This window comes from Rhipicephalus microplus, unplaced genomic scaffold (genome assembly GCF_043290135.1).
Source record: "Rhipicephalus microplus isolate Deutch F79 unplaced genomic scaffold, USDA_Rmic scaffold_16, whole genome shotgun sequence".
NCBI classification, from domain to species: Eukaryota; Metazoa; Arthropoda; class Arachnida; order Ixodida; family Ixodidae; genus Rhipicephalus; species Rhipicephalus microplus.
In genome coordinates, this window is record NW_027464589.1 from 10,554,078 (window position 1) to 10,698,256 (window position 144,179).

Genomic DNA, 144,179 nt, shown 5'->3' on the forward strand with positions numbered 1-144,179 from the left:
CGGCTAGTGCGCAACGCATTCATCCCTCGGCTCTGTGTACGGCGTGCGTCGTCATCCAAGACGTTTTTTTTTGTACGTCGTACAGTTTTTTGTTCTGCCATCTTGCTCTCATGACCTTATCCTCGGTTGGGATTTCTTATCAGGTCATGAAGCTATCATCAATTGTTTCCGTGCCGAAGTGTCCCTTGTGCCAACATATGAATTTCCACCACCCGACCAGTCTCCTCGGCTCTGCAAACTCATCGCTGACGACGACATCACCTTGCCCCCGGAAGCTTCGGTCCCTGTAAGCCTTTCATGTGTGGCGCAACCTGACGCCATGGTGGTGTTTACGCCATCTCCTGTTTTTACTGAACGCAAGGGCATCGTTCTCCCATTTGCCGTTCTTACAATTGCATCTGGTTTAACCGTAATGCTGGTTACCAACCACTGCAACTACCCCATCAGCTTACTTCGTAGTGAAACGTTGGGATATGTGCTCCCTGTCGATCATATCGATGATATTGTAACGATGTTGAAGGACTCGGGGTATAACAAAACGTATTTATTAAAGGGCGAACCTGTGCCCACAACTCAAAGGGACTATGGTCGTAGCACGTTACAGCAGAACGGCAAGATGTCTTCTTCTTCTACTTCTTCCAGAAGCGCCCCAAGCGCGTGGCACACATCAGCAGGGGCCAGCTGGGTTCTCGTGCTATCATCATCGTCTCTGCGCAACACTAGACGGCGCCCATGTATGTCTCTGTGCGCGTGGTGATGGGCGCGTTGTTTGAATGCAGGCACTATGTCGTGGCATAATCCCCCTCCTCACACGCATCGTCCCGATGCGTCAGGCAATGAATAGATTCGTGGTAGGCGTTGGCGTCACTGGTCTTCTGGTGATCTCTCATAGTACGGCTTCATCCGGACTACATGTACAACCTCTGTAGGGTTGCGGCGTTTTGAGCTCCCGTGTATAGCGGATCTGACTTGGTAAGTTACATCGCTTACACGATGGAGTACTTCGTAAGGCCCGAAGTAGTGGCTAAAACGTTTTTCAGAAAGTCCGCGGCGACGCACTGGGGTTCATATCCATACTTTGTCACTTGGTTGAAAATGCGCTTCGGTACGACGCTGATTGTACCGATAAGAGTCGATACGTTGTTGGCGGCGTATTCTGTATCTCGCCCTCTGTCGTGCTTCCTCGGCTCTTTGCAGGAAGTCGTCTAGGCCAGGTGGATTGCTGCTTTCATCATTCAGTGGTAACATGGCATCCAGTGGAGTGGTGACTCTTCGGCCGAATACAAGTTCAAAGGGTGTCACTCGCGTTGTTTCTTGAACGGCTGTATTATATGCGAACGTGATGTAGGGCAATATTTCATCCCACAGTTTATGTTCGACGTCGATATACATTGAAAGCATGTCAGTCAGAGTTCTGTTCAAGCGCTCCGTTAGGCCATTTGTTTGAGGATGGTATGCTGTAGTTCTTCTCTGGTCTGTGTGGGTCATTCGCATCAGACATTTCATTAGGTCGGCAGTAAAAGCTGGGCCACGATCTGTAATTACCACGCTGGGTGCACCATGTCTGAGGACTATGTTGTTGATGAAGAACTTGGCAACTTCAAGAGATGTTGCAGTGTACAGCGAGTCAGTCTCAGCATAGCGAGTGAGATAATCTGTGGCTACGGCTATCCACTTCTTGTGTGCAGTCGGTGTCGGAAACGGGCCTAGGAGATCCATACCAACTTGTTGCAATGGGGCATGCGGTGGTTCTATTGGCTGGAGGAGGCCTGCAGGTTTCACGGATGGAGTTTTGCGTCTTTGACACTCACGGCAAGTTTTCACATAGCGCTGAACTGATGATAACAGTTTTGGCCAGTAGTATTTTAGGTGAATTCTGGCGAATGTACGGCTGACACCCATGTGCCCAGATGTTGGCTCATCATGACATGCGTGCAGAATCTCGTTTCGTAAAGGTGCAGGTACAACGAGTAAAAACTTGTCACCATGAGGCTTGAAGTTCCTCTTGTAAAGGACCCCTTCCCGAAGACAGAACGAAGGGAGCCCTCTGGATAAAGTGCGCGGGACTTTAACGTTGAGTCCTTGGAGACGCTGTATAAGCGGCAGCAAATCGGGGTCATTTTGTTGTTGTTCAGCGATTTCTGATGCCTGGACGACGCCTAGAAACGGGAAGTTTTCTTCCTCCGGCTCACTCGTTTCCACTGGTGCGCGTGACAGGCAGTCGGCATCGCTGTGCTTTTTCCCAGATTTGTATACCACAGTAACATCGTACTGTTGTTGCCTAAGGCTCCATCTTGCTAGTCGGCGAGAGGGATCCTTAAGACTCGCCAGCCAACACAGGCAATGGTGGTCACTTACTGCTCGGAATGGTCTAGCGTAGAGGTACGGCCGAAATTTACTTATGGCCCAAATGACCGCGAGACACTCTTTTTCGGTTGCAGAGTAATTTGTCTCAGCTTTCGAAAGCTTGCGGCTGGCATACGCTAGCACTTTTTCTTGGCCGTTTTGCCGCTGGACTAGAATGGCTCCGAGGCCGACGTTACTCGCATCAGTGTGAACTTCAGTTTCGGCAGTATCATCGAAGTGGGCGAGGATTGGAGAGGCTTGCAGGCGTGTTCTTAACTCATCAAATGCTTCCTGTTGTTCACTTTCCCACCTAAAGGGCACCTCGTCTTTTGTCAGATTAGTAAGTGGTTCAGCAATGTTCGAAAAATTTTCCACAAATCGCCGATAGTACGCGCATAAACCCAGGAAGCGACGTACTGACTTCTTGTCTTTGGGTGTCGGGAACTTCGCGATGGCAGCTGTCTTTTCGGGATCTGGCCGAACGCCGTCGGAGCTGACGACGTGTCCGAGGAATCGATCGCTCTTCAAAAGCGAAGTGGCATTTTTCTGGCTTGATGGTCAAGTCTGCTGAACGAATGGCTTCTAATACTGTGCGGAGTCGCTCTAGATGTTGGTCGAATGTAGCGAAAATACGACAACGTCATCCAAGTACACCAAGCAGGACTGCCATTTCAGTCCCGCGAGGACAGCGTCCATCATTCTCTGAAACGTAGCTGGCGCTGTGCACAGGCCGAATGGAAGCGCTTTAAATTCGTAGAGTCCGTCTGGGGTTATGAATGCCGTTTTTTCACGGTCGCGCTCATCCACCTCAATTTGCCAATATCCGCTCTTGAGATCAAGGGAGGAGAAGTATTTCGCACTCCGTAGTCGATCGAGTGTATCATCGATACGCGGCAGAGGGTATACATCCCGTTTCGTTACGCTGTTCAGTTTCCGATAGTCGACGCAGAATCGAAGGCTGTTATCTTTCTTTTTAACAAGCACTACGGGAGACGCCCATGGACTGCTGGAAGGCTGGATCACGTCATCTGAAAGCATCTCCTCCACTTGTTTCTTGATGACGTCTCTTTCCTTTTGCGATACTCGATATGGGTGTTGGTAAATCGGTCTCGTGGCTTCTTCTGTTATAATCCTGTGTTTTGCAATAGCCGTTCGTCGCACCTTAGAGGACGTTGAAAAGCAGTCCGAAAACTCTTTTATAAGGGCAAACAATCGTTCCTTTTGATATTCTGCGAGCCTATGGTTGACGTTAACTGATGCGTCGACGTTGCAGGTCTCTTGTGGAGTGGTTGGCGTTGTTGCTAAACTGCATAGTTCGGTCGCCATGCAGAACTCGTGGAAATAGGCGATAGCCATACCTTGCGCGATGTGCTGACATTCATTCCCAAAATTCGTAAGGAGGACAACTGAGCGGCCATTCGTTAAGTGAACAACACCCCTTGCCACGCAAATTCCTTTGTTTAAAAGTAGCTCTACGTTTCCATCCGCTATTCCTTCGTGGTCACAAAATGCCTTATTTTCAACAAGCACCATTACACTACAGCGAGGTGGCACTGTGACGTCATCATCAACAACGCGCAGAGCAGTAAGACGTCGCTTTTCCGATTCCTCCACCGACATAGCTTGTTCTGTCGAAAACGTTACACTGGATCTGCGCAGATTAATTATGGCTCCATTGGCTTGCAAGAAATCCATTCCTAGTATAAGCTCCCTTGAACAGTCCGGCAGCACGATGAAGTCAGCAACGTAAGTAAAGCCTCTTATTTCGAGCCTTGAGGTGCATCTGCCGAGCGGTGTAATAGTGTGGCCACCTGCCGTGCGTATCTGTGCCCCACTCCATTTTGTTACAACCTTTTTCAGTTTCTTTGCCAATTTGTGACTCATTACCGAATAATCAGCGCCGGTGTCAACTAAAGCATTCAGCTCGTATCCGTCTATTTTCAACCGCAAATCTGAAGTAATCTTCGCACTGCTGCGCTTATCCTCTGTAAACATAGCATCGTCACCTTGAAACCGCAATGGAGGATCTTCGCAACTGTCGTTATCAGTGGCCTCACCTCCACAGGTCGCTTGCTTCAGTTTTCCTGGTGTGGGCTTGTAGAACGGTGCCCAGACCGTGCGGAAGAAGCACGTGGGCTGGGTGATCGGTAACGCCTGGGCGACGGCGATCTTGGCTGATGTTGGCGTGGAGTGAGTGGGCTCTGGCGCGCGGACAAGTACTCTTCTATCTCGGTTGGCCGTTCTCCGTTTCGAGGGCATGGTGCGTACAACGGAAAGCCCCTTAATCCTGCCTGTCGGTAAGGGCAGAACCTATACAGGTGACCTGCTTCCCCACAATGGAAACACAAAGGCCTGCGCTCATGATCACGCCAGATGTCACTTTGATCCACGTAGCGATGGCCTTTGATCCACGTAGCGAGCTACACCACGGGCTCGTGGCAGGTAGGTAGCCGTCGGTTCCAGTGGACGAGGTGCGCTGCGTACCGTTTGTGGGCAAGGAGAGGCCATCGTAACTGCTGCATTGGTGTGCGCCGCGGGTTGTCTGAGTACTTCAGAGTACGTTGGTATGCGTTGGATCGGCTGTGGCGCACGCTCCGGCTCACGTATCATCTGCCTCAGTTCATCTCGTACTACGTCGACTACAGACAGTGTTGCTGTAGTGTGAGGTGCTTGCAACTTGCTGAGCTCTTCCCTGATCACCGACCTGATGAGTTCTCGCAGAGCGTCCATGTCACTTCGCTGGCGTCCAGAGAAGACATTGGCAGGTGCATAGCTTATGTCTCGATTGTACTGTCGAGCCCGCTGTTCTAGCGTTTTCTCTATGGCTGTCGCTTCCGTATGAAACTCCGCAAGTGTTCGTGGTGGGTTGCGGATGAGAACAGCGAATAGCTCTTGCTTCACCCCACGCATGAGGTGGCGTAGCTTCTTGTCTTCGGTCATATGGGTATCTGCGCGCTTGAACAGGTGGATCATGTCCTCGATATACATTGCGACACTTTCGTTGGTGAGTTGGTTCCTGGATTCGAGCGCAGCCCGCGCCTTTTCTTTGCGATCCGCGCTGGCATAAGTCGCCAGAGCTTGTCGCCGAAATTCATCCCAGGTCGTAAAGGAGGTTTTATGGTTTTCATACCACGTCTTTGCGAAGTCCTCCAAAGCAAAGTATACGCGGCGGAGCTTCTCTCTCTCGTCCCAACCGTTCAAACGTGCCACTCTCTCGAAGAGGTTCAGCCAATCTTCTACGTCTTCATACGAGTCGCCATGAAATACTGGTGGCTGGTGAGGCTGATTTATCACCACTTGGGCTGGTGTTACATGACTTTTCATGGTGGCGGCGTCCATTGACTGAGTTCCCCTTGGCGTAAAGTGGAGTGGGCTGAATTCTGGTGAATCACCTCGAAGACGGCGACCGGTCCTCTGATGCACAGGTGTCGGCTCCGCAGTATCAACTGGCTGGTGGTCGGGGCTACGCTGTCTTGCGTTCGTAGGGCTTTGATTCATTACCCAGCACCTCCACCAGAAATGTAACGATGTTGAAGGACTCGGGGTATAACAAAACGTATTTATTAAAGGGCGAACCTGTGCCCACAACTCAAAGGGACTATGGTCGTAGCACGTTACAGCAGAACGGCAAGATGTCTTCTTCTTCTACTTCTTCCAGAAGCGTCCCAAGCGCGTGGCACACATCAGCAGGGGCCAGCTGGGTTCTCGTGCTATCATCATCGTCTCTGCGCAACACTAGACGGCGCCCATGTATGTCTCTGTGCGCGTGGTGATGGGCGCGTTGTTTGAATGCAGGCACTATGTCGTGGCAATATTATTCTTCCCGGCGAAACGCCATGTCACATTGCCGCAATAACTCATGCGTCTGAGCCATCAAGATTGTCAGCCTTCGACAATGCTATTGACGCAGACCTTCCCCTCTCGTATCGCCGCCAACTTGTTGCTCTCCTTAACAAGTTTCGCTCTTCTTTCGACTTTCAAGAACCTGCTTTGGGCCGCACCACGACTATCATTCATACTATTGACACCGGCTCACATTTGCCTCTGCGACAGCGTCCTTACCGGGTTTCCGCCGCAGAGCGCCGCGTCATTACGGAGCAAGTAGACGACATGCTTAAACGTGGAGTGATACAGCCTTCTCAAAGCGCTTGGTCATCGCCTGTCGTTCTGGTAAAGAAAAAAGATGGCACCGTTCAATTTTGCGTGGACTATCGCCGCTTAAACAAGATTACGAAGAAAGATGTCTACCCGCTACCACGAAGAGACGATGCTCTTGACTGTTTACAAGGCGCCGATTACTTTACATCCTTGGATCTGCGTTCTGGGTATTGGCAGGTGCCAATGGCTGAATGTGATCGCCCTAAAACAGCCTTTGTAACGCCAGATGGCCTATATGAGTTCAAAGTGATGCCGTTTGGGCTCTGCAACGCACCTGCCACATTTGAGCACATGATCGATACCATCTTGCGTGCCCATAAGTATAAAACTTGCTTGTGTTACCTGGACGACATCGTAGTCTTTTCGTCTGATTTCCCGACACATCTTGTTCGCCTCCACGAGATTCTGACGTGTCTAACTTCTGCGGGCCTACAACTTAACTCCAAAAAGTGCCACTTCGCAGCACGAAAACTAACCATCTTGGGACATGTCATCACAAGAGACGGTGTTCTTCCGGATCCCGATAAGCTTCGGGCTGTCGCTGACTTCCTGTTGCCCACATCACTGAAAGCCCTAAGAAGTTTCGTCGGTCTCTGCTCCTATTTTCGTCGCTTCGTGCCCAACTTCGCGTCCATCATCGCACCTCTAACAAGTCTGCTCTCCAACAGCAAAGGTATATCTGCATGGTCACCTGCATGTGACGACGCATTTCGCCAGCTGCGCCGCCTGCTGACCTCACCACCCATTCTTCGTCACTACGACCCCGCTGCTGCCACAGAAATTCACACCGATGCAAGTGGCATCGGTCTTTGTGCACTTTTGGCACAACGGAAAGGCACCCAAGCCGAATACGTAGTCGCCTATGCAAGTCGCGCTCTCAAGAAGGCTGAATTGAATTACTCCGTGACAGAGAAGGAGTGTTTGGCCATAATCTGGGCCTTGACGAAGTTTCGCCCGTACCTTTACGGCCGCCCTTTCGACGTGGTCACAGACCACCACGCTCTATGTTGGCTGTCCACATTGAAAGACCCGTCCGGACGCCTGGGACGTTGGGCACTTCAACTGCAAGAATACGACATCCGTGTAGTATATCGTTCCGGTAGCAAGCATGCAGATGCCGATGCACTTTCGCGATCGCCTTTAACCCCAGATGTGGCTTCTCTGTCACCACTTTTTACCACCTTGTCACCAATAGACACCACTGACATGCTTTCGGAGCAGCGTAAAGATCCATACCTTGCATTGTTACTCGACTACCTTACCGATCCGTCTGCTGTCCCTTCCACGAGAGCGCTACGCCGACAAGCAGCCCACTTTTCCGTGCGAAACAGCATTCTGTACCGCCGCAACTACATGCCTGGTGGTCGGAAGTGGCTCCTTGCTGTCCCAACTCATATGCGCTCTGACATTTGCGTGAATTTCCATGCAGACCCTCAAAGTGCTCACGCAGGTGTCCTGAAAACCTACGAAAGGCTGCGCCAACAATATTACTGGCGAGGAATGTATCGCTTTGTGCAGAAATACGTTCAGTCTTGCACCACTTGCCAACAGAACAAGACACCTCCGCGGCACCTTACTGGCATGTTACAGCCGCTCCCATGCCCGGCTCGCCCATTCGACCGCGTGGGTATCGATCTCTATGGCCCCCTCCCATATAGTCGCTCTGGAAACCGGTGGATTATTGTCGGCGTCGATCATCTGACACGCTACGCTGAGACTGCAGCTCTACCAGCAGCAACCGCCCACGAAGTTGCACTCTTCATTCTCCGCAGCTTCATTCTCCGCCATGGGGCTCCACGGGAATTGCTCAGTGATAGGGGTCGAGTGTTCCTGTCGGAGGTCACCCAAGCTATTCTCGCTGAATGCAACATCATCCACTGGAAATCTACCGCATACCATCCACAGACGAATGGTCTCACTGAACGGTTCAACCGCACACTTGGCGACATGCTGAGGATGTACACCTCCTCCGACCACACTAACTTGGACGCTGTCTTGCCTTTTGTTACCTTCGCTTACAACACCGCGACACAAGCGACTACCGGTTTTTCCCCGTTCTTTCTGTTGTACGGCCGCGAACCATCCCACCCACTCGACACCATACTCCCGTACCGCCCTGATGTATCGGAGTGCTCCCCGCTTTCGGAAGTCGCCAGATACGCTGAAGACTGCCGTCAGTTGGCTCGGTCTATGACAAGTGAGGCTCAAGGTCTACAAAAAACCCGACATGATGACGCTCATCACATAGCGCCTACGTTTCGTACTGGCTCCCTCGTGTGGCTTTGGGTGCCCCCGCACGTTCCTGGCCTGTCTTCTAAACTTCTGGCCCGGTACCATGGTCCATACCGTGTCATTGACGCAACCTCACCAGTGAATTACATCGTCGAGCCCCTAACACAATCGCCAGATTTGCGCCGTCGAGGACGCGAGACCGTACACGTCGACCGTCTCAAGCCATACTACGACCCCCTCATTGTGCCTACTCCATGAGTCGCCAGGATGGCTACTCTTCAACCCGGGGGGTATTGTAGTGGATCATACGCACTAACGTGTCTGCGCCTTCCAAAGAGAAGGAAAAACCCCGTGCTCTGATTGCACGAGAACCTGGGCCGCCTTTTGCCAGACTTGTCGTACGGCCATTTTTCGTTGCGACATCGTTGCGACTTCTCCGGTTCAATAAACGTCATCACACAGTATAGAATCTTGTGAACCTAAAAATATGGTTATCCCCAAGATATTTCCCTTGATAATGAGCTAATCACCCATTCTCAATTCAAAGCAACCTTTAAGGAACATGGTAAAGATTATAACCAGACCAGCCATCTGTTCAGTGTGCCCAGCCCTTATTCAACGTGCCACGTCGGAATCATTGTGGTATCATGAATAAATAGGTGAATAAATACATCACAAAGTTGGTATGCACTGATCACTTATCCCAGACAAGAACATAATATCTAGCCTATTATCAGAGTAAGGTGTCAAAACTAGGTCGAGGTAGTGTGTACACATGCAAGATTGATGCATGTGTCTGTTGTATTACTAGCTGCGATAAAATAAAAACTTAGCACTAGCTTTGGACTCAAAAGAGGGAGCAAAGAAGAATGAACGTTTAATGTTTTGTTTGGAAGATTGAAATCACCCAGGAGTAGGATGGATTAGGATACAAGTCACATGTGAACGAGGTTTATTACTATCGCACAGATAATTGAAAAGTGGGCGCTGTTGATGGTGCACAGTATATGATAAAACCTTTTGAATGAAAGTGAGGTTAAAGTAATTCATTAAATTTTTGTAATTCCTCATTTATTTTGCTGAGGCTGTATATAATGCTGTTATCGGTTACAACTTAAGAGAATTGTAATAGCAATCAGTTACTTGTATTAAGTTACGTATACCTGTCTGATTTGAACAGGTCCTAAATTGTAATGATAGAATCAAGCATCCTTTCATAATTTGAGTAGGATGTGTATCTTTAAATTGAGTTTGAAAATCACAGCGAATCATTATTCAGACTTAAATATGGTGGGTATACAAGAGCGCATCGCCATTTTCTTCTTTGCTTATTGCACAGTAATAGAAGTTGTCACTGAGAAGTGGTTCTTCCTTTATAAAAATTTAAACCTCATTTAACCATGATTCATACATACAAAGCCTCTCAGGTGTTTCATGCTCGAGCTCAGTTAAAGCGGAATCTGGTGCTAACACACCCATTGGTTATTAGCCACTGTTTCAGCATGTGATCCTATGTCACGGCCGCCTGGATCGGGCGCGCGCGGCGGTGTTCCTTCGGTCGTCTCATTCGGATGGAGGAGACGTGATTGCAAAAGGGGTCGTTGCCGCTCCGTTCGCCGCATGGCAGTGCTCGCCTACTACCCCTCCTTTCTTTTGGTGTCTATGCGGGATGGCTTTCGGTGCTTGAAGATGTCGCTTTATAGAAACCACAGACCACTGGCTAGCTGTACATCTTATCTTTCCTCGCCCTCCAGCCCCTCAAATTGAACAAATGGTAGAATTGATGGTGGCTGACGCTATAATCTTTCTTCTTCGTGCCCCAGCTGCTGTCGCGACGATAGTTACTGAAGCGAACACGTCCGTTAGACAGTTTTCTAGAAACTTTTGATGCCCTCCTGTGCAGCACATGAGTAGAAAGTACACAGGAGAGTGAAGTCACCCAACTGATTTATTAAAATTTTTTCGTTGACTGCTTCCAGAAGAGGGAAACGATAGTTGAGCTGCATCGTGCATATTGGCAAAAGACCTTGAGGTACTGAGGCCTTTAATGCGCAAGCTTACCTGCTTTACTAGAAGACAACATTTTTCGACAATGAAGGGAAAGCTATACGGGAGTGGAGCTTCCTGCAAATGTGCTCCTACGCTAAACAGTTCGGTTTGTCACGCGAACTCTGTGGCAAGTGATGGCTGAGCGCAACTAGCGTTCATTTGCACACAGACACACACGACGCTTAGCGTTAGAGGTACACGTAGAGGGCGGGTTTTTTTCAAACGTGGAAAAAATGCTGCGGCACAAGAACACACACAAAAAACACACAAACGAACACACACGCACACATACAGACGAGCGTGCTCGCATAAACACACATTCGCACACATTCACTCACGAAAGAGCCCACACAGACACGCATTCGCACGCACAAAAGAACACACACGCACGAGCGCGTTCACTCGCCCACACACGAGCGCGCGCACACAGACTGACGAGTGTGTGCGCATTACACGCACATTTGTGCACACACGCACCGGAGTGCACACACACACACACATCCGCACGCATTCACGCACAAAAAAGCGCACACACGCGCTCGCACTTGACCACTAACACAAGTGCGCCCACAGAAGCAGATGAGCGCGCGGTCTCACATGCACACATATTCGCATACGCTCACGCCCGAAGAACACAAACACGCGGCGCTAAGCACTAGACACCACACAAGAGCACGCACACACACACACGCCCACGCACATACGCACTCATGCATGGAAGAACACACACGCAATCGCTTTCCCAATCACTAGCAAGAAGCCTCACATCTCGGCGGAGGCTTACACTTTACCCTAAGGAAGGCTGAAGTGCATACACAATCTTCATTGCATCTACCTCGAACTTTCGCTCATGGCCAACGCAGCCTTTCCGCTCACACACAGACGCCGACTACATGATTTCTGCGAAACAAGCTCTTTAACAATGTCGCGCATTAAAACAAGATTCACCTAAGCGAGAGAAAGTACTTTGGTTTTGGGGTGACCGATCCCTGACGACCTGTAATTCCCAGGCTACTAGCGCCGTCCATCATTTTCACATTCATAGTCGCCTACATGCGGCCTGCACTTAGATGAGAAAGCTTTGAGTGATATGTGGGGTTTAACGTCCCAAAACCACCATGTTGTCGCGGGTTATAAATGACAGGGGGTTTATTTAAAAACACGGACAGTAGGACTTGTAAAGACGCTCTCAGAGAAGGCCGCTAAGATTGTCGTCTTCTTCACTCTGCTGCGCTGCGCCTCTCGAGCAAATCCGCGTTCTTCGTTGTCGTCGCTATCTCGCCGCTAAATGCAGCTATGCACGCGGCATTACCCTCCCGCCAGAGTGAGCGTCGTCCCGACGCTCAACAGGTAGAGATGCGGCCATCGAGTGTTTACATCACTGAGAGTGGTAAAGTTTCATGCGGACCACGTGCACTGTTTCAGGCAGATGCTGGCGACGTTTTGAACAGGAGGAGGCGTCGGGCACGACTTCGTACGTCACGTCGCTAAGACGACGCAGAACCTTGTAGGGTCCGAAGTATCGGCGTAGAAGTTTCTCTGAGAGGCCTCGTCGTCGTACAGGAAACCAAACCCAGACTGTATCTCCTGGATGATAAATGACAAATCGATGGCGAAGGTTGTACCGTTGGGCGTCAAGTTGCTGCTGTTTCATTATTCTGACGTGGGCAAGCTGCCTTGCTTCTTCGGCGCGCTCAGTGAAGTCTGCGGCGTCTGTCTCTGAATCATTGCAATCGTAAGGCAGCATGGCGTCAAGCATTGTCGTAACTTCTCTGCCATGAATTAGAGCGAACGGCGTCATTTTTGTTGTTTCCTGGCGCGCCGTATTATACGCGAATGTGATGTACGGCAATATTCGGTCCCAATTCTTGTGTTCTACGTCGACGTACATGCAAAGCATGTCAGCGATTGTAAGCCCATTAGTTTGTGGGTGGTAAGCTGTCGTCTTCCTATGCGCTGTGCCACTGAGCGTAAGCACAGTGCGCAAAAACTCGGCTGTAAACGCGGTACCTTTGTCTGTTATGACGACAGCTGGAGCACCATGTCTCAGAACAATGTTCTCAATGAAGAACTGAGTCGCTTCAGCTGCAGTGCCACACGCGATTGCCTTGGTCTCCGCGTATCGGGTGAGGTAGTCCGTCGCCACTATAACCCATTTGTTGCCGCTGTCCGATGTTGGGAATGGGCCCAGCAGATCCATTCCGATTTGAGAAAACGAGATTTCTGGCACGGGCACAGGATGTAATAGCCCAGCGGGTTTGACAGGTGGTACCTTGCGCCGCTGACAGTCAATGCATGTTCGGACGTAATGTTTAACCTCTGCTGCGATTTTTGGCCAGTAATATTTTTCTTTGATGCGTGTCAGTGTTCTTGTGAAACTGAGGTGGCCCGCAGTGGCTTCGTCATGGCAGGCTTGTAAAATTTCGCTGCGGAGAGCTCCAGGGACTACCAGCAGATAGCTTCTACCTGTTGATGAAAAGTTCTTTTTGTACAGAATTTCGTCCCGTAAACAGAATGACGATAAGTTCTTCGAAAACACTCTTGGTGCATTGGCGGCTCGTCCGTTCAAGAATTCTATAAGCGAGTTGAGCTCCCGATCATCTTGTTGTTGCCGAGAAATGATAGCTGCATCAACAACTCCTAAAAAACCTGGGAAATCATCATCCTCTATAGCCGGTGATTCAATCGGTGACCTTGACAAACAGTCGGCGTCTAAGTGTTGCCTTCCGGACTTGTACACTACGACCATGTCGTACTCTTGGAGCCGTAAGCTCCACCGTGCTAAACATCCAGATGGGTCTTTCATGTTGGTCAACCAACAAAGAGAGTGATGGTCGCTTACGACTTGGAAAGCGCGGCCATATAAGTACGGGCGGAACTTCGCAACTGCCCAAACGACGGCCAGACACTCCTTCTCCGTTGTTGAGTAGTTGGACTCGGCACGTGTCAACGTTCTGCTAGCGTAGGCAACCACTCTCTCCACACCATCTTGGCATTGGACAAGAACAGCACCTAGGCCCACATTGCTGGCGTCTGTATGGATGGCTGTTGGTGCATTCTCGTCGAAGTGAGCGAGGACAGGTGGAGTTTGTAGACGCTGTCGGAGCTCGTTGAATGAAGCTTCTTGCTCTTCACCCCATACAAATGCGATGTCTTCCCTTGTAAGGCGGGTGAGTGGAGAGGCGATGTGTGCAAAGCCTGCTATAAATCACCGGTAGTAGGCGCAGAGACCCAGAAAACGCCTGACCGCTTTCTTATCAACAGGCCTTGCGAACTTTGCGACGGCTGCTGTTTTATCTGGGTCAGGCTTCACACCTTCGCGACTGATCACGTGTCCCAGGAACTGCAGTTCTTCGAAGCCGAAGTGGCATTTTTCCGGTTTGAGTGTGAGTCCAGCGGACCGTATGGCTTGAAGGACTGACAGTAGCCGCTTTAGATGCTCTTCAAACGTGGCCGAAAAAACGATCACGTCGTCGAGGTACACAAGGCATGTTTTCCATTTCAGGCCGGACAGAATGGTATCCATTAGTCTCTGAAACGTGGCTGGGGCTGAGCATAGACCGAAAGGGAGGACTTTGAATTCATAAAGCCGGTCTGGCGTCACGAAGGCGGTCTTTTCTCGGTCGCGCTCATCTACTTCTATTTGCCAGTATCCACTTTTAAGGTCCATTGACGAGAAGTAGCGTGCATGCCGTAGCCTGTCCAAAGAGTCATCGATCCGTGGTAATGGATAAACGTCTTTTTTGTAACATGGTTCAGCTTACGATAATCGATGCAGAAACGCAAGCTGCCGTCTTTATTTTTCACGAGTACCACTGGAGATGCCCAAGGACTTTTTGATGGTTGGATAACGTCATCCTCTAGCATCTTCTTGACTTGCTGCTGGATTACCTCACGTTCTTTCTGAGCGACGCGATTAGGGTTCTGTCGGATCGGTCTTGCTGTGTCTTCCGTAATTATACGATGCTTAGTCAGAGGCGTTCGACCCACTCGTGATGTCGATGAGAAGCAGTCCTTGAACTGGTCGAGCAGCTCCATAAGACAGCATCTTTCAGTCGGCGTTAGACTCGGACCGATATCAACTGGTGGTGTATGTGGAGGTGATTGAGCTGTGGCTTCCCCTTGCATTAGAAGACAGTCGTGAGAGTAGTCCAGCTCTTCTAGGTACGCCACAGCCGTGCCTTTACCGATGTGCCGGCGCTCATTCGTGAAGTTGGTCAGAAGCACGTCTGCGCGCCCATCCACTAAGCTAACAATACCGCGAGTGATGGCGATGCCTTGGTGAAAAAGAAGGTCAGTGATGCGTTCGACTATGGCGTCTTCATTACAGTGCACGGCGCAACACACGGAAACAAGACTACATGACACTGGTGGCCCGCAGACGTCGTCGTCGACCACACGTAACACCCTGGGTTCTTGGTCTGGATCAGTGGTCACAGACTTGTCAGCGGCAAATGTGATCACACCGTCGCGTATGTTGACCACAGCACCGTACTCTCTTAAGAAGTCTATTCCCAGAATCATAGGTTTGCAGCACCCCGGTAGGATCAGAAATGTGGCTACAAAAGCCACATTCTCAATAGTGAGTCTTGCTGTACATTTTCCCGTGGGAGTCATTATCTGGCCTCCAGCACTTCGGATATAAGGACCCGTCCATTCCATCCTGACTTTCTTGAGTTCATCTGCCAATCGTTCACTCATTATGGAGAAGTCTGCACCCGTATCAACTAAGGCCGTCACTTCAACGCCATCAATCGTCACAGCAAGGTCGGCAGTCACAGTTTTTTCGGCGAAGTCTTCATCGTCGTCTCTCACGTGTTTCAACAGCAGTGGGGGTTTTTCGGCAATTCGACGGCTTGCAACCTTCCCCCCAGAGGTCGCTGCTTTCAGTTTCCCCGCCTTGGGCTGAGAGACCGACCTCTGACGGCGTCAGCAAAACTACGGCGGCTTGGTGAACCAAAGCGAGCCGGTGATGGTGACCGCGTCCGGAAGGTAGAAGAGCCTTCCCGCCTGTCAGCCTGGTCGTCGTCGATGGGGGCACGGCTTTCGTCGAACTGTCGGCGCGTAGCTGTAGGTGCACTACCGCGGTATTCAGCTCGGCGATGTGGGCAAAAACGGCAAATGTGCCCTGGCTCTCCACAGTTGTAGCAGAGTGGCCGACGATCCGCAGTGCGCCATATGTCGGTCTTCCGCATATAGGGTCGCCTGACAGAATCCTGCTGAGCCCAGGCTGCCACAGGATACGGTTCGAGGTACGGCGGCGCTGGCATGGGCGTGGGTCGACGAATAGCGTCTGCATAGCTGTATCCGTTCGGCTGGTACGATACTTCTGGAGCCAATGGACGACGCACAGCATCTGCATAGGTATACGAGTTTGGACGGTGCGGTGGAGCGGAATATTGCTGAGGAGAGGCAAACGCTTGTCGAAGTTCATGGTGAACTATTTCAGCGATGGAGGCTACCGTGGACTCCTGCTGCGGGGGCGCCTGTGACTACAATGTGTATTTTGCGTTCTCCTTCGCGATCTCCTCACGCGCGATCTGTCTAATCAGGTGGCGTAGAGCAAACTCGTCGTTTGTGGTAAGTGCGGCGGCGCCTGCAGCTGCGCCGGTGGCCGGGCGATCAGACTGTCGGTACCGTTGCTGTAGCGCACGCTCTATTGCGGTGGCCTCCCTGGTGAACTCGTCCACTGTTGTCGGCAGCTTGCGCACAAGACCAACAAATAGCTGCTCTTTGACGCCCCTCATGAGATGGGTTAGCTTTCGAGCCTCGGGCATGTTGGGGTCCGCGCGGTGGCACAGGCGCACCATATCCTCAGCAAACATGGCGACGCTTTCATGCAGCTGTTGGGTGCGTCCTTCAAGAAGGCGTTGTGCGTTTTAGCGTCGGTCTGCGTTACCGAAGGTGTCAAGAAAACGACGACAAAACTCCTCCCATGTCGTCAATGTTGCCTCCCGGTTTATAAACCATGTCTTCGCGCCGTCTTCAAGGGCGAAGTATACGTGGAAGAGCTTTCCATCGAGACTCCAGTAGTTCGATTTAGCTACCCATTCGAACTGTTCAAGCCAGTCTTGTGCATCTTCGTTCGGCCGGCCATGAAATGGTTCAGGAATGCGCATGTTCTGGACCGTCACCTGTGCAGGACTCCTTGCCATTTCTTGAGTAGGGGTGGTTGTCGGAAGTGTTGCTCCCTTTAAAAGGCCAAATTCTGGTTCAAGACCTTGAAGGCGACGGCTTGAGCGGTGCACAGGTGTCTCCACGCGTGGCTGTTTCGTAGGGCTGGACTCGGGGCTTCTCACAGGGGTGCTGATCATGAGGTGGTAGTACCCAGCTCCTCCACCAGTGTCGCGGGTTATAAATGACAGGGGGTTTATTTAAAAACACGGACAGTAGGACTTGTAGAGACGCTCTCAGAGAAGGCCGCTAAGATTGTCGTCTTCTTCACTCTGCTGCGCTGCGCCTCTCGAGCAAATCCGCGTTCTTCGTTGTCGTCGCTATCTCGCCGCTAAATGCAGCTATGCACGCGGCAATATGATTATGAAAGACGCCGTAATGAAGGGCTTCGGAAATTTCGACCACCTGTGGTTCTTTAACGTGCGGTCAAATCTGAGCACACGGGCCTGCAGCATTTCCGACTCCATCGCAAATGCAGCCGCCGCAGCCGGGATTTGATCCCGCGACCTGCGGGTCAGCAGCCGAGCACCTTAGCCACTAGACCACCGCGGCGGGACTTAGATGGGAAAGTCACATTCGCAACATTGTCGTACCGTGGGAACTCAGAAATTTCAAGTGTCGTCCCCACAACAAAATTTCGCCGATCATCGTGCGGGGGAAAACGGCTGTAGCATTACCAGCACTACGTTTTAGTTTTCCAGCAATGTGATGCTGTGACGACAGAGCTGGAGCCTGGACTGCGCCACATAGCTATATATGCAGGGTTCGACAATGACAAAATGCATCGGTTGAAGAACAAGGCCGCCTAAATTGACATGCACCGATTCAGGTGGCAGTGCGAGAAACAATCGCTAAAACAAAGAATAAAAAGCGTGGCAGATCACGTAGCCAGTCGGCTTAGTACATGTGTCATGGAGGCGAAAATTGCGAATAGCAGTGGTGATCCAGCCACTTCAACTTTTGGAGCAATTTTTGGAGCAGAGAAAATGCTCTTTTGGAGCACCTTTGTATCGGCACTCGATTTTGGAGCAGCAATTGTAGCAACAACTTATTTTACAAAAATACATCTCTCATTATTGCTGAAACTAAAGCTGTGATAGCAACCACAGTTCTATAAAACCGTATTTGTCTCAATTCTCAATTATTAATTAGAGTGTCACGTGCATGCCGATTTTAAAAGCCACCAAGAAATGGACCAGTCCATCAGATTTAATGCACTACTGAAAATGAAGGTAGTGCAGGTGTAGCATTAGTTTATTAAAGTACACTAAAAGCTACGACGAAAATTCCCAGAAACCGAACTGTAAGGAGAGTTTTGAACTTTCATTTATTTACAGAAGAAAGATGTGCATGTTGCAGCATTTACGTCCTCTTGCTCACCTTCTTGCTTAGTTCTTCCAGCTGTGAGAGGGTTTGGCTCAAAGCGGAGTTGCCTTCAGCTAATAAAGTTTGCCCAGCTTCAACGACAAAGGCACGCTAGTAAAAAGAGCACGTAACTACTAGATTTATTTTTAGGGTAGCCCGTAACATAATGCCAACCTTACTTCATTGGAAGATCTAAATACCAACTCTAAGGCGCCAACACCAAATATTTGCGCAAGCATTTTGGGTACAGCCTCGACAAATGGCGCGAATCGGGATGCCAGTTGTCTGTCGACCATTCACACCTAAAACTCGCGACCAACTTACAGGAAGTTGCCATGCGGATGACGCGTGGGTCTGACGGCCGCAGACAAACGCATTGCCCCAGCTGGCAAGGCGGCATAAGGCGCTAATGTATGTTGGAGGTTTGCTTCCTTCCGGCGCGGCACGCGATGACCAGAGCAGAAATCGACAGCAATGTTTTCCTTAAATTAAATATTTAAAAAAGCTGATTGGGAACGGCACGTCACGAATAGCGGATTCCCAACGATCGGCGGCCGCTAATGCGGTAACATTACGGTGCTTATTGACTTGCTTGTGTTGACATGGTCGACGCTCAATCACTCTTTTCCGACTATTCTACAAGCAGCTCGCACGGTGGGGCGCCCGATCCGTGACGCGCCGGCAGCACATACGGCCCATCTAGCGATCTGCTAACGTCAACAAAAGCGACCCGCCTGCAGAAATTCTTTGTGTATTCCGCGTCACTCGCTCGTTCGTTTCGCACTATTATATGTTCCGAACGGTAGCATGTAGGAGGTTTAACTGCTGCATGCCGTACGAGCGATTGCGCGTTTCAAATGCGGATATTCCGCACTACGAAACAAGGCACGGCGCACATTCCTAAGCCTACGTACAGCGCTCGGACACTCCGAACACAAAAACCATCAGTAGCGAGAAATCGGAAGAACTATAGGCAAGTTGCAACTTCTGTACTGATTCAATAGCAAAGTGCGGCCGGTAATAAATGCCAGCAGCGCTACGCGATCGCCTAAGCATTCACTAAAGTATTTCACGGGCGCTATTAAGAAATGCCACAAAATTTAAAAAGAAAGCGACTTACTTTTGTCCATTTCAACAGCGGGGGGATGACAAACATTCGCTGACTGGTTGTTCACAAGCACATGGCGCACATGCAACGACACGACGTGCTGTGCATGAGCGCGAAAACCTACAGAAAACACCCGAACGACACCGACGAATACCAAAGCTGCAAAGCACATGGTAAACAGTTGCCAACCTAGAAAAAAATTCACTTGTTGCCAACTGCAAAATGAACGTCCGCTAAAGTCGGGTTCTTTCGTGCAATTTGGCGCATTTGGCGCAAACAAAACAACACTTGCGCAGTAAGGTGCAGGAAGGTATAATTGTAGCAAATTGGCGCAAATGGCGCAGCTGGATCACTACTGCGAATAGGCTACGCCACAAGCAATCACCTCCCGCTGCTTGGCTCTGTCTCGATCATAGCATGCTGCAAATAACAATACTCAGTGTGCCAGGCCTGATTATAAATACACATTAGCGTTCCTTTATTCCAGTCACCACGTGAACAACTTCCAAAGTTCATTTATTAAGCATGTGTATGGCGCGGAACCCTCGGCGTCGTCTGCAGGATGGATGGATGGATGGACGGACGGATGGATGGATGGATGGATGGATGGATGGATGGATGGATGGATGGATGGATGGATGGATGGATGGACGGACGGACGGACGGATGAATGAATGAATGAATGAATAAATGAATGAATGAATGAATGAATGAATGAATGAATGAATGAATGAATGAATGAATGGATGGATGGATGGATGGCCGGATGGATGGATGGATGGATGGATGAATGGATGGATGGATGGATGGATGGATGGATGGATGGATGGATGGATGGATGGATGGATGGATGGATGGATGGATGGATGGATGGATGGATTGTGAAAAAGAAAGAGCATCGTTGGCAAGCAACACCGCCACCGCTCGGGTACTGGGTGCTGGGCTTCGCTCGCTCGGCTCATGCTGATCATCACCGGCATCTGCTTGACCGTTGCTCTTGACCGTTGCTCTTGCCCGTTGCTCTTGCCCGATCGGTCTTCATAGTAGGATCACCATCGCAACAGTCGCCAATAAACCCTTTTTCAATTGGGCGAGGGTGCTGACATTCCCCGTCGCCTGAACCTGGGTGCTGCCATTCACCGTCACCTAAACCTGGAGCTGCGCAACCGAACGCTACCTCCCATCATGGCTACCAACAACGCGAAACCTGGCTCTTCCACTCCATCCCCCAGCAACCCCGGCGTTCTTCGTTTGCGAGAGCCCAAGGTCTTTAGCGGAGCTGATGAGACCGACGTGGAAGACTGGTTCGCTCACTACGAACTGGTGAGCGCAAACAACAAGTGAGATGACGCGGACAAATTGACTAACGTCATCTTTTACCTCACTGACGTGGCCAAAATGTGGTATAACAACCACAAAAACGACATTACGACGTGGTCCATCTTTAAAACGTTGTTTGCTGACGTTTTTGGCCGACCCGCTGTCCGCAAGTCCAGAGCCGAACAACGCTCGCGGACTCGCGCACAAAAGCCAACGGAATCTTTCACCAGCTACATCGAAGACCTTATTGGTCTTTGTAAGCATGTGAACACCACTATGCCCGAGTCGGAGAAGATTCAACACATCCTCAAAGGGATAAATGATGGTGCATATCAGCTGCTCCTGGCCCGTAATCCTGCCACCGTTGCGGAACTTGTCACTTTGTGTCAAAGTTTCGACGAGTTGAGCAAGCAGCGCGCCCTGACTCGGCCATTTTCCTCACACGCCGACTCGCTCTGCAGCCTCACTTCCGTTCCCGACCACTCACCAACCCTGCAAGAGATTAAAGACTTCGTGCGTGAAGAAGTAGCTCGGAAACTGTCGTTGATTCCCTTCACGCAGCAGCCGACGTCCTCTCGTCTGCCCTCACCACTTCGCGACGTTATTGCCGAAGAGGTGGCTCAGGCTGTTCCCGTCGCTGCCCACCAGCAGCCTGTGGCCATGCCTGTTGCCCATGCGCCGGCTATGCAGCCCGTGGCCGCGCCTCTTACGTATGCCCAGGTGGTATGCAGCAGACCCCGCCAGCAGCATTCGCCATCCATGCCTTCAGTTGCTCCCCACTCCGCCCCTTTTTCGACACCTTGGGCTGCACCACGAGTCGGCAATTTCTGGCGCACTCCTGACAATCGACCAATCTGCTACGCCTGTGGTACTCCAGGACACGTGGCACGATATTGTCGCCGTCGCTTCCAATCACTCCACGACGCTACTCGGCCATTACCGTATGACCCACAGCCCATGCACATACCTGCTTCTATCCCTCACCGCAGTATGGATACACTAACCTTCCTGAGTCTCGGTCACCCCAGCCCTCACCTCAGACTCACTCTACCCGCTCTCCATCTCCTCGCAGGCGATCACTGTCCCCAATGCGTCCTAGACCCGCTTCCTTCAACCGGGAAAATTGAACGCCGCAGTTCCAGAGGCAAGAACTGCGCGGTCGTCAAAATGCTCAAGTCCTCGCACTTCACCAGCTAACGTCGTCGCCATATCTGTCGATGGTGGTTCTTCCTTTGCCCTCGTCGACACAGGTGCTGCCGTTTCTGTTATAGCTGCCCAGCTCTGCCACTCCCTACGCAAAGTGACCACGCCGCTCTCTGGACTATCGCTTCGTACAGCTAGCGCACAACCAGTTCGACCTCTCGGCACCTGTACGGCCCGCATATTCATCCAAGGCTCTATGTACGTTGTCGAGTTCATCGTCCTTTCGGTGTGCTCGCATGACGTTATCCTCGGGTGGGACTTTCTGTCAAATTATCATGCCATCATCGACTGTGCACGCGCTCACACCTGTGTGACGAACCTTTGCACGAAACCCTTGAGCGGTCGCCAAAACTTGTCGTGCGTGAGGACACTGAAATTCCGCCAGCCTCTCTTGCCGTTGTCCCGGTTTGCTGCGATGACTATAACGATGCTACAGTAATGTTTACACCTTCCGACATTTTCATGAGCCGCAGAGCCGTTTCCTTGCCTTTCGCTACACTCGACGTCACTGCGGGCCGAAGCAATATTTTCGTCCACAACCCCCTTTCTGCACCACGTACGCTACCTGCCAACGAATGTCTCGGTCGAGTGGAATACCTCGATTCCTCTTTATTCCTTAACATGCCAGACGAATCATGCAGTAGCGCCTCGACCGAACTTCATGCCCTTTCCCCACTGGAATGCTCATCGAGTGACACCTTCTCGAGTTCCATCGCCGACACCTTAAGTGCCCATGAACGCGCCGAACTTCTTAATCTCCTCCAGCACTTCGCGAATTCATTCGACGTTTCTCAGCCGCAATTGGGTCGGACTTCCGCAGTGCACCACTACATTGACACTGGTTCGCACCAGCCATTGCGTCAAAGACCGTACCGTGTCTCTGCTGCAGAACGTCACGTCATCAACAAACAGGTCGAAGAGATGCTACACCGTCGCGTCATTCAACCATCTCACAGTCCTTGGGCATCTCTTGTCGTTCTAGTTCGAAAGAAAGATGGATCGATTCGATTTTGCGTCGACTACCGGCGATTAAACAAGGTGACGCGGAAAGACGTCTATCCATTACCGCGCATAGACGACGCCCTTGACAGCCTCCAAGGAGCCGAATTCTTCTCCTCCTTTAGACTTACGATCTGGATACTGGCAGGTTCCTATGGCAAGCTGATCGCCAGAAAACTGCGTTCATTACACCAGATGGCCTGTACGAATTTAACGTAATGTCATTTGGATTTTTTATAGCTCCTGCCACGTTTTAACGACTCATGGACAACCCACTGCGTGGACTGAAGTGGTCCGTTTGTCTATGCTACCTCGACGGCATTGTCATTTTCTCTCCCGATTTTCCTACGCATCTGCTTCGGCTCCAACTGGTTCTAACGTGTTTAACCAACGCTGGGCTTCAACTGAACCTTAAAAAGTGCCGCTTCGCCGCGCGAGAGCTGTCCATCTTAGGGCACATCGTCTCCAAGCATAGTGTTCGACCCGACCCTGCAAAACTGCGAGCAGTCGCTGAGTTCCCGAAACCTAGTACACTGAAAGAATTACGCAGTTTTGTTGGACTATGCTCGTACTTTCGGCGCTTCGTGCGAAATTTTACATCGGTCATGTCACCACTGACCAACCTCCTACGCGGTGATGCAGACCTTTCATCTTGGTCTTCTGACTGCGACGTCGCGTTTGCCACGCTCCGTAGTCTGCTAACATCTCCAATTCTTCGGCATTTCGACCCAACAGCTGCAACTAAAGTCCACACAGACGCTAGTGGGGTTGGTCTAGGCGCCGTCCTCGCCCAACGCAAGCCGGGCTACTCCGAATACGTCGTCGCTTATGCGAGTCGCACAGTTACTAAAGCTGAGGCCAATTACAGCGTCACTGAAACAGAGTGCTTGGCGCTAGTGTGGGCGCTTCGCAAGTTCCGCCCTTATTTGTACGGTCGCCCATTCGACCTGCTAACGGACCACCGTGCACTTTGTTGGCTCGCCACAATGAAAGACCCTTCTGGCCGCCTAGCTCGATGGGCACTGCAAATCCAGGAGTACGGCATTCGTGTCATCTATCGCAGCGGACGCAAGCATTCTGACGCCGACGCCCTGTCACGTTCGCCTTTACCTCCCGACTCGGTCTGCGGAACCACTGGTACCAACTCCATCGCATCTCTCGACCTCGACTCCTTTACCAGTCAACAACACAAGGACCCGTGGATCGCTTCCCTTTTTAACTGGGTCTCTGGATCGTCAACCACTGCGGTACCACGATCACTCCGACGTCAAGCTGCTCATTTCGCCATTCGTGATCGGCTGCTACACCGACGCAACTACGCCCCCGAAGGTCGTAAGTGGCTCTTGGTTGTCCCGCGCAGCTTGCGATCACAAATCTGCGCCTCCTTTCACGACGATCCCCAATGTGGTCATGCCGGAGTTTTCAGAACTTACGAACGCATTCGCCATCGCTTCTACGGGTGCGGAATGTATAATTTCGTTCGAAAACTCGTTATTGGCTGTCCTGACTGTCAACGTCGCAAATCACCGCCTTTCCACTCGTCCGGTGCGCTTCAACCGCTTCCGTGCCCTGCCAAACCTTTCGATCGGATCAGAATTGATCTCTATGGCCCTCTACCGACAACATCAGATGAAAATCGGTGGATCATAGTCGCTGTGGACCATAGAACACGCTACGCTGAGACCGCCGCCCTTCCAAGTGCCACTGCGCGGGACGTAGCATCCTTCATCCTTCATCGCTTCATACTACGACATGGGGCACCTCAAGAACTACTAAGCGACCGAGGTTGAGCCTCCCTATCAGAAGTCGTCACGTCTCTACTTTCTGAATGCCATGTTGTTCATCGCAAGACCACGGCATACCACCCGCAGACTAACGGGCTCACGGAAAGATTTAACCGCACCCTTGGCGATATGCTCGCCATGTATGTGACATCCGATCATACTAACTGGGATCGCATTCTTCCATTCATCACGTTCGCATATAACACCACAGCACAGTCTACCACTCGATTTTCACCTTTCTTTCTTCTTTATGGACACGAACCATCCCACACCATCGACACTCTCCTTCCATACTGTCCTGACGCATCCGAATGCCCACTGTGTCCAAAGCTGCCCGAAATGCGGAAAAGTGCCGTGAACTCGCACGCACCTTTACGTCACAAGAACAACAGCGCCAGAAAGAAAACAACGCCGACTCTTCACAAAGCCCCAGCTATTCTCCGGGATCACTTGTATGGCTGGCTGTTCCACACCAAACCCCAGGCATTTCCTCAAAACTCGTCCCAAAGTACGAAGGCCCATACCGCGTTTTGGAGCAAACCTCGCCGGTGAATTTTCTCATCGAGCAACTTTACCCATCTTACGACATGCGCCGGCGTGGACGTGACATCATCCACGTCTCTCGCCATAAGCCATATCATAGCCCTCTGCCTCCAGACTCTTTGGTCGCCAGGATGGCTCTTTTTCGGCGGGGGCAAATTGTGAAGAAAGAGCATCGTTGGCAAGCAACATCACCCCCGCTTGGGTACTGGGTGCTGGGCTTCGCTCGCTCGGCTTTTGCTGATCATCGCCGGCATCTGCTTGACCATTGCTCTTGTCCGATCGTGTTTCATAGTAGGACTACCGTCAAAACAGTCGCCAATAAACCCATTTTCAGGACGGACGGACGGACGGACGGACGGACGGACGGACGGATGGATGGATGGATGGATGGATGGATGGATGGATGGATGGATGGATGGATGGATGGATGGATGGATGGATGGATGGATGGATGGATGGATGGATGGATGGATGGATGGATGGATGGATGGATGTTCATTCCAAATGATGTTCATTGCATATAACCTTGTATTACCTGATTTGGTGTATTCCGTGAGCTCCTAAGGCAAGCCTACCTATTTCACGTTGCTTAATTTCTAATCTTGCTTGAACTTCTGATCTCATGAACAAGACCGTTTTGCCGGACGTCAGACCAGGAACCATGACCCCTGTCCATAATTCTCTCACAACATCATACCTATTGTAATTCCACAGTGCCCTGTTTTTCATTACTGCTGCATTCCTGTTACCTTTAGTCGACACGTATATTTCGTGTTCCCTTAAGTACTCGGCCCCATTGCTTATCCATACGCCGAGATATTTGTATTTATCTGTTATCTCTAGCGTGACCTCCTGTATTCTAAGCTCACTACCTTAGTTTTCACTGAAAAGCATGACTGCTGATTTTTCCTTACTGAATCTAAAATCTAACCTATCTCCCTCATTTCTGCAGATGTCCACCAATCTGTGCAAATCTTCCTTGTTGTCGGCCATTAGCATTATATCATGTGCGCACATTAATACTGGTAGTGCCTGATCGATGAGTTTTCCTTGTTTGACTAAAGAGAGGTTGAACCCCAGTCCACTTCCCTCTAATTTGGCCTCAAATCCTTGTAGGTACATCATGAATAATAAAGGAGAGAGGGAACACCCCTGCGTAAGCCCCCAATTTACCTCTGCAGGCTTGAATACCTGTTTTTTCCACTTTATAACCACCTTGTTACCTTTCTAGATATCCTTTAAAAGATTAGTGACTACATGTTCTACGCCTAGTGTGTTCAGTATTCCCCACAATTCCTTTTGAACCACGCTTTCGTACGCTCCCTCTATATCAAAAATGCTAGCCAAAGGGGCCTGTGTTCCTTTTCTGCTAGGATGGATAGATGGATGGATGGATGGATGGATGGATGGATGGATGGATGGATGGATGGATGGATGGATGGATGGATGGATGGATGGATGGATGGATGGATGGATGGATGGATGGATGGATGGATGGATGGATGGATGGATGGATGGATGGATGGATGAATGGATGGATGGATGGATGGATGGATGGATGGATGGATGGATGGATGGATGGATGGATGGATGGATGGATGGATGGATGGATGGATGGATGGATGGATAGAGGTGGCTGTACCCTTTAGATCGGACGGCAGCTAACGCCACCTAGCCGTGATACTTAGTGAACTAACCATTACATTTATCTTTTTTTTCTTTAAATTGTGAAGTTGAAGATTCGTACTTTGCAGTGAAGGGTTTATTTTCACTCGTGCCTTGACTTTAGCCACCAATCAGATAACCTCCTTCTAGTTAAGTCTACCCGCTTAAAGTCTATTTTGCCCTCGCTCTCCCTAAGCCCCAGTGCTTTGAAAAACTCTGCGCCATCATCCTGAACTATAGGGTGAAGCCCTTTACAGAACATTATCAAGTGTTCGGCAGTTTCTTCTTCCTCTCCACACGCACTGCATACTGTGTCTACACCTTCGTATTTGGCCCGATATGTCTTGGTTCGCAGTACTCCCGTCCTGGCCTCAAACAGTAGAGAACTACCCCGAGTATTATCATAGATCCTTCCCTTAGCTATTTCCTGCTTAAACGTTCCATAGATCTCTAGTGCCGACTTCTTAATCATGCCCATTCTCCACATGTCAGTCTCGGTTTCCTTCACTTTCTTCTTAACCGATAGTTCTTTTTGGTTTAGCCACCTGCTGTTTTCTAAGTATTTACCAGTCAACTTCCTGGTTTGCTTCCTCCGTTTTGTATCGACATTCTTCATGTACAACTAGCTGAAAACCTTCCTAGCCCAACGCTCCTCCCCCATTTCTCTCAATTGCTTCTCAAATTTTATCTTGCTGCTAGCTTCCCTGCCCTCAAATGGTGTCCATCCCATATCATCTTGTACTCCCTGATTTGGTGTATTCCCGTGAGCTCCTAAAGCAAGCCCACCTAGTCCACGTTGCTTAATTTATAATCTTGCTTGAACTTCTGATCTCATGCACAAGACCGCATTGCCGGACGTCAGACCAGGAACCATGACCCTTGTCCATATTCCCCTCACAACATCATACCTATTGTAATTCCAGAGTGCCCTATTTTTCATGACTGCTGTATTGCTGTTACTTTTTGTCGTCACGTATATTTATTTATTTATTTATTTTTATTCATTTATTTTTTTATTTAAAGATACCTTACAGGCCCTTGTTGCAGGGCATTGTGTAAAGGGGGTTACAAAGGGTGAGTGTCGCGACAAAACCGTAAGGAAACAACAAACTTTGAAAGAACTCAACAAAAAATAACGCGTTATATGTCACTAAAGAGAAAATGTACAAAAAGTCATTTGAAGTTACACATCAGAACATTGCTTGTGGGAGGAGAACAAATATCCGCAATACACTTACTAAAAAACACCTAGCACACACGTAGCCAATAATATTTTAGAGCAGCGCGCAGAAAGCAATTAGTTCTTGTTTAAAAAATACAGGATAATAAAGGGCGATAAGAGAGTTTTTCTCGTGTGTATAAGAACATTATAAAGTAGGAAAATGCAAGCGGTCACAAAATGTGAGAAAAAAAACAAAAAAAACGAGTGAATATAATTACACTGGAACGATACAGGAGGTGCAACAAATACTTGTAAAAAGGAACCAATCGAAGTGTCCATGACTGAAAGAAAGAGTGAAGAAATTGTCTGAATGTTTCGGGGTCTGATTGATATACAATGTCATTCGAGAGATCATTCCACAAGCGGATGACGCGAGGAAGAGCCGATGAGTTAAAGGCGTCCGTTGACCAATATAATCGCGTGAAACTTAAGTTATTATGCAGCCTACGAGATGTAACGCAAGGTTTATCGAGTTGGAATGGGAATGGTTTGTTACTGTAAACATACTTATGGAAGAGGCATAGGAGAGAAATATCCCGCCGAGTACTCAACAGTTGAAGAGAAAGGCAAAGTTTAATTTCCGTTATGCTGCTATTGTAGTCGTAATTTCGTGAGATGAATCGGGCTGCCCTATTTTGAATAGCTTCAAGCATGTTGATTAAGTAATTTTGGCATGGGGACCAGATCGATGCGGCGAATTCAAGTTGTGGTCGAACGAAGGTCTGATAAGCTAGCTGCCGAACATGGGATGGGCACCCATGCAAGTTGCGGTGTAAGTAACCCAATGATTTTGAAGCTTTCGCACAAATGGTGGTTATATGGTGTGAACAAGAAAGATTTGGTGCGAAATGAATACCGAGGTACTTGTAGGATGATGCGTACGACAGAGGGTAGTCATCAATTATGTACGAATGGCTAGAAATATGTTGCTTGCGTGTAAAACACATAATTTTACACTTCTGCTTGTTTAGTGACATAAGCCATTTTTTGCACCTATCATTAATCTTGTTAAGGTCATTTTGCAGTGTTATGTGATCATCGGTACAGGTTATTGAGCGATATTTAATGCAATCATCGGCGAAAATTCGCATGCGAGATGAGGTGCTGATTGGCAAATCGTAAATATAAATTAAGAACAGCATTTCGTGTTCGTGTTCGTGTTTCGTGTTCGTGTTCGTTTCGTGTTCGTGTTCCCTCAGACACTTGGTCCCATTGCTTATCCATACGCCTAGATATTTGTATTTATCTGTTATCTCTAGCGTGATTTCCTGTATTCTAAGCTCACTACCTTCGTTGTCATTGAAAATCACGACTGCTGATTTTTCCTTACTGAATCTAAAATCTAACCTATCTCCCTCATTACCGCAGATGTCCATCAATCTCTGCAAATCTTCCTTGTTGTTGGCCATTAGCACTATATCATCTGCGTACATTATAGCTGGTAGTGCCTGATCAATAAGTTTTCCTTGTTTGACTAAAGACAGGTTGAAGCCCAGTCCACTTCCCTCTAATTTGGCCTCTAATCCTTGTAGGTACATCATGAATAATAAGGGTGACAGGGGGCACCCCTGCCTAAGCCACCGTTTTACCTCTGCAGACTAGGATATCTGTTTTTCCCACTTTATACTTACCTTGTTACCTTAATAGATACCCTTTAAAATATTAGTGACTACATGTACCACGCCTAGTGTGTCCAGTATTCCCCACAATTCCTCTTGAACCACGCTATCGTACGCTCCCTTGATATCCAAAAATGCTAGCCACAGGGGCCTGTGTTTCTTTTCTGCTATTTCGATGCACTGCGTCAGAGAGCACAGATTGTCTTCCAACCTCCTGTGTTTCCGAAACTCATTCTGCAGTTCCCCCAGCACCCCCTCATCCTCTATCCATGCCTGCAGTCTTTCCTTTATAATCTGCATCGCCAGCCTGTAGACCACTGATGTCACTGTTATAGGACGGTAGTTGTTTATGTCAGCTTTGTCCCCCTTTCCTTTATAGATCATGCTCATGCTGCTAAGTTTCCATCCATCGGGAACTTCACCATCGATTATTATTGTGCTCACTGCCTCTCTCAAAGCCTGCTTAGACTTCGGACCTAATGTCTTTATCAGCCTAATTGGAATGCTATCTGGTCCTGTATGTACTACTAGGAACCCTTTTCTCGGACCTTTCCCACTCTCGTTGTGAAAATGGAGCAATTGCACCACTTGATTTGTCCTTGTCTATTGTGGTGCATAAAGCACTTCTTTGTTGAACTTTTTCTGTCACCCTTGTTCTTATATATTCAATAGCTTCGTCCCCTTCTAGCCTAGCACCTTGGGCTGTAGTTATGAAACTCTGCTCTAGGCCCGTCTCATTTCTTAGAGAGTTTAGATGGTTCCAAAATTTCGCAGCTGCCTTTCTATCTTTTTATGTACTTCTGCCAGCCACTGAGCTCCCTTTCTTCTAATCTTTTCATTGATCAGAAGGGATGCATCCCTTCTACAGCTTAGAAGGGTTTCCCATTTTCTTTTACATCATCTGCGGTTCACCCCACTGCTTAGCATGTCTGTGTTCCCTAGAGGCTTCCTGACGTTTTGCTATGGCTCTCTTAACTTCCTCATCCCACCAACTTTTGGGTTTGTGTCTTTTTTTCCGGGGTGACTTGTCACGCGTCTTAGCAAGCTCTAGCTCAAAGAGTCTAATTAGATTCGTGTATATCCACACTGTCTTATTATCCTCCGTGATTACTTTCTCAATTTGTTTAGTGGCTATTTCAATTTGCCTTTCTGGATAAATATTTTCCTGTAGTTGCTGATCTTGTCTCCTTCCCACTTTCACTGCTCTTCCAAACCTTAGCTTTATACGTTTGTGATCACTACCCAAACTTCTGGAGCCACCTTCCTCTATGTGCATTCCCCTGAGCTTATCATACATCCTATGTGACATCAGTGCCTAATCTATCGTCGACTGCAGCCTTCCTACCTCCCATGTTATTTGCCCTTCACACTTCTCGGTACTGTTGCAAATGATCAAATCAAGCCTTTCACACATATCCATTATCATTTTGCCTGTCGGGTCGGTATACCCATCTATATCTTCTATGTGCGCATTCATGTCTCCTAGTATAATTATCTCGCACTCTCTTCCTAATTCCTGAATGTCCTTTGATATACACTCTACCATTGCCTGGTTTTCCTCTCTGGCCTTTGTTCCCGTCCACAAGTACACGAAACCAAGGAATGTCATTTGACCTGCCACTTTCCCTTTTAGCCATAAATGTTCCTTGCACTCCTGCTTGACCCTTTGCCAGTCTGTACTTTTATGAATGAATGCCCAAATACCAACCCCCTCTCTACTGCCTTCTGTTCTATTACAATATTCCCACGCGTAGTCCGGATTGTTCGGAGGTTGTTCCATGTCCCTGAGATGTGTTTCTACAAAACCGTATACCATGGGCCTCACTTCCCTTAGCTGTTCTTCTATCTCTTCCCACTTCAGCCTGTTCCTACCACCCTGCATGTTAATATACCCTATGTCTGAATTGGCTCGGCGCTCGTGGCTACGTCTATTCATGCCCCGGACTCTACCTATCTTAGATATTGGTGCCACTTTGGAATCGTATCTGTCCATACCACCTGTTGAAGAGTCTCCCTGGTTGTTTTCTTCGTTACTAGCTATCCTGCACCCCGAAGGGCTCGCTTGCTACCCAAAAAAGCTACTGCGCGTCCTGCAAGTCGCCAACCCACCTCATGACCTAGCCGCCCATCGAAGTGAATTCTGTCTCGTTGAAAACCACCCCACCTATGCACCTCTCTGTTTATTTCCACCACCTCAAAGCCTTTCTCTCGACTCATCCGCCATATCTCTTGGTTTGCGTTGACAACCGCTCTTTGCAGGTTGCTATCACGCACCGGTACCTCCGGTATCGTGCATATCACTACCTGTACCTTAGGAGAAGTGGCGCGCATGTCATCGACGCCTTTCGCCAGTGTGGCTGCTAGTCCTGCTGTATCTTCATTTAAGACATCGTTTGCACCGCCTGAAATTATCACGAGGTTTCGTCTATCAGCTGTTGCTTTGAGTTTTGCGCTCGCTTCCTTCAAAACTGCTTCAAGCTTGTGTCCTGGGAACGCCCCTGCTGCAACCTTCTTGTCACCTCTTACCCTCTTTTTGATGGCTTCTGTGCATCGATTTAAATTCGAGTCCCCGGCGATTATCACATGCTGTGGCTTTTCAGCTGGAGCGTCCTGCACCTGGGGCTACTTGCACCTGTGACGCCGGCTGCTTTGTTCCCTCCCAGCCCCACCACTACCTCGCTGAAGCTGGGCCTTGCGACAGTTGAACCGGCTAAACCTGTTTTTTCGAAACTTGCTTGCTCTTCCTTGTCCACCGTTCTGGTTGCCGGTTCCCTACTGTTCTCTCCGTAGGCCGCTTCTTTGTTCAGCTTCGCTAGTGCTTCCTTGGCGGACTTCAGTCTTTCTCCGATTGCCCTCGTTTTCTCTTGCTCTGTCGCCAACGCTGTCTCGAGCTCGGCGATTCTTATGAGCAGTTCACTCTGGGAAACCATCATTTTCTCCATTTTTTCCTCGACCTCACATAGCCTACACTTTGCGTTAGCCTCTTTTCCATCCGCTTCTACGCTTGGGTCCACTTTTAAACCCACTCCACGTCCTGAGCACTTTACAGTCTTTTTAACCATGTCTTTCTGACACCAATTGTCCCTATACTCGATAATTACTAAACTAGAGCCCTGCACTACGAGAAAAAAAAGAAAGTCTAAGCTCTACTACAAAAATTTGTGTGTCCAATGTACGCGCACCTCCCCCACGGGGTGGAAAAAGAAAAAAAAAACAACAACAAAAGTTCAAACACACACACCCGCACTAACTAATAAATACCTGGTGACTGGCCCCCGAAAAAGCCGTATCATAAAATAAGTGCTATGAAGATTTCAACCGCTGCCTTGTAATTATAAACACAAGCTCAAAACATGCAAAAACACTTATCTGCGCAGTCGATCCGGAGCGCTCAAAAACACGTCCATCCACCGTGACAGCCCGAACTGAAAAAAAGGGAAGAAGGAAAAAGCGCCGCGTCACGGTGCGGAGCGGAACTTCTACAATCACATTTTTTCAATGGCGAGCATACCGAATAGAACGACTGGAGAAACTCCACCGCGCGCGCCCAATCCAAGCGGCCGGGCCTATGTATAAGAATCGATTGGCGACAGGTTTTGACCGTAAAATTTTCATTTCCTTTTCCCTGCTGCTTGTATGATTTTCAGTGAAATAAAAAAACAAGTTGATAAACTCGGTTGTCGGACTTGGGAAGTACAGCAAAGGACTCCTAGAACTTATAAAAGCAGAAGTACAGCATTTGTAAGAAATAACGAGGCCCTTTAAAATCTAAGAACTTTTATGAAAGGGTAAGTTATTCACCCTTTGCTTTTACAATGCTATTTACCGCGTGCTTACAGGAAGTTTTCAGAAGCCTGGAATGGGCACAGTTAGGAATAAGAGTTAATGGAGAGTACCTTAGTAACCTGCGCTTTGCCGATGACATTGCATTCTGGGTAACTCAGGGGACAAATTGCAACTCATGATTACGGAGTTAGACAAGGAGAGCAGAAAGGTGGGTCTTAAAATTAATCTGCAGAAAACGAAAGTAATGTACAACAGCCTCGGAAAAGAGCAGCGCTTCGAGATAGGTAATAGTGCACTTCAAGTTGTAAAAGACTGTCTACTTAGTGTAGGTAATAACCGCAGAGCCGAACCACGAGATTGAAGTAACTAGAAGAATAAGAATGGGGTGGAGCACATTAGGCAAGCACTCCCAAATCATGACAGGTAGATTGCCACTATCCCTCAAAAGGAATGTATATAACAGCTGTATCTCGCCGGTACTTAGCTACGGAGCAGAAACCGGAGACTTACAAAGAGGGTTCAGCTTAATTTGAGGATGACGCAGCGAGCAATGGAAAAAAATGGTAGGTGTAACCCTAAGAGACAAGAAGAGAGCGGAATGGATTAGGGGACAAACGAGAGTTAATGATATCATAGTTGAAATAAAGAAAAGGAAATGGACATGGGCCGGGCATGTAGCGCGTTGAGATGATAACCGCTGGTCATTAAGGGTAACAAACTGGATTCCCAGAGAAGGGAAGCGGGCTAGGGGGAGACAGAAGTTTGGGTTGGCAGATAAGATTAAGAACTTTGCGGGTTTAAATTGGCAGCAGCAAGCACAGGACCGGGTTAACTGGTGGAACATGGGAGAGACCTTTATCCTGCAGTGGACGTAGTTAGGATGATGATGATGATGATGATGATGATGATGATGAAGTAATTATTTTACAGCTAGGAAAGTCCTTTTCCTAGAGTAAAGTAGTCAGCTGCACACTACATGAGCTCTCATGTCTTTTCTGATAACGTGCCAGCTGGGATGCAACGTATCATACTGTTGAATAAGTTTTCTGTTTGTTTCGGAGCCCTTAACATTTTGACACATCAGTGAACTACTGAAATATTAGGTTTTACGAATAATCTCTACTGATGATAACATATCAGTATTCAATTCGACATGCTAAATCGGTGAGTATTTACACATCCTTAAAATATTTGCCGTGTTGGAATTTTCTTGGTGCATATAAATCTCGATGTTTTATATTTTTTAGAGAAGGCTCTTGTGTTATGATCACAAAATATTTTAACAGGGCTTTCATACAAATCTATTGTAATGTTCACATATATTCATGTTTGACAACTATAGTTGCGTAGGTGCGCGAATAATATAACATATATCTGCCCTCTGATCACTGGTAGAGTGGAGAGGGGTTGTAAGGAGTGAACTTACAGGCTGTTCAGAGTGGCCGGAAAAATCTGGCTTATTTGCTGCGCGAGTAGCAGAGCATGTCAGTTGAGGTCAACAATGAGATAAGGATTTCAGCCTTGGGTTGTGTGTGTTGGTGACGCATTTGTTAAAACTTAGAAAGGCAGGAATGTTTCTTGAGCGTTTCTTTGCGGTGTTTTGATGTTAAGTGACTGTGACATTGCATCTTGCCATAATGTGAATGTGCCGTTTTACTTACTTACCTCCTAGAAGAGTCACAAGTAAAAAAATAGGACAGATGGAAGTTAACACGAGCACTGTGTTTCTTGTTTTGTGTGAGCCACTTCTGCACTTTATTATCTCCCTGAAGCTGTACCGTCTTGTGAAGTTATAAGCCTTGTTAAACTATTGAAATGTATGCGGCATCATTTACACAATATGACAACATAGCATATGCTAAAGCTCGTGCATGATGGCAGGCTGAAGATGACAATCAGTTCAATTTTGTGCGGAAGTTCGGCATATCACTATTGGCATATGTTGCAGGTGCTTCACTGGAGTCTTGTGAGCTTAAAAACGTGGTACTCCCAAAAAAAAAGTTTCTTTCTGTACTGTGACCAACCTGGAAAACTATAGAGATGATAAGTAAAAGCGATCACAGTTGGGCAAAAGTATGTGTTGACTGACTGCCACTTTAATTGATTGCAAGAGCAGCATTTGCCAGAACTTAAGCCTCTTGTACAGGGTCGACGTAATCTTGTGCAGGTGTGCGACAGGTACGAACCAGTTCAGGGCGCGCAAGCAGAAGTGGTCCCAGGTTTTAAGCGTGCACACCAGGCTTAAATTCTATAGTGTCTGATAGCTCCAGTAACGAGAATACACATCATGACGGCTGGAGCCGTCTCTGCATGGCACCAGCTAGGTCGACTGTGACAAGCTGCATACTCTCGTTTTAAACAGCTACGTGGGAACTAGAAAGGGACACCGTGCTAGGAAATATTTACAAGTAATTGTAAGGGCCTGTGGTGAGGGAACTGTGTAAATGTATGACGTGCCATCTTGCAATAGAGAAACAACATTTGTACCTAGTCTGTCATCTGTTAGTAGAATCTGATAAACATTGATGTTACATGTTCATGGTTACATAACGATGACGGCCAGGAGATGCCCTCCTGAAGTGACCTGCACTCTTCTTCCATGCTCTTCTTGATGCACTAAAGGTTTTACCTCGTAGGTACTAGATTCCTGGGTCGGTGCTCCTGAAGGGCTTATGATTGAGCTCACTCTTTCCATATGGTTTACCTATGGGCCAGACCTGGGGCTGGAGCTTGTTTGCATCAGTGGAAATTTTTATATATAAAGAGATTTCAAGTATTACACAAACAAAGCTGGAGCACTAAAAGATTACCATACGTATCTCGTACACAGACCTCTCCTATCGAAACAGCTAAAGAGCCTCAGATTACCTCTATGGTGTGCCTGAATAAAGAGTAAGAAAGTATGTAGTTTAATTGATATTGTTACACGACATCGGCAACCAAAGAGCATCATAGACGACGAAGACGATGAAAGCGACCGTGCTCGTGTTTTTGTTGCTGCTGTTCTTCCATCTTGGCTGCAGCTGCCTCTGACACTCCCTGTATATTTTGTAAATATATTTATTTCATTCATTCTCTCATCCCGGTGACATTTGGTGGAGGTGCGGGGTACAACACGATATAACGGAGCTCCGCAGTGGCCGACGCTTGGATTTTTCCACCATGGCAAACCAGGGACCGGCTCCCGCCGAGGCGAAAACAACAACAACTGTTGTCCTTCCGCAGCTAAAATATCCTGGCACGTTGTGCGGCACGGATGATGTCGACATTGAAGAATGGTTGCCGTTGTATGAACGTACAAGAGTTACCGCTGGGATGAAACTCTTATGTTAGCCAATATCCTGTTCTACTTGAAAGGAACAGCAAAAGTGTGGTTCGAGAAACACGAAGATGAAATTAGAAGCTGGGATGCGTGCAAAGAAAAGATGCGTGCCCTTTTCGGCAAGTCTGTGGGTAGAAAGGCAGCGGCCAAGAAGGACTTGGCATCTCGTGCGCAAATGTCATCAGAGTCCTACGGGATTTACATACAGGACGTGCTTGCCCTTTGCCGAAAAGCGGACAACAATATGGAAGAAACCGGAAAAATAGCTCACATATTGAAAGGCATTGCAGATGATGCATTCAACCTTCTCATATGCAAGGACTGCAACATGGTAGATGCCATCATCAAGGAGTGCCAGCGTTTTGAGGCTGCAGAAAGTCGAAGTATCGCCCATAATTTCACCCGACTACCAAACACAGCAGCAACCTGGTCGTGCGAAGACAGGCCTGCGCTACAGACGCCGTTAACTGCAGAGCACGTGACCAAGATCATCAGACGTGAACTTGAAGCTCTGTCTCCTGTGTCCACGTGCTCCCATGCCTGTGACTCTAGCCCTCAGATGGTGCCACTGGTACATGCCATTGTGCGACAAAAGCTTTCCAATGCTGGACTGCCCTCCGAGTGCACTACAGCGCCCTCTCAGCCGATCAACCGTCGTCGACCTCCTGTTTATTATGTCCAAAGTCAAAACCTTCCGGCGCGCCCCCACAATCAAGCCGAGTGGAGAACTACTGACGATCGCCCGATTTGTTTCAACTGCCACCGTATCGGACACGTGGCCCGCCATTGTAACACTCGGTGGTATTGGAATCAAGCATCCTATAGGTACCCCCATCGGCCAGAGAGGGATCATGGACGCTTTCAAACTTACCAGGAGTCACCTCAGGCCACCAGTGAAGACGTTCCTTCTATGCCGCCATATTGTAGTGATGCTGAGGCAGACAGGTTAAAAAACAAGCGTCTTCATTAGGGCGAACTTGTACCCACGATTGTAAAGACTATGGTCGTCAAGTTCGAGTAGCCGAGTGGCACAGATCCAACTATCTTCATCTTCCTCGTTGTCGGAGCGCACGAACGCGTGGCGCATGCCAGCCGGGTCTTGCTAGTGCTGGGGCCACGATGATTGTGGCGGGCTACTTGAACGTGGCGAACCTGTCACAGCATTACCCCCCTCCTCAGACGCATTGTCCCGATGCTTAAGACAGTGAAATATACATGCGCACTCCCACTCGTTTTTTAACAATCTGTCATGATAGGGCTTCATGCGGACTACGTGTACCACTTCCGTGGGATTACGGCGTCTTGAACTCAGGTGTCCAGCGGATCTGACTTCGCTGATACGGCGAGTGACGTCGCTGATACGGTTGCGTACTTCATAAGGGCCGAAGTATCGGCAAAGAAGCTTTTCAGAGAGTCCGCGGCGGCGCACTGGGATCTATATCCACACTTTGTCACCGGGATGTTAAAGTGCGTCACTGCGTCGCTTGTTGCACCGACTAGAATCGACGTGCTGTTGGTAACGTATTCGGTATCTTGCCATTTGCCGTGCTTCTTCGGCTCTTTGCAAGAAGTCATCTAAGTCGGTAGATAGCTGATTTCGTCCTGTAGTGGTAACATGGCATCCAGCGGGGTGGTCACTCTTCGGCCGAATACTAGTTCGAAAAGGGCAACGTGGGTTGTTTCTTGAAAAGCTGTATTATATGCGAATGTTACGTAGGGTAATATTTCATCCCACTGTTTATGTTCAACATCGATATACATTGATAACATGTCGGTCAGAGTTCTGTTGAGGCGTTCGGTTAAGCCATTTGTCTGAGGGTGACACGCCGTTGTTCTTCTGTGATTGGTATTTGTCATGCGCATCAGGCATTGCATTAGGTCTGCGGTAAATGCGGTGCCCCGATCCATAATAACGACGATGGGCGCACCATGTCTGAGCACTATGTTGTTCACAAAGAACTTGGCGACTTCGGCAGCTGTCGCACTGTATAGAGAGTCAGTCTCAGCATAGCGTGTGAGATAGTCGTGGCTACGACTATACATTTCTTGCCTGCACACGATGTCGGGAAAGGTCTTAGGAAGTCCATGCCAGCTTATTGGAATGGAGCACCTGGAGGGTCTATTGGCTGGAGAAGGCCGGCTGGTTTTACGGGTGAAATTTTGCGCCGTTGACCTTGACGACAATATTTCACGTAGCGCTGCACTGATGCGAGCAACTTAGGCCAATAGTATTTTAGGCAAATCCTGGCGAATGTTCGGCTCACACCCATTTGTTCAGGTGTTGGCTCGTCGTGGCATGCGTGCAGAATTTTCTCTCGCATGGCTGTGGGCACGACTAGTAAACAACGTTTCACCATTAGGTTCGAAGTTCCTCCTGTAAAGGACACTTCCTCGAAGGCAGAACGCGGAGAGCCCTCTGGAGAATATGCGAGGGACTTGAACGTCGAGACCCTGCAGGTGTTGTATAAGCGCCAGCAAATCCGGGTCATCTCGTTGTAGTTGAGCGATTTCGGATGCGTCAACAACGCCTAGAAATGGGAAGTCTTCCTCTTTAGGTACACTTGGATCGACGAGAGGGCGTTACAGGCAGCCGGCATCACTGTGTTTCCTTCCAGATTTGTACACGACCATCATACTCCTGCAGCCTAAGGCTCCATCTTGCTAGTCGACCTGACGGGTCCTTGAGATTTGCCAGCCAGCATAGTGCATGGTGGTCACTGACAGCTCTGAATGGTCTACCATAAAGGTAGGGTCGAAACTTGTTCATTGCCCAGATGACCGCGAGGCACTGTTTCTCAGTTACAGAGTAGTTTGCATCAGCTTTTGATAGTTTGCGGCTGGCATAGGCTAACACTTTCTCTAGACCATTTTGCCACTGGACAAGGATGGCGCCGAGGCCGACATTGCTGGCATCGGTTTTCTCAATTCGTCAAAAGCTTTCTGTTGTTCGCTTTCCCGTGTGAAGGGCACGTTGTCTTTTGTCAGTTTTGTAAGAGATTCCACAATCTTTGAGAAGTTTTCACAAATCGCCTATAAAGGGCACATAAACCCGAAAGTTGACGCACTGACTTTTTGTCTCTGGGTGTAGGAAACATCTGAACAGCGGCTGTCTTTTCGATATCAGGACGAACACCATCGGAACTAACGACATGTTCAAGGAATCGCAGCTCTTCGAAGCCAAAGTGGCATATTTCGGGTTGGATTGTCAATTTTGCTGACCGTATGTCTTACAATACTGTGTGTAGTCGCTCCAGATGTTTGTCAAACGTTGCAGAGAATACCACCACGTCATCGAAATACACTAGACGTGACTGCCATTTCAATCCAGCGAGGACAGTGTCCATCATTCGCTGGAACGTCGCTGGTGCGGAACAGAGGCCGAATGGAAGCGCTTTGAATTCGTAGAGGCGATTTGGTGTTACGAATGCCGTTTTTCACGGTCCTGCTCGTCGACCTCTATTTGCCAATATCAGATTTTCAGATCAAAGGAGGAGAAAAACTTCGCGGATCGCAACCGATCTAGTGTATCGTCGATACGTGGCAAGGGGTAGACATCTAGTTTAGTTACACTGTTCAGTTTTCTGTAGTAGACACAGAATCTAAGTGTGTTTTCTTTCTTCCTAACGAGCACTACGGGGGACATCCATGGACTATTCGAAGGCTGGATGACATCATCCGAAAGCATCTCCTCCACTTGCTTCTTGATAATTTGCCGTTCTTTCTGTGACACCCGATATGGATGCTGGCATACAGGCCTCGTGTCGTCTTGCGTTATAATTCTGTGTTTCGTGATTGACGTGTGCTGTGCCTTCGAGGCACTTGAAAAGCAATCAGAGAATTTCTTTACCAAGGCGTAAATCTGTTTCTTTTGACTGTCCGGAAGGCTCTGATTGACGGTCACGGATTTGTCGATGTTGCAGGCCGCTGGTCGAGTGGTTGATGTCGTTAAGCTGCATAGTTCAGTCGCCACACAGAAGTCGTGTAAATAGGCAATAGCCGTGCCTTGAGCGATGTGTTGAAGTTCATTGGAGAAATTTGTGAGTAGGACATTTGCACGGCCATTCGTCAAGTGAACAAGACCCCTAGCTACGCAGACACCTTTGTTCAAAAACAGCCTTACATTTGTATCCGCTATGCCTTCGTGGTTGTACAATGCGTCATTTTCTACTAGCACCATTATACTGCAGCGTGGTGGCACAGTTACGTCATCATGAACAACGCGTAGAGCAGTTAGGCGTCATTCCTCAAATTCCTCCACAGGTATAGCTCGTTCAGTCGAAAACGACACGCTGGACCTACGCAGGTTAATTACGGCACCATTAGCTCCAAAAAATCCATTCCTACAATGAGTTCTCTTGAACATTGTGGCAGCACAAAGAAATCGGCCACGTAAATAAAGTTCCGTATTTCAAGTCTTGCAGTGCATCTGCCAAGGGGCGTATTACTGTGACCGCCTGCCGTGCGTATCTGCGATCCACTCCACTGTGTCACAACTTTGTTTAGCTTTTTCGCCATCTTGTGACTTATCACTGAATAATCAGCACCGGTGTCGACTAAGGCATTCAGCTCCCATCCTTCCATTCTCAACCGCAAATCTGAAGTAACGTTTTCGTTGCTCCACCCATCTACCGGAAATACACTGTCATCACCCTCAAACCATATTGGAGGATCTTCGTAACTGACATTATCAGTGGCCTCACCTCCACAGGTCGCTTGCTTCAGTTTTCCGGGTGTGGACTTGGAGAGCGATGACCAGGCTGCCTTGAAGGTGCACGTGGGCTGGATGACCGGTAGCGCATAGGCGATGGTGACCGTTACCGGTGTTGGCGTAGAGGTGGCGAGTTCTGGCGCATGGACAAGTACTCCTCAATCTCCACTGGTCGTTCGCCGTTTCGGGGGCACGGTGCATACGACGGGAAGCCTCTTAATCCAGCCTATCGACTCAACCGGTAAGGACAGAATCTGTACAGATGACCCGCTTCCCCACAATAAAAACACACAGGTCTGTGCTCGTTATCACGCCAAACGTCACTTTTCCTGGGCCTACGCTCCACATAGTCATGTGTGCTACGTGCTCCTGGGGGCAGATAGGTAGCTGTTGGTTCCCGTGGACGAGGTGCGCTGCGTGCCGCAGGTGGGAGAGGAGTCGTCGCCATCACAACTGCTGCAATGCTGTGTACCGTGGGTTGTCTGACAACCTCAGAGTATGTTAGGATAGGTCGAACTGGCTGCAGCTCACGCTCTGGCTCTCGTATCACCTGCCTGAGTTCGTCACAAACAACGTCCGTAACAGATAGTGCAGTTGGAGTCTGGGGCATGTGCAGTCTGCTCAGTTCTTCTCTAATAACTGATTTAATGAGCTTTCGCAGGGCTCCAACGTCGTTTCGCACGCCTCCGGAGAATATCTGTGCAGATGCGCAGTTAAGATTCCGGCTGTACTGCCGAGCTCGCTGTTCCAGTGTTTTTTCGATGGCCGTCGCTTCCGAGTAAAACTCAACAACTGTGCTTGGAGGGTTGGGGACGAGAACGGCGAACAGCTGCACTCCGCGCATTAAATGTCGGACCTTCTTATCCTCAGCCATGTTGTAATCCGCACGCTTGAACAGACGGACCATGTCCTCAATGTACATAGCAGCACTCTCGTTCGTGAGCTGGTTCCTCGATTGAAAAGCAGCCTCCGCCTTTTCTTTCCGGTCTATGTTCGCGAACGTAGCCACCGCTTGCGTCGAAATATCTCCCAGGTAGACAACGAGGTTTGATGATTCTCAAACAATGTCTTTGCGAAGTCTTCCAGGGCGAAGTATACGCGATGGAGCTTCACTCTTTTTTCCCATTCATTCAAGCTCGCCACTCTCTCGAACAGGTCCAACCAATCTTCAACATCCTCGTACGAGTAGCCGTGGAATACTGGCGGCTGGTGCGGTTGGCTAATGAACACTTGTGCCGGTGTTACCTGGCTAGTCATAGTGGTGGCATCCATCATTTCAATTCCCCTTGGTGGGAAGTGAAGAGGACCGAACTCAGGTGAGTCACCTCGAAGACGGCGACTTGCCCTCTGGTGTACAGGAGTCACTTCCAAGGGGTTGATACGCTGGTCGTCGGGGCTACGCTGTCTTGAGCTTGCGGGGCTTCGATTCACACCCAGCACCTCCACCAGAAATGTAGCGATGCTGAGGCAGACAGGTTGAAAAAACAAGCGTTTTTATTAGGGCGAACTTGTGCCCACGATTCTAAAGACTATGGTCGTCAAGTCCGAGTAGCCGAGTGGCACAGATCCAACTATCTTCCTCTTCCTCGTTGCCGTAGCGCACGAACGCGTGGGGCATGCCAGCCGGGTCTTGCTGGTGCTGGTGCCACGATGATTGTGGCGGGCTACTTGAACGTGGCGAACCTGTCGCAGCAATATCATCGTCGCTCTCCATCTCAGCATGCTCACCAGTCCCGTTTACCGCTCTTTTGTCGCTCATCGTCTGGCTCGCCCCAATTTCACCAGCCAACGTCGCCGACTGACCACCTGCCGCGGAAAAACTAGACGATGCAGCTCCCGGAGGGGATGCTGCATCGACCACTTACTCGCAAAATCCTCTGACCATGCTGACTCGACTCAACCGTATTGACATTGAAGTAGATGACACACCCGTTGTTGCACTTGTGGACACAGGGGCTCACATATTAGTGATGAATACAGAACTTCGTTGCCGCCTTAAGAAAGTTTAACGCCACCCACAGTGCCCTCATCCAGGTCGCCGACGGCGGCACATTTCCTGTGCTCGGAATGTACTCCGCGCGTATAAGTGTGGCTGATCGCTCCACGACAGTGCTATTTGCTGTGCTCGAGAAATGTTCCCATGAACTTATCTTCGGCATGGACTTTTCATCAGCCAACTCTGACCTTATTGATTGTGGAACCGGCATGCTTCAACTTGATTTACCGTGTCACCATGACGACCCAACACCAGCTCAACCACGTCTGTGTCCTGCAGATCACGTTCGCCAAGCACCAAAAGCCGTTACTTGCGTGACCCTGAGATCTGTCCCTCCAGTTCCCGATGGTGACTACATGTTGGCACCTATTGCTGACGTTCTGCTGGCCAAAAATGTTGCCGTGCCTCACACACTTTTGACAGTTACGGGAAATACAGCATCTCTTTCAATTCTAAACTTCAGCTAATGCGCTCAAGTTATCCCAGATGGTATGACTTTGGCAAACGTTTTTTTTTTCTATAGATGCTGCCGTTTCGGCGTTCGTTGCCGAATATTCTTCGTCCTCTGCTCCGTTTTCATCCTCGAAGAGCGCAGCGGATGCCACCATGGACAAAATGATCGCTCCGGACCTTCTTCCAGCACAGACAGCTGACATCCGGCACCTGCTGAAATCCTACCGCGACATCTTTGATTTTGATGACCGCCATTTGGGTCAGACATCCTTTGTAGCTCATAGGATTAACACTGGAGACGCCTACTCTATCCGACGACGTCCTTATCGCGTGTCTAATGCTGAGCGACAAGTTATCCAGCACGAAGTTGAAGAAATGCTCACAAAAGACGTCATCGAACCTTGCTGCAGTCCATGGGCATCGCCGGTCGTGCTAGTCAAGAATAAGGATGGCAGCTGGCGCTTTTGCGTAGACTACCGTCACTTAAACAAAGTAACACGTAAGGACGTGTATCCACTGCCGCGGATTGACGATGCTCTCGACTGCCAACATGGGTCTGCCTACTTTTCATCAATCGACTTGCGATCAGGATACTGGCAGATTTCTGTCGATCATCGAGACCATGTGAAAACCGCATTCATCACACCGGATGGACTTTTCCAGTTCAAGGTTATGCCATTCGGATTGTGTAACGCGTCAGCTACATTTGAAAGGATGATGGACTCTCACCTGCGTGGATACAAATGCACCACGTGCCTGTTCTATCTCGATGACGTCATCGTATTTTCACCTACATTCGAAAGCCACCTTAGCCGCCTAACGGCGGTTCTTGAGGTTTTCCGGAAAGCAGGACTTAAGCTCAATTCTTCCAAATGTCGCTTTGTCCGTCGGGAATTCACTGTGCTGGGCCACCTTGTCAGTGCCCGAGGCGTGCAACCTGATTCTGAAAAAATTCGAGTTGTCAAAGATATTCCCATACCACGTTCCGCAAAAGATGTATGGAGTTTTATCGGCCTTTGTTCTTACTTTCGACGTTTCGTGAAGAATTTTGCTGACATTGACCGACCACTTACGGAGCTACTGAAGAAAGACATGCCTTTTTATTGGGGTACTGACCAAGCAACTGCCTTCAGCACCTTTACAACATTACTTACTTCCCCACCCATCTTGGCCAATTTCACCCGTCAGCCCATACTGAAGTTCGTACCGATGCCAGCGGACATGGAATTGGTGCTGTTCTCGCCCAGCGGCAACGAGGACAGGACCGCTTCATTGATTATTCCAGTCGCCTCTTTTCTTCTTCGGAGCGCAAGTATTCCATTACAGAGCTTGAGTGCCTCGCACTAGTCTGGGCAGTCGGAAAATTTCAACCATACTTGTTTGGCCGCATTTTTTTGGTAATTGCAGATCACCATGCCTTGTGCTGGCTGTCGTTCCTTGAAGAGCCAACAGGACGACTTGGCCGTTGGGCCTTGAAACTACAAGAATACAGCTTCGACGTGGCATACAAATCTGGCCTAATGCACCAGGATGCCGACTGTCTATCCCGTCACCCTGTGGACCCACCTGACCTTTCAGCACATGATTCTGACGCTTGTGTCTTCGACATGTCGGCTTTCACCGACATACGCAAGGAACAGCTCAGCGATGTCCACTTGTGGTCTATCATGCAGAGTCTACGCTTGCCCCACGTAGACCCGTCGCTACATTTGTTCGTTCTACGCGATGGCATTCTTTACCGACGCAACACCAGCACTGAATGTCCAGAGCTACTACTCATAGTCCCTGCGACACTCTGTTCCGCTGTACTTGAACAGCTTCACGACGCCCCGACCACGGGACATCTCGGGGTCACGCACACGTACGATCGCGTGCGGCGTAAATTCTTCTGGTCAGGCCTTTACCGTTCTGTGCGCCGATACGTTGCTGCATGTGAGTCCTGCCAGCGCTCCAAACATTCCACCTTGCCACCAGCTGGTCCGCTCCAACCAATACACATACCCACCATTTCCTTCTACCGTGTCGGTCTTGATCTCGTTGGACCATTTCCTACTTCTCTCACTGGAAACAGGTGGATAGCCGTAGCCACTGATTACGCCACAAGATACGCTATCACACGAGCGCTACCGACAAGCTGTGCCACTGGCGTCGCGGACTTCTTGCTTCATGACGTAATTCTTCACCATGGCGCTCCGCGACAGCTGCTGACTGATCGTGGTCGCTCATTTCTTTCAAAAGTAGCAAGTGACATCCTTCGCTCGTGTTCGACGCATCACAAGCTTACTACGGCCTTTCACCCACAAACAAATGGTCTTACGGAGCGCCTAAATCGAACATTGACAACAATGCTCTCCATGTACGTTTCCAAAGATCACCTTGATTGGGATAGTACTTTGCCTAATGTGACATTCGCGTACAATTCGTCTCTCCACGACACCGCTGGCTTCTCCCCCTTCTATTTATTGTTCGGCCGCCATCCAGCGTTACCCTTCGAGACTCTTCTCCCATCAACTACGCAAACGGTTACAGAGTACGCCCGGGATGCCACTGCTCAGGCTCAAGTGGCCCGCCGAATCGCACGGGAACGTCTCCTTGGCTCGCAGCTCTCTCAGAAGGCCCGCTACGATAGCCATCACAGAGTAGTTTCCTACTCTCCAGGTTCATTGGTTCTCCTCTGGACACCATGCCGCTACGTTGGCCTCTCTTCGAAGCTCCTGTTTTGCTACTCAGGGCCTTACAAGGTTTTACGCCGGCTTACCGATGTCACATACGAGATTGCTCCATTGGACAGTCAGTCATCGTCATCCGCACCCGCTACTGACATCGTCCACGTGACCCACCTCAAACATATCCGCATATGATCCTACTCTCCTTTAGGCGCCGAGACGGCGCTGCCAGCAGCGGGGGGGTTATGTGTTACACGACATCGGCAACGAAAGAGCATCATAGACGACGAAGACGATGAAAGCGACCATGCTCGTGTTGTTGTTGCTGCTGTTCTTCCATCTTGGCTGCAGATGCCTGATTCTCCCTGTATATTTTGTAAATATATTTATTTCATTCATTCTCTCACCCCCGTGACAATAATATATTTTTTTATACGGAAAGCTTACCTAAGACAACCAGATTGTCCTCGGTGGCACGACCTACACCGTACAAAACACCAGTAGTATAGACTGCAATTATGGCACCAGAAGCATCAGCAGGAATAAATTCACCCTCCTAGAAACTTCATTTGACATTATGACTGTCTATGCAATACAAACAAAATATTTTTATAATTTTATTGCTTCTCATTCTTCAATTTGAAAAATTCGCTGTGAACTCAACAATTATTGACGAACTTGGTGTTTCAAAAAGTGACCAGCTCATTTAAGGTAGCTGCAAGCCTTAGTGGTAACCCTAATATATGGAGGCCTAAATAAGTACCGCTGTGTATTAATCCTGTCGAGGAATTTTCAGCTTGGCCTTAATAGCAACCTCTTTAAGACTTAGAATGCAATGCGTCTCCACACCTGATAGCAGACAGTCACCTAATTATTACCTTATCTCGCCAAGTAGCAGCCCCTGTAAGAAGCCTGAACATGTACGATCATCTTGGGTCACCATAAGTTTTCTGAAATCAGCTTTCTCTTAGTTATGGCACAACATGGTTTTAAAAAATAAATTTTATGCAAAGGTCAGTCTGCTTCATTGACAAACTGCACATAAAATTTTCAATCATTGGAGTCTATCATAGCTATTTAGCGCTTCTTTAGAGATGCCATGCAACAACCTTGAATTATTTTGCGACAGACTAGCATTTTATTGCCTTGAAAACTTCTTGTCACAAAATAGTAGCGCTATTACTGAAAGCAGCTGCGTGTGTGGTGTGTTTTGTGAATGAGATTCCTTTTGCGTTGCTCGCGAACTACTGAAACCTTAAGTAAACAGTTTAGGGGAAACTACATCGGGAGGTACTAGGAGCAGCTGCGTGGTGTGTTTTTTAAATCGTTTTCTTTTGGGTTGTTTCCGAACTACTGAAATTGTAAGAAAACAGTCTCGGGCGAATTGCGTAGACAGACTGCTCACAAGAAGTATTTGTTTGCCGCACCGTTGCTAGCATCAGGGCTCCCTTGTTCCCGTAGATCCCGCAGCATGTTTGTTTTAATCCGGTTGGTTTATCACGCTGTTGCAGGCACGACCGTACGCCACCGTTCATTGTTTGGGCCATTTCGAAGCTACCGATGGCCTTGCCTACACGATCGATGCATATCGTTAGTAATTACGAGTTTAAACCATCGAGTGCTCATATTACAACCCAGTCGTTTTTTTTTTTACCTGCAGCGAGAGCGGCGCGAAATTGTGAAACAGTTGTTTAATCACTGAGTATGTCCTGTTTTAAAATAAACTGCCTAGTTACTTGACATTGCAGTGTTGGTTTGTGATGCCTGTCGCAGTTTTGCGGACTTTGTGCAGCAGTCATTCTCTACAATACTGCACGTGTATAACTTGCAGGTGACCTTGGGTAATAGCTGAAGCAAAATCAGGGAGATATGGGGTAGTTATAGTGCAAAACAAAAACCACATTTGACAACATATGCATGGCTCACAACTGTATCACTGTGATAGTACTGAGCAGCCTACTATAATGAAGAATGGAAAAAAAATGGCTTGAATCTGCCTGTAATCTGCAAATGTCGTCGAAAGACGATAGTAGTTTTGCGTCCGGAGAGAGTGAACAAAACCTTTTCTTGATGTACTGCGCAATAAAATTGGTGAATGGTATTCTGGATGCGCTGCGTTGGAGCGCCTCGAGCGTGCAGCGAAAGCGAACAAGCGCTTCGACTAAGGATGGATGAATGAATGGATATGGCTGTACCCTTTAGATCGGGCGAGGATGGATGAATGGATGGATGGATGGATGTGGCTGTACCCTTGGATGGATGTAGCTGTACGTTAAATGTTTCCTGCTTAAAAGTTCGATAGATCTCTAGTGCGGACTTCTTAATCATGCAAAATCTCCACATGTCAGTCTCCGTTTCCTTCACTTTTTTCCTAACCGATAGCTCTTTTTGGTTTGGCCACCTGCTGTTTTCGAAGTATTTACCAATCAATTTCCTGGTTTGCTTTCTCCATCTTGTATCGACATTCTTCACGTACAAGTAGCTGAAAACCTTCCTAGCCCAACGCTCCTCCTTCAATTCTCTCAATTGCTTCTCAAATTTTATATTGCTGCTAGCTTCCCTGCCCTCAAATGATATCCATCCCATATCACCTTGTACTCCCTGCTTTGGTGTATTCCCGTGAGCTCCTAAAGCAAGCCCACCTAGTCCACGTTGCTTAATTTCTAATCTTGCTTGAACTTCTGATCTCATGCACAAGACCGCATTGCCGAACGTCAGCCCAGGAACCATGACCCCTTTCCATATTCCTCTCACAACATCATACCTAATGTAATTCCACAGTGCCCTATTTTTCATCACTGCTGCATTCCTGTTACCTTTCGTCGTCACGTATATTTTGTGTTCCCCTAGGTACTCGGTTCCATTGCTTATCCATACGCCCAGATATTTGTATTTATCTGTTATCTCTAGCGTGACCTCCTGTATTCTAAGCTCACTACCTTAGTTTTCACTGAAAAGCATGACTGCTGATTTTTCCTTACTGAATCTAAAATCTAACCTTTCTCCCTCATTACCGCAGATGTCCATCAATCTGTGCAAATCTTCCTTGTTGTCGGCCATTAGCATTATATCATCTGCGTACATTAATTCTGGTAGTGCCTGATCAATGAGTTTTCCTTGTTTGACTAAAGATAGGTTGAAACCCAGTCCACTTCCCTCTAATTTGGCCACTAATCCTTGTAGGTACATCATAAATAATAAGCGTGACAGGGGACACCAATGCCTAAGCCCCCGTTTTAACTCTGCAGGCTTGGATACCTGTTTTTCCCACTTTATAACTACCTTGTTACCCTTATAGATATATTTTAAAAGATTAGTGACTACATGTTTCACGCCTAGTCTGTCCAGTATTCCCCACAATTCCTCTTGAACCACGCTATCGTACGCTCCCTCAATATCCGAAAACGCTAGCCACAGGGGCCTGTGTTTCTTTTCTGCTATTTCGATGCACTGCGTCAGGGAGAACAGATTGTCTTCTAACCTCCTGTGTTTCCGAAACCCATTCTGCAGTTTCCCCAGAACCGCTTATCCTCTATCTATGCCTGCAGTCTTTCCTTTATAATCTGCATCGCCAGCCAGTAGACCACTGATGTCACTGTTATAGGACGGTAGTTGTTTATGTCAGCTTTATCCCCGTTTCCTTTATAGATCATGCTCATCCTGCTAAGTTTCCATCCATCGGAAACTTCACCATCGATTATTATTGTGCTCACTGTCTCTCTCAAAGCCTGCTTAGACTTCGGACCTAATGTCTTTATCAGCCTAATTAGAATGCCATCTAGGCCTGTTGATGTACTACTAGGAACCCTTTTCTCAGTCCTTTCCCACTCTTGTTGTGAAAATGGAGCCATTGCACCACTCGATTCGTCCTTGTCTGTTGTGGTGCATAAAGTACTTCTTTGTTGAAATTTTTCTGTCACCCTTGTTCTTATATATTCAATAGCTTCGTCCCCTTCTAGCCTAGCACCTTGGGCTGTAGTTACAAAACTCTGCTCTCTGCTCTAGGCTCGTCTCAATTCATAGGGAGTTTAGATGGTTCCAAAATTTCGCAGCTGCCTTTCTATCTTTTTTATGTACTTCTGCCAGCCACCCGCTGCTTAGCATGTCTGTGTTCCCTAGAGGCTTCCTGACGTTTTGCTGTGGCTCTCTTAACTTCCTCATTCCACCAACGTTTGGGTTTGTGTCTTCTTTTCCAGGGTGACTTGTCACATGTCTTAGCAAGCTCTAGCTCAAAGAGTCTAATTATATTCGTGTTTGTCCACACTGTTTTAATATTCTCCGTGATTACTTTCTCAATTTGTTTAGTGGCTATTTCAATTTGCCTTTCTGGATAAAAATTTTCCTGTAGTTGCTCATCTTGTCTCCTTCCCACTTTCACTGCTCTTCCAAAACTTAGCTTGATACGTTTGTGATCGCTACCCAGACTTCTGGAGCCACCTTCATCTATGTGCATTCCCCTGAGCTTATCATACATCCTATGTGACATCAGTGCATAATCTATCGTCGACTGAAGCCTTCCTACCACCCATGTTATTTGCCCTTCACACTTCTCGGTACGGTTGCAAATGATCAAATCAAGCCTTTCACACAAATCCATGATCATTTTGCCTGTCGGGTCGGTATATCCATCTATATCTTCTATGTGCGCATTCATGTCTCCTAGTATAATTATCTCGCACTCTCTTCCTGACTCCTGAATGTCCTTTGATATACACTCTACCATTGCCTTGTTTTCCTCTCAGGCTTTTGCTCCCGTCCACAAGTACACGAAACCAAGGAGTGTCATTTGACCTGCCACATTCCCTTTTCGCCATAAATGTTCCTTGCACTCCTGCTTGGCCCTTCGCCAGTCTTCACTTTGATGAATGAATGCCCCAGTACCAACTCCCTCTCTACTGCCTTCTGTTCTATTACAATATTCCCACGCGTAGTCCGGATTGTTCGGAGGTTGTTCCATGTCCCTGAGATGTGTTTCTACAAAACCGTATACCATGGGCCTCACTTCCCTTAGCTGTTCTTCTATCTCTTCCCACTTCAGCCTGTTCCTACCACCCTGCATGTTAATATACCCTATGTCTGAATTGGCTCGGCGCTCGTGGCTACGTCTATTCATGCCCCGGACTCTACCTATCTTAGATATTGGTGCCACTTTGGAATCGTATCTGTCCATACCACCTGTCGAAGAGTCTCTCTGGTTGTTTACCTCGTTACTAGCTATCCTGCCCCCCGAAGGGCTCGCTTGCTACCCAAAAAAGCTACTGCGCGTCCTGCAAGTCGCCAACCCACCTCATGACCTAGCCGCCCATCGAAGTGAATTGTGTCTCGTTTAAAACCACCCCACCTATGAACCTCTCTGTTTATTTCCACCACCTCAAAGCCTTTCTCTCGACTCATCCGCCATATCTCTTGGTTTGCGTTGACCACCGCTATTTGCAGGTTGCTATCGCGCACCGGTACCTCCGGTATCGTGCATATCACTGCCTGTACCTTAGGGAAAGTGGCGCGCATGTCATCGACACCTTTCGCCAGTGTGGCTGCTAGTCCTGCTGCATCTTCATTTAGGACATCGTTTAAACCACCTGAAATTATCACGAGGTTTCGTCTATCAGCTGTTGTTTTGAATTTTGCGCTCGCTTGCCTCATGACTGCTTCAAGCTTGCGTCCTGGGAACGCCCCTACTGACCCCCTCTTGTCACCTCTTACCCTCTCTTTGATGGCTTCTGTGCATTGATTTAAATTCGAGTCCCCGGCGATTATCACATGCTGTGACTTTTCAGCTCGTGCGTTCTGCACCTTGGAGGCTACCTGCACCTGTGACGCCGGCTGCTTTGTTCCCTCCCTGCCCCACCACTACCTCGCTGAAGCTGGGCCTTGCGACAGTTGAACCGGCTAAACCTGTTTTTTTCCAAACTTGCTTGCTTTTCCTTCTCCACCGTTCTGGTTGCCGGTTCCCTACTGTTCTCTCGGTAGGTCGCTTCTTGGTTCATCTTCACTAGCGCTTCCTCGGCGGACTTTAGTCTTTTTCCCATTGCCCTCGTTTTCTCTTGCTCTGTCGCCAACGCAGTTTCGAGCTCGGCGATTCTCATGAGCAGTTCACTCTGGGCAACCATCATTTTCTCCATTTTTTCCTCGACCTCACATTGCCTACACTTCGCGTCAGCCTCTTCTCCATCCGCTTCTACGCTTGGGTCCACTTTCAAACCCACTCCACATCCTGAACACTTTACAGTCTTTTTAACCATGCCTTTCTGACACCAATTGTCCCTATACTCGATAATTACTAAACTCGAGCCCTGCACAACGAAAACAAAGAAAGTCTAAGCTCTACTACAATAGTTTGCGTGTTCAATGTACGCGCACCTCCCCCACAGGGTGGCAAAAAAACAACAAAAAAATTCAAACACATACACCCGCACTAACTAATAAATACCTGGTGACTGGCCCCCGAAAAAACCGTACCATAAAATAAGTGCTTCGAAGATTTCAACCGCTGCCTTATAATTATAAAGACAAGCTCAAAACATGCAAAAACACTTAACTGCGCAGTCGAACCGGAGCGCTCAAAAAACACGTCCATCCACCTTGACAGCCCAAACTGAACTCTATAGGCATGCTATACACGAGCGCCATCTGGCATTTATCTTTGAAAACGAAGGAAGGCATACAAGCCTGCGAAGAAAGAGGGTGCGACTGTTCTCACAACAAATCCGTGCAGGGCGGGGCCTCGCTGCGATGAAGTAGCCACCATTTTCTTTTTTTTTCTCTCTCCCTTCCTCTCTTTTTGGCAGCACGTTCGCTCAACACCACCTAAACTTGGTTCGCTGTGTGCTGTTCTGTGGCTGTATGCTGTGCGCGGCGTCTCCCTGTTCTGTGGTGGCGTGCGCTGTCTAGTCATATTAAGCTGTTGAATACTAAGCTGTTGAGAGGTCCTTGGCTGTTGTCAATGGGAGGTATGCTGTGCGGACATCAAGAGACCTAAATGTAAGTATGTCTCGATTGCTTCTTAATGTTTTGCTGTGCGCGTAGATTTAGCATTGAAACACGTAGATGAAGGGACTCAACACGGCAGGACAGGCTTGTTTGCAGTTGCGGTTAGTGCAACACTAGACAATTGATTGGTTTTCACCTTTTTGAAGGTCGAGTTATCATTGTTCTGGTTGCCGGTTCAGTTTCCCTGGCACCGATTCATTTCGGTTTGAGTAGAGTACCGGGTCCGCGACATGACCCGATCTTCAGAAATTTTAACAAACGTTATTGGAAGTCTACTGTTTTACTTTTGGGCTCCAGTCATGATTAGAACAGCGCATGCACGCTAATCATGACTTAGAAAAAATTAAAGGTCTGCCATAGGGTCACATACCTTATCTATTCTGCTCCTGTGCTCTTTAGATAATTGCCTTGAATTCAAGGCAGAGCTGCGCTTGGGCGTTTATTTTGTTTCCATTTGTGCGTTTCAGAATTAACTTTTATGTTATTTTCAACACCGAAAAAGCAATCGTGCGCAACACGAGACACGAATTGTGGTTGGGTTATTCGTGACACATCCGTATGTGCCATCCCTGGTCCTGCTAAAAGTGTGAATTACACGTTAGAGCGAGGCAGGCCCGATGTTGAACTCATATGAGAAGCTAAAGCGTCAGCGTCGAGCTTTTTTGTAGTGTTGTATTAAAAACCCAAGGCCCAACCAAACTGTAACGTGTTAATGCTGCTTGTAAGCTGTAACCTAAATGCCATACGAAAAAAGTCTGGGTGATTATTAATAATAATGATAATTATATTTATTATTCTGGTTGACGAAAGCCAGCAGAATTTCTTGCCAGAGGCAGCGCATCTTAAAGTTTTCTTGCTGCCATTACACAAAAACTAAAACGAGATTTGATATTGCCCTCTGCCATGCATAAAACTAGGTGCCTTCATTAAATCCTCTTTATTGTTTATTTTCAGCCAATGTCGCCTTCTCCGTGATCCACTGCAGATCTCGAATCCCTCTGGACAATGTGCCGTTTCCAGTTGTCAAGGAAACCGTCAAAGTATACATATCTGGAATGGAATACAAGCAGAAGACACTGGAGAAAAAGAAGACCAAATATGTTACATCGTGATGCACTTGCAAACGTTTCAATCTCATTCAGATATGCAGTAGCCTTCCAGTTCAAAGATTGTGTGCAGGCAGTGTAAGGTGCATACTTTGCAGCAGCTGTATTTAACGTATTTTCCCTTATACATATGCTCCTTTTGGGGCCCTTAGGGTATTTCTAGCCAATGAATACAATTAGCAAAAGCCCAAGAGCATTATGACTGTGAACGAGACACATAGCCGGGGGTTGCTGCACACCGAAATGTTCAGTTTTGCTGGGACCTCTTCTGCCTCCTCTTCCACCTTTGACGTTTTGCCATGCCTTCCCCCCATCCGTAGTTGCGAGCGAAAGAATATCATGGCTACATCCCTGGTGTGAACTATAAAAAAAAACATTGGTTTGTTTTTTTCTTTGCACTTATCGAAGCCGACCTGTGTGTCTGTTAACATGCAAAAACACCAGAAATAAATATTCTTTATTTCATTTACAGCATGCAAGTACCGCTGTGTTGGGCTCGAACTTCGTGCGTTCCCCGAATACCTTATGTTACCCACCCAGCGGCCGGCGACCCCTCGCCAACAAGGAAGCAGGGCCACGGGAATGCGGGACGATGACTGTCTGCTGGCCACAAAGGACGCGACAACTCCCGTGCCACTGTCGGGCTCAATTATGGCGCCTTACAGGAGACCAAGCCAGGCTGCAGGTGGCCGGTACACGTGGCCGGTACACGTGGAAGGTACACGTACGCGTCCGCCGGAAAATCAGCGGAGGTGATGGCATTGGCGCAGGGCCCAATTGTATTGATGGCCTGTCAACCCGGCATCGCGGGAATTTACTCAGAGGCGCCTTTCCACGACCTGGCAACACCCGTCATCGACCATTCCGGGAACCGGTGTGAAAGAAACCCGAGCGACGGCGGAGAACCGATGAGTGGGCAAGAGGCGGTGGGTCTTCGAGGTTGTGGCGAGGAGAGACACATCTGTGCGTTTTGATTGGACTATAAGAATGGTGCGTATTGATTGGACTGTAAGAGTGGTTGAATGGGGGGACAGGGGATAAAACCAGGGGTGCAGGGACAGTGGGGAGGAGGAGAAACGAATAAACGTCTCTATATCCAGATGATGTCGGAGCGGTCATTTCCTCAAGGTGCCAGCAGATGAAAAGTTCTCGTCTTCGGCTTCCTTAGCGGCAGCAGCAAATGTCGCTCAACAAGCGAGAGGCGAGTGGAAAGAACCAAACGGAACGTAACTGGCGCAGTCGGCAGGATCTGCATGGCTGAACTGAGGAGGACATCGGGGAGCGACATCGGCCGAGACTGACGACAACCACCTTCAACTGACTACCACGCTGCGGAATCAACAAAGCAAGGCTAGTCCACCGGATTCTGAGGAGGAAGAGCGCACCACAAGGTTACTTCAGGCGGGTACCTCTTGATTTTCTGTTGGGCGCAGGCGATGACAAAGCATTACAACTTGCGAGACAGAGAAAGGGACAACTCAGAAATGAACGGGGACGGGGCAGGAAACTTGCAGGTGTTGGGAGTCGCCGACAGCGGCACGGGGGGTCATGGTAGTAGCACGTCAGATACGGCGTCGGAACAGCAGCTAGCGCTGCTCCAGCTTCAATTAAAAATTGCTGAGGCGGAAACGGAGAAGCAGCGCTTGATGCTGGAAAGCCAGCGGCTACGAGCCCGTAATGGGGCAGAGTCCAACGAGAGCGATGACAGCGTAGCGCTTGGCGGAAGGTCAGTGGAAGACAGACGACTGAAATTCGCAAGCTTGTTAAAGGGTGTACTGGCACCAATGCCGAACCAAGAGGCGCTTGTGCCAATGTGGTTCGAGGATGTTGAGGCAACGCTCGAGTCGTATGAAGTTCCGAGCGAATGGTGGGCCGGAATAGTTTTGCCACAGTTGAGTGAAAGGGCACGCGGGCTGCTGTGCAGGCTTACAGCAGAGGAGCGCAAAGCTTATGTTAAGCTTAAGTCAAGCATTTTGGAGGGTCTCAGGCTTTCGGCGGCGGAGTACAAGAGGCTGTTTGCGGGATCAGAAAAGGGAGAAAGGGAGTCCTGGGATCAGTTTGTCGTACGCCTTGAGAATTATTTCGACTATTATGTCAAGAGCTCAAAGGTAGGCACGTTCGAGAAACTCAAGCAGCTAGTGGTCGCGGATCGCTTGAAAGAATGTTTGAGCCCGGAAGCGAGAGCGCATGTCATTTGTAATCAACAGGAGTCCTTTTTGCTGCCCAGTGGCGTGGCTAGGCTCGCGGAGAGATTCGAGGAGAGCGAAAAGTGCAAGGCAGCACAAAAGAAGGCAAATATACAGGAGTGGCAAAAGAAAGCTAAAACAGCGGTAGATACACCCACGGACGGAAACGGGAAAAGGCGATGTTTTGAGTGTAAGGGTACCGACCACATTGCCAGGAATTGCCCCAATAAGGGTTCAGGTGCAAGGCAAGGCACTAGGCCAGCAGGACAACAAAACGGTCCAGTGGTCGCGAGGGTGACGGCTTCTGCATTCGGGTCAGAAATAGCAATGACAGACAGGTTGTGGCAGCGTAAAGAGCAGAAACAACCCTCACTGGAAACTGTAACGCTTAAGAGCTCAGGTCGATCATTAAACGCCGTGGTAGACTCAGGAGCGGAGGTGAGCGTCATCAGAAAGGCAGTGGTACCTCAGTACGATGGTACGGGTTCGCAGATAAAGTTGACGGGAGCGTTCAGGCAACAGGTAACCGCTGAGTTGGCTTACGTGCCGCTCATAGCTACTGAAGGAAGTCCTTACGTGATGTCCGAGGCGGTGCAGTCGGCCGTGCTTTGTGCAATCACAGATAAGCTGCTAGACGGCACCGACGCGCTGATCACGCCCAACGATTACGCACAGCTTCTCGAGGAAAGGGTTACACTTGACATAGTGTCAGACGAGTGTTCAGCAGTCGAGGAGACCGAAGCTATAGTAGAGCTGTCAGATGAGGCATGCGAGGAGCAACGGGCGATGGCAGGCGTCATAACCGCGGAGAGCAACAGCGAAGGTTCCGAGCCGGTCAAAAGCAAACGACAGGAGTTCCGTGAGGCTCAGGAAGCAGACCCGGCTTTGCGAGATGCTTGGGCGCAAACAAAGGCCGGAACGCATGGCATGCTCGTTCAAGACGAGCTATTATATCATCAGGAACACCTCGCGGGTCGCATCTGCAAACAGTTAGTGCTACCATCGCACAGACACAAAGAAGTGCTGAAAATGGCTCCCGATTCACCATGGGCAGGTCATTTAGGAGAGTGGAAAACACTACAACCAGTGAAAAGCTCATTTTACTGGCCGCAGATGTCGCGAGATGTAAAGGAGTACGTAGGACGCTATAACTTGAGGGCCACAGGCAAACGGTTTGTCACAGGGGACCAAGTACTATGGCGCGAGAAGGAAGGAGAGGGGAAGCTAGTGGCGAAGTGGAAGGGACCAATCACAGTGGTCGAAAAACTGCGACCGTACAGTTATTTAGATGAGCTCGAGGACGGTTCACGCAGAACCATTCACGCTAGCAAGCTTCGCGCATATCACGCCCTAGTAACTGCAGTAGGAGTGATATTCAAAGGCGATCCAGAGAAGGTCAGGGCGATAAAGCAGATCCCGGCTCCCGAAGCAAAGGGACAACTTCGTAGTTTCTTAGGGCTAGCCAACTATTATAGGGACTACGTGCCCGAGTACTCCAAAGTCGTTATGCCTCTGACTAACCTAACTGGCCGACGTATTCCGCAAAAATTAACTTGGAATACAGAGGCGCAGGAAGCTTTTGACAAGGTGAAAAACTGTGTGCAGGCGTCGGCGTTGCAAGCACCAGACCCGGGGAAAGAATTTATCCTTGCCACAGATGCGTCCGATTACGCCTTTGGTGCGTGCCTGGCACAGCAGGATCTGGTGGGCAAGGAGCGCCCTATCGCTTTTCTGAGCAAGAAGCTTAGCCCGGCTCAGACCCGAGGGGCCACAATAGATAAGGAAGCTTATGCAATCATTTGGGCACTGGGGAAGTTGGATGTTTGGCTGTTTGGCGCTAAAATCAAGGTGTTTACCGATCATAACCCACTCAAATTTCTGACTCTAACCACTCCGCAGAGCGCTAGGCTGACACGCTGGGCGTTGGCACTACAGAAGTATAACCTGGAAATTGAATACAAAAAGGGGTGTCTAAACGCTAATGCCGACGCAATGTCGCGGTTAGTGACTCCTAACGATGACGCAGAAAAGGGAAGGCGAGTTAAGGGGGGTGTATGCTTTGTTAGCGCGTGCGCGCGACGGAGTCAACGAGGTACGAGTGACAGTTGGTGCCTCACGTGTCGAGCCAGTGAACATGTGTGCATATGTGGTTGTGTTTGTGTCGCAGGTCATAGATACAGTGCAACACAGTTGGAGGGGAGGTGTTGGGCTCGAACTTCGTGCGTTCCCCGAATACCTTATGTTACCCACCCAGCGGCCGGCGACCCCTCGCCAGCAAGGAAGCAGGGCCACGGGAATGCGGGACGATGACTGTCTGCTGGCCACAAAGGACGCGACAACTCCCATGCCACTGTCGGGCTCAATTATGGCGCCTTACAGGAGACCAAGCCAGGCTGCAGGTGGCCGGTACACGTGGCCGGTACACGTGGAAGGTACACGTACGCGTCCGCCGGACAATCAGCGGAGGTGATGGCATTGGCGCAGGGCCCAATTGTATTGATGGCCTGTCAACCCGGCATCGCGGGAATTTACTCGGAGGCGCCTTTCCACGACCTGGCAACACCCGTCATCGACCATTCCGGGAACCGGTGTGAAAGAAACCCGAGCGACGGCGGAGAACCGATGAGTGGACAAGAGGCGGTGGGTCTTCGAGGTTGTGGCGAGGAGAGACACATCTGTGCGTTTTGATTGGACTATAAGAATGGTGCGTTTTGATTGGACTGTAAGAGTGGTTGAATGGGGGGACAGGGGATAAAACCAGGGGTGCAGGGACAGTGGGGAGGAGGAGAAACGAATAAACGTCTCTATATCCAGATGATGTCGGAGCGGTCATTTCCTCAAGGTGCCAGCAGATGAAAAGTTCTCGTCTTCGGCTTCCTTAGCGGCAGCAGCAAATGTCGCTCAACAAGCGAGAGGCGAGTGGAAAGAACCAAACGGAACGTAACTCGCTGATTGGCCGAAGGAGTGTACGGAAAAAGTGAAAAAACCTCCAAGGCACAGAGAAGAGGGTTCATGAGGCTTCTTTCCTTTGCATGGAAAGGCTATGTAGTATGCAAAATACATTGGGTTGCATGTTTTGGATACATGATGGGCAAAAACTAGGCAGCTCTACGTTGATTATTTCTAGTTTCACGATACTAAATGTACATGTACATTTAGTCATGTAAATGTACGTGACTAAATGTACAGTCTTGTAAATGTACATGACTTTAGTTCAAAAATACTAGCTGATAAATGCTAAGTTGAGACGATCACCTTCCGGTAATATTTTCTTGTGCATTCGTGTTCCTTATGCAACCCCTCTTTATATATCCCCATTCCCATATGGTGCCATTTAAAAAGTTTTCAGATTGATTAATTATGCAGCTTGCCCAAGTCAGTAGTATCAATATGGACCAGATTTAGGGAAAACCCCCAATGTGGAGTAAGATTCTGCAAAGGAAAGTTTGACATCCACATTTAGGTGGATGTCAAACTTTCCTTTGCAGTATCAATATGTATACTTAAAGCGTTTCACCGAGGGGGTAGTTCCCATAGTTGCCCTAAAAAAAGGCCAGTTTGTTTGCCGAGCCTCTACATCAACCGGTCACAGCTCTTGCAGCAGTCTTGATGAAATTGCTTTGCTGTGTAGGTAACCATACTTCACATTTTCACAGTAAACTTTTTGCATTCACATTACGCATTCTCTCACTTTTGGTTTATTTACAGTCTATGGATATTACAAGCACGCTATGAATACATCTTGAAATGAATAACCGAAAAAATGTACCAACATGCTTTCACATGCAACAGGTACTATATTAAAATGTAAAAAGGAAAGTATAAGAGCAAGCACGTCCGTAGCAAGTACAGAAAGAATGCAACTTTACAAACAGTGCTATACCCATAGATTAAAAGCAGAAGCCTAAAAACATACTTTCACACACTCTCAGAATTGAGAGTATCACCAACACAAAAAATTACGACTTCATTTATACACATACACAGTCGTTGCCAATGTCAAAATTGCATGACTATAATAAAGTCTAGTATAAAACATACCATATTAATCTTAAAAGCTCTAAACATTCTAAAAATTATTCACAAAGATGTCCGAACACTGTGTTTAGGCCAAAGTTATGAATAGTAAAATAAATTGAGTTTTGCAACAATTGCAATTTTTTTAAATAGAATGAAAAAAAATCACCGAGTGGTCCATCTCTACCGTTTCCCCCGATCCTTTCCTAGCAATCAAAGCTCCAGCCAATGGCAGAGTGACAGCACACTATAGGCGTCTTCTTTTCGGAAGAGGCTTCAGAGACGAGCATCCTTTTGTCGGTGAGCCCCGAATGTGAAGGCCAGAACTCTGTGGCACAGATTCAGCCAGCTTACGGAAGGTGGCTTGCAATAAGCCCCTAGCCTCCACCAGTGCTTGAACGTCATGGCAGCAGTAAAGGAGAAAACTGCACTTTTCCAATTCCTCGGTTATACTTTTGTGTAGCTCCGACACTGAGGGGGCTGCTGCCCCAGGAAGCATAGAAACCCCAGGCTGTAAAGGCACTTCACAAAAGCTGGTCTCATTGACAAAGGGAATGTCTGACTCTGATGTTGCTGTACCAAGATCCTGTGAAGACACTTCAGAAGGGCTGGGCTGATTGACAAGGGGAATCTCGGAACTTGTTTCGGATTCCGGACAGCTTTCAAGAGTAATTTGCGGTCGATTGAGGTAACTCTGCGGAAGAGAGAAAAGCCCCACCTGTCGCTGTACTTAAAAACAACACAAAAGTGCTTGCATGGGCACTTGTGCTTCCTGAAATCAGGGCAGGTACACGATGGCTTGGTGAAGTCGACAGTGTGCAGATTATCATCACTTCTTTCAGAATGAACCATAAACACACCTTCAACGGGGAGCTCTTTCATGTCTGTGGGGGTGTATTCCTCTGCGTTAACGAGCCATCTTAGCATATGCTTAACGAACCCATGAGTCCGGTTGTGCAGGTATGCAGGAACATTTTAACTGTACTGTCTGTACGTTGATCACTGCCTCCTTGCTGCCTCATGGAATTTCGCTTCTTTGTCGGGAAGGTAGCCATGAACGACAGTCAGGATCAGGGATGTTAACAACCGTTTCCCGCTGGAACGTTTCACGTACTGTGCCTTCAACACGCGGTTTTGGGCCTCAATGCCGTTATTTGTGGTCAACACAACGTCAAACTCCAGCCTGTAAGACATGACCCACAGCTCCTTTACTGACAGCCACACTTCTTCAAAGTAACTGCGGAATCTTTAGTTTTTCCAATACTCAGAGTCAACAAGGACTTCAACCGCCTTGTCAAAGTCATGCTGAGTTGAAGCACTGGCTACGTGTTTCATGAGTCTCAGGGCCACATCTGGATCGGATATGCTGTTTTCCTTTCTGCGCAGCCACCTCTGCCATGCCTGTAGTCTATGGAAGTCACAGATGGAGATTTGACTCTCTGGAAACACTTGCTTGATGGCACTTATTTCTGCTTTGCTATAATCTACCATCCAGTATTGTGGGGACCAGTTGTCACACCACTGCTTGAAAACGTCTAAAGCCTCAGCGATACAGTGGCCGTCTCGAACTGTATGATAAACACACCAGCTGGTGTGTATCCGGACGGTGTTTTCACGACAAGCAAGAAAAGTGGGAGGGCATAGTCACTCGTCTTGTGCGTTGCGTCCAGGCAAACTACTGAGCCTCCGTACTTTTTAAGCATGCTCCTCATGAACTTTCTTTGGAAGCAAAACAGCCACGTGCCTTCACACTCGCTGGCAACGCCCTCTTCCACGTTGTCCGAGTCGCTGCTACCCACGAAGCTGCGTGCTGCATACGGCCGATAGACAACGGAGGATTCGGGTTGCTCACCCCTGATCTTTTCAATTAGGATTCTAGCATTCTCTTCATCAACTGTGCTGAAGCGGTCTTGCTTAAGCACAGCTTGGATCTGGTTGCTGATGTAACGATGTGTTGGGAAAAAGGCCCTGCAGCTGCTATCAGGCTTCTCCTTGTTCGCAAAAAGTACGTCGTGCACGTAATAGTGAAGGCACTTTTTCACATCTGATACAGAAGTAATGCCTTCTCTTTCCAACATCTGAATTCGCTCAGCAACGTTCTTGTCCATGTTTTGGCTGAAAGCTTCCATGTCCTCGAAACCATGGTTTTGATGGGAACTGCAGTCGGCAATCCTTACATATACCCGCGTCTCTTTGGCCACAGTCTGCTGCTCTGCGTCAAGTGCCTCCTGCAGCTCCTTGGCCTTGTCGGCTTTCAGACGACCCTCTCTTGTCTTGCCGCATGGCTGGGGCACATCCACCTAGAAAGCAGGCACTGTTAAGTACACAGATCATATTTTATGGTTTCAAACAGTGCGACAAGATGAGGGCGAAGTCAAGATGAGACATAAGACAGCGCTGAACTAATAGCTGGAAGTATATTTCCACTATTGCCAGTATGTATACATGTGGGAAATAGCAAAATAAGAGTGCAAAGCACAAAACACATACAGTCTTGGCTTAGATGCCCTAGACTGTATGCGTTGTGCTCATTTTATCTTTCACACTCTGTTTATCTTGCTATTTCCCACGTGTATACATACTGGCAATGGTGGAAATACAGAGCGCTGTCTTCTGTCTCATCTTGACTTTGCCCTCATCTTGTTGCGCTGCTTGAAATCATAATTATCTTCAGCCAACTGTGTTGTGTCGGATTGCACAATCATAAATGACATAAAGGTCCCCAGAAATTAATCTGGAAATATTTTTTACTTGTCATTGCACATTACATACCTGGATATCTGGGTACAACTCAATCCAGTTCAAATTCATTGTTGCTGCACACCCCTTCCTCTTTGTGCCTTGGAGGTTCACCCGCTTCTTCTCGTACGCCTTCTTCTGCCAGTCAGTGGTACTTGAACTCTGTAAATGAAGTTAACAATATTTATTTCTCGTGTAAACTTGTAGTAACTTAAAGTATATCTTCTTTACACTGCCTACACACAATCTTTGAACTGGAAGACTGCTGGATATGTGCATGAGATTGAAACTTTTGGAAGTGCATCACCATGTAACATACCTGTTCTTTTTTTTCTTCTGAGTTTTCTTGTGGTACTCCGTTCCAAATATGCACACTTTGACCGTTTCCTTGACAACTCGGAACGGCACATTGTCCACAGAGATTCGAGATCCACAGTGGATCATGGAGAAGACGACATTGGCTGAAAATAAACAATAAAGATGATTTAATGCAGGCATCTAGTTTTATGCATGGCAGAGAGCAATATCAAATCTTGTTTTAGTTTTTGTGTAATGGCAGCAAAAAAACTTTAAGATGCGCTGCCTCTGGCAGGAAGTTCTGGTTTTCGTCAACCAGAATAATAAATATAATTATCAAAATAATATAATTATTACCGAGACTTTTTATGCGGTTTTTAAGTTACAACTTACAAGCAGCACCAACACGTTACAGTTTGGTTGGGCCTTGGGATTTTAATATAATTTGGCAAAAAATCTCGACCCTGACCCTTCAGCTTCTTATATACAGCGTTCAACATCAGGCCCGCCTTGCTCTAGACGTCTAATTCACACTTCCTGGAGGACCACGGATGGCACGCACGGCCGTGTCACAATTAGCTTGCTAGCGCGGTGCTAATCATGACTAAAACCGAAAAAATACAGTTCAGTTACAACTGAATAATTCGGGGTTAAGCAACGGGGACCAAAGAAACACGCAGACACAGACAAGGCGCCAATTACAGCTCCAATAACGTTTATAGAATCTCTGAAGATCGGGTCATGTCCCGGTAATCCGAACAATACTTCACTCACACTGAAATGAATCGGTTCCAGGGGAACTGTGAACCGGTAACGAAAACAATGATACCTAACCCTAACTTCAAAAAGGCGAAAACCAATAACCGCAACTGAGAAGAAGCCTGTCCTACCGTGTCCCTAGCTGGTTTAAATTACTACTGCGTGTTTCAATGCTAGATCTATGCGCAGAACAATACATTAAGAAGCAATCGAGACATCCTCACATTTAGACGACTTGCTCAGGTCTCTTGATGTCCGCACAGCATACCTCTCGTTGACGGCAGCCAGGGACCTCTCAAAAAGCTTTAGCTCTTCGTCTGACTTCAGGTAGCCATGAGAGTAGCCGTCGTCATGACGTAAACCTTGGAGGTACTTTTCGATCACCTTCTGTCGGTCAGGAGGCTCGCTCATCGTTGCGTTCCGATTTTCCGGCCACTTAACAAGACATTGCACGCTTCTCGCTCACGTGGAGGTCACGCCACCACAGCGACCGCGTCGACCACGTACCACGCCGTCAAACGGAGAGAGAGAGAGAGGGACAGAGAGAAAAAAAAAGGAAATGGTGGCTACGTCATCGCGGCGAGGCCCCGCCCTGGACGGATTTGTTGTGAGAACAGTCGCACCCGAAGAAAGATGCGTCCCAGTCTCGGAGGCGATAAGGTGTGGAACGCAAAGTGACGCACAGGTGTCCCTACCACCTCGTTTCAGCTAAAGTCCCTGAAAAATAAACTAAAGTAGCGCCATTCGTGTCATTGTGCAGCCTCCTCTCCCCTCGCGTGCATTGCAGATAGTAAACGACGCTAGTTGAGGGGCTGTATGGCTCCTGGCCGCAAAGATGAGCTTGTACTCATGTTTCCGTTAAAGCGCATCTGGGCGCTAGGGTTCTAGGCGATGCACCGAGAGAGTGATTGAGAAAAAAAAATAATATAAAAAGTAACGTTAAATACAACGATGTGACGTGTATATAAGCAAGTGGCATGCAGTGGCAAAAAACATCACTGCAAGCAGGCAATACTCAACGCGATTGCACACCGTTTGCATGCAGACGCGCTCAATGGTGTCGCTCTCGATGGCAGCGCTACTGCTGTCCATGTGATAAACTCGGCGGTGCTAAGAATCTGCAGCATGACGCACTAGCCTTGTGAAGATATTGCAAACGCCATTTTGTTTGTCCACTTTCGCGGTGTTTGTTTGTGGCTAGGCGTGCGCGCTTGGTATTGTTGTGTAGCCGGAGTTTGACCGCGCGTGAGTGTGTGCACGGTAATCCTGCACGTTTCGGGATGCCGACCTGCTGTGCCAGCGGTTGCAAATGCAGGTAGAGCAGAGGAAAGAAGCTATCTTCGCTTCCGCGAGGAAAAGACGATGCCGCTCGGCAAGAAGTGTGGCTCCAGCGTATCGGAAGGACTGACTTGGACACTGTATCGTCGCGGCTTTGCGAGGTGAGTACCGGCGAGCTAAACTTTATCGTTTTGCTTGTATTCGTGTTTACAGTGTTGCGGTACTGTCAAGCTTGAGCATCACACAAAGAGAGTAACCGCGTCGATGGTAAACGTGCATGCCAGCTGAAACGCGTGCCGCATTTAGTGCCGTGTAAACCTTGCGTCCCTGGCTTGATCCATGCCGACCGCGGCGGCTGCATTTTCGATTGAGGCGGAAATGTTGGGGCCTGTGTACTTAGCATTATATGCACGTTATTGAATACCAGGTGGGCGAAATTTCCGTAGCCCTCCAAAAGGGCGTCCCTCATAATCAAATTGTGGTTTTGGAACGTTAAACGCCAGATATTATTATTATTATTATTATTATTATTAATACTCGTTTGATCCAGAAATAATCGTTGACTATGTTACAAAGTAAATGTAATGGATACATTCAAGTGCTAAACTAAACTTTGTTTATTGGCCGACGTATAGTTAAATGACTCCCGCGAGTATGGGTGTAAGGACTTTATGTATAAAGGCGTGGGCAGCGACCTGAATGTCGCATCATTTCGTTTAAGCATGTGCTCCAGCGCGCTCAGTATTCAGAAGCTCTGTGGTTGAAATAAGGACACGCAAAGCTAAATGGTGCGTACTTCTACATACTGTACGCACTGCGTGCTAGTCTGGTGGGAAGAGAATGTGGCAAACAGTGCGTAGTCGTGTACGTGTTGACACTAAAGGTTATTTTAGTTTCTTTTAGAGCGTGCTGCTTCATTGTTTAACAGTAGCCGCGAATATTTCCTCAGCTAGGACCACTTCACTGCGGACCAATTCGAGCCGGTACTGCTGCGCAAGTTTGGTACTAAAAAGTTGGAGACGCGGCGCCTACGATCTTCAGTCAAGAGCATTTGCAAATGTCAGGTAAGCCAATCGCGTTAAAAAACTGAAGAATGTTTAGTTCGTCTTTGTTGTTTTCTGCATCACCCATAATTACTTCTCAGCCTTTCACTAACCTGAAACATGTCGTCTTGCATATAGGTGTTGTGCACTGTTTTTGTATAGCTAATGGCTTTTCTTTGGTATAATTAATGCATTTTTTTTTTCATTCTCCAGAATGCAATGATTCAGCCCGCTCATCTTGTGGCCTTAATCTACTACTAACAACAGCTGCTCTTGTTGATGGTGAGTTGACGGTTAAGCGGATCTCACGCCTTTTCCCTCTTCGTTATCATTAATACATGTTTGGATTATGCAGAAGCCAAAGAGACACACTGCCCATCAGCTACGAATGTGCTTCTGACACCAGCTGCTGTTGATGGTGAGTTCTTACTGCATTTATTACTTACCGTAATTACAAACGTGATTTATGCCTTCATTGATGTTTTATAATTTGCAGGCTATGGAGCTAACAGTGATGCTACTCAAGCAGGGTTAGGTCCTTCATAAGTTAACGTAGCTAACACACATGCTGCATGTAGTCAAAGCATTGTAGCGGCTTGTAACTTGTATCCATTGGTTTATATATTTTACAATCATGTCTGTAGGGGTGTGCTGCAGATCCACAACATTTTGCTCCGCAGTATGGTGTTCAGCATATTGCAAGCATTGAAAGCATCGTTGCTTGGGTTTTGGCATGCATTCTTATTACTGAAAAATTGTAATGCACCTGTGCGTATTGTAAATGCTTCAAGTAGTGTTGACGCTTGTTTGCCAAAATGCGATGTAACAGAGATGATGGTCTTCTTCAATTTGTGTTTATCTTTTTTAGGTCACACTGCCACTCATTCAGCACCATCGGATTTTCCAGAAGGTAATGGCAGTGATATGTTGCTTTGAAATTTCACCTAATATATTGTTGATCTCATGTTGCAGATGCACCTTCAAGTTCCGAATGTGACGCACTGCCAGCTTGTCCAACATCTTGTTCAGCAGGTGAGTGCTACTTTTCATGTTTTGTATAGGCATGTGTGTGCCGGATGGTTTCGTTGGTTCCAACTATCATATGTGCGCAGGTGTGGATACCACCCATGAATCGAGCTGCCAGCCATTTCAAGCTTTGACAGTGCCTGTTGAGTGTGTGTGAAATTTCTGTTCAGTATCATATACATTTCCTAATTTTAGTCACGGGCAATCCCTCATTGCCTGTGCTGCAACTGTGCTAATTTAAAGCTTTGGTGACTGTACCGGTCTTCAGTACTACTAATAAAATTATCCGTCATTTACAGCTCAGCAGAACTTTTGTGCTGCCTGTGGAGGATTTCTGTCTGCTGAGGGCACAGCTGATGTCACCGGTAAGTGTTCAGTGCTACATTTCTCACACACTATGCAATATACACTTAAGTGTGACACATCGTCGCCTACAGGAAATTACGTGCACGCTCATAACAGATTGATATATTGGTGCATTTAATAGTGCGGATGCGCTCTAAGTACTGGTGCCCTGTTTTGTTTCTTTTGCTGGTATGCTCATTCTTGTAAAGCGAGAGTAGTCGCACACAACGTAAGTTTATTGGAGGAACATGTAAGCTGTGTTTTGTGTACAGTAATGCATAGCACACTGTTACACACTGCGCAACATCATCACACTATCACTTGTGACAAGCAATCAGCTGCCGTCTTGTAGCAACTCTGTCAAAAAAAGCTACAACAGTGGAACCATGGCACTCTCCCCACTTTGTTTGAAATAACCACCGCCATTGATAACCCTACGTCATAACCGAGAGTATGTGCCATATATTCATGTCTTTACTCATTACTAACCATTGGCATAGCTAGGACGTGGTTCACCGGACACTTGCTGCTCCCAAAATGTCTTTCTGCCTTCACACGCAGAGTACAAAGTGAGACGTGACCACACTTGACTGTCCTGCCCCTATTTCGGATCAAGGACACGCCCCCACAAAAAAAAATAGTTCACCTGCATGCATTGCAGGTTCTGCGCAGCTCCATTTGTCCCTCTTCATTGAGCTACAGTGTCAGCTTATGCTGTTTGTTAAAACCAGTGTTGTGTTCTCAAAAAGTTAACGCTTACACTTTTCTGCTGAATAATATGGAGTGACACTGATTTTTTTTTTTTTTTGTTTCTTATGATCCTTATGGTTCTCCCTCACATGCTAGTCTGGGTTAAATAGTGAAGTTTTCAAACTCTTGTCAGTTCCTGCTTAATCTGTGCTTTGCAGGCTCCAGTTCAAGTAGTTGGGATGCTGATCAAGCAGTAGTAGCTGTCTTTCACAGAAGAATAGCTACATTGGAAGAGTGCTTGAACAACATGAAGCGGAAAGTTGCTACACTGCAACAACAGAAAAGCAGAGCAAACCGTAGAAACCATGAACTCACGCGAAACATCAAGAAGTACCTGTCACCAGATCAACTGCAAGGCGTGTGGACTTCCACTATGCGAAAAAGCAATGGTCTACTGAGACTATACAGAAAGGCCTCAAGCTCCGTTTGGCATGAGGATCGAGAGGCTACAATGCCGTCAGGGAGCTTGCTGTACCCCTTCCGAGTGAAAGAACTTTACAACGTCGTGTTGGAAACTACAAGTTCTCACCAGGAATTCTACATGAGGTTCTGAAGTCCCTTGCTTTAAAGGTGAAAGGATGGTGTAGCTTAATGTATTTGTTACTTTATTCTTGAGAGCATCTCCTTCAGCAGTACACCTTGAGCAAACGGTGAAACCTTTTCCAGAGCCTTCCACTATGGCATGTCTCATGATTGTATCATGGTTTTCGCACGTAAACCCTAATATTTATTAAGCTTTCATGTGTTGCTAGTGCCAGTGTTAGTGCCTGTCACTGCGCTCTTTGTCGTGCACGTTTTAGCGGCCATTCATAAAGTTTTCACAACATATGCTCACCTTTCCTTCACTTATGACTTCAGGTCCTCTAACTAGGCACAATTCCACATAAATTTCAATGGGTGATAATCTTCTTGCATGCAAACATCGAAATACAGCTTGAACTGTGCACTGCCTGTTTATTCTTGAAAAGCATTGTATTTTAAATGTCTTTATTAATGCCTTTGTTGCTTAATGCATGTTGCATATTTCAGATAACCACCATGAAGGAGCATGAGAGGCATGCAGTTCTGATGCTCGATGAAATTCTGTTGAGCTCAGGGCTTGCATTTGACCAAACGACTGGCACTGTTATTGGAAGGCCAACTTTACCTTTGGCCGACGGTTCTCTGCCTCATGCTGCAGTGGCAACGCATGGACTTGTTTTCATGCTGGGTGGGGTTACGCAAAGATGAAAGCAGACAGTTGCTTATCACTTTACTGGAAACTCGTTCAGCAGTATTGCAGTTTAAGAACAGTTGATTGAAATTATTCAGGAATGTGAAACAATCGGGGTTCGTATAGATGCAGTCGTTAGCAACATGGGTGGTGGGAATATGGCACTCTGGAGAGAAATTGGCATTGTTGTGGGAAAGCATTCTGTGTCAAGAGTTTCTTGTTGTCATCCTGTTGACCAAAATCACAAGCTTTATTTTATGACAGACACCGCACATTTGCTAAAAAACTTGAGGAACCACCTCACACGTGGTCAATCGATTTTCCTTCCCAAAAATGTGGTCGAAAAGCACAAGCTGCCTTCGAATGAGGTCAACCTTGTGCCGATTCAGAATCTGGTAGAAATAGACTCTGAACTGTAATTAAACATAGCACCGCGCTTGAAACCATCCTTCTTGGACCAAGGACACTATGAGAAAATGAAAGTGGGGCCTGCATTTTCGTTGCTAAATTACGATACTGCAGCTGCACTACCTTTCTTGGTCTAAAGGGAAGATTTGCCCCAAGAAGCGTTGACAACAGCATGGTTCATAGAAACCATTTATAGGTGGTTCAAAGTACTGACATCACGTACAACGAAGCTTGGCATCAGCAAGTTAAATGATCAGAAATATGAGGACTCACTGATTTTTTTAAATGATATGGTAACTCTTTTTACAGATCTGAAGATAGGCTCTCCATCGAAACACGTGTGGAAGCCTGTGCAGACGGGCATTATTTATGTGTGTAAAGTTGCATTGGAACTGCAGTATTATTATCTTAATGAGAAGGGCTTCTTTTTTGTTTTGCTCGGCCGATTTGCCCAAGATGCTCTTGAGAATTTGTTCTCCACTCTGAGGGCGAAGAATGCAGTACCAAAAGCTCTTCAATTTCGTAGTGCTATTCGAGGTGCTACTTTGGCACAGTTCTTTCGCCCCAGTAGAAGTGGAATCTATGCTATCGGCGATGCTCCTTCCCTAGTTGGCATCGAAAATTGCCACGCAAGAGCTCCTAGCAGCAATGATGCAGAAGCTGTTGAATATCCCAGTGATCTTCTCGACATAAGCATGATGGAGCATGAGTCTTTTATTTACCTTGCTGGGTTTGTGGTAAAGAGTGTTGCAAAGCACACAGGAATTTGTGAGCAGTGCAAAACTGCCACAGTGTCAAACGAAGTTAGTGTGCTCACAAAGTTAAAATCCTACACTGATGACAGCAAGCTCGTATCACCAGGGCCAGCAGTACTTCATTTGCTCGAAACAGCTGAGAATATGTTTTGAGTGAATAGCGACAAGCTTCTGTGCAATGAAGTTACGATTGGTCAACTTGTGACCACCACTAATGACAGTGTGCAAGCTGTCAATTGTTTTCGACCTTGCCACAACATTCAGGAGAGGTTGCTGAGAGCATTTTTTAAAACCAGAATTAACATTCTTCTGCGGAAAGAGAATATGCGTTTGGCAGCTGATGAAGCTAAAGATGCAAAAACTGGCAGTCGTAGCATTGGAAAGCAGGCTGCTACAACCAATGTAAAATAGTGTGTATGCCTCATTTCTTTCGTGTTTTCCTTCCGTTTTTCTATGATGCATATGTGGTATGGCCTCTTAAGCTAGTCTGTAGGCACAGTACTCACGGATTGAAATGCAGGAATTATGGTTTTGTTCATTGCCTCTGTGTTTGTTTTCTCGTTTTTCCTCTCTTTGCTTTGCATTTCTTGCCAAACGCAATTCTAAGCTCGTGTATTTTTATTTTGACTTCTGCTAGGTTGGCCTGTGGCTGATTTTTCTCTTGTTGTCTTGAGGCTGAAGCTATTGTTGCCCTATGATTTTACAGCTTTGCACTTGTTGTTGAGGGCAATTATAAGCTCGTGTGTTTTTATTCCGACTACATCTGGGTTGGCCTCTATTTTAGTGGCTAATTTCGCTCTTCTTCTCTTCAGATAGTTACCCTCACAAGTCTATGATTAGGTCCATGGTTTTGCTGTGCCTATTACATCTGTTTTATTATGTCTTTTACATGTATGTCCTGTTTCATGCCTACATACCTGCATGATATGTTTTGCATATCCCCAGTAGGGGCTTTCCATGTCTACTTCCTATTCCTGTGCTTTCAAAAGTTCAATATGTGTACTTCATTTCATTCGCTAAATTCCACATGTGGAGTGTTAATCTTGATAAAGGTGTTTGGCACAAATTGCGTCCACTTGTCCCTAGTTGTGAGTGCACCACGAATGCCATCGCTTTTCTTTACTCTTGTCATTGTGATGTGCACGTATAGCAACAAGTCGCGGTTAACACATATTTCATGTCATTTATTGTGTACACTGCATAACTATCATGTATGATTGAGGCAGTCCTGCATTTTCATGAAATGTTGAATAAATGTCATGTTTTGTGCCCTCCATTCAGTTTTTGCATAGAATCAACTGTACTTGAACTTTGGTGTTTACCAATAAAGTGACATTATGGAATGGGGTTTCCTAATGAATACCAGGCCCTTTTGTTTGCTCGACATATTGCATGCTATTATGATGGCATATGCATAAACATGTCATGCCATGAACATCCAAATTATACGTGTGTACTGAATGCTGCCTTCCCAGACGCAGTCATTCTTATGTATTCAGGCCAGGGAAGACCGAGGTGTGATGGATGTTGAGTCACCTAGAGCCGGTATGTAAGTGTAAAACATTATTCTAAGAGAAATGTATTCTGCTTAAACAATGGGGACAATCATATGTGCAAAGAAGGAACTTCATGTAACACTGGACACAAACGGTATGGGCCTCACCAGAACACAGAGGAGAAACATGCACATTATCGCACTACCCCAACCTCTGTCCTTGTGAAATGCCAGCTGTTCGTACCTTATAATAATAACCAAGTAGCTTGAGATGCGTTATTCTTTATGGAGCAAGCTATGCTTACTCATTTTTATTGATTGCATTTTAACACACCTATTAAAAGAATAAAGGCATGGACGACAACATAGGTAGAAAATTTCATTGGACACATGCTGGACTAACAACTGCAAGTCTCCAATTGGAATATGTTTTACAGCAATCGCAAATGTTAGTATGGTCGGGCTGCATGCACCCCTTGTGTGCAGATTTTTAGGTCCTGTCGAGGAGGTTAAACTCTCAAACACGTTGGCAGATAGAAGAGAAATGCAGGGAAAAAGGACAAAGTTCAGTCTTCATATATGTTTTATTTGTTGGGTTGCGCATTGAGCTGCTAGAGAGAGATGCTAAAAAGCACTATGCATGCGCGAACGCTACCTTTTTTTGTATTCTTCAGATAGTATTTCCTTTGTTTACCGCCTGTCTTACGTAATACTTCTATGAGCTCTATTGCCTCCTCAGCTGCGCTTTCATTTTTTTTTTTTCTAATATGAGCGAACTCACCCAGTTTTACACTAGTTTACATATCAATATACCTTTTATGCAAACTGTAACAAGCCACGTCTGTCAATATACGCGCACGATGTGCAGTAGTTGTTTAAATTACTCTACATTGAATAATGCGAGCAGCATATAACCTCACAGACCGAAGAATGAATCAGCATGACCATGTGACCTGATTTTGTCAGCACTTGCCAGTAGTATCACATGGCCTAACTCGCTCACGCAGTCGCTTCATGCAATTGGCGGTGAACTCGAATTGGTCGGCCCCGCGCCGACAACGTATATCTGAGTCTTTCCTTCGACTGCGCACGGCGCTGTATTAAATATTGCTGCGGTGACCTTTTAAAGCTTTCGGTACCGACGGTCCAAGAAGAGCGTGCCAAAGTCATAGTTGCTTTCGTAGTTTTTTCTACAGTAGAAAGGTTGGCTTCTTCGCCCAAAACGCTTCCTTTGAAAACGTAGAACGATCCATTGCCTGTTTTGCGAGGGGTTGCTAGCTTTCTATTCCTTCGAATCGACTAACGAACGAACGAGTAATGTCACCACACTAACGATACAAAGAACTGTTCAGCGACGAGTGAAATGCAAAGGAAGTGTACCGAAGACGAAATACTGGCAACGCCGCACACACGCTGGGGCAGCGATGAAGAATCTCGGAATGATGGCCGCCGTAGACTTTGCTTCTGTGAAGCGAGCGCGCGCTCCCCGAATAGACGCCACCGGCGTACCCTTTCAGCATACCCGAGGCACGGCCGCTCGATGAAAAACGCACGGCGCAGCAGTGCCCGAGCTGCCCAAGCGTCTGGCACATCCAGTGCGCCCGCGTGCTTTCGCACTCGTAGTTTCCTGGTGGGCACTCTAGAGGCGCTGCTGTGGCTGCTGGGAGAGGAGGTAGAGGCGAAGGGGTGCGGTTGGCGCTACTTTAGTTTATTTTTCAGGGACTTTAGTTTTAGCACGGGAATACGCCAAATCAGGAAGTGCAAGGTGATATTATACGCGCTCACAGGCTCGGTCGGTTCATGAAAATGAAAACACGGCCGATCAATATCAAACTTGCTGCATACAGGCAAAAAGAAACGGTTCTTGCTAAGTGTTCCTTGCTTAAAAATAGTGGTTTTGCTCTCAGTAAGAATTTCTGCCTCGCCACGCCACGCGCGAAATTCAAAAAAAGTTAAGAGAGCATGCCAAAAGCTTGCGTAAGCCATATAAACTTGTGTACAAAAAACTGCATGTTGACGGTGAATCCTTTTATTTATTTATTTATTTATTTATTTATTTATTTATTTATTTATTTATTTAACATACCTTACAGGCTCTCGTTAGAGCATAGGGTAAGGGGGGCTTACAGAAAAAAAAAAGAAAAATGAGAACGTATACAGTTCAAATATACAAATAAATACAACATAACAGCGACATTAATAACAGTAATAGAACAAGGAAAATAGTCACCAAGTATATGCACCTCCATACTAATGTCTATGAAATGATGCTAGATGTAGTGAGAGAGTAGTTTCTCACGAGACGCGTTGTTGTTAGTGACTGAAACTACCTCGTCGGGAAGATCATTCTACAGTGAGATTGCCTGTGGCAAAGCAGATAAGTTGAACGCGCGTGTTCTGCCAAAAATACGCCTAAAGCTGCGCTGATTTCGCATGCGTGCAGACATGCGATCCGGTGTGTGTAGAGGGAAAGCGCATGGATTTCTGCTATTAATGTACTTGTGAAACAACACAAGGAGGGCTATATTGCGGCGGATATTCAATGGTTGTAAACCGATCTCGCGTTTAATTTGAGATACACTGCTGTGACAATGGTCGTTCTGAGTGATGAAGTGGGCTGCTCTGTTTTGAATGGCTTCGATCATCTGTATTAAATAGTTTTGATAAGGTGACCAAACTGGTGAGGCATATTCTAACTGTGGACGTACGAATGTTAAATAGGCTATTTTGCGGACGCTCGATGTGGAGTAATGGAGATTTCGACGTAAATAACCTAGTGTTTCGGATGCCTTGGAACAAATGGAAGTTATGGGGGAAGACCATGAAAGTTTAGAGTCAATAATAACCCCTAGATATTTGTATGATGTGGTTCGAGATACTTCACTATTTTTAATTTTGTATGAAAGAGTGGAAATCGAGGTTTTTCGGGAAACCGACATTATTTTACATTTTGAAATGTTCAAGCTCATTAACCACTTATTACACCAACTGCAAACGAGGTCTAGGTCACCTTGAAGGGCCTCATGATCAGAGGGACATGTTATGGTTCGATAAATGACACAGTCGTCTGCAAACAGGCGTATACGGGATGAAATGTTAGTCGGCAGATAGTTGATGAAGATTAAAAAGAGTAGAGGGCCAAGGGCGCTACCCTGCAGCACTCCTGAAGTGACTTCTGCGATATCTGAATGAGAATCATTTGCAAATGTAAGCTGTTAACGAAATGGAAGAAAATTTCGAAGCCATGATAGTGTTAAGGAGTCCAATTTAAGAGAATACAGTTAGGAAATCAGACGACAATGGGCGACACGGTCAAAGGCCTTCGAAAAATCGAGGAAAGCGCAATCTGTCTGTGTGTTCATGTCCAAGTTAGTCTGTAGATCTGTCGTGAATTCAAGTAGTTGTGTATCGCAAGAGAAACCTTTCCTAAAGCCATGTTGGGTGGAACTAAAAAAATTGTTTGATTCAAGATGACTGTAAATATGAGAAGCAATGATATGTTCAAGTAATTTACAGCTGATAGAGGTTAACGAGATGGGACGATAATTTTCAACCTGATCTTTACATCTTGCTTTAAATATGGGAATAACTTTTGCGACTTTCCAGTCCCTGGGAAGCTGACCGGTACACAAAGACTGTCTGAAAATGTGAAATAATATTTGAGAGGACGTGGGAATTGTATTTTTTAGTATCTTTGAATTGATATTATCGAGACCACTAGAAGTAGAAACTTTGAGGTTGTTGATTAGTTTAGTGATGCCCTCAATGTTAATATCTACGGGTGCCATGAAAGGTTAATCAAGTTCCGGAAACTCAGGAATGCTAGAATGATCTTCCCGTGTGAAAACAGAAAAAAAAAATGTGTTAAATGCAATTGCACACTGGTCTCTTGGGAGAGGTAATTGATTTTTGCCTTTCAAAGTAATATCTGTCACAGCAGAAGCAGGTGATAATTGTTGCCAAAATTTTCTGGGATTGCATTTTAATAATGATGGTAGGTCATGTTTAAAGTACTTGTCTTTAGCAGTGAATAACGCAGAAGTAAATTTTTAAGACATTCCTTATATGAATTCCAAGCAGAGGCACTACAAGCGTGCCTCCCTGTCCTATACAGCCTTTTTTTTTTATTTCTCAAAGTTCACAAATATTTGTTAAACCATGGGTTTCTCTTATCATTAGATATGGCAATTTCAGGGATGTATTTGTCGACTAATAAAGTAATCTCCTCTCTAAACAATGACCAATTTTCATCGACGGTACGACTTGACAATGAGGGCAAGAATGTGCTGTGATAGAATTCTTCCAAGTCAGAATTCATACAACTATAATTGACCTTACTGTAGTCTCTAATCATTTTTGTAGTTTTGCCCGCAACTTTGAGAGGAATGTTTATTGATAATTGAACAAGCTTATGGTCACTAAACCCTTCTAGGCAAGAGATTTCACCTACATTATCAGGATCTGAGGGAAGTAATAAATCCAAAATATTATTGCCCCGTGTTGGCTGGTTGACTATTTGAGCGAAATTAAAATCAAGGGCGAAATTCACAAAGTCAAAAGACATTTTTGAGGTGGATGATCAATTGACCAAGTGAATTTGTGGTAAATTGAAGTCACCAAACAGATAGACATTATTAGTGCGGTATTTCTCAATAGCTAATGTGGAGCTGCTGCGAAGGTGATCTATAAATGATGGTTCAGAATCAGGAGGACGGTAACATACGCCTACTAGTATTTTAGTGGCACAAATCGTGCACGCGACTCAGACAATTTCTAAGTTTGAGTTTGTATCGATGACAAAAGTAGGTATAGATTTTTTTATAGCAATAAGGACACCGCCCCCACGTTTGCTTTACCGATCACGTCGGAAGACGTTATAATCGGCATTCCCGTGAAGAATTTCACTGTCATCAACATCCTGAGTAAGCCACGTTTCAGTGAGCAGGAGGACATCAGTTAGGCTATCTTCTAAGAATGAACAAATGAGATCACGCTTGTGCATGCAAAACTGCGAATGTTAGTAAAGGAAACACATACAGCCGGTGCAGATTTACTCCGAACTTCTCTAGAGACATGAGCACGCCTATGCTTCAGCTATCTAGCAGAAAGCTTGACTGCGTGAGTAGCACTATCATATATATAACTTTTATCGCCCATGCGCAGACGATGACGGACGAGCTTGTAGGGCTTGTTTTCATTTTGGCAAATTCGATTAGCTTTCTTCTGGCTTGTAGCGTGGGTAAAGAGAAATCTTCACGTACTGAAAATTTCGATCCCTTTAGTTTATGAGCTGAAGCAAGAACGCTCTGCTTATCTTTGAAAAAAGCAAATTTTGCTATTATAGGCCGGTGTTTGCCAACAGCAAAGCGACCAAGTCTGTGAACTCATTCAAATTGCGCGGCACTTGTATTCTTCTGTAGTTTCTCCGAGCAAAATTTAATCACCTTCTGCTCAGATGCATTCCAGTCCTGGTTTTCATCATCTGAATTCTATTTCAAAAAATAGCAAGTTACAGCGCCTGAGTCTGTTTTCCGTGTCATCACATCTGGATGTGATTTCCACGAGTTTCTTAGAGATGGAGGACATAGCGGAACTCGAAGTGGCATCTGTGGTATATGAGGAGTGTCAAGCTTCAACACCCTCTCTGAAAGAAGCTTTACCTCAGCGTTCGTGTTTATATGGCCTTGTTTTATGCCCCTGACCTCCTCAAGTAAAGCAGTTTGAGTAGCTTCAATTCGACGCACTGTTTCGAATACCACACTATCCGATTTGGGCTCAAATGTAGGAGAACCGGTATTACCTTCGAGTACTGACACCCTCTCCGATATGCTTCTCAAATCAGCTTCTATGTGCTGCACAGTCGACAAAACACTACTCAGTATATTTTCCATTTTGGCTCCAGGCCCGGGATTTAACTCGACGTCACCCGACAACACAAGCAACAACCCTAAGTACGCTGAGTGCGCTGAGTGACAGGCAAGATAACACTCGTTTCATAGCACTCCAAAGTTCAGGTGGACACGACAACGCAACAAGACAGTAGTCATTGCTTTTGCCACATGAAGCATTTGCGAAATATCTAACCTGGAAAAGCAGCATATTTAGGTGCGCCGTTTTCACTGCGGTGCCGTGCCCAAGGAAGGTTGGTCTCGGTGGGCGTATATATGTATTCGCTGGGTGCACGTCCCAATGGACGCGTCACTGTACGACCAGGGTTTCTTGGCGAGGCTCGTGTTGTCGAATGAACTTGGCTGCACGGGTATATCCGATGCTGCAGGCACCAGTAGATCCATTCGGCTATTAATCCAAGCATTTGAAGTCGAAGCCAAGTTAAAGCAGGGCAGGACACAGGAGAGCATCGCCTGGAAAAGCAGCATATTTAAGTGCGCCGTTTTCGCTGCGGTGCCGTGCCCAATGGCTACAATGACATAGATTGCACCGTTGTTGAGATCGGTATCTCAAAAGTTGCGTCGAATTCGCTTGGTACATCCTCTCAAGCACTCCGCTCTGGCCGCCTTCTTCAGTATAAACATCGCTAGGGACACGGGAGGGGAAACGGTGCTACCCGCCCGAGATTAGAATTTTCTATTTTATATACTAACACTCGTAGTATCTACCGCAAAAAAGGTGAGTTATGTACAGTAATTAACGATATGAAAGCCGATCTGATCGCACTAACTGAAACATGGCGTAGCAGCAAGATATCTAACACCGAATTGTTTCATTGTGAAAAAAGGTATGTAGTCTACCGTAGTGACCGCTCTGACAGAGTGGGGGGTGGAGTTTTGCTGGCCGTGGACGAGCGTTTTGATTGCTACTGCATATCAATTATTTCGAACATTGAATCTGTGTGGTGCTGCTTGAATGTAAATTTCAAGAAAGTTATTGTTGGGGTCTGCTATCGCTTCTCATCAAGCGATGCGTCATTTTGTGATGGCTTGCACGACTGCTTAAATCAAGTCACGATTCGTTATCCCAATGCACAACTCGTACTAATGGGGGACTTCAACTACCCGAATATTGATTGGTTCCACGCATTCCCACTTACCAACCCACCGACAACTGAGGCCAACCAGTTTATCACCACCTGCATGGAGTTTGGTTTAACACAAATCGTCACCTCACCCACACGTGTCACTCAAACTTCTTCTTCCCTTATAGACCTAGTACAAACGTCATCAGAGACTGTCACGTCACCCGTATTGCACATGCCTGGCCTGAGCGACCATAATATTTTGCATTTCACATTCAATTTGTCGCATGCACCATCAGTAAAACAGTCTAAGAACACAGAGACTACTACAAGGGTAACTATCTAGCCATTAATAATGAACTGTGCTCCTTTTTAGACATTTTCTTACCAGGTTATCTTGGGGGCTCAGTAGAAACTAATTGGTGTTCGTTCCGTAATAAAGTGTCTCAACTCATTCATCACCATATCCCTCTTCGCCAGGTGTACTCCAATAACCAAGCTCCATGGTATAACAGATACCTAAACCAACTTTCTAACAGGAAAAAAAAAAAAGACTTTTTAGAATCGCTAAGTATTCACTTAAACCGGCCAACTGAACGAAGTACAAGACAGCCTCTTTAGCATATTCGCGAGCGCTAAAGGCTACTAAATTCTCGTTCTTCAATGTAACCCTGCCGAACATCCTAAAGACTAACCCTAAACGTTTTTGGAGTATAATGAAACCACTTAGCACCAGTAAAGTATCATTGGTTACACCCACCGGCGATCCTGTTCCCGACCATCTTTGTTCTACTGTAATAAACGATACATTCATTAAGTTGTTTGTTTCATCTATTTTTACCCAACGCCCTGAGCTTCAGTCGTACAATCATTTTGCGATGGATCCCATCACGTTTGCCTCGCATGGCATCGTCACGATTATCGACAACCTCAAACTAACGTCTTCTCACGGTATTGATGGAAGTAATACTAAATTTTTAAAGAATACCAAAGAATACAGTTCCATCATCCTGAAATGCATATTTTCACAATGGTATCATGTTGGTGTACTACCTGAACACTGGAGAACTGCTTCAATTATTCCAGTACATAAAGGCGGTGATAAACATAGTCCATCTAACTATCATCCCATATCTCTCACATGTGTACCATGCAAAATAATGGAAGGTATAATATTTTCTCATTTTGTTAATTTTCTAGAGAATAATAGCTTCTTCTCTTCAACTCAGCATGGCTTTCAAAAGATTTTTTTCTTGTGATACTCAACTAATTTCTTTTACTAATGATTTGCATTTATCTTTGGACTCTGCTTCTTTAACTGACTGTATGTTTCTTGACTTTGCTAAAGCATTTGATAAATTAACCATTCTTGCTCTTATATAAACTAAGTGTTCTAAAATTGACCCTGCAGTTTTTAACTGGATTCGTACATTCCTTTCTTCTCGTGTGCAATTTGTCAGCACTAACGATGTTAATTCTTCCACTTCACCGGTTGATTCTGGGGTTCCTCAAAGATCAGTACTTGGCTCCCCGCTATTCCTAATCGATATAAATGACTTACCTTCTACTATTACTTCCAAAATTTGTTTGTTTGCTGACGACTGTGTGATTTACTGTAAAATATCTAACGGCAATGATATTCATTCTCTGCAGGCTGATCTTAATAAGATACTTCTTGGTGTCATATTTCGAAAATGGAACTAAACATTCAAAAATGCAAGTCTATGAGGATTTCTCGATCGAGTAAAACTTGTCCAACTTACTTTCTTCACAGTCACCCCCTTTAAACTGTAACATCTTACCGGTACCTTGGCGTCCACATAACTAACACTTTGTCCTTGAAATTACATACAGAACATATATAGCGTCCAAAGCTAATAAAACATTGGGTTACCTTCGAAGAAACTTCTTTCTTGCTCCATCGTCACTAAAGCTATTACTATATACCACATACGTCCGTCCTCAAATGGAATATGCTTCATTTGTTAGGGACTCCGGTCAGGTAACATTATCACACATGTTGGAATCCGTTCAAAATCGTGCAGCTCGTTTCATTTTGGCTAACTACCATCGTTCAGCTAGTGTCACACAAATGAAGGCATCTCTAAACCTCATCCCACTACTTACCCGCCGAAAGCGCACTCGCATTTGCCTGTTTCATAAAATATTCTATCATAATCCGAAACTCCGTTCCCGTTTAATCCAAGCTGCTCCCTTCATTTCTCTTCGCCGTAATCACCAACAAAAAGTCACAGTCCCCCATTGCAACACAGTAACATGTGCCCAATCATATCTCCCAAGAACTTGTAATGAATGGAATTCCCTGCCTGCATCAATAACAAGCATCAATGAATCCATTCAATTTAAGAATGTTCTTAAAACAATGATTACCTAATTACCCCCTGTATGTTTGTTGAACAGTTTATTTGTATTGCTTTGTGCCTTCATCATGTAATAAAAATAAAATTAATGTTATCATTTGCTTTATTAAGATGTGAGTTAGGAGTAATAATCATTGTACACCAATTAGTGACAACATTTTTATGCCATCTGCTTTGTATTCCTTGTTTTTTTTTATTGTTGCACATGCCCTTCCCCTCTAAAATGTACTGTGTACCCTCAGGGTAAAATAAATAATAAAATAATAATAATAATAATATGGGATGGACATCATTTGAGGGTAGGGAAGCTAGCAGCAAGATAAAATTTGAGAAGCGATTGAGAGAAATGGGGAGGAGCGTTGGCCTAGGAAGGTATTCAGCTACTTGTACATGAAGAATTTCGATACAAAATGACAGAAGCGAACTAGAAAATTGACTGGTAAATACTTGGAAAACAGCAGGGGGCCAAACCGAAAAGAATTATCGGTTAAGAAGAAGGTGAAGAAAGCTAAGACCGATATGTGGAGAATTGGCATGATTAAGAAGTCCGCACTAGAGATCTATCGAACTTTTAAGCAGGAAATAGCCAAGGAAAGGATCTTTCATAATACTCGGGGTAGTTCTCTACTGTTTGAGGCCAGGACGGGAGTATTGCGAACAAAGACATATCGGGCCAAATACGAAGGGGTAGACACGGTATGCAGTGCGTGTGGAGACGAAGAAGAAACTGCCGAACACTTGATAATGTTCAGTAAAGGGCTTCACCCTGTAGTTCAGGTTGATGGCGCAGAGTTTTTCAGAGCACTGGGGTTTAGGGACCATGAGGGCAAAATGGACTTTAAGCGGGTAGAATTAACTAGAAGGAGGTTATCTGATTGGTGGCTAAAGTCAAGGCACGAGTGGAAATTGAACCCTTCGCTGCAAAGAATGAATCCTCAACCTCACTATTTAAGGAAAAAAATAAATGAATCTAGTTTTTTGTTCATTAAGTATTACGGCTTGGTGGCGCTAGCCACCGCCCGATCTAAAGGGTACAGCCATATCCATCCATCTATCTATCCACCCATCCATCCAGCAAAGCGTTGGTACAATTGCTATTTTGAGCATCGCGTCGCACTGCCAGCGCAGCGTGTTTAACGCTGCGTTCCTTAGAGTTACTTGCGTGTGCCTTCTCTAGTATAAAGGCACACATACAAAACATCAACGTGTTGTTGTGGTACCTCAGATATGCGCAACAAATCCTTTTAATTTGACAATCGCACAAGTATGAATGGCGAACCCTGAGCAATATTGGTGGGCGCTGCGGATGGGGTCAGCCGTTTGAGGTATCGTTCAGAGCGGACAAACAAACAAACTTACAGACAAAGAGGCAGACAGACAGACCAAAATTTTCCCGTCGAAGGTCCCCAAGAAAGACTATCGTCTTTAGAAAGATACATCACAGGCAGATGGTGCAAATGAAAACGGAATGATGGTTAAGAGTGACTTTAGTTTTCAATCAATTTCTGCAAGAGTATGTTTCTTTATGCCAGATGTTTTATTTGTATTACTTCCAAGGCCTGAGGGCATCGCACGAGGGAGTAGAAAATTCAATGCACGCAATTAAAGTAATAATTATTAATATCTAACTTTATAGTGTTACCTATATTTTTGCGTGCTTCAGCGAGGATCGGTTGTTTTATTATAAGTAAGCAAGTACTAATGAACAGAGAAAGTATAAATACTGTAAATAATGTCATTGGGTTCCTCATGTCTCAGTACTTTTTTTTTTAATTTTTCATTGCAACGAACTCACTTTATTATTTCTAGGCTTCTGCATTAAGTCTCTACTGCGAGTCGCTCTTGCTGCCTTAATGTGGAGGGCTTCAGACAGGCAACATGCATATTTCAAACAAGCTCCCAGCAGTGTTGCTGAGCTCTAGAACCTGCTAATGTGATGTTTTCGCAATATAGCTCCTACATAACTGTTTTAATAAACTTGACTTATATTGACTTGAACACCTAAGCTCTGCTCAAGTGTAAACTGTTTTCAGAAACACAATGAAGAAAGTTCACCTGCATTAGTGAAGTGAACGGGCCCGGTTGGTATGTACATTACAAAATGTTCGATTTGGACCAGTTGGTACCGATCTGTTTAAAACTCGCAAGTACACGCAAGCACTTGAAAGTGCTCAAAACATAAACGGCAGCGTACGGCCGTTAGAATGGGGATTAAAACTACCACTATGGGGGATGACATTTCAGGTGTAAGCTAAACACGCGTGGCGAGAAACGAGCTCCCCACGCTATAGGGAACCCCGCGGCCATGGCCATACGTCTCACTCCAACGCGTAAATATTGTCCGTCTACTACTCCTCGTAATGCCACAAATGTGCAGATGCCGCCTGCCCACGCAGTCAGGCCTGACACTGTTTACTTACGGATTCAGTAATTCGGAAACAATCTCAAAGCAGTCGGATCACGAGAATATTGACACATCGCAGCACCGCGATCACCCGCTCGTCACCCCGCGGCAACGGCGGCGAAAACAGACGAGGGCGTTAGGCATTGCGCGCAAATAGCGTTTGCAGCGGTGGTAGCCAATGAGCGCCGTAACTGTAACATGGGCGTCTCGCCTCTCTCTCGCGCGCGCTCTTCATCATACGGTTGTCAAACACGCATCTCAGCCTTTCACGACCACGCATAGGGCAAATTTTTTAGCTGAATACTTTGCATGGTACGGAGCATTGCCCATGACAATTACGCTTTGTGGCTTAATGTTCAGCAAAATGTGTTCTTTATAGCATCTCTGAAAGAGTGCGCCCTGCATTTCACTGTGGTAGTTCTTGGAAACACTCTTTTTCTCCCAAAAAATGAGAAATTTCTCACCCACAAAGATGTTTTCGCTTCCAGCATGGTGGACAAGGAACCGACCACCTTAGCCGCTAGACGCACGAAGCACAGTTGTGAGAGCCTTGCAAAAGACGTCCTCACGGAATCACACAGTGGTGTCCTCTCACACCTTCTCCTTGACGTGTCTAGCATATAGACAGAAAAAATTTATAATGTACATCTAATGACATTCTACCGGGCAGTCAGATATGTACAGTTCTTGGGTGGTGCTGTATAACATAAAAATAATAAATGTTCATAGAAGGTAACTGCAAACCTAAACAACAAAATACTTTCAGGGAGCTATACATACTTCATTAGAACACGTAGATACGTACTTGTGTTTACGCTAGCTTAATCGAAATAACTGGCAGAATACAAATAACATAATAAAACAAGCGCCAAAAAGTACAAACACTCAAAAAGGACACAAGACGAGCGCTTACTAGCAACAGAAAATGTTTATTTCAAAACGAGCATTTATATTGCCACAGAGACTAATTACACTATTTGATACTATGAAAAATCAGCGTCCACAGTCTGGTGCGCGCTCGTGCTTGTGGCCGCACGACTTATGCCTCTCGTTCACGGGCAAAAGTCAGAGTAGGTTGGATCTGCGAAGACGAAGAAGGCGCGTTGCTGGACAAGCAGTTTTTGTTTTGGAATGGTCTAGTGGACTCTTCCATTTTTCGCACATAATTTTCAGAGCACAAGTTCGCCCATAATTAACTAGTTTTTGGTGTTCCTTCTCTTGAACCCGTTACATTCTGGTTGAGGTGTTGGGTATTATTGGAAACCCCCTTGGCGCAAGAGAGCGGAGCCCCGATCGTCAAGGAACCCGGCCAACTGACTCCGGTACACTAGCGTTCAAGCCGGCGCCTTCGAGGAGAGCCGCCTGAATTAGCGCCCTTCCCCAGTGCTCCAGCAACACAAGCAGCGTTCACAGACAACGGAACAATGACTTGCCAGGTGACATCATCGGAATTTATTCTGTCCCCACCATGCTTGCCTGAGCCCTTCCACGGCGACTCGTTCGAAGATGTAGAGGATTGGTTAGAACACTTCGAGCGGGTTGCGAAGACCAGTGGCTGGGATGAAGCAAGGAAACTGCGTCGCGTGTACTTCGCATTGGAGGATGCAGTGAGGACATGGTATGAAAACCATGATGCGTTCATACTGACATGGGAAGAATTTCGACGACAAGTAGTAGCTACATATGCCAGCACCGATCGTCGGGAGAAGGCGCAGAATGCTCCACAGTCCAGGAACCAGCGCATGAACGAAAGCGTTGCATGTATGTTGAGGACAGGTCCCGCCTTTTCAAACGCGCTGACCCGAACATGAGCAAAGAAAAAAAAGCTGCGTCACTTGATGGGAGGTGTCAAACAGGAGTTATTGCCGGTTTGGTGCGCAACCCACCTCGTACAGTTGCTGAATATCGCACCAAAGCCACCTCTATTGAGCGGGTATTGCAGCAGCGCTCCCGTCACTACAATCATGATGCCAGTAGTGTTCTTGCGGATGTCCTCTCAGCAAACCTGGGCAGCAGCAGCGAAGCATTGGGGGACTAGGTGTGATCCATTGTGAAGGAAGAGCTCCAGAAGCTGCTGCCCCCACAAGTCGCACCACCAGTTTGATCTTTCACTACCCTGATCAGAGATGAAGTTTACCATGCCATTCTACAAGCGGAACCCGAGGCGCAACCTGTTGGACTCGAACAGCGATTTAAGAACGCTCCATACCGACTAACGTCGATGCTGTGCGCCAGCCCATCGTGAATACTGCTTCGTTTGCAGCTCCCAGTGGCTGCCGACCGGCTTCGCGTGGCTCAAACTATCCAGCCCATTCGAGGCCACGGAAAAGTGACTTGTGGCGCACACACGACACGACGCCGCTCTATTTTCACTGCGGCGAAGCTGTACACCTGTACAGAATGTGCACATATCGACGAGTTGGTCTCCATGGGTTTTCTCTCAACGCGCCATGCCCCCTAAATGGCGAAAGACCCGTTGAAATCCAAAATCACTTGTCCGTCCATCTGTTTTCAACTGCTGGTTTCCAGCATAAGCTTAGATCACCAGCGCCTGCTCGCTATCGATCGCCAAGCCCTCGACGATTTAGTTCACCTTCTCCACCTTCAACCTCAACACGCCGTCGTTCAAGCAGTCCTCATCAAGAAAACTGAAGCCAGCAACCTGTGGAGGCAAGGTCACTGATTTCCGATCAACTGAAGATCCTCCGACAAGATACCAGCGCAGCAACGGCGAGCGAATTACTACAACTAGGTTAGGCAACGACGAAATTTTTTTTTCAGATTTACGTGTAACCGTAGACGGGGTGTGGACTTAATGTTTTAGTTCACACAGGTACTGATTATTCGGTTGTCACTTACGCTGCCACAAAAGATTTAAAGAAATTTCCGATGTCTTGGAGTGGACCCCAAATACACACGGCTGGGGGTCATCTCATTACACCTCTGGCAAGATGTACCGCAAGAATCAGAATTCAAGGCGCTACTTACGTTGCTGACTTTGTCGTACTTCCGGAATACTCTAGAGATGTAATACTTGGAATGTATTTTCTGCTAGCAAACGAAGCTATAATCAACCTGCATTATTCTAGTGTCTCTTTTTCCACGAAACTTCCCATAGACACAAATGAGACAGAGTAGAATGTTGCCGTTCCGCCACGATGCTGCATAATGGTCAGTGTAAGAAATGACGCATTCGTTGATTCTGAAGTTATAGCGGATGCAAAAATCGGAACTACTGCTCAAGAAAGGCATTCGTGTAGCTCAAGGCATCATTCAATTACGTGGTAGATGTGCCGATGTATTGCTCATGAATTTCGGAAACGAAGTTCAGCATGTTGCAAAGGACACTGCTAAGCCTTCCTGGACTGTTTTGAAACATTGAGAGACTTATGTGGTCCGGTGTCAGGGCCGCCTGCTCCGGAACGTGCGCCCGATGTCGCAGCAAGAGTTGCAATAAGCCTAAATCTATCACCTCACCAGCCGAGAAGAAAATCATTCAAGACCTCATGAGAGACTTCGCCGGATGTTTCTCTGCATTGTCAAAAGTACGGCAGACCCAGGTTTTTAAACACCGAATAATAACAGATGAAGCTACAAGGCCGGTACATCAACATCCGTACAGAGTATCACTAAAGGAACGAGAGATCATAAAGAGTCAAGTGAAATAGATGCTGGAGGACGATGTGCTAATGCCATCTAATAGTCCGTGGGCGTCGCCTGTAGTCCTTGTGAGGAAAAATGACAACACGTTGAGATTCTGCGTTGATTACCGAAAGCTGAACAGCGTGACCAAGTGGGATATCTACCGTTTGCCACGTATTGATGATACGTTGGATCGGCTACGGCACGCAAGGTATTTCTCTTCATTGAACTTAAAAAGTGGTTAATGGCAAATTGATGTGAACGAAAGGGACCATGAAAAGACTGGTTTCGTAACCCCAGATGATCTATATGAGTTTAAAGCACTTCCATTCGGTCTCTGTTGTGCACCTGCAACATTCCAGCGCATGATAGACAGTGTACTTTCAGGCCTCAAATGGCAGTCGCTCTCAGCCTACTTGGGCGACGTTGTGGTGTTTTCAGCAACTTTTGAACAGCATGCAGAGCGACTACGTTCGGTACTTCAGGCTATCCAGTCTGCCGGCTTGACGATTAAACCGGAAAAATGCCAGTTTGGATTCAAGAGGCTTCGTTTCCTCGGTCATGTAATCAGCACTGAAGTTGTTGGCCTGGACCCCGACAAGATTGTGGCCGTGGGGCCGTTTTCCAAACCAAAAACAACAAAGAGATACGCTGATTTTTGGGTTTAGGTGCTTATTGCAGGTGGTTTGTGAAAAACTTTGCGAAAGTTGCCAAACCTCTTACAAGACTCACGAAAGAGGACGTGCGATTTATTTAGTGCACCGAACAAGATAGTGCTTTCAACGAACTAAAGAAACGTTTGCAAGCCCCACCTATCTTGGCCTACTTGGCCCAAAATGCGAATACGGAAGTTCATGCAGATGCCAGCAATCTTGGCCTAGGTGCGGTCCTGGTGCCATGGCAAAATAGAGAAGAGAAAGTGATGGCATATGCTAGCCGCACCTTCTCAAAAGCGGAAAGAAAGTACTCTGCAAGCGAAAAAGAGTGCTTGGCAGTCATATGGGCGATCAGCAAGTTCAGGCCATACCTTTACGGCAGGCCATTCCGTGCCGTAGGAGACCACGACTCACTTTGTTGGCTGGCGAGCTTAAAAGGACCATCAGGAAGGCTTGCGAGATGGAGTCTGAGGCACCAAGAATATGACATTACGGTCATTTATAGGTCTGGCAGAAAGCACGATGATGCTGACTGCTTATCAAGTTCACCAGTCGACTTGATCTTTTCAGTAGAAGAGAACTTCCCACTCCTTTGTGTGATAAAAACCTCAGAAATCACCGAGCATTAAGTGGCTGACATGGAACTGCTCCCATTATTAAATTATCTCTAAGGGCATGACGAACAAGTTCCTCGTGTATTTAAGAAAGAGTAATCCTCATTCTGCCTCAGAGATAATGCACTTCACAAGAGGAATTTCGAACGCTACAAGAAGTTCTCACTCATTTTACCATCAGCCATGAGGAATAAAGTCTTAGAAGCCTGTCATGATGAACCATCTGCGGGTCACTTCGGCGCGAGTCGAACATTCGTCGCAATTCATCAGAAATATTACTGGGCCAAGTTTCTAGCACCCGTGAAGCATTACGTCAAGACATGTCACGAGTGTCAAAAGCGCAAAACACCACCCCTCAAAACGACCGGCCTTCTCCAGCTTACGGAGCCTCCTCTGACTCCATATCGAAGGACCTTCGGATTTAGAATAGACCTCCTCGGACCGTTTCCAACGTCGGCATCACGAAAATGGTGGATAATAGTTGCTACTGACTATTTGACACGATATGCTGAAACCGGCTGCCTTGGGCGAGGAACGGCAACGGAAGTCGCGAAGATTTTTGTTCAGAATATTGTTCTTCGCGATGGAGCCCCACTTGTTGTGATCACCGATCGAGAAGCAGCGTCATGGCTGATTTGATGCAGTCCTTATTGACAATGACTAACACCAGTCATAGGAATGCTACTGCATACCATCATCCCCAAACCAACGGGTTGACAGAACGCCTGAACTGCACCATCCCTGACATGCTGTCGATGTACGTTGATATTGAGCATGAATTGTTGGACGAAATCTTGCCATACGTAACCATCGCCTAGAATACGGCTGTGCAAGAGACCATCCGCATCACACCATTTTACTTACGGTTTACGGTCACACCGTCACTACGACACTCGATGCCATGTTGCCAGTAAACAACGACAATTACGAGCCATCTGTAACGGCGACTTTCTGCAAAGGGCTAAAGAAGGACGCCAGTTGGTATGACACCGAATACATCAACAGCATAACAAGGAACCAAGCTACTACAACCTGTGCCACAGAAAATTTCAGTACAACCCAGGTGAGCGAGTGTGGATATGGACACCAATCCGACGCCGCGGCCTACCAGAAAAGCTTTTTTGTCGATAGTTAGGTCCCTATAAGTTTCTCCGACGAATTAGTGACCTAAACTACGAAGTCATCGCCGATGGACACATCCGTTTAAAGCGGCAAAACAGCGCAGAAGTCGTGCACGTCGTTGTATGATGATTTATTATAAAAGGCAATGAAAAAGCTCCCTTTTTTGTTTGCCTCCCTCCATCGCGCATCAGTACGATGCGTATTTCGGAGAGGGACTAATGCCACAGCAACGCCTCCTAGAAAAATTATGCCTGGAACGTGCAACGTTACTAGAACAAGGTTGGGAACGTGAGCCGCGAACGTACCGCCCTACCCTCGGATTTTACCCTCCCTCTCCGGTACGAAGACGAATGCCTTTGGCGGTCACCCCTGTCACGTGACAGAGTGGTACGGTAATCTCACGTGACAGAGTGGTACGGAGGCGAGCGGTGCCACGTAGCAGACGGTCGCAACATGCGGCAGGAGGCATAGCCTTCGAATTTTTGTTTTGGCAGGAAGCTCTCAATTGAAAAGAGAGCCACGTTCCAGGCATAGTTTTTCTAGGAGGCGTTGGCCACAGAGACTAGTTACACTATCCGATATTATGAATAATTGGCGTCCAAAGTGTTGTGCGCGCTCATGCTTGTGGCCAACGTTACTAGACTAGGTTGCTTGTGGCTGCACAACTCATGCCTCTCGTTCACGGGCACGAGTAAGTGTGGGTTGGATCTGCGAAGTAGAAGGCGCGTTAGCGGACGAACAGTTTTTGTTTTGGAACGCTCTAGCGGACTCTTACATTTTTTGCAGATAAATTTCAGTGCACTAGTTCGCCCATAATAAACTAGTTTCTGGTGTTTTTTTCTTTTGAACCCGTTACAATATAAAAAAAAACACGCACGTACGCCATCTCAAACCACCCCTGTTACCATCAACAATTATGATTTGTTATTATTATTTCATTTGAGTATATAGGAAACACAAAGACAAAGGAAAGAGGGAGAAAACAAGCTGACAACTGGCATTTATAGGGGCACAACGCCTGCCTGCTCTTTCGGGAAGGGGACATAGCGACACGCAATGAAAATAACCACTCACATAATAGATGAAACACGCATGCGCAGAGAGTTTCCGCAATGTCGCATGAAACACAGCAAAAAGTTCGTGGGCTGCGCAATGGGAGTTGTTTACATGACTCCTTTTAGCTGTGGTAAAGTGTACATCGGTAAGTCGGGAAGGTGCGTCAATGTTCGTCTCAGAGAGCACGATTCTTCTTTGAAATCTTTGGGTGCATCGCATTTCGTGGCTCATTGCAGAGAGTGCGGTTGTTATTCTCTTTTTCAGGATACTGAAGTGGTTGTCCGATCTAAAAATAAATTAACTCGTGAGTTGACAGAAGCTTTCCACATAAGAAAAAGAGGGGAACAATGCGTCAGCCAGCCTTCGGTTTTGCTGCACGATAAAGAGTTTGCTTTTCTAGATTATGTTCCGAGAAAATCTTTCTTCTTTTACCCTATGTTCTCGATGTGCCACGGGTGTACTTTTTTGCCTGCACACGCATGCGTTGTTTTTTAATTGCCTGTAAATATATTCTGCCTTTCTAATAAACAGCTTAGTTGCGAGAAAGCGCTTGTCCTCTCTTCCTTTCTGTTTATTTATGCGCTTGAACTGACAGTTATACCATGCATATCCAACTAGCCCAACTTTCGATTCTGTTGAAAAAAACAAGTTTCAAGCCCCCTACCCCCAAAAAAAGCGAAGAAAAAAAACAAAAAAGGGAAGTGCACTGAGTTACGTTACGTCCAAAAAAAAGCAAATACCGAATCTGTTGGTATAACAAACGCCTGGCTGACGCGCTTTTCGCCCCCTTTCTTAATTCAATACGCTTCCATAATTTCGCTCGTCGCTTGCTCCTTGTGCCTGTCAAATTTTATTGTGCCTGGAAATTTTGACTGGCAAGTGCACTCCTTGCAGTGCATCGCCAAGTGCGAGTACGGGCCCCCCTTTAGTGAACTGCCATGTTCACGAAGGCGCACATTCAGGCAACGACCTGTTTGATTGGTGTCATTCTAATGTGAAAGGGGTTTCATACACATCATTTTCGCACTCAACGTACCTGCTGCCACGTTTTATGCTACATCTATATGTTTCTCCTGCTCTTTTCTTCTGGCTAGCCTTTCTACTGCCAGGCCAATCTTCGATAGTTTGTTTCACTCTGAAAAAACAACACACACGCCATACCTTGATGGAACTTTTTTTAACCGATGTGAAATGTTGCGCAGATAAGGAATGACCACCGTCCACTTTTTTTCACCCTCATGTCTATCGCCTTCGTGTGTGCTGATCACACTGTATTCTTCACTTCCCGACCATTCTTTTCACAGGCCAATAAGAGACACTCATCTCGGTAACCAGCTCTCCTCAAGTGCTTGATCTGCGTGCAAACGCTCTCATTGCATGAGTGTTCGCTCTAATTCATTGAGTGGTGATTCCGTTCATTACTAGCTTGGAATGTGCTGAATAATAGCTTAGCAAAGGTTTTTCTGATCTAGGGTGATACATCCAACACGTGTTGAAGGAAGACAACCTAATTTCTAGGCCCAAAAACTGAATGCATCGTTCCTTTGGCGCCTCAAAGGTACACTCATAAGGTACCTTTCTTATCCCAAACCGTGGCACGACTACCGCTATCGGACAGGAACTTAGAAAAAGGTCCAAGTTTCTTTGCTGTGTATTGTATTGTATTGATAGACGAAAACACATTCACGCAGTCAGACAAAGGTCCATGTTTCTTTGCTGTGTATTGTATTGTATTGATAGACAAAAACACATTCACGCAGTCAGTACTGTACCTCAGTTTTTCCTCGTCCCGGGCACGGCTGGCCGTAAACCTGGCCACTTCTACTTTCTCGGCAAGGTACATAGAGAGCCGGCTCCGCACAGAACTGGGGGTCCGTGTTGAACGGCCATGTTGCACCTTTGATTAAGTTGTGGTAATAGTCCACAATTTCACGGAAAGAATACACCAGATTGAACTCAAGGTCATCCTGATCAGGAAAGGTGAGTGGGAATGCCCGGTGAGAGTGTGTTGAATTTCCTGCGCTCATGGCACAAGAACGGTAAAAACTACAAGCAAGCGAGCTCGTGTCTTGTTCGAAAGAAGACAACGATACGCATTTTGTTCTGAATAAGTGGCAATATGGTTGCACTCCTTTCATATAACTTTGGTGCCTTAGTTTTCTTTTTTTTCTATCTATACTGAAAATGAAAAAAAAAGTCTCACTGAATTAAGTCATCGATTCTTGGCTGATTCTCCTGAGTAGGCACGAGCCATGGCTATGAATTCATCATCATCATCGTCATTTTTACGTTCTGCTCATGCGGCGCTAATAAACGTCTGTCTGATTTCTTAAAACGGTTTCGGTTGTTGAGTTGGCGACATATTTTACATTTGGTGCTGAGACTCAGAAACGCACTAAAAACCTTTAGGCGGACGTCGAGGTCGTCGTCGATTCAAGACCTCTCACGCTTATTGAATCCATAGACGGCCAACTAAGCACTTTGATGCTGGCTTATCTGTTAATTGGCCGAAGATTCACAACGTTACCACTAGGCAGCATCGAGGAAACGAATGTCTCAACGCGTTAGGAGGCCACCCGCAGACATAAGTATAGCACCAGACAGAAACGTTTTCTAAGCGATGAATCAAAGAAAAATTGCTCTAACTGAGATCAGCGCACTTCTGCGAGAAAGGCTGCGCGAAGAAAGTTAAGGAAGGTGGTGTTGCACTCACACATGTTCAAAACCTTCCACGTCAAATGTGGCACCTTGCTAGGGTGATCGAAGTCTAGAAAAGAGATGATGGTCCCGTTCACTCGTGCAAGATAAAACGACGAGACGGCCTTGTGACTACGAAGGCAACACAAGGACTATACCCGTCAGAAATACAGGCGTGACACGACTGGGCGGCTGGGAATATTGAATTTTCCACGCTCGTCTCACAAAAAGATAAAAAACCACAAGCAAGTGAGCTCGTTAGCTCTTCCGAAGAAGACGACGAGACGCATTTTTTTTACGTTATGGGCTCTTGTGGACGCTAATAAACGACGGCATAAGTTTTTAAGTTGGTGTCGGTTTTTCAGTTGGCCACATATTTTACATTTCGTGTCGTTAAACCCGGGAGGCGACAGCCGGGAGCCGTCGTCAAAAAGCGACATCGCTGGTGGCTTCCGACTGGAAGAGTCACAAACTACACTCATAGTCAAATCCTGGCTAGAATACACGTCTGCAGGCAGGAAATCAAGTCAAATTATGGCCGCTTCTACGCGGCTTTATAGCCATGTCCCAGAGAAAACGGCCTGATTAGAAGTGGCCTTCAGAATAACAGGGACAAGCATTAGCCAGGATTTTAGGCTAAATTTTTCCTGGCAAGATACGGCCTGCGTTTAGGCGTGACATTTCCGTAGGCGGCCCCGCCCTTACGTGGTGGCGGAAAAAAAGCAGTATTTTACGCATTCGAGAGCGGTTTCTCGCCGATATTGCGCTGGTTATTATGAGTACGGGTATTTATACAACCATTATTATCCCTATCATCTACATCTGCGAGATTAACACACAAAGCACACTCAGCACTGGAATCTAACTCGTGACCACACGGACGTGAAGCAAATGTCCTCCCCATGGCAACACAGCGCCACCGCATGAAGGCGAGCTTTTTGCGGGGATATATATATATCTACCAAGTGGCTTTTTGCAAACCGTTGGCGGAACCTTGAACTGTTTTCGTTGCATTTGTTGTGTTGCATTGATTTGATCAGCGAATACTTTGTAGGGCTTCATGAACTCGAGACAACCACGGTAAGCGCTTTCGGCTCCGACTTCGGTTCGTGGTGCCCCGTTCCACAAGTACGGTTACGTGTGTTTGTGGGCCGTTTTAGTGGTTTCCTGTGAAACGCGGGTGTTTCGCTCAACGAAATTCGTGGACGAAGCGGTGTTCGGCTGTTGAAATCTACGCATGTTACTCGCACACGCATGTGCCGTGAGTAATTGCGCAGATTTGTGTCGGGAGGTACACGCGTGTCACTGACAGCATTCTATTCTCAGCTGTTTGAAGACAATGGGCTTTCGAACGTAAACATTACATGGGTATTTTACCATGCCTACTCTAACATTTGCATTTCGTACGCGCGAACTGCCGCGACCTGCACGCTGGAGCCGCAGTGCCTTTTTAGCGGTTCGACGATTACTTACTTCCGAAATTACTATTTATGCGCTATTTTTCGCGATATGGAGTAGTTTTTACTCATTTTTGGTCATTAACTGATGCTATTTATCGGGAACGGCTACTCTTATATACAAGTAGACCAGAAAATGATCACGACCACAGTTAGTTTTTTCTTGCCATTGGTCTCCGCGATTGCCGAAGCTGCCTCGGAGGCCTCGGTTTGCCTTTCATTGTACACCGATAAAGTGGACATGCATGTATCCTCATCTGAAGTATATACAAACGGATGACAACTATCAACAGGACAGTCTAGCATGCGTTGAATAAAACATTTCAACGCACAAGAATCGAGACGTCAATGAAGAATGCAGCAGCAAAGGTGCCAGGGCTATTCGTGCCGGAAAAAGCGAGCTTCATAAAATAAATCGCTCGTGCACGTGCCTTTCGTCACTTTCGCGCCAAGTGTACGCCAAACGGAAATTTCGACGCGTAAGGAGGCCACCCAGAGACTCACTACAGAACGTGCCTGATAGACAACTTTTTGGAAGCGATGGATCAAAGAATTGCTACAACTGAGATCAGCGCACTTCTGGGATAAAGAGTATGCGAAGAAAATTAAAGAAGGCGATGTTGCAGTCGTACGTGCTGAAAACTATCCACGTTAAATGTGGCACCTTGCAAGGGTGATCCAAATCTACGAAGGAGACGATGGTCACGTTCGCTCGTGCAAGATAAAGTGACAAGATGGCCTTATGACTACGAAGGCAATACAACGACTGTACCCTGTAGAATTACAGGTGTGACGCCCCTGCGCGGCCGTGAATGCTGAATTCCCCGCGCTCATCGCACAAGAAGAAAAACTACAAGTGAGTGAGCTCGTAAGCTCTGTGAAAAAAAGACGACGAGAAGCATTATCTTTATGTTCTGGGCCCATGCGGACGCTAATAAACGTATGTTTGAGTTCTTAAAGTCGTGTTTGTTGTTCAGCTGGCCACATATTTTACAGAGAGCGCACGGGTGGTGGCGTCGGCTGCCTCATTATCTTCAAGTCCCATGTGAGCAGGCGCCCAGGCTCTACGGCGGCGTGCAGAGATTACAGTCAGAACGTTGTCATAGGCGACAGGCCAGGTACGCGAAAAAGCCGTTCACGATGTTTAGGCAAGCCCCTCGAGAGATGATGGTTTGCGACCTGGGGTGACTAGCGGCCAATGCAATGGCGACTTCCTCCGCGTGGAATATGTCCCGGGCTCGAAAAGTCAGCCGATTAACCGAGCCGTCTCCGAGCCCTATGAGACAGTTCTGTTTTAATAAATACACTAACCTGTGCCTATGTTGCATTTCTTGAATAATTAGTAGTAATCACTCTTGTTTTCCTGTATATGTATATGCATGTATGTGCACGCACACACAAGCACACGCAAGCGCACGCAAACGCACACAAACGCACACACGCACACACACAAACACGCGCACACACACACAAACACTGGTCGTGTACCAGCCCCCCTGGTGTGTGCCAGATCGAGGGGTGTATACGTACAACACGCCGCATTTAGATCCATAATAGCGGGCAGGGCTTCCGCCTGCACCAGGGGCAGTGAATTCTGGTCTTTTTTTTTTTGTGACATTGCCTGTAAAAGGGCACACGGGGAGGGCGCATCTCCATTCGAAAGGGAGTTGAACGCAATATTCCGTAATGTGAATGTGTTGAATGTGCAGGTGGGCTAATAGGCGGCAGCCCACTGCGTCTGGGAGAGTCGAATGTACTGATTTGAGAAGTGGACCTCTCGAAGCTCCTGAAACATATTTAGCATGCCCAGGGCCTAGAAGGTGCTGGTTAGAGGTGTTCACGGGGAGGTCGAAGGTTTGCGTTACAATTTGCGAAGGATGACTTCAAGTACATCGTCTTGCATGCTTCCGCAAGTGGAAGTATGAGGTAGAATTTCAGATTCTACTGGTTATAATTGCATGTGCAGCCACAATGCATATCTCTGAATCGGAGATCCCCGTGTTAATTTGAGACCCGGCGGACCATTCAACCCTCCTTGTCGCCCACCTTCCGGAGTTTGGCCATTGTTGTGTCTGACCTTTTGTTTTGGTTATTAAAGAGCCCCAGTACCTGTACTTCTTTTTAGTTCGGGGATTGGACCTGTCCCTAGTGAAAGTTCAGTTTCGACCGCGCACTTGCGTGAGAAGCGTATGGAGACGAATTCTGACTTGGATGGCGAGTACTAAAGGCCACACTGGCGGTCGACTATGCTCGCGGCAATGCTGCAGGTTCACCTGAATATTTCCGAGTGTACCCCGCCTGGCCAAAACGGGGATGTCATCAGCGTACAACGCACGTTGAATGCCGGGAACATCAACCAGCTAAGCTGGCAGGTGTATCATGGCCAGATTGAATAATAAAGGAGACAGCGCTGCACCTTGAGGTGTACCTCTTATTACTAAAGAGAAAGGGTCATATTCCTTGTCCTGTATGGGAATGTAGGATTGTCTCTTGGTTAAAAACTGCCGAGCGTATTTCAACGCTCTCAAGCCAAAGCTGCTTTGTGAAAGGTGTGTTGAAATCACCTTGTGGGTTATATTGGCAAACGCCTGTTTCATGCCCAACGCGATTAGAACGTTGTCGTTGTGAGGGAATTCGACAGGGTCTGGAATATCCAGATTAGATTGAAGCGGAATGTCTTGCGCGAAGCTGTACGGGGGACACCCGCGCATAAAATCTGCGAAAATACGTTGATTCCCCGTGAAATCAGACAAACGATTCCGCACCACCGTCTTGATTAGTTCGCTCGTGAGAGAGAGAGAGAGAGAAATAATTAAAAGGAAGATACAGGGAGGTTAACCTAGACGAACTGGTTTGCTACCCTGTACGGGGGTGGGGAAAAGGGTTGGAAAGAGGATAGATATAAAATAAATTAGGAAAAAAAAACACATGCACACACATTCAGGGAGTTCCAATCACAGTCGTTTGGACAGGCCGGTTGAACGCAAGAAGCGCAGGAGCGTCTTCACAGCCTTCTTCTGTGACATAAAGTCCTGTCGGCAGCGCAGGAGTCTTTCTTCCGAAAGAGGCTGATTGTCCGGTTCATCTAGTGCACTGCAGAGTGACTGTCTCTGCGAGCAGTATTGTGGGCATTCACACAGAATGTGCCAAGTTGTTTCATCACTGCCACAATGGTCACATGCAGCAGTGTCAGCCGTTCCTATGCGGAACGCGTACGCATTGGTAATGCGTAAATGATGTGAGAAAAACGAGGCGAAGGTTGTCCGTGTTCACGGATTTTCCAGGTTTCGGCATAGATGTGACTAGGGAAGTCTTCCACCGTATGGGAAGTGGTATCCCCTCTGACCAAATTGAGTTGAAATAATCTTATAGTAATTTTTATGCCTGGTCGGGAAGGTTAGCTAAGATTTTACAGTAATTTTGTCACAAGCCACAGCGGTACCAGGTTTAATTTTAGACAGGGCCTTCCTAAGTTCGAAAAGCTTCGATGGGCGGTTCAGTTCATCGTTATCTGCACCCGCGTAGGGGTACGCCAATCCCCAGGAGTCCTGTGTGGAGCACAGATATTAGTCCCCTATTTGTGCGCCAGCTGAGTTGCATTGCCTTGAAAGCTATGAATTGTCCTTTGTAGGTGTTTCTGAGTTTCGATGCGGGTCTGCGTTGAGTCTATGAGCGTGCGAAATTGCCTTCGAGTATTTTTGCCGGAGACCTGGCACGCTGCCGTGTTGCATCTATTCACTCACTTGGCATCCGTTAGTTGGGCTGCACACTCGGCCGGCTCCTGGAGGAGCTCAGATATTCGAGCAATAAATTTACTGTTATTTTTTTGTCGGTGCCATCGGTGAACAAGGCAATGCGTGCTTTCCAGAGGTGATGTAGAAGGTTATCCACGACCGAGATCACCTTTGAAATCTGAATGTTGGTTTCAGTGGAGCGAAGGTTATTCGTAGGGCCACGCGTCACAGCCTCGCTCGAGTATCGTTGTTGCTGTGTTATAATTTTGCCTAAATTTTGACCAGTCTGGGAACCAGGCCTGAGATATGGGATGTGCCAATAGTTTGGTCTTGACTATTGTATTCAGCCTTCCCAGACGCAGTCATTCTTATGTATTCATGCCAGGGAAGACCGAGGTGTGATGGATGTTGAGTGGCCTAGAGCCGGTATGCAAGTGTAAAACATTATTCTAAGAGAGATGTATTCTGCTTAAACAATGGGGACAATCATATGTGCAAAGAAGGAACTTCATGTAACACTGGACACAAACGGTATGGGCCTCACCAGAACACAGAGGAGAAACATCATGCACATTATCGCACTACCCCAACCTCTGTCCTTGTGAAATGCGAGCTGTTCGTACCTTATAATATTAACCAAGTAGCTTGAGATGCGTTATTCTTTATGGAGCAAGCTATGCTTACTCATTTTTATTGATAGTATTTTAACACACCTTTTAACAGAATAAAGGCATGGACGAGAACATAGGTAGAAAATTTCATTGGACACATGCTGGACTAACAACTGCAAGTCTCCAATTGGAATATGTTTTACAGCAATCGCAAATGTTAGTATGGTCGGGCTGCATGCACCCCTTGTATGCAGATTTTTAGGTCCTGTCGAGGAGGTTAAACTCTCAAACACGTTGGCAGATAGAAGAGAAATGCAGGGAAAAAGGACAAAGTTCAGTCTTCATATATGTTTTATTTGTTGGGTTGCGCATTGAGCTGCTAGAGAGAGATGCTAAAAAGCACTATGCATGCGCGAACGCTACCTTTTTTTGTATTCTTCAGATAGTATTTCGTTTGTTTACCGCCTGTCTTACGTAATACTTCTATGGGCTTTATTGCCTCCTCAGCTGCGCTTTCATTTTTTTTTCCAATATGAGCGAACTCACCCAGTTTTACACTAGTTTACATATCAATATACCTTTTATGCAAACTGTAACAAGCCACGTCTGTCAATATACGCGCACGATGTGCAGTAGTTGTTTAAATTACTGTACATCGAATAATGCGAGCAGCATATAACCTCACAGACCGAAGAAAGAATCAGCATGACCATGTGACCTGATTTTGTCAGCATTTGCCAGTAGTATCACATGGCCTGACTCGCTCACGCAATCGCTTCATGCAATTGGCGGTGAAGTCGAATTGGTCGGCCCCGCGCCGACAACGTATATCTGAGTCTTTCCTTCGGCTGCGCACGGCGCTGTATTAAATATTGCTGCGGCGACCTTTTAAAGCTTTCGGTACCGACGGTCCAAGAAGAGCATGCCAAAGTCATAGTTGCTTTCGTAGTTTTTTCTACAGTAGAAAGGTTGGCTTCTTCGCCCAAAACGCTTCCTTTGAAAACGTAGAACGATCCATTGCCTGTTTTGCGAGGGGTTGCTAGCTTTCTATTCCTTCGAATCGACCAACGAACGAACGAGTAATGTCACCACACTAACGATACAAAGAACTGTTCAGCGACGAGTGAAATGCAAAGGAAGTGTACCGAAGACGAAATACTGGCAACGCCGCACACACGCTGGGGCAGCGATGAAGAATCTCGGAATGATGGCCGCCGTAGACTTTGCTTCTGTGAAGCAAGCGCGCGCTCCCCGAACAGACGCCACCGGCGTACCCTTTCAGCATACCCGAGGCACGGCCGCTCGATGAAAAACGCACGGCGCAGCAGTGCCCGAGCTGCCCAAGCGTCTGGCACATCCAGTGCGCCCGCGTGCTTTCGCACTCGTAGTTTCCTGGTGGGCACTCTAGAGGCGCTGCTGTGGCTGCTGGGAGAGGAGGTAGAGGCGAAGGGGTGCGGTTGGCGCTACTTTACTTTTCAGGGACTTTACCGCGGCGCGTTTCTGCTTTAAACACCCAAAGTGGATCTACTAACCTTACTCGCCACTAGCGCTATTGCTGAATGAATGGATGGATGGATATGGCTGTACCCTTTAGATCAGGCGGTGGCTAGCACCACCAAGCCGTAATACTTTATGAACCAAAAACTAGATTTATTTTTTTTCCTTAAATAGTGAGGTTGAGGATTCGTACTTTGCAGCGAAGAGTTCAATTTTCACTCGTGCCTTGACTTTAGTCACCAATCAGATAACCTCCTTCTAGTTAATTCTACCCTTTAAAGTCTATTTTGCCCTCACTATCCCTAAACCCCAGTGCTTTGAAAAACTCTGCGCCATCAACCTGAACTACAGTGTGAAGCCCTTTACAGAACATTATCAAGTGTTCGGCTGTTTCTTCTTCCTCTCCACACGCACTGCATACCATGTCTACCCCTTCGTATTTGGCCCGATATGTCTTTGTTCGCAATACTCCCGTCCTCGCCTCAAACAGTAGAGAACTACCCCTAGTATTATCATAGATCCTTTCCTTGGCTATTTTATGCTTAAAAGTTCGATAGATCTCTAGTGCGGACTTCTTAATCATGCCAATTCTTCACATATCGGTCTCAGCTTCCTTCACCTTCTTCTTAACCGATAATTCTTTTTGATTTGGCCCCCTGCTGTTTTACAAGTATTTACCAGTCAATTTTCTGGTTCGCTTCCACCATTTTGTATCGACATTTTTCATGTACAAGTAGCTGAATACCTTCCTAGCCCAACGCTCCTCCCCCATTTCTCTCAATCGCTTCTCAAATTTTATCTTGCTGCTAGCTTCCCTGCCCTCAAATGATGTCTATCCCATATCACCTTGTACTCCCTGATTTGGTGTATTCCCGTGAGCTCCTAAGGCAAGCCTACCTATTCTACGTTGCTTAATTTCTAATCTTGCTTGAATTTCTGATCTCATGCACAAGACCGCATTGCCGAACGTCAGCCCAGGAACCATGACCCCTTTCCATATTCCTCTCACAACATCATACCTATTGTAATTCCACAGTGCCCTATTTTTCATCACTGCTGCATTCCTGTTACCTTTAGTCGACACGTATATTTCGTGTTCCCTTAGGTACTTGGCCCCAATGTTTATCCATACGCCCAGATATTTGTTTTCATCTGTTATCTCTAGCGTGACCTCCTGTATTCTAAGCTCACTACCTTCATTGTCACTAAAAATTATGACTGCTGATTTTTCATTACTGAATCTGAAATCTAACATATCTCCCTCATTACCGCAAATGTCCACCAATATCTGCAAATCTTCCTTGTTGTCGGCCATTAGCACTATATCATCTGCGTACATCAATGCTGGTAGTGCCTGTTCAATGAGTTTTCCTTGTTTGATGAAAGAGAGGTTGAAGCCCAGTCCACTTCCCTCTAATTTGGCCTCTAATCCTAGTAGGTACTTCATGAATAACAAGGGTGACAGAGGACACCCCTGCCTAAGCCCCCGTTTCACCTCTGTGGGCTTAGATACCTGTTTTTCCCACTTTATAACTTCCTTGTTACTTTTATAGATCTCCTTTAAAAAATTAGTGACTACATCTTCCTCGTCTAGTGTGTCCAGTATTCCTCACAATTCCTCTTGAACCACGCTATCGTACCCTCCCTTGATATTCAAAAATGCTAGCCACAGGGGCCTGTGTTCCTTTTCTGCTATTTCGGTGCACTGCGTCAGTGAGAACAGATTGTCTTCCAACCTCCTGTGTTTCCGAAACCCATTCTGCAGTTCCCCTAGCACCCCCTCATCCTCTATCCATGCCTGCAGTCTTTCCTTTATAACCTGCATCGCCGACCTGTAGACCAGTGATGTCACTGTTATAGGACGGTAGTTGTTTATGTCAGCTTTGTCCCCCTTTACTTTATAGATCATGCTCATCCTGCTAAGTTTCCATCCATCGGGAACTTCTCCATCGATTATTATTTTGCTCATTGACTCTCTCAAAGCCTGCTTAGACTTCGGCCCTAATGTCTTTATCAGCATAATTGGAATGCCATCTGGGTCTGTTTATGTACTACTAGGAACCCTTTTCTCAGCCCTTTCCCACTCTCGTTGTGAAAATGGAGCCATTGCGCCACTTGATTCATCCTTGTCTATTGTGGTGCATAAAGCACATTTGTGTTGAAATTTTTCTGCCACCCTTGTTCTTATATATGCAATAGCTTCGTCCCCTTCTAGCCTAGCACCTTGAGCAGTAGTTATAAACCTCTTGTTTCCAAAATTTCGCAGCTGCCTTTCTATCTTTTTTATGTACTTCTGCCAGCCACTGGGCTCCTTTTCTTCTAATCTTTTCATTGATCAGAAGGGACGCATCCATTCTACGGCTTGCACTTTCTTGTAGGAGCACCCTTGTCGGGACCAACTTTCAATTCTAAAAGGATCAAATACTACATCTTCGCAAACTGCGACACATTAAAAGAACTTGTTCTTATAGAAAGTAGTTTTTCTTAATCACGTGCAGCGTCATCAATTTTTGTAATGATTTTTTTTCCAGCTGACTCGGTCAGCAGCAGCCTATCGACATCATTATTCTCATTTCAAGATATATCAAGGCTGCCAACAGTAGCAAGGGCACGTAACGGCTCGCGGTACGTTCGAATGTCTCGCACGATTTCCTTGTAAATATTCGAGCCATTGCCGACCGACATATTTTTTTTCGTTCTGTTAATTTTGACTCATTCAAATGCTTTCTCAAAGGGAATAGAAGTGACTTCAGGGGAATGAAGCGACTGTTGAAGCTTTCATCAGATGAAAACCCATTGCAAGCCAGAGAAATACGGGCCGGTGAGTAGTTTTTAAGGATGGTTGCTTGCTAGGCTAGTTGGTTCATTTCAACATATGTAGATTTTTTTTGCAATGACTTCGTAGGCGTCCCACGGTGGCAGTGCATTGCAATACTAAATTTGAAAAATTTTTTACGTCTCAATCTGTCCCCGGAAAAACGTGCGTTAGTGTCGGCGTGGCTTCTTTTGGAAACGAGTTGCTGGCTCAATAGTTAAATATGAAATTCTATCGCCAGGTAACACAAACCAGGCTGTTACGATGATAGAAGGCAAATACATCGCTGTCGCCTAGCATGTGTCTTTGTAACTATCCCATATATTAGTGCAAAAAAACGTTAGAGTTTACCGTAGTCACATTTGAGAAACATCACAAAATTATGGTTGTGGTTTTGCTATAGTGTAACAAAGAAAGCGTAACATATATCAGAAATACTTCTGTTTCTGCCAAAGCCTCCTGGCTTACCTGGCATGGAAGCAGCTGTTTACAGCAGGCAAGGAACCTGCTACATGATGAAGCAGCCCCGAGTGATACATGTGTTATGAGGTACCATTACATATATGTATAAAATACTGCTATTTACAAGAAAACTGAGTTTATTTGTTTACTTTGGAAAACTTCATGAATTGATATCTGGTGATCTTAGTAGGGTTGAGAGCTGGGCTAGTTGGTGAGACATCATTTAACCATATGGTGTAGTAGCGCAAATTCACGGGGACGAAGAGGACAAGAAAACACGACACTCGCTACACTCGCAACTAATTTTTATTTCAGAAGCAGCACTTCATATATAACCCATAATCCTAGCGACACAGAAAAGAACTACGAACACTGAATCATTGCCAACAGAAGCTTTTGCGCCGACTCAAGCGATAGTACACGGCAGTTAAGCTTAGACACTTTTAGATGACATAACTAAAAACAGCCCTGGGTAACATCAAATAAAAAAAAAACAAAAAACAAAAGAAACAAAACATTTTACGGTAATTCACACGTGTTTGAAACAAAATTTCGAAAGGACAAGAAGGAGAGTATGACACATGCAAACACTGATCTCAATTAAGTCCTTCGAGGTAGCTGGCTTCTCGGTTACTTAACGAAACCGATGACTGACTAATGCATCCTTCTTTTCTTTTTTTAATGTGAAAGGCTTCGACAATTTCTCTGGTTAGTTAATTTCCATGACGGAAGACTACGGTTGTGTCACTGTACAGTGGTGAGCAGCCACACTGGGAACAGTGTCTCTTTATGTGAGAATGAATGTCAGTTCCTAATGATCGCTTGTGTTCTAAAAGTCGGGTGTTCAAACAACGACCCGTCTGGCCGATGTATACCTTTCCACACGTTAGCGGCAAGCAATACACGACTGATAGGCTACACTTAACAAACTTTGTTGTGTGATTTACCGTACAACTACCAGCATTAGTGTTTACTGCTATGGAAACTTTACGGTCTAGTTAGGAACATATTTTACTAAGCTTGTTGGGTGCCGAAAAAACTAATTCTAGGCCATAGCGATTACCTACGTTTTTTAAGTTATGGGCAATCTTGTGCGCATATGGAACTGACAATATCTTCTTCCTGTTTTCATTACTTGTCATTTTTTTATGAAAGTTGTTGCGTACGTGACTAATCAGCTTGTTAGCTGATCTACACAACACGTGTTTTTCGTACCCAGCATTTTTCAGCCTGATAATTTGTTGGTTGAAGCTTTCGCTAATCTTTTCTGGACATGACTTTGTTAAGGCTGCTCTCAAACATGAAAAGGCTATGCCACTCTTTACAACTTTAGAATGTGCCGATCGGTAGCTAAGTAAGGGTTTTTCCGTTCGCGGATTGTATGACCAGCATACATGTTCTGCTGTGGCATCTAACTCAATATCCAAAATCTGCAGTTTGTCATTGACTGGTGATTCATGAGTAAATTCAAGCCCTCTACTATTTTTCTTGAAGACTTTCAAAACTTCTGCGACCATTTTATCCCGACCATCCGATTCAATAAAAACCAAAAAGTCATCTACAAACCGAAACACTTTGAGTGCAAGCCCTTTAAGGTTTATATCTATTGCCTTGTCCATTTTTGCTAAATAAAAAACGTAAGTAATCGCTATGGCCTAGAATTAGTTTTTTCGGCACCCAACAAGCTTAGTAAAATATGTTCCAAACTAGACCGTAAAGTTTCCGTAGCAGTAAACACTAATGCTGGTAGTTGTACGGTAAATCACACAACAAAGTTTGTTAAGTGTAGCCTATCAGTCGTGTATTGCTTGCCGCTAACGTGTGGAAAGGTATACATCGGCCAGACTGGTCGTTGTTTGAACACCCGACTTTTAGAACACAAGCGATCATTAGGAACTGACATTCATTCTCACATAAAGAGACACTGTTCCCAGTGTGGCTGCTCACCACTGTACAGTGACACAACCGTAGTCTTCCGTCATGGAAACCAACTAACCAGAGAAATTGTCGAAGCCTTTCACATTAAAAAAAGAAAAGAAGGATGCATTAGTCAGTCATTGGTTTCGTTAAGTAACCGAGAAGCCAGCTACCTCGAAGGACTTAATTGAGATCAGTGTTTGCATGTGTCATACTCTCCTTGTTGTTGTTTCAAAATTTTGTTTCAAACACGTGTGAATTCTCGCAAAATTTTTTGTTTCTTTTGTTTTTTTTTGTTTTTTTTATTTGATGTTACCCAGGGCTGTTTTTACTTATGTCATCTAAAAGTGTCTAAGCTTAACTGCCGTGTACTATCCCTGAGTCTGCGCAAAAGCTTCTGTTGGCAATGATTCAGTGTTCGTAGTTCTTTTCTGTGTCGCTAGGGTTATGGGTTATATATGAAGTGCTGCTTCTGAAATAAAAACTAGTTGCGAGTGTAGCGAGTGTCGTGTTTTCTTGTCCTCTTCGTCCCCGTGAATTTGCGCTACTACACTGGTGATCTTACTTGTTTTTCCAGACTGCCATGCAACGACAGGATGACTACTCCCGAATGTCCACTATGTAAGCACGTTGACACATCCAAACGTCCACTACAACAGGTCATCTTGAACCTCACATATGCAATGCTGTATTTCTGAATGGTTTACCACGCATATCCTGGAGGGGTGCTTTAGATTGGCCACAAGCAATGGCTGTCTACCATGGCATGGAATCCACACTTCACTAACATTGAAACTGATACACTATTGGTTTGATTGGGTGGCAGTGCTGATCTCAACAACACAGGTTTGATCCCAGCCACAGTGGCCATATTTCGATGCGGGTGAAATGCTAAGACGCTTGTGTGCTTAAGCGTTTTTTCGATTCGCCTGCACCACATGATCCAATTTACAAAGTGCTGCATCGTCATTTGTTTCAATGTTGCAGCAATGGCATTCTCAGAACCATGCCATTCATTTCAAAAAAGCACACGAGAGGTACACTACTAAAACTAGTTTACGATTTTCCTGTACCTCCTACTCTGACGGCGCTGGTTTGGTGCAGCCGCACGGAAAGCTTAACAAGCTGACTTCCCTTTCTTCTCGTCGTAAGTTTTTTCGCCTGTGCCTTTTTCATAAAATCTTCCATAACAGCCCCCGCCTTCGTGCCAATCTTTTTCTCTCACCGTCCTACGTGTCCTCTCGCATCGATCATGCGCACAAAGTTGGTATACCGATATGCCAAACAAGAATGTGTTCAGAATCTTTTGTCCCACGCACCAGCAAAGACTGGAACCAGCTCCCTGGAGCGACTGCTGCGATTACTGACTATCAGCTGTTTCGCGCTGCACTAACAAACATTGTAAACTGAGGTTACTTATGACATGTGCCTTTTTCGTTTTTTTTTATGTTCTTGCGTGTTCTGATGTGTTTTGTAGCTAGAATTGTATACTAAGATTATTTAAAATATGTACACTAGATCTCTTTTGTTCTGCTTTTGTGTCCTAACTTTGTTATCAGCTAAAATTGATTATTCAGTAAACGTTGAATCCTGTACTCCCCTTTACTCACCTTCTGAATCCATTTTTTGTAAACCCACTCCCCTCTTCAATGCCTCTGGCCCTGAGGGTACAATAAATAAATAAATAAATAAATAAACACAGCATTAGCGTATGTGCCGTACCCGGCTCTACAAATGTGGTGTGTTTTGCCGAGTGTATGTTTGCACCTCAATAAATTAAGCGAACAAAAATGAGGATTCCACCTTGTCGGCACTTTATCATGCACTTGTGATGCCGCACTGCTGAACTCGTGCTGCAATTGTTCTGAACTTCTCGTGCACAGCTGTTAACCAGTTTCCAATGGTGCAGGTGAACTAAACTGGCCCTTAAAATCAGGACCTACATGGTGGTACGTAGGAGCTGAATAGGACATGGGCAGGGCATATAGAGGTACATAGGAGCTATGTAGGGATTATGGGTTTGGTATGTAGGTCCCATCTAGCACAATATAAGAGCTAATGGGGCTGAATGGGGGTCATACATAGGCCTTGCAGAGGGCTCAATGTCAATCTTGACAGTCAATGTAGGACATGAATAAACTCATTAGACCAAATACCTAGGCATGCATACATTTTTTTTTTTTTCATTGAAAGGTCCAAAATTCTCAGTTTTTCAGCTCTATTATTTGGCTGTACACAACCACAAGAAATAACCAATTTTAACTAGTGCATATCATGAGATGCAAACATGTGCTAAAGTATAACAGATAAGTATATCAGATAATTAACAAAGTACTTTATTGCATTTGATCTCCTTAGTTGTACATGTGTTATATTTGCACAAATAATGCTGTGCACTTCATGAAAAACCATTTTAAATGTTGTATTTCTGCAATGAAAAATCTTTCTATTAGAAATCTCTAACAATAAATAGTGATTGAGTAATTTCTTAATATATAAACAATACACAAGAAGATAAAAGACAATTCATCCTTAGATTCAGGAGAGATAAACCAAGTATAGCTCACATGCTCTGTCATTGCCCCAAGGCATAAAACACAAGGGGCCATGCAGGACTACCAAGGAAGAGTGCGAATGAGCTCTACACTGCTTGCACCTTGAGGCACAGCCCTGGCCTGTGCCTCGATGCATAAGTGCACACGACACGGTCGAAGGGCAAGGCGTCTCTGTTCTGACATAGCAACTGCGCTCTGTGGTCTAAACACACACACTGAAAGATTTCAATAGCCATTAATATATACAAGCACAAAATTATTACATAAAACACATTAAAAAAGGTTTTGCAGTAGTGGTGTTGTTGAACCAAAACTACATCAAATATTCAGATCAATTTTCCATGCACTGCTTGAAATGGTCGATCTGAGAGTTTGGTTGGCTTGGCACAAGCTTGCTCAATTCTGAACAGTACTTGGCTAAGTTTATTCCTAAGAATCAGAATAAGGACAAATAATTATCAAAATTTCGTTTCGCATGCTTCCATTTGAGCGTTTGAAAACAGCTTGTTGCACGTATGCATGAAATCATCTTCACCACTGGCCAACTAAGTATTTCTTATGGTACTCACGTCTTAAAACAAAATTGATTCAGATATTCAGTTTAAGTTTCAACACATTACTTCAAATAGTTGAACGAGTGATTGCTTGCTTGCTCGTGAAGTGTACTTGGCTGTGTTTATTGCTCAAAAGCTGAATAGGAGCAAATAGTTCTCAAGTTTTTCTTTCTTGTGCTTCAACCTGAACCTCTGAAAACAGCTTGTTGTATGCATTTATTTACCACATCATTTCAACTGAACAGCTAATGGTCACGGTACTCATGTCTTGCAAACAAGAGTGGCTCAAGTCGTTGTTTTGAGCTTCCACGCATTGCTTGAAATGGTTGACAAGAGTGTTTAGTGGCACAAGCTTATTGTTCCTGATACGTGGCTGTACTATCAGAGAGAACGTGCACAATAGCAAATAATTCTCCACGCTTTATTTTGTGTGCTTATATCTGAATCCTTGCAAAACAGCTTGTTGTATGCATTCATGTACCGTATTATTTCAACTGAACAGCTAATAGTCACAATAATCATGGCTTGAAAACAAGAGTGGCTCATGTTGTTTTGAGCTTCCACGCATTGCTTTAAATGGTTTATTAGTGTTTTTGGTGGCACAAATTTTCTTCTTCCTGATACTTGGCTGGGCTATCACAGAGAAGGTGCACATGAGCAAATAATTCTCCACGCTTTGTTTCGTGCACTTCCATCCGAACCTTTGAAAACCGCATGTTCTACGCTTTCAAAGGTTCAAGCTTGTGCCACCAAACACACTGATAAAACATTTAAAGCAATGCGTGGAAGCTCAAAACAACATAAGCCACTCTTTTTTGCAAGACGTGAGTACCGTGACCATTAGCTCTTCAGCTGGAATGATGTGGTACATGAGTGTGCATTGCTTGAAATGTGTCATATGAGTAATTGTGTGACACAAACTTGTGCATTTTCTGTTTGCCCGTTTTGAGTTTTCTTTAAGGGCCTAGAAAACGTCATTTGAAGACGTCCCTCTTATATTATTGAGGGATGTAATCTTCCAATGCCATGCAAGCATGCTTTCAAAAAAAGTTGATGTTACTGGGTTGTTCCTTGTTTAACCTATTATTAACAAGATTGTCAGTATCTCTTACTCATTTTGTTTTGAACACTTTTGCATGGGCATCGGTAAGGGGAACAAATGGAGTAGTTGTCCCCCTCAAGCCTCACTGGCACTTGCACCAACCCAAGCTACACCAGTGCTTTCACCCTACACCAGCCATTTGCACCCCCCCCCGCCCCCAAGAAAGAATCCTGCCGATCACCATGTACTTACGACACCGATAATACAGGTGTGTTTTAGAGCTCATCTCTAGGCATGTGCTTTGGGTAATGCGGCGTCACTGTCTTCATTTGAGGCGTAACCGGAGGCGGAGATGGTTACTGTGCCATTCTGGAAAACCTCAAAAAAGGTTTCATTTTGCTGAGCGTTGGCGATATGGCAGAAAAGGCCTTTATCAGCAAAGCGAGCTGGGTAAGGACATCAAGAAGAGCTGCTTTCGCAGGGATGTCCACCTTCTTCTAGGTGAGTGTGATTTTATTTTTCTTGACGTTTTTGCTGGCCTGCATTTAGACGAACAAAGAAAGACACAACAAAAACATGTTTTAGTGTGTGTGTGTGTGTTTTATTTAATTATGTGCCGCAAGTTATCCGTGTGTTGTGTATGTTGGCGTGCTGCACCTGATACTGTGCGCTCGTGTCCCATGGGATCTTTCGATCGCGATCAAGACCGATCTGAATTAAAATGTCTCTATTATGTGCGGCTGCACAGCGACATAAGTTGTAGCTGCCACTGTTGATCACGATCAAAAAACAACATTCGGGTCGGCCCTGATGGCGCTGTAAATGTCTAGTGTGACACTGGTAGAGTTATTATTATATGAACAAGTCGACGTCGCTATTCCTGACGACCAACCTGCATTACATTGCATTTACTTATTGTTCGCGTGCAATAGTCACACATTCTAAGTTTTCATTTCTGTGTGGTTATTTATAACTGCCTGCTCTCTAACTTTATCTGTTCTCTGGTTAAACTATATTTACTGACCTCGTGCAGATGGAGAAAAAACAACTCGCCGTGCAACACAATCTTTTCTACCAGAGTGACTGCGAAAGGAGTGTCAGAACTTAGAAGGTAAATGTGCTTTATTAGTAAGACTGATTTTAACAACATAGACAAAATGCTAACTTCCTATGTCCTGGTTGCTTTCTCAAGCCGCATATCTATACCATAGTCGCTCATTCAAGTAAGTTTGTGCTAATGGGCTAAAAAAGGGTCACTCATCCTATGTTACACTTTTTTCCTCAAGTTCTGTTCAGTCGCGAAGTAGTAACCAGAGCGAAAATGCAGACTGCTTCATTTGGCAAGTTTAGGTACATATACCAGCTACATCTGTACATATTTGCCGTTTCGATTGAGACATTTGTCAGTGTGTAGCACCGACTTGTTTATTTATTTCACAATACTGCAGGCTAGCATAGCCCAAGCTGCAGTAGAATTACAAGAAAGGAGAATAGTACAGAAATAATTAATAACAATACAGGCACCACACGCAAATACGTCAGTTTTGCCAGGATGATTCTTACAAAAAAAAAACGACACTAATAGTTAGCAACCACACTTGTGACTTAGTGATGTGAGAGTCTCAGTGATTTAGTATTCAGCACAACAAATGTTGATCAAGGACTTCATCAGAAACTGTCTGCCTTGCACCTTCCTTTACTCTCTGCCTAGAAGTTCAGTAAGCGAGTCTGCAGCAAGCAGCAGAGCAGAAAACAGGACTGGGTGAAAGCACAGGCTTCCTAGCCAGCATTCTATGTTAGCAAAAGTATGACAATCAGAGATAGCTAAGGAGAGTCTGTATGGTGATGGGTGACTGAAAACTTCCCACTGCTTTCTCTGTGGCCCCATGTTGTCTTGAAAAAAAAAAAAAAAAAAGACAGTGTCTCATGACAACATATCTCTTTGCTTATTCTTAGACCTACAATTCTGCTGTGAGGGTCATGTCATTTCTCATAAATAAGTGAGGCATAAACTTGCAAAGGCTCATGAGATGCACACAGTCTGCACCATCTACTATTTCAATGGCTCTCCATGGGCTGTATCACTCCTCGGGTATCGGCGTTTATCAGTGTCACTCACTTTATTCATGGTAACCCAACGCGCATGCTGCAAATATCTAGCACACAATAGCACGGCCGCACCTACGACTGACCACGAAAAAGAAGCATGTGCTGTGATTGCAAAATACTATTTCAATTTGAAGTGGCAAAGAACCGACTGTATGTTCTATCGCAATTATGTGTTTTTTTAAGTGGCATGGTCTTCGTTGTCACTTCTTTCAACTAAATTTACACTTGCACATTAATGCGCATAACAGACTAATGTGCTTAGTTTTATGTGTCTGCTTCAGTGAAGATGCTCTGCTGTTTTTGCATTTGCAGTTGCACCACTCTGTCGCTGTCTCAGATTGTTGGGTATACAATATCTTGTATCAATGTTCACCGTGTGCAATGAGTATCATATGTTACTAAATCTACGTGTTCAGTGGTGACGGCCTGGCAAAATGTTCAAATGTTCGTGAATGACATCGACTAGAATGCTGTGCTGAAGAAGCTTCGAAAGTGAAATCTGTCTGCGGTAACTTTTATTTAGTAAAGTCGAGCTTCTTAGGCGTTTCCGCATTGCATTGCGTTGGTGAACAAGCTGGCCTAGGCGACGCTCACCTCACAGTCAGGCACCGTGTTTATTAAGCCTACACTGTAAGCGAAAACTATCCGAGTTTGGGGTTTTTGGCGGCTCATGACCTCTGAAAACTCTCTTGCGTTTAAAATTACTACCTCGTGTTGGAGTAAAAGAAGGTACATGACAGTTTTACCACCACCTCTGAGGCAAGTAGTAAAAGGATGTCCAAATCAAGTTTTACCACGTAGGGAGTTTTCTATCACGTGATTTTTAACCTGCGTGTCACAGTTTATTACTACGTGACTGCAAAGTGCAGCTGCTACGACGGCTTTTGCCCCGTACCGCCCTAGTGACGCTCTTAGTGATACTGAAGGTACGAGAGGACCACAGGTGTTTTTTTGTTTTTGTTTTGCTTTTTGCATCGTCGTGCCTCATGATTGATCTCGTGTTAATGCACTCTCACTGGAACTGGGGGCAGTATGAGCACAACGAGCAAGGACAGCGTTCTGTGGACGAAAAAAAAAGGAAAGGGGGGCTCTCAAAAAAAAAAAAAAAAAAAGAAAACCTGCTGTGGAAAGTTGTCCTGCATATTTTCGCTTGGCTTTTGCTGTGCGGTGGCCTAGGAGACAGACGGTGCAAGAAGCTTGGGATCTGTGTGTCTGGTTGAGCTGATGGAGGCCACGTGTTTCCTACATCATCGAGCGACCATGCGCTTTTGAGCGCCTCCGAATGTCCACGCCGCGGATACTTCGCTTCCATGCCGAATCGCGAAGATCTGCCAGGGGTAACAAATTCAATCTGGTGTCATCGTCCGTGGTTGCTTCCTAGAGAAGCGATAAGCAAAACGCTTCACTATGTCGTCGGCACCAAGCCGCGGTGACCAGTGGGAGTGTGTCCCCGGGGAAGGTGAATGAAACATCGCATATACTTGATTCCACGGAAGACGCGTCTGTTGGAGTAAAGTGCAGCCCGTATTGTCCGCCCCATGCGCCAACTGTTCTGAAACATGTATCACAAAGGCGAGCACCGGTTCAAGCCAGACGGAACCAACAAGCGGATGCCGGTGAGCAGGAAGAAAACCGAGAGGGTCATCTCTTTCGTTGAAAGCACATACATAGCCCCGTACCCGTAAGACTCCGCGAATAGCGGACATGTGTTCATTTGTGTCTGAAATGATGATGAAATTCGCACAGGATGTGTATTCTGTGATCACCAGCTGTGTTTCATCGCATAGCCGTGCTCCTCGAAAAGGCCTAGCACGCCGTCGGTAAGCAGCTTGTATGCAGGCATGCATTGCTCTTCTACGCTCGTTGTCATAAATACGTGCTGCTACTGTGTTTGTGCATCGTCGCTCAATGAAAATCATTGAGCTGCCATGGTTTGTGTGTACTTAGGTATATTTTATGAACTTGCGCATCAGCAGTGTTAACAGGTGTGGGGCGAAGAGCCTGGTGTGCCAACTGATTATTTTGTAATCAAAAAGGTGAGATTGGGTAGACTTGTAATAAAAGGTCGGTGTGACTCTTAGGGGCCTGCAGCCCACCTCAAGCTTACGCTTGCTCCTTCAACCGTTGTTGTTCATCTATGAAAAAAAAAGAGCTCTCCTGCCGGTACCATACGGCCGGTCAAAAAGTCGTGCCTATATATACCGGATTGCCGAACTACAGTCGAGTAACGCGTGCAGTCTGTTCGAGTGGTGTTTTATTCTGCATTTGTTGTGTGTGCGTGTTTGTCTGTATTTGAATGTATGTGTCATCAATTCTGCCGTCATTAGATATTTAATGAACTTGTCGACTCTCGGTGAATGAACCTGTCAACTTTTATTTTTTTTACCACTGGAAATAACTCCCAGAAATCACTTCAAAAACCTTGTGAAGGCAGTAAAAATTTACTCTCTATATACTCGCTCAAAACCTCATTGGGGTAAATAATTACTACTACGTTCAAAGGCTCAGTAAGCAGGAGAGTAAATTTTTACTTCGATAGTAGCTGGTAAAAAAAACAAACAGGAAAGGTAGTGCGCTAGAGGACAAGTAGTTTACCCAGTCTTTGAGGTTATATCAGCTCATTTTCGTTTAGTGTGTAGTTACCTGTTTTGCTCGCATGTGCACCAGATCAGGTATGAATAAACTGACTACTTCGAAATAAATGCTTGCAGGAACAGTTGAAATCACTGGCAACACATTGTATACCTGTTATATGTCAGTGTAGGATAGTGGTACGCATTTTCTTGTTTACATAGCCATACTGACACATCATTTTCTCCAACTGGTGCGAGGTCATCGCCTCATTAACATATACTGATTGTGTATACATCGCTGCAATTGGTGCCGTGGATTCCACGGTGTCCCCCCTGGCATGATTTCGTGCGGCTGTTGGCTGCTCTGTCTTGCTATTTTCTGTATCAAGCTCAGAACTGGCTGCACGTTGCATGGCGGCTGTGCGTGTTAGGGCAAATGCCACATGCTTGTCGTAGCTGCGTAGATAGTGATTGTGGTTGTGCTGATGAAAACTACACATCCAAATGACTTTTGTACTTCAGTCTTGGTGCCTTAGATTCTCTTTCGACGTGCCAATATGTTGATGGCACGTAGTCAACCTGCCGTGGATATTTGCTGGGAGCACCTGTACGTAAATACAGAATGTGTCAAAGAAAACCATGCATGCAGAATTTCCAACAAACATTACTCATCTGACGCTATAGGCATCTAAAGTCTCTACCACTCACCATGTCTTTCCACATAATCCACTTCAACTTTCTATCTTAGTTGCAAGGAAATCTGAACATTTTTTTCCCGCTTTGCGCTGTTTTTGACAACTGCACATCCGACTATAATTATGCAAGTGACTAGATTCCAACACAATTGATAGAAAAGCAATGTCTACGGCTCCGAAAACGCGACCAGCGAAACAGCGTGCCACCGATATCTTGAATTAGAAGCCGATGCAGATGGCGAATCTCATGAGACTTTGTGGGTTTATGCCTCACCTATTTTACCAAGGAAACACCACCATTTCTCTCGCCAAACACAGCAGCCATGCACTTCTTCTTGGAGAAGGTTCACTTGAATTTCTTTACGCTCATCGGAATGCTTCCACTGTTTGTATTGTACCTTCATTTCTTCAGTTCTGGAGTACATCATGGTAGTACTAGAGAAATGTCAAAATGGCATCCGTTTGTCGTTTTGTTTTCATGACCAGTCAGCATTTTAGGAACTGACTTTGCACGCAGTTTACAGCACTGGAGTCTCTCTTTGTGTCCAACAATGGTATACCATCTGTGCTGTATTGAGCTGACTGTAATATTTTGGGAAATGAATTACTCAGCCCAAAAACCCTGACTCAATAATTTTCTGAATTTATCTGATCCGTTCAGTCAACAAGATCATTGTTTTACACTTGCTTTATTCCCAGTCAGTCTGCATTGTAAACATTCTACATTATGCTTCTAATTTCCTACACTAATACAGTGCCTTGCTGTCATGTATTGAAAGTTGTGCTATACACATTGCTCAATATTTGATGAATTTCAGCTGCACTGCACAGCTCAACACCCTGAAATTGAATTATAGCACACACTTCACACTTATCTGAGGCATGCTTACATGGGCGCTTTGCGTCAAAAACTGAGAGCTGTGGCCTAATAAGATAGACAGGCACACTAAAGAAGCAGTACAACATGTATGCATTGCATCAAGAAATTTTAATTGCTTTTTATTTGGGGGTCATTTTGATTTTTAAAAATATAGGCATCATATTTTATGAGCTGAAATGAATCTCTGGAGTGTTAACATGCCAAAGCAAGTTTCTCAAGTTACACTCATGCTGACTGTATGTTTCTTACATTCATGAAGTAGTTAATTTTGTAATGAATTTCATAAACTCATGTGGCTAAATCTCTGCATACACATTAGCCTGCAAATATGATGCGCAACAACTGCCCCGCCGCGATGGTCTAGTGGCTAAGGTACTCGGCTGCTGACCCGCAGGTCGCGGGTTCGAATCTCGACTGCGGCGACTGCATTTCCGATGGAGGCGGAAATGTTGTAGGCCCGTGTGCTCAGATTTGGGTGCACGTTAAAGAACCCCAGGTGGTCGAAATTTCCAGAGCCCTCCACTACGGCGTCTCTCATAATCATATGGTGGTTTTGGGACTTTAAATGCCACAAATCAATCATATGATGCGCAACAGTTGCATAGTTATAAATTTAGGAGCACATGCAGCTGTTGCGGTCAGCAACATAGCAGGCAGTATGATATGTGACAAGTGAATATTTGTAACGCATGAAGTGATGGTTGGTAGAAGCTGATGAAGACGAAGTGAGAATGAAATAAACATGGCGTATGAGCCAGGCCACGTCACCCATCCATCATAGCGTCACACAAGTCGACAGGATGAAGACCCCCCAGCCACTTCATCAGTGTCTCTTCATCGACGCAGTTCTACACAAGACGCCCTGACCATACATCGACTACGGAATCATCTCCTAGCCGCACACAGCGACCAGCACCATGACAGAATCATCGACCGACCTTCCCATCCCCAATTACACTGGAGCAGCGGACAATGGACCTGTACAGGACTGGTTCGACCTGTTCGTGCTCCACGCTACCGCTGCATCTTGGTCGGAACGGGAAATGGTTACGAACTTCAGCGACTACGTCACCGGTGAGGCATTTAAATTTTACCTCACCCACATATTCAACAACGATGAGTCTTGGCAAAAGATAAAACAAGAAATGATCGTTTGGTTTAAAAAATACGATGACAACTACGATGAAGACTTGCTTGTAACCCACCATCCTCAGACAACTGCACTCAGTCGTCAATTTTACAGGCAGTCATCACCATTCGAACGCACAACAAGATTCGACCTCTGACAAGAGACGAAGTGGCACACGAGTTCAGTGGCAGACGACAAGGCGTATTTTGGGAAAAACACAGCCATCGAGCGCGCCTCCCTTCTGCACGAAAGTGGGCATTTGCGAAGTCATCGCTTCAGCATATGACCCGAGACGTTGCCCAACCACCTGATGCCGTTCACTCTTCGTCTGGAATACGTGGTCCACCACCTGGGTTTTTATCACGCGGTTCTTCAAGCACCCCTAATACTCACCACTTGCCTTATAAGGACGCCCTATTCATGGTAGAGGACCTGGCGCCTCGGGAAAATACCTTGTCAAGCCACTGCCACTCAGAAAGCCATTGTACTTCAGGAACGCGTGGCTCAATTCTCCCGCAAAGAAACAAACATAAGGAATCGCAACCACGTCAAGCCATGTTTGCGGCGATGTCATCCTCGGGAACTGGACCAACCCAAAGTCACCGGAATGGTACGGAGTCACCATTGAATGCAAGTCTCGTTGATAAAAACGAAAATGTGTCTTCTGATTTCCTTGACACAAATGATGCTTGCAATGCACTCGTAAATAACGCTGGGACTACCGACAGCGTCTACCCCTTCAACGGCGATGACTACCTGCAATTTTCTCAGCGCCGTCACCACACCAAGAAAAAACGATGACGAACGAAAACTTCAAACCATCCACAGACTACCGCACTCGGTCTTCACAGTCAAAAGCAGCCTTCACGCATTGACCAACCTCCTGCTTTTCCGTCGCGTGGATCTTCGGTCGTGCACAACGCCCACCTCGCGTCTCACGCGTTCACTATGGTCGGAATAGAGCGGAGAAGCCCCGAGCACACTCAGTCAAACACGTCACCTACAGTTCAGTTTCATGCGCCAGAAGAGCTCGCATCGTTCGTTCCACAGAAAGACAGTCATTCACAATTAAAATATGACCAAACCGATCCTTTCGCAGTGTCGCCGTCGAATTCCCAGCCACCTGAGAGCCCAACCCACGCAGGAGGCTCGGAAGGATCAACTATTAAGCACTGCCCTGTGCCAGAAACATCCATCAAGAATGGCGTTGCAAGAGCCTCAGCAGATTTGTCTGCTAATTCTGGCGCACTATCTTTATTGCCTGACACAAATCGCGACACCCTAACAAGTTTGAACTATTTGCTGGTCACGTCAACTTACAAAGAAAAGCGGGCTCATGGTTCCAAAGGAAGTCCAGCTCGTCAGACAGTGCAACATCAGCAATGCCAACAAAAGCAACAAGAGGAACCCCAACAGCTAAACCGCCCACACCAACATCGGCAACGAACAATTAAAACTACATCGCGAGGATACTTGCGGCCTGAAGAGTGCCGTGGTCAACATACACTAAAGAAAAGACTGATTCCGCATCTGAGCTATCTTCGCAGAAAGAAAAGCCAAGGAACTTTTCCGCACCAGCGTTCAAGATTGCGCCTTCGGTCTGAACATCTGCGTCATCACCATAAAAAACTCCCCAAAAGCCACAAAGCAACCGCTTGTGATGTGCAGGAACACAAGCAGCGCCCAATCAGCCACGATCAACGGGCATGCAAACTGCATGCACCGCATTTGTGTCACTCACGACGAAAAATGCGACGCCAACAAAACTGTCGATTTTGCAAGGCATTCCAGCCTCGTTCATTCCTCGAAAGAATGCTGGCTGCGTTTCCGTCGGTTTCCATGCCCAAAGCATGCTTATGTCGTCCAGAGCGTAACAGCCAGCCTCGCCCACAAGAGCCGTACTTGATAACCCTGGATTGCTGCCCTCTCCTGTGAAGTCTGTGCGATCTTACTGAACTTCAATGTGATGTGGAACTGCAGCCCACTTAGACATTTTTTTGTGCTCCACGTTTGCTTGTTCGTCATGTATTGTAGTATGTAACGCGAGCATTCTTTCGGGGGGAGGAGGAATCCTGTAACGCATGAAGTGATGGTTGGTAGAAGCTGATGAAGACGAAGTGAGAATGAAATAAACATGGCGTATGAGCCAGGCCACGTCGCCCATCCATCATAGCGTCACATATATATGACTACCTATGAAGTAATAGATGACTTAAGTAAGGCACTTACTGCAACTCTAGTTCTGAAGTATGTGTTACTGGAAAATACAGACTTCCTAGTATGTCGTGTTTACTGAAAAATTCTCAGCAAATGCTCCAGAAGAGTGAATGATAATTCGACAAGGTTTGAAAAGTAGGCCCTTGCTTAGTTATTGGTCAACATTTAACGTGAAAGTGGAAGAATCACTGAGAATAAAAAATGCACATCAGTGCTTCTACTTAAGCACTTTCTTGAATGCCCATGCATACACGGCTTTATTTTGCACTCACTCGGCAAATAGAAACAGTGAAATGATGGTAGAGGAGAAGAGGCTACTTTTTAACACCTCTTGAAGAAGTAGGGAGGTGCTTGCTCTGTTAGAAGTGGTTACTCTGGATTTTATGGCAGTTAGAGCATCTCTACTGAGCGGTAATACTTTGGGTTTATATAATATTGACGCAAGGCGAACGCAGTATTCAAACTACGCGCGCTAGTTCGTGCGCCCCCCCAAGAGATCAGCGGCTTGATGATCAAACAAGAAAAGGCCGTGACGGCGCGCGCTTCCTCAGCACGGGATTTTGATGAAAAATAAGTGGACCACCGCTCGAGGGTTTTTTTTCTCTCTCGGAGATTGATCCCTTTTTGCTGATCGCCTGTTACAGACGCCGCTACTTTTCGGGCACAAGTTCGCCCCAATAAACAGTTATTCGTACACCATTTGGATTGTATGTAACAATTCTGGTGGAGGTGCTGGGTAATGATCCCAAACCCAGTTGGACTTCGAGGAAGCAGCCCGGAACCACGAGCAGTCGAACCAACTGAGCTCACGCCAGTTCATCAGCGCTCCAGCCGTCGTCTACGTGGTGAGCCGCCGGAATTTCCCCTGCCACTAGAGCCCAGAGTGTCTCCAGCCGTCTCCGGTGAGAGTACCGAAATGTCGTCTCCAACCGCTGCCGCACACGCCGTTTCGTCTCCAGTCACTGCCACGCACGTCGTCGATGAGCCACGGACACCGGACCCTTTTCATGGCGATCCTCATGAAGACGCCGAGGATTGGCTGGAGGGTTTTGAGCGCGTCGCCAACTGCAACGGATGGCCCGAAGAACGGAAGCTCCGCCGAGTTTATTTCGCATTGCAGGACAGCGCACGAACGTGGTTTGAAAACCATGAAGGTACCATTCGATCGTGGGATGATTTCCGACGGGAGCTACTGGCCACATACCCGAGTACAGACCGCAAGGAAACAGCTGAAGCTGCCTTGCAGGCAAGAAACCAGCGCAACAATGAAAGCGTCGCAATGTATGTGGAAGACATGTGCCGGTTATTCCGCCGGTCTGATCAAAATATGAGCGAGGACAAGAAACTTCGGCACCTGATGCGTGGGGTGAAGCAGGAGATTTTTGCCGGTTTGCTCCGATGTCCCCCGCGGAACGTCGCTGAATTTCACACCGAGGCGACAGCGGTTGAAAAGTCTCTCCAACAGCGAGCGAGGCACTACAACCGAGATGTTAACGTCGCATCCGTAGACGCGGTGTCAGCAGTCTTCGGGAATGGCATCGACGTATTACGAGAGCTCATTTGATCGGTGGTTCGAGAAGAGCTCCAGAAGCTAAACGGCAACCCCTCAACGGTCTCGTCTTTAGGGGAAGTTGTTCGGGAGGAGGTGAGACAGGCAGTCCGTGAGCAGCAGCCACAAGCCCAGCCTGTTCAAGCGTCGGTTCCGATGCAGCCCGCTGTCTCGTACGCCGAGGTACTGAGAAACACCCCTGTACCTCATTTCGTCGCCCCTGGACCTCCTTTCGCCGCCCCTGGACCTTATTGCGCCGCAGCAAGCACGCATCTGCCGAAACCTCGATTTACGCCGCCCCCAGCCGAGACTAGGATCCGAAAAGCTGATATATGGCGCACTCCTGATCGAATTCCGCTTTGTTATCACTGCGGCGAAGCTGGCCATCTTTACCGGATGTGTGCATATCGCCGAGCTGGACTTCGGGGTTTTCCAGTAAATGCTGCCTGTCCACGGAATGGGGAGCGACCTTTTGAAATCGAGGAGTACTTGTCAACGCGTTAAGGGGCTCACTCCTCGCAGCAGCATCAGTCTCGGTCGACAGCGCCACTGAGGTATCGGTCACCAAGTCCGCGCCCATCTTCAAACTCTCCGAGGCGACTTCCCCAAAGCCCGCTTCGGGAAAACTAGAATCGGCGACCTGGGGAGGTAAGGCCGCTGCCGACGCAAGAAAACAACCTCCAGTGCCGATTTCAAAATGTGATGACGGACACGAGACTACGTGCGGAAATGGTAACGTCGCTTCTGATTTGTCGGTAATTATAGATGGCTACGAAACGAATGCTTTAGTGGACACAGGCGCAGACTATTCCGTCATGAGCAGGGGACTTGCCAGAACGCTGAAAAAAGTGCTGACCCCTTGGATAGGACCACAAGTGCGAACCGCCGGGGCACACCTTATCGATCCGGCAGGCATGTGTACCTCTAGAGTTGGGATTTGCGGCTTCACCTACGTCGCCAGCTTCATTGTCCTGTCGGAGTGTTCAAGAGATGTAATTATCGGAATGGACTTTTTGCAGGCCAATGGCGCAGTGATAAACTTGCAGGAAACGTGCGTCTCGTTCTCGACGAAACACGCCGTCGCGACTTTCGAGAGTGAGAAACGATTCGATGCGCTCCAGATTGCAGGTGATGATGTAACAGTACCTGCAAGATCCATCATCGTTGTCACCGTAAAAAGCAATGTGTACAACGACTATGAAGGAATGGCAGAAAGCAATACTGGGCTATTACTCGAGAAAGGGATCTGTGCAGCAAGAGGTATTGTACGACTGCGTGATGGGTGTACGAGTGTCTTCCTGACAAATTTCCGAAATGAGGTGCAGCACCTTGCGAAAGGAACTGTGGTTGGTCACTTGCATGATTACGTTCCGATTACGGATTTGAATTCTTCCGAGACTGCACCACTGCACCCTGACGGTATAGATTCCATACTCGCATCTATCCACATCGAAGCAGCCCTATCACCGAACCAGAAACAAAAAATCGAGAGCCTTATACGGGAGTACGCCTCATGTTTTTTCACGTCATCGAAAGTGCAAAGAACATCTATCTTCAAACACCGCATCATAGTCGATCAATCTGTTAGACCTATTAGCCAGCACCCGTACCGAGTGTCACCAAAAGAGAGAGAAGTCATCAGAGGCCAAGTTGAAGAAATGCTCAGGGACGACGTAATTCAACCGTCGGCCAGCCCATGGGCCTCACCTGTAGTGCTGGTAAAGAAAAAGGACCAGACCTTGCGCTTCTGCGTTGACTACCGAAAATTGAACGTCGTCACAAAGCGGGATGTCTATCCCCTTCCAAGGATCGATGACACCCTTGACAGACTACGAGACGCGAAATTCTTCTCCTCTCTAGACCTCAAGAGTGGATACTGGCAGATAGAGGTGGATGAACGAGATCGCGAGAAAACTGCTTTCGTGACCCCAGATGGGTTATACGAGTTCAAGGTACTCCCATTTGGCCTGTGTTCCGCACCCGCCACATTTCAGCGGATGATGGACACTGTGCTGTCCGGGTTAAAATGGCAGTCCTGCCTTGTTTATCTCGATGACGTCGTGATCTTTTCGGCCACCTTCGATCAGCATGTGGAACGACTACGTACTATGCTCGAAGCGATTAGTTCAGCAGGGCTGACGATAAAACCCCAAAAGTGCCATTTTGGTTTTCGTGAACTGCTTTTCCTCGGTCATGTGGTTAGCTCTGAAGGCAATCGACCTGACCTCGAAAAGACAGCAGCTGTAGAAAAGTTTCCTAGACTGACAGATAAAAGGGCTGTGAGACGATTCTTAGGACTTTGTGCCTATTACAGAAGATTCGTTAAAGATTTTTTGAAGATTGCGGAGCCACTAACCCGACTGACGAAAGAAGACATGCCTTTCACCTGGACAAGCGAGCAAGAAGAGGCGTTCAATGAGCTACGACAGCGACTCCTACACCACCCTGTCCTGGCACATTTCCACGAAGAAGCCGAAACAGAGATTCACATGGACGCAAGCAATTTGGGACTAGGCGCCGTCCTTGTGCAGCTGCAAAACGGAGAGGAAAGAGTGGTCGCATATGCTAGTCGCACTCTTTCGAGAGCTGAAATAAATTATTCGGCGACGGAAAAAGAATGTCTGGCGGTAATATGGGCCATACAGAAATTCCGACCGTACTTATATGGTAGACCATTACGAGCAGTCAGCGACCATCACTCGTTGTGCTGGCTCGCAGGCCTAAAGGACCCTTCTGGGCGACTTGCTAGATGGAGCCTCAGGTTGCAGGAATACGACATCACAGTCGTATACAAGTCGGGTCGCAAGCACAGCGATGCTGATTGCCTATCACGCGCACCAATGGAATCTGCACCTGAGGAAGATGGAGACGACTTTCCGTTTCTTGGGGCCGTGAGCACCGCAGACATGACTGAATATCAGCGATCTGACGCGGAGTTGCTTAAACTGATCAAGCATCTGGAAGGGCAACCCGTGCGTGTTCCTCGAGTTTTCGTCTGGGGATTGTCCTCGTACCTCATGAGAAACAACGTTTTATACAAAAGAAACTTCGAGCACAGCAAGGAGAAATTCCTACTCGTCGTTCCTTCGGCCTTGCGACCCGAAATCCTGGAAGCCTGCCACGACGACCCAGCAGCAGGACACCTCGGAGTGAGTAGAACATTGGCTCGCATCCGCACAAAATACTACTGGCCAAAGTTACTGGATGCTGTACAGCATTATGTAAGGACATGTAGAGATTGCCAGAGACGCAAAACGCCTCCATTGAAACCTGCAGGATTTCTCCAACCAATTGAACCACCTGAGTCTCCGTTCGAACAAGTAGGAATGGATCTACTTGGTCCATTTCCCACGTCATCAATGGGCAACCGATGGATAGTAGTGGCGACAGACTACTTAACCCGGTATGCCGAGACAGCCTCTCTCACCAGGGGCACGGCTATAGAAGTAGCTGAATTTTTCGTCACTAACATTGTACTACGGCATGGTGCCCCAAAGATGGTTATCACGGATCGAGGAACTGCATTCACAGCCAATCTGACGCAGCCCATTATGAAACTTACCCACACAAGTCATAGGAAAACAACGGCTTACCACCCCCAAACTAATGGGCTAACCGAGCGACTCAACAGAACTCTAACCGATATGTTGTCCATTTACGTTGACTTGGAGCACCGTGCGTGGGACAAGATACTGCCGTACGCCACTTTCGCTTACAATACTGCTGTGCAGGAGACTACTAAAGTGACGCCATTCCAGCTAGTCTATGGTCGAGTAGTTACCACACCATTAGATGCAATGCTGCCTGTAGGCGACAATACAGAGCACAAGCCTGACATCAGCGAATTCATTCAGCGAGCCGAAGAAGCACGGCAGTTGGCGCGACATCGCATAAAACAACAACAACGCGTGGATGCAAACCGTTACAACCTTCGTCGGAGAGGAGTCGACTACGCACCAGGCGACCTAGTTTGGATTTGGACTCCTGTGCGGACGCCTGGCCTTTCCGAAAAGCTCATGCGCCGCTATTTCGGCCCTTACCGAGTCCTTCGTCGCGTCAGCTCCTTGAACTACGAGGTGTCACCGGAAGGACAAGTGAGCTCATCAAGATGCCGAAGGAGCACAGAAATCGTGCATGTAGTCAGAATGAAGCCATACTATGACAGGCAATGAACATCGAATTATACACACCCGATTATGAGGAATACCTATTTCTTCATTGGAAATCACGCATTCAGACCATCTCAGCAACACTGCTTTTACGCATCGGGACGATGCGTTTTCGGAGGAGGGATAATGACGCAAGGCAAACGCAGTATTCAAACTACGCGCGCTAGTTCGTGCGCCCCCCCAAGAGATCAGCGGCTTGATGATCAAACAAGAAAAGGCCGTGACGGCGCGCGCTTCCTCAGCACGGGATTTTGATGAAAAAGAAGTGGACCACCGCTCGAGGGTTTTTTTTCTCTCTCGGAGATTGATCCCTTTTTGCTGATCGCCTGTTACAGACGCCGCTACTTTTCGGGCACATGTTCGCCCCAATAAACAGTTATTCGTACACCATTTGGATTGTACGTAACAATATATACACTCCCAAGACCCCCCTGCCCCCCCCCCAAAAAAAAAGCCACAGAAAGCAACAATTTAAGAAAGAAAAAGAGCCCTGAAGGATGGCTCTGGCAATTAGAAGCATGTTTGATTGAGCCTCCTCCAGAAAGAGAAGAAAATTATTACAATGCAACGAGTGGATTGAGTAACAAATAGAGGCTTTGGAGGAAAGGAATGGTAGATTTCAGAACCCCTCTCAGCCATACGTCAGCAAACTCCCTCACAAGCCGAGTCACTCAAACTCAGATTGGGCCATAAATGAGAATCTGAATGAGCCATATGGGCAAATACATTTTGTGATTGGGTGATATTCACATTTTCTTGGTCGGCCTGTGCTTTTAACACACCATCAACAATTCAAAGATAGAATTTTTGGGGAGCCTGCAGTTCGCACTCTCTTATATTTCAATAATCTCTGGTTAACACTGGCCCATCTGCCTTAAGTAGGTATGGCCGAAGCTAAAAGGAACATTTTACTTTGCGCCTGTACGATAATTAACAAAATTTTTGGTGTAAAAACGAAACAATAGGGAGTCCAGCTTGTTGTCACCTCTCATTGTTTCTCAGCACGACGGCGCATATCTCACCTAGTACCTAGTCTATTGGTGGCCATAATACATTGATGTTGTATCTATTCAGCACTTTCTTTAGCCTGTTAGCTATGTTGTGAGTGTAAGGACTACCCACGACACACCCGATATTTGCTACGCTTCTCACTTATTATGTTCACAGAAGTCCAACATGAATCTCTACCAACAAGCTCAGCTGTTCGTCACTCTAAGCTGTAAATTTCTGTAATGTAGTGAACATTCTTTTTCATGATTTCTTGGTACCTATTATCTGTCACCACTTAAGTTTCAGTCATATCCTCCAGGTCAGCCACCTTTGGCACAAACACTGCAGCTGCTGCCACCTGCACCACGGCCTAGATTTCACTTCAGCCATTGCTGCATCACAACCAGTATTACCACTTCTGAGCCGCTACCACAGGCCTTCGCAATGATGCCTCACCTTATCAGGGCTTCACATGCTTCCAAAGCAAGCTATCAGGCAAGTGTGCACTGTTAAGAAATTAAGCTTCCAATGGCACTGACGTTTTCGATGGGCAGAATAATTGACAAGTCTGCCAACTTCATGCTTCTTGAACAGGGTTGAAACTATGATTGTTTGTCAGTGCAGGGAACAAAGTTTATGGGAATTTCAAAGTAGCTTATTTTTATTTTATTTTACAATACTGCAGGCCCCTTCTCGAGCCCATGCAGGAGTGGGTTGAACTCGATTACACAAGAATGGGAGGAAAAAAAAATAGAACTAATGTACAGAGCAAGTAAGAGCAAGAAGTATGCACAATGTACAGTAAATAAGGTCTTCATACAAGTTCTGAATTCCGCTCATGAATTTGACAGAAGAGCAGTTCACAATATCAGCGGGCAGCATATTCTATTGCAAAATAGTGTGCAGAATAAATAATATTTTAAGGTTTGTTTTTAATTTTGTGTATGAAGGAAACAGGGCAAGCAAAAATAAAAAAAACTACTTTTTTATTGTTTACTAGATATGAGAGCAGATTCTTTTTCTACAATTTTCATGCACCGTGCAATCCTGAGCAAGTGCTCCCACTATGGTGAAAGTGACGAGATTTGGAGGGAGGGGGAGGTGGGGTTCTTGCTCAGTCTTGCATAAAAAATCAAGACGGTGGTGATAAAGCCGCATGTGTTTCCAGCGAAACTGATACACTTTTAATCAATATACATGCATTCACTATGGTTCTGCGATCGCGTTGCACTTCTAAATAAAGTTAAAGAAACTGCAGAAATGGCGGGAATGCGGGAGAGAGGAGGTGCTTGCTCAGTTGTTTGCGCATGTTTTAAATATCTTAAAAGAGAGAGGATGGCACTCGCTTAGGTGGGGGTGCTTGCTTGAGATATTACGATATTGCTGATCATCTTTCGTATCTGTTTTCAATCAACTGAAAAAAGCGACCTGAAAGCTGGCCCTTTTACAGATGGTACATTTGTAGCTTGTTTTCTTTGTAAATTGACAAAAAGCATGAAGTTTAGCATTTTCATGGAAAAGAAAAAGTCGTCCAACTAGTAATGTTTAAGAATTTATTGAAGTCAGACACAGTGAAATAGATAAATTGTCACAGTAAAAAAAAATTGGTCGGCACAGAAAAAAAATGTGCAAATTCTATTGCATAAATTGAGCTCCATCTTCTCGAAGTGGCATTTTTTGTTATGTCGGTATGATAATTTTAAAATGGCAAAAGATGTCATGCTGATTGTTTGTGCACATACTCAAGCAACACATGGTGGTGTACTGAACTGAACTTGATGCTTTAGAATGCCTTTCATTTGATCTAAAGGAAAGTGTGCAAAACTTGTCTAAAATAACATACAGAAGTAAAAAATGCAATATTTTGGTGAAATAAACCATACTTTCGTTCGGTCAACAGAACACAGGGCTCTGAAGAAATTAGTACAAACATCTGGTCGCTATCATTATTACACGCTCAAAAATGATTACAATAGGGTAAAAAAAACGTGGAAGTCTGAGGCTTGCCCGGTATTCTCTAAATGACAGTGTTCTGATTTAAGGCAGAGTTTACATACACCCGTAGACCTGTCTTATTCAATAATGGCAAAGTGGATACATGGTCCAGAAAAGTTATTGTCACTACCCCTTAATAGGAGGCAGCAACCGGGTAGATTCAAACGGCTGACTTAACAGCCCCCAAAATGCACTGCTAAAGCTTGAACAGTTTAATATCATGTCCTCTTAGCAGGGGTGCAACAGCTGCGTCAATTGCGTCAATTGGACACAATCCCCGATTGCTGCACCGAGCTGCGCCAAACCCGTCAAATTGTTGAAATTGCACCACGCTGCGGCAAAATGCCCAGACAGCCTCAATTTTTTTTCAGGTGTTCTAATTTCGGTGAGCAATTCAGGCCATGTCGGCCACCTGCAGCTTTGCGCCATCGATCAAAGCCCGCAGACCCGAACTACAGTGCCTACAATATACTTAAAATAATCTACTTACTCATACTATGCTCGTGAGACGTGATCGACCAGATAAAGTAACAACACTGCATACCCATCGGTCCGCTGAACACAACAGATATGTATCGGCGGTATGACCGAACTTCAAAACAAAAATGTGTTGATGTAACCACCAACGCTTCGTGGAAAATGTAAGTTTCCTTGCCAGAAAATGCGGCTATGACTCATTAAGGCTCGAACAAGCTGGACGTGCTGCGAATGCCGGCCTTGATTACCTTTGCAGTGGCACATAAAACTTTTTTGTCTTGAATCTGCGTCGTCCTTCCCACGGTCCTGGCGATAGATATCTAGTACCGTCGCCAAGACAACGGGCGCGCCCCGTTGTTACTTTATCTAGTCGAACGCGCCTTGCAAGGTAGCCGAAGCCGCACATAGCCCCACAGAGAAAAGGGGGGGGGAGGGGAGGGGGTGGTGAGCGGTTAGAAAATTTATTGACTTTGGTTCTAAAGCTGCTTGAGTCACCTTTGCCGTACTAGACCAGTGCCCCGCAAAAAAGCTTGTTGAGATTTACAAGGGGCTGTTCACTATACTGGTACACTTCACATTTTGCTCAGTTACTCATGCGTTTGTTCACCGTTCAATTCTGAGTACCAGTAAAATCACTGACGTCTAAATAAGCTACTAGCAATCATTTAAAGCAGTGTGTGACATTTATGCTTCCCTACAGAAACAAACTAAATTGTGCGCCTGTTATTTTTTTTTCACCACCTCTACTTCTTGGTTTTACGAATCTCCCACATTTCTAGGTCACAATCTCGGCAAATTGATATTGAAATTCTCAGAGTTTGTCAAATGATTTAACAGGTGCAGTAAATGCCAATATGGGCTTTATCAATGGTTCTTAAGCGAGGTGGTTCACAGTACTACCTTCATTGAAATAGTAGTAAATTGTATGCTCACACTACACAATTTAGGTTATGTTGAATTCTTTATACATGTTTTTTTTTTCTAAATATAAGCCTTCTTTTTTATACTGCCTCAAACTCGCTAGGTCATGATAAAAATGCAAGTTTTTTTTTTCCATAACCTTCTCCGAACTTGGAATTTAGTGCCCCAAAAGTAACATTTTGATGCTCCAAAAATTGCTCCAATTGGTATTTTGGCTGTTGCATCCCTGTTTTAGCACACCAGCAAGTGCCGGTCAGGGTCCAAAGATAAAGTCTGAGCACGAAACAATGAATGAAATAGGAGCAAACAGGAATGCTATACAAAGATTAGAACCTAACTCTTCAGATTCAATCTCACAAAACGAAACACTGGTTAAAGTCAATGTCAGTGCTGCTGAGAGTGAAAGGGTTTTCGTGCTGTCTGTAGTCTCAACGAATAGAAAGTGCTGTGAGTAAACGTAAACAAGCCGTGTAGTGATATTTATCCAAATAGCACACACCAGCACTCGTAACTGCGCCCTTATGTTCAAACATAGCAGCTGTAGAAAGTGTACATATAATTGCCATTGCAATAATTTATTCTTAATAAACGGCTAGTTAAATCAATGAACAACTCAAATGGGTTTAACAATAATGGTGAAACACTCAAGTAGTGCTCATCACAAGCATGAAGCTCGGGCACTCCAGAATATTCAACCTTTTAAGCAATGATTTCATCACCAGCCCAACTAGTCTCTCCACGTAGACTGCAGTGTTGACCAGGGGCTCCCATGCTGCAGTCAGTGAATACTTGTTAATCCTCAGTGTCACTGTGTGACACTCTCTTTCAAAACACCTCCTCAGTGACTGCACAGAATAATCTATTAAGTCTTTATCATAGACGGGCAGATTGATGTCCTAATAAGGTGGCATTAGGAGCTGTTTGGTATGCAAAACATCGCACTGTGTTGTTTCTAATTTTTTGTGGTCAGTGTTTTCCTCGGCAGCGATGTAAGATGATTCATGACACTACTTAATAATGCAACACTTCTCTGAACAATCGAAGCACTCTTCTACATCACAACACATTGCCTCACCAACTGAACCACTTCTGCATTTACCCTGTCTCTGCGTGCTTATGTTGAGCAGCACCCTGCATAGGTTAAAATGAAATCTGGGAGTCAATCACACTCACTCATGAAACATATATTTTTTTCCTTAGGCCTTACTCGTGGACTCAGACTTGCGGCTCAATGCAAGTCTGACAAGTATGGTGAGCCGACTTCCGAGCCCCTTAAAATATAACGATCTTTTCCACATATGATTTCAATGCTCCTTAACAGCAATAGGTTGCATAATTGGAGCTCCAGTTTATGATCTTTTCCACACATGGTTTCAATGCTCCTTAACATCGATGTGTTGCATTATTGGTGCTGCAGTTACAACCTTTCAATCTCAGGCCTTTATATAGTGACTGCAACCCAGTAAGGTCATCTCTATTCAAAGAGATGATGCCACAGGTATTTTCATGGGAACGTCCCGGGAAAAAATTCACAGGAGGGCATATTAAGAAACCTGGACACTCTCCCCCCCTCTTTGTAGTTCTGGCCTCTCAGCTATAAATATTGAGTAGGCGTACAAATGCTTGGCTGTGTTCCAATTCTTAGACAGTACGTAGAGAGTCTACACAGACTGCTTAGAAGACCGCACTGAGCTTGCGCTGTCTGAGAATTGGAACACATTTAGACAGCTTTTAAGCGACAATGCGCCACCTCACGTTGAGAAGACAAAGCTAAAAGAAACAAATGTAACAGTTGTAATTTCTTAATTTTTGGCTTATTTCGTGTAGAAATCAAAAACAAATAAACGTTATTCACTGTGAGCGTCTGGGAAAGCGTCTGCTTGTGCGCAGACGACTATTCTGGCGAGATTTGATCTATTTGAGCGATTCGCTGAGCCGCCATCTTGTTTAGACAGCGTAGTAGTCTGCATCGTATTTGTCTACGATGCGGTCCTCTCGGAGCTGTCTACTTTGCCAGCTACGTGAGAATTGGAATGGAACTTAAGATGGCCGTCGTCCATTTAGCTGTCTATTTAGCCGTCTACGGTGAGTATTGGAACACAGCCCTTGTGCATTGAGATATGTGTGAGCTGTGAAAATTGAGAGCTCAAGGCGCAGTGCCATGTCTAGGGAGGCTGCTACACTGCCACAAGACACTGCAAGGTGCCAAATGGAGCACCAATTATGCAATATATTGATTTTATGGAGCATTGAAACCATAGGTGAAAAAGATTATCATAGTTTAACGGACTCGGAAGACGACTCACCAGATTTGGTCATTGCATTCAGCCGCATGTCTGAGGGAGGCCAAAAGACAAAGTATATTTCATGAGTGCGTGTGAATTATTTCCAGATTTTTTTTTTGGCAGACCTATGCAGGACATTGCTCATCATGAGTGAACAGAGACAGGGAAAATGCAGAAGTGGTTCAGTCGGCCAGAGAAGTGTTGCATTTCAAGTAGTGCCATCGGTCATCATGCTTGCGATGCGCTGCAGACTAATACACGCACCAGAAAAAGCACAGGGTGATGTATCATGTACAAGCAAGCCCCTATTACTGCTTTATTTAGGCATGAGGGACTCAGTTTATGAAAAAGTGAGAAAACATGACGCTGCACAGTCACAGAGAAAGTGTTTTAAAAAAGAGTCTCAGGCAGGGACACTGAGGACAAACAAGTATTTACCAACTTCCAAAAGGGAACTCCTGCTCGCCAATGCAATCTACGCGGTGGAACTGGTCGTGCTGGTGAATAAGAAATTATTGCTTGAAGTGTTGTTTAATATTCTGGAGGTCCTGAGTCTATCTGAACACAATTTGATTGTTTCCTCCATGTTGATAAACCTATCTGATTTGTATAGCGATTGAACTAGGGTGTGTGCATGTATGTAAGACGAATGGGTGGATGGATAGATGGCAGAAATTTATAGTCCTGAAAGACGCGGCCAGCACACACTGAGCTGTTACTACTTTATTCATTTAAAATAAATAATTGAAATGACAATTATATGAGCATAAAAGCGCAGTTGCGAGTGCTGGCACGTGCTATTTTGATAACTATAACTAGACGGCTTGTTTACATGGTGTGCTCTCAGTGCTTAGTTCTTGTTGAGACTACTAACAGCACAGAAAACCCTTCACTCTTGGTAGCGCTCACATTTGCTTCAACCAGCGTTTTGTTTTGTAGAGTCAACTGAGATTGAATCCAAAAGAGGTAACTGCTAATCTCAATTCTCAATTGCTATAATTCTTGATCGAGGGTGCCAATAGTTGCCATTTGCACCCTTGTTCGAGGAATATTGACATGACTCATCCATGCATAGCAAAACAAAGGCAAAGCCTTGAAAAGAGCAAGTTCCTTGCATGCTTTTCTCATAGCACTGTAGCGGCTTCAACATGACATTGTGCCCCGAGTTCTCATTTTTTTGTGCTTTTGCATCAGCGTTTGGTGTAAAGCATGCTGGCTATTGGTGCAGTGCCTTCTTCCTGAGGAGGGTGCAGGAGCGTGCATCCTTCAGAGAAGCAGCTGTTGGTGGCTCGTGTAGCTGTAAAGGGCTCATCAGGACTGTGCTTGGGGCACATATCTATTAATTACAAGCTCCAAGATATCCCACAAATACAATCATTCAAATATCTTGGAGTTAGGTATAATGAACACCTCAATTGGCGTCCTCTCATTGAATGTATTGCGACAAAAGTAGTACGCGCAATGAGCGTATTGCGGAGGTTGAGCAATTGTAGATGAGGTGTGAGAAGAAAGACACTTTTTATGATATATAAAAATGAATGTAAATATTCGACAGAAGTCTGTCTGGTTAGGTATGAAACTGGGAAATGATTTAGACTCCAACCAAAAGTTTTGAAGAAACCCGGTGTTTCGAAACCGACTCCGTTCCTTCTTCAGGGATGACTGCCGAGACTACGTAGCAGCGGCGTCTTCAAAGCACTTGCGGGGCGGATAATGACTCCCTTCTCTCTGCCTCGTTTTGCCGTGGAGCGCAGTTCATGTGTATACACAGGGGAAGGGTTCCGAGAGAGCGGTTGATGTTAAGGGCTGTCTTCTATATGTGCCACGACTCGAGTAATAACCTTGTCCAGTTCGGCTCGCCTCGTAGTCTCCGCTATCACCCCTGAGGAAGGAACCAAGTCGGTTTCGAAACGTCGTGTTTCTCCAAAACTTTTGGTTGGAGTTTAAATCATCTCCTTGATATGTAAAATGTATGCCCGGCCTGTGTTAGAGTTTGGCTGCGTTCTTTTTTCTGGTGCGCGAGCCTACAAGCTTCGGCCGCTCAGTCTATTGGAAAGAGAAGCTTTACGGCTCTGCTTAGGACTTCCAAAGTACACTGCAAATGCAGTCCTATACCTTGAAGCACAAATACCGACCTTATTAAGTCGCTTTAACATGCTTATTGTGCATACTTTTTTACGATTATATGAAGCAACCTTTAACCCGGATCAAATTATTTTTATTTCCAATGCTGACCTATTTTTTTCCGTGCGTTGACCCAGATTTCACAAACCACAAATAGTATTTGTTCAATCGTTACTTGAGCCTCTAAATGTACAAGTTCGTGATCTGCTTCCTTTAACTGAGCAACAAAGTTCTCCAGATATTGTTGACCATGACCTCTTCCCAACTCACGCTAAGCTATTACCTACAGGCATTTCAAATAGTTTATTCAGGAACATTTAAGTACTCTGCCAACAAATGTCATTATTGCAGCAGACGCATCTCAATCACACAAAAAATTAGGCGTTGGAATATATTGCCCTGTACTTGATAGGTCATTTTGACTTCGCTTACCAAATGTTCTTCCTGTCTTTCTGGCTGAATTTATGGCAATAATGCTAGCTTTGCAAAAAGTAATTCCACTCGTAACAACCATAACTGATTCATCGTAAGTGTGCTCTTCTCTGTTCACCTCCGGTTGCTCACCCATACTGAAACTTTTTAAATTATTGGCTCCCTGTCATCTCCCAAGTATTCTTTTATTCTGGGAACCAGGGCACAAAGGTTTGTTGTTAAACAAAATAGCTGATTCTCTTGCGAAGGCATCGCTTTCGACACCCATCATTGCTATTTTCCGTCCTTACAGTACACATTACGGTGGTGCGATTTCGCATACTTAAAATCAGGCAAAATTTATCAGACCCTGCACTGACGGCTTCTCCGGAGTACAACCACTTGTTATTTCTCTGGTGCAGTGAACTGTCTAATTCAAGGAAGATTGAAGTTGTCATCACAAAATTTCTTTGCCGCGTTACCTCTCTCAATTTTTGCTTGCATAGATCAGCTTTATTGAATTCCTTTATGTGCATTTACTGTAATCAAGAAGAAACAATTAGTTATTGTTTATTATATTGTCGCCATTTGCGTTTATTCAGGCAAAGTATAGTAGCACCACCTCTTCGAAAACTGGGCTTGCAATTATCAGAACCTGGTCTTCTTTCGTTTGGAGCCTCTTCACTAGGTTACAACCACAGGGATGTTTTATTCGCCGTTCAGGAATACATCTCTGAGACTAAACGACTTTCTCGCTAAATTGTGGTCTCACTATTTTTCTTTTCCTTTATTTTTTTTTCTTCAAATTTGCGATTGGCACTTCAAATCATAATTAAATAACTAAAGTTTTTAGAAATAAAACAATGAAGAAAGTATCACGCAAGTTCACCTTATAATTGGCCAATCCCCTCCTTTGGGTACGAGCCATGTGCAGAGGGCAACAACAACAACAACAAAAACAACAACAACAACAACGGGACTAGTGACACCCTCGACAGCAAACTTGACTTGGGTATGTTGAGTTCCCTTTGCGCATGCCTGCCAGTGATTATTCAGAATGTTTGCTTCCTTTGCAGACACCAGCATTTGCGCTTTTTGAGCTTCCCATAATTCTTGAGCACCTGAATGGCCTCTTGCATGTCCAGAACATGCTGGTCCACAGGTATTGTAATCAGACTGAGCATTCCTGAGTTGCAGTAGCTTCCATGGTGCTGATTGATTTGCTTTTCTCATCTTCTCGTTGCATAAGCTGGACCCTGTTGCAAGTAGTAAGCCGCCAATGTCTTCGTGTACATGCCATCGAAAGCTTAGCAAACAATGGAACATGTTCTGAATGAATGTGGCGATATCCACTCCGGTATATATGTGGGCGTGAGCCTATAAAAGGGCTTTTGTTTTAAGGACAACCATGGAAAGCTTGACACGTTCATGATAGAAGCAAGTAAGAGACGGTTAGAGCATAGGTGAACTAAACAATTTAGTAGACAATTACATTCCTCTAATTACAATCTCTTCTAATTCAGCCAAATCCTAGTTCAATAGTGAATTAAAGGGTTTAGAAAATAAAAAGAAACAGCGCTTTCGAGCAGCTAAGTTCCGTAACACACCTGATGCATGGAATGCGTACAAAGACGCTTAAAGTGCTTCCCTCGAAGCAATCCGTCATGCTAAACGCTCATTTACTCTGACTTATCCATATGCTTAAGAACTACTCGAAAAAATTCAGGCAAGCTTTAAGCCCTTGTGACACGCGCTCTGTTACCTTATCAAATGAGTCAGGTGAAGTAACATGAAGTAACGAAGTAACAGACGCTGAATGCACCAATGTGTTCAACACCGCCTTTGCACGAGTATTTACTCAAGAAACTGAAGTGTCATTCTCTGTTCTCCGTGCTGCTTTTGAATGTACCATGCCACCAATTAAATCTTTTTCATCGGGTACTTCGTCTAAAGAGAGAATATAAAACTCTTGCAGTCGGCTGGTGTAGTTGATATTACATCAAAAGTTCTCAAAAACACAAAACATATTTGTGCCACATATTTGTGTTTTCGTTGTTTTCTCAATCACTTTCAACGGACATGCTACCTCTTGACTGGAAACATGGAAAGGTTGTCATAGTTTACAAATGCAGTAATTAACAGTCCCCATTAAATTATCACCCCATCTCATTAACCAATGTGCCATGTAATATGCTTGATGTAATAATATGCATCTGTAATATGCATGTAATATTACATATATATATATATGCATGTAATATGCATCTATACAGATAACTTGGACTACCTGGATTTCAACCACTTTTTTCATCTATCCCAGCATGGCTTCAGGAAAAGGTTTTCGTGCGAAACGCAGCTTGTTTACGACCTGCATGTAAATCTGGTTTCTGACTTATAGACTGATGCCGTCTTTTTAGATAATTCAAAAGCCTTCGACAAAGTTCCTTATGATCCTCTACTACTAAAACTTGACGCGTTACGTCTATATTCAGATATTTTAGCATGGATTACAGAATTCCTAATAATCGCTCACAATCCATCTTTGTTAATAATCATATATATCTAGTGCTACCTCAGTAACTTTAGGTGTTCATCAAGGGTTTGTACTTGGTCCACAGTTGTTGTTTAATTTACATTATTGATCTATCATTGCACTTATCATGTAATATCCATATGTTCGCAGGCAATTGCGTAATTTATTGTACCAATATTAAGTTTTTGGTAACATATCTCTCCAAAACGACTTGCGAAGTGTGCAAGAATGGTGTAACCTATGGCTAAAGAATTAAACTCTAACAAATGCAAGAATGTCCCTTTCCACTGCCATAAAAGTTCACCTATTTTCTATTACAAAACTGCTTGGGTTAACGTTAGTTTCTTCGTACAAATATTTCGCAGTACCCGTTTGCAGTGAATTAACCTGGACGATACACATTACGAACATCGTTTCATCTGCCAATAAAACAATCGGATTTTTTCAACGTCATCTGCCACATGCTCCTCAAGATGTAAAACTACTCGCCTATCAGTCTCTCATAAGGTCGAAATTAGAATATGCATCCCCCATTTGGAACCCTCATCAACAATATCTCATCAATCAACTGGAGTCACTTCAAAATCTAGCTACAAGGTTTATTCATTCCAAAAACTCACGTGACGTCAGCATATCGGCACTGAAAACAGAATCCATGGAGTTTATCATTACTCTCATCTCGTCACCGCACTGCTAGCATTTGTCCTTTTCACAAGTTCTTTTACAGCTCCATCGGTAAGCCACGGTACATTCTCCCGCTGACACGCATCTCCAGTCGCACCGGTCACCTGCAACACGTTGCTCGCACCGCCACTTTTAACGATGATAGCATTTTTTGGGGACCTTCGACACAAAAATTTTGGTCTGCCTGTCTGTACATTTGTCTGTTTGCCCGCCCTTAACGGTACCCTAAACGGCATTAAAATGGCGAAACAATACTCCAAACGGTCGGCCCGGTCCGCAGCGCCCACCAATATTGCTCAAGCTTCAGCATTCATACTTGTGCGATTGTCAATTAAAAATAAATTATTGTACATATATGAGGCACCATAACATGTCAATATTCTGCATGTGTGTATTTTTACTAGAAAAGGCATACATAGGTAATTCTAAGGACCATTGCGTTTATCACGCGGCGCTGAATATGGGACGCTTGCACGAAAAGGAAAGTGTTTCCAACGCTTTGCTAAGATGGCACGGTGATGGCTCCTGCCAGCTATAATCCCACCATGTGAATATACAACATTTCTAGCTCTGGTTTTATTTTAGCAACAAAAACTGGCATGTCAAGCTTTTAGATCGTTTCCTATTTTGATTTTGCAAGCACGCTGTTTTGGTGATAAGTAAAAGTAATGGAGATATTATTTAAAAATATACAGCTCGTGCAGGGCATTTGATGATCAACCTGATTGTTCGTTTGTCGCAATTGTAACGTGCTGTATAGAGAGACAAAGCTCTAGACGAGACGCTCGTGTTTCTGTACAGAAACCTGCGATGACTCAATCGTTATCGGGCAGTAACGAGGCCGTTTATGCAATCACACAAAAAAAATGTATTTTCAAAAGACATGAAATGTGCAATAATAAATGAAGTAAGGGAAAAAATATAACATGCTTGGAATACTGGTGTGAGAGTCACAAGGGCATAAAAACAGAAATAGTTCACCGGAGAGGAAGGCGGTGGTCAAGTCCCTGCGGCAAACTCAACACTGGGAAGGGACAGCCGACGCTAGGGTAGCCTGGTGAGTCCAATGACAGCCGCGGCCAAGAACGCGGCTCATTGCGGAGGTCGTTGACCTGGAGCACGCATGGCGTTTGCCATGCCTATCTCGAACGCTGGCTGGCGCTCGCTGCCGTAAGTGCCGGACTCGCCTGGCGGAAACGTCCTGGCGACGTTTCGCCCACGCCAGGCCCGAACTGCAAGGACGGCTGGTATGGCCCCAGGTGGGAGCCCGCTGAGACCTCGAGTCCGCAACCCGACGGGTCACTGCTCCCACGCACTGGTTCTTCAACCTTGCTTCTTCCTTCCAGCCACGTCTGCCTCACTCCTTCTTCTTCGCACCACCCCACTACCCTGATTTTCCTGCGTCGTCTTCTTCAACTGTCTCTGTGGCGCGCACTTTAAACACAATTCTATCTTCCCGATCACGCACGGCCACTTCACTCATCACACATGCCCCTCCTTTGGAAAAAGTTTTTTCTTTCTAAAAAAAACTTTCTAGCCACGTCTTAGTCACAATCACCACATGTCCGCACAAGACCACCGCACCAGTGAATAGATGTGATATATGTCCACAATAAATGTTCACACACCCTCACACATAAAAAACAAGGAAAAAACATGTAATCAGCCATTGCACGAAGACTGTTTTCTTCTGGTGAATAAACCACGTGGTTCAGAAATATACATTGTAGACAAACTGTAAACCAGTTGCAATACACTTCCGTGAAAGCTTAGGTTACAGCCTACTCATGAAATCGGCACCTGAATTATCTGAGCCTCTAATATGTTGAATAACAAAAGAATACTCTTGTAATGCCAGACTCCATCTCAGTACTCTGCTGTTCAGGTGTTTGGCCTTAGCTAGATATTGTAATAGTTGGTGATCAGTTTACACAACAAACTGCGTTCCGTACACAAAGATGTGAAACTTTTCTATTGCCCACACTAGTGCCTACAATCTCAGCCTTGTACTTGACTCTTCTCTCCTGTCGTGCGCTTCGTTGCTCCTTCGGCGGAGCCTCCCTGGGCACTGAAAGCATAGGCTTGTAATCAGTCGCCGCACCGCGGCCGTTGTCCTGCTTGCTAGGAGAGTTAAAATCTTTGAGAACTGTGGAACTGTACACCCTCGGGCTGTTCCTAAATGGCGGCGTTCGGCTGAACGCCTTGTTGCCGCTGTTGTACGACGAGTTTCCACTTGACCGTTCTGATGACTTTGTGAAGGTCATGTTATTCATGCGAGGCGGCTTCTTTGGCTTGGCCCCTAGCATGTCAGACTCGCGAATGCCACCGCCGTTGTTAGATCGACGCGCAGTCATATTTCCACCTCCTGCTGCCTTGGACTTTCCGCCGCCGCCACTGGAACCTTGGCCGGTTCCGGAGTTCGTACCGAATGTCTCATTTTTCTTTGGAAGGGCCGGAAAGGCACAGCATTCGTTGGCTGCGAAAGCTGCTCTCAGCGGAAACGGAAGTGGTACTGTCGAGGCAAAGTCCTTGGTCTTGAAGGCAGCGGCCCTCGGAGGTACCTGCACGCGCGTCGCGGTGTTCGGCGACGGTGACTTGGTGGGTGGCTTGCTCGACACTGCTGCCAGAAACGGTGGTAGAAGCATGTGGCTCGCCGGTGTCTTGCTCTCCTTGCGAGGGATCCTTGGGTTTGGTTCACGAGGCCGGTACGGTACCGGTCCGCCACCGCTGGTGCCCATGGCGACAGCCACCGCAGCGAACTGCTTGGTGCTCTCTTTTAATCAGTTCCGCGTTGTATCAGGGTCGTGAGCCAGACGTGATCCGGGCACATTTTCCACGATAATGTCGCATAACGGGGAAATCATGCATTTTACGATGCATACGCCTGAAAAGTATGGTGAAAAAATTTCCACCTTTGCCTCTGGAACCTTAATTCTACTTCCATCCGCCAAGAACAATGTTGTAGTGGTTCCCGTAAGTGCTCCGTCTGGCACGAGGGAATGCCGTACAACCATCCTATTACTTCCTGTGTCCCGTAATACTGAGGTAGTCTTGCCGAATATCACGCCCTGCAACACGGGCATCTGATGCTTCGTCATCCTTGGTTTGGTATACACTGCACTAGCCATACTCTCTTTGCTTTTTTCGTCCTCCACCTGCTCGACTTCGTTAAGGTTCTTCCTTTGCGACCATATACATGAGGCTTTCCGGGTATTGCTGGGCATCTTGGTGCACGCTTGGGTGTCGTGCCCAGTTTTACGACAATACCCACAGTATGGTTGCCTTGTCCGAGCGCGGCATTCTGCAGCTATGTGACTGGTCTTGTCACACACAAAACATCGAGTGGAAGCCTTTGAAGTTGAATTACCGCCTTTTCCTGCAGGAGTGTTCTCCCCTTTGTCACGGAAAACAAGCAAGTTTGACTGTGGCTGAGCTTCTAAAAAATTGTCGGCCGCTTCCACCATCTCTTCAAGCTTACGGCAGTTCTTCTCTCGCAAAAATAGCGCCACCTTATCATGACAGTTGTTTATAAATTGCTCCGCTACTATGAGATTCCGAACCGAGGAGTATTCCTTTTCCGTTTTCGACATCTCAACCCATCTGCCGAAGAAGCTTGTTAGCCTCGTTGCGTACTGCACGCCCGTTTCCCCATCTTGTGGCTTGCTGTGTCGGAATTTTTCACGGTAGCCCTCCGCCGTGAAACGAAATCGTTGCAGTAGCGCCAACTTGGTTTTGTCATAATCGAGAGCCTCTTCTGGCGACAGACGACCAAAGACCTTGAGAGCCTCCCCGCTCAAACACAAATTTAGGGCTGTGGCCCACTTGTCTTTTGGTCATTCTTGACCGGTAGCAACATTCTCAAACCTTTTTAGGTATGCGTCTAAGTCGTCCCAGTTCTCGTTAAACCCTGGCATGAAATTGTGAGGATTAATGGTAGGAGATGCTCGAATTGGTCGGCCTTGGTCAGCCACCACTGACTCTCTAACGCCTTCAGCCTGAGCGAGTTGAAGACGCAACTGTATAGTCTTCTGGTATTCCTCCTGAATTCGCCGTTCTAACTCCATCTGCTCCATCTTCTCTTTCCTTGCTTCACGTTCTGCAGCCCTCTCTTCTCGAGCTCGAGACTCCCGTTCTTCCACCCAGGCCCTTAACTCAGCTCCCTCTAGCCCCATGCGCAACGCCAGTGCTGTTAAATCCGAACTCATCTTTGATCTGTTTTTTTTAGCAAAATGTACCCAGGGAACAGTAACTATTAATGCAATAAACGGCTTCGTCCTGTCGCCTTGGACGCCAATGTAACGAGCTGTATAGAGACAAAGCTCTAGATGAGACGCTCGTGTTTCTGTACGGAAACCTGCGATGACTCAATCGTCATCGGGCAGTAACGAGGCCGTTTATGCAATCACACAAAAAAATGTATTTTCATAACACATGAAATGTGCAATAATAAATGAAGTAAGGGAAAAAATATAACATGCTTGAAATACTGGTGTGAGAGTCACAAGGGCATAAAAACAGAAATAGTTCACCGGAGAGGAAGGCGGTGGTCAAGTCCCGGCGGCAAACTCAACGCTGGGAAGGGACGGCCGACGCTAGGGTAGCCTGGTGAGTCCAATGACAGCCGCGGCCAAAAACGCGGCTCACTGCGGAGGTCGTTGACCTGGAGCACGCATGGCGTTTGCCATGCCTATTTCGAACGCTGGCTGGCGCTCGCTGCCGTAAGTGCCGGACTCGCCTGGCAGAAACGTTCTGGCGACGTTTCGCCCACGCCAGGCCCGAACTGCAAGGACGGCTGGTATGGCCCCAGGTGGGAGCCCGCTGAGACCTCGAGTCCGCAACCCGACGGGCCACTGCTCCCACGCACTGGTTCTTCAACCTTGCTTCTTCCTTCCAGCCACGTCTGCCTCACTCCTTCTTCGCACCACCCCACTACCCTGATTTTCCTGCGTCGTCTTCTTCGACTGTCTCTGTGGCGCGCACTTCAAACACAATTCTATCTTCCTGATCACGCACGGCCACTTCACTAATCACAGCAATATACGTTGATATTAGGCTGCAAACTTCTTTCATAAAAATAATAATGTGGATGCAACACTTCAGTGATGTTTTGTATTATAGGAGTAG

At 46.2% G+C, this 144,179-nt stretch overlaps 2 protein-coding genes and 2 long non-coding RNA genes across 5 annotated transcripts; 2 read left to right on the plus strand and 2 right to left on the minus strand.

Annotated features, from left to right (window-relative positions):
• Window positions 1-54,471: 54,471 nt before the first annotated feature.
• LOC142784968 (uncharacterized) lies at window positions 54,472-85,488 on the minus strand. Of its 2 annotated transcripts, none has more exons than XR_012888795.1 (3): window positions 85,348-85,488; window positions 79,210-79,487; window positions 54,472-54,758 (listed from the first exon to the last, which is right to left on the minus strand). It is a non-coding gene; the product is annotated as an uncharacterized LOC142784968 (long non-coding RNA). The 2 variants fall into 2 exon arrangements; XR_012888796.1 differs by lacking the exon at window positions 85,348-85,488 and adding an exon at window positions 84,900-84,988.
• On the minus strand, window positions 60,681-65,586 carry LOC119166678 (uncharacterized). The gene is made up of 4 exons (XM_075883382.1): window positions 65,081-65,586; window positions 64,076-64,217; window positions 63,790-63,918; window positions 60,681-63,317 (listed from the first exon to the last, which is right to left on the minus strand). Exons 1-4 carry the CDS (start codon window positions 65,221-65,223, stop codon window positions 62,553-62,555), a joined length of 1,179 nt encoding a protein of 392 aa, XP_075739497.1. The 5' UTR covers window positions 65,224-65,586; the 3' UTR covers window positions 60,681-62,552.
• Window positions 65,777-72,990, plus strand: LOC119166679 (uncharacterized). Its single transcript, XM_075883381.1, has 9 exons — window positions 65,777-66,251; window positions 67,040-67,154; window positions 67,347-67,415; window positions 67,489-67,551; window positions 68,002-68,043; window positions 68,106-68,165; window positions 68,246-68,308; window positions 68,459-68,524; window positions 69,413-72,990. Exons 2-9 carry the CDS (start codon window positions 67,148-67,150, stop codon window positions 69,805-69,807), a joined length of 765 nt encoding a protein of 254 aa, XP_075739496.1. The 5' UTR covers window positions 65,777-66,251; window positions 67,040-67,147; the 3' UTR covers window positions 69,808-72,990.
• A 10,116-nt stretch (window positions 85,489-95,604) lies between the features above and the next one.
• On the plus strand, window positions 95,605-110,728 carry LOC119167826 (uncharacterized). Its single transcript, XR_005109311.2, has 4 exons — window positions 95,605-95,750; window positions 104,501-104,594; window positions 104,704-104,790; window positions 107,741-110,728. It is a non-coding gene; the product is annotated as an uncharacterized LOC119167826 (long non-coding RNA).
• The last annotated feature ends 33,451 nt before the right edge of the window (window positions 110,729-144,179 follow it).

What these genes read in the sequence shown, in the direction of transcription:
- LOC119166678 (XM_075883382.1), bottom strand. Translation starts at nt 65,223, where the DNA reads ATGAGCGAGCCTCCTGACCGACAGAAGGTGATCGAAAAGTACCTCCAA. An exon ending in CTGGCTGCCGTCAACGAGAG is followed by an intron (nt 64,218 to 65,080) that starts GTATGCTGTGCG and finishes GTTTATTTTCAG; the next exon opens with CCAATGTCGTCTTCTCCATG. An exon ending in CAGAAGAAAAAAAAGAACAG is followed by an intron (nt 63,919 to 64,075) that starts GTATGTTACATG and finishes CTTCATTTACAG; the next exon opens with AGTTCAAGTACCACTGACTG.
- LOC119166679 (XM_075883381.1), top strand. An exon ending in ACCATCGGATTTTCCAGAAG is followed by an intron (nt 68,044 to 68,105) that starts GTAATGGCAGTG and finishes CTCATGTTGCAG; the next exon opens with ATGCACCTTCAAGTTCCGAA. An exon ending in TTTGACAGTGCCTGTTGAGT is followed by an intron (nt 68,309 to 68,458) that starts GTGTGTGAAATT and finishes CGTCATTTACAG; the next exon opens with CTCAGCAGAACTTTTGTGCT.